The 144,179-nt window shown below is 39.5% G+C and overlaps 1 protein-coding gene and 1 long non-coding RNA gene across 2 annotated transcripts; one reads left to right on the forward strand and one right to left on the reverse strand.

Moving 5' to 3' along the window:
* Positions 1-31,442: 31,442 nt before the first annotated feature.
* Positions 31,443-31,908, forward strand: LOC111947391. The gene is made up of 2 exons (XR_002873200.1): positions 31,443-31,579; positions 31,658-31,908. It is a non-coding gene; the product is annotated as an uncharacterized LOC111947391 (long non-coding RNA).
* A 6,223-nt stretch (positions 31,909-38,131) lies between these two features.
* LOC105353990 (inactive N-acetylated-alpha-linked acidic dipeptidase-like protein 2) lies at positions 38,132-118,684 on the reverse strand. Its single transcript, XM_020702830.2, has 6 exons — positions 118,514-118,684; positions 117,824-117,986; positions 114,684-114,845; positions 59,089-59,356; positions 45,379-45,498; positions 38,132-38,272 (listed from the first exon to the last, which is right to left on the reverse strand). The coding sequence occupies exons 1-6, from the start codon at positions 118,680-118,682 to the stop codon at positions 38,132-38,134; spliced, it is 1,023 nt and encodes a 340-aa protein (XP_020558489.1). The 5' UTR covers positions 118,683-118,684.
* Positions 118,685-144,179: the final 25,495 nt, after the last annotated feature.

A 144,179-nucleotide genomic window follows, 5' to 3' on the forward strand; every position in this document is an offset into this window, starting at 1 on the left:
GTCTTTCAAAAGTAATACAGTAGAGAAAAATAAAGAAAAAGTTTGAACATGTATATTTTTAAGAAAAACGAGTGAAATATCTAATAATTGAACCACAGAGGTAAGGAACACCATTTCAATTCAAGTTTTTGAAAGAATAATTGGTAATGGAGTTAGTAATGATATATTCACACTGCTTGTTAGGATTTTTTGGGTTTCAGACATTTTTTAATTAATAAAACATGCACCGGGGTCAAATTGACCCAGGAACATCATCTCTGTTCCTCACAAATGAACATAACAGGAGGGTTTTTAAAACACTGATGACACTGGGGGCCCTATAATACCTAATGTGTGCATCTTATTCCCTCACTCTGGCATGCCTGACTTACGTCTTTATCTTGGAGACTGGAGCCTGGTGTAACCCCATGCATGTAACCCCTTGACAAGTGTTGTATTCCTATATACTAGTTGGGGGGAGCTCATGGTTCATGGGTTGCCTCCATTCCCATGGCCTTTGTTTAGTTAGCAGGTTATCCAATCTTTAAGAGATCATGTCCTCTATAGAGCTAGTTCAATATCCCATTTTTTTTGTCTGCATTGTGTGGCACCACTGTGCGTTTCGGTAAACACACACAAAGACACACTCACACAACTTTACAATGTTGTCAATCATCCAACGTGCAATCTTGGATCTGTGCTTCCCCTTTCCACCGATTAATTTTTTATTTTTTACGTTTTGCCCATATGGTTTCTGTCTCTGACCTGTTCAGTCTAGAAGAAGATTTATTAAACAATAGGTTTGATCTAAAAAACAAAAGTATTTATACAAATACATATTTTTATACATAGTTTTTAAAATGTAGATTACATAACTTTAGTTGCAACAGTGATTTATCTTATTGATTGCTACATAATGAAAACAAAACATTCACCTAAGCATATTTGAGGACTCAGACATGTTTTTATCTAATATCTTAATTTTGTTGTATGTATTTGACACATCTTAAACGTCGGACAAGACTAAAGTCAGCATGCGGTTTTTAGTTTCCATTTTGACGGCAAAGGGTAAAATTGAGGAAAAATTTGCATCACATTATAGATTTAAGTGTAAACTCCATAAAAAAACATTTTCGGACACCACTAAATCTTCAAATGCCCCTAATTGGAGTAATAGGGAGGTGCTATAGGGGTAGGGAAGCAATTTGGATTCTGCCTTTGAGTTTTTTCTGTGTTGCAAAAACACTGTATTCTGTTGTAGTCTTAGCATTTGTTAGAGCTTTTGCAGTATAACTGTCATCATTAGCTGCTCTATCTCTGCTCCTGGTTCTAATTACTCAACTCACCCCACTTGTGTGTTCTTCTACCTAAACCTCTCATGTTCACTCATCTGGTGCTACTGTTGTGTTGATGTTGTGTGCCTTTCTGACCTATTTCTCTGTCCTGACTCGGGAGATTTAGCGTGTTGCCATGACCTTGCTTTTTTTACCTTGGATTTGGATTTTGGCTAGCGGACTTGTATTGCAATTCTTGGACCAAAGTTCTATATTCTAACTTATGTGTCAAGACTTCCATTGTCTGTTATCAATTCCTGAAATCAAGGATCATTGTTATCCTTTGGGGAGAACCACACTGTCCGGTCATTGTGACCTGAAAACAGTATTTGGAATTTTTGTTTTGGACAGCTTCGCTGGAAATAAGAATGCACAAAACAATTTAATTTTTCTAATATTGGGGTCAGTCTAGGGAAAGTCATTGAATTTATAGCAGGAAAGGGATTTTTTATAAGATTTTTAACACAGTGGTAGGCCATTTTGACCCAAAGAGAACAGGAGGTCTATATAAAATGTCAATCTCTGATAATTTCTACAGATTTTATGTTTCCAAGTAATATTATGATGAGATAAATTCTTTTTTTTTTTAAAGAAATAGATAATGGATGTTAAGCTGCTGACAATGAACAGAAACATAATTGAAAACTGAAGATTCCGAGCAAAATATGGTTACATAGATCCAGCTGGCTATTGAAGAATGAACTGTTTAAAATGTTTTTGAATATATGTGGATGAAAATGTATAATGAACACGAGTAAAGCAGAATGCAGAGGTCTGTATATTACAGATCATGGCTCAACAGACAGACCTATTGCACAAAATGAGTTACCCTTTTAAAAGAATTTATTTTTAAAACCTTTGGCCTTTAATTTATCTTAGTAAAATAATCGTTTTCTCTTTCTGTCATGAACGGAAACAAGAGCAAACAGCAGAGAACTTTCTGAAAAGCTGATTTCCTCAGTTCTTTTGTATCTCAGTGTGTTTGAGTTTAAACTGTTGGAAGCCATCCGGGTCTTCTCAGCAGGCCGACAGCAGTCTTATCTTTAATCAGCTTTGATCGTGTTTTGATATTCTTGGGCCAATGGAAACAGTGGATCTGGGGAACATCTAATCCCCCTCTAATGATGATTGTGTTTTAATGAAAGCTTAATGACACTCTCAACGCCCCTGTGAAGAAGCCGTCGGGGTTTGCCAAAAACAGAAATGAGAGAAGTGCAAAGACTTCGAGAGTCTTGAAGAAATTGTTCCATAATCTCACAAATAGCACCCTTTTGTTTTAGCAAACTCTGGATTTGATGTTGTTCAGAGGTTGGAGCCAGTAAAGAGATTTCGTCTGTATACACAAACTTTTCAAAAGACTATTAGGGAAATAACAGTTTTTCTGATATTTCTTCATGTTTTAGCTGGAACTAAATTAAAGTTCAAATTTTACTATAGGTGTTTTGCGGCTGGTTAAGCTAACATTAGCCGTAGAGCAATCAGATCACCATGGTGGTGCGGGAGTAGAGCGGTCAGCCTCAGAAGATCCCAGGTTCAGTTCCGCCCTCGCCCTAAGAATGTGCTAAACGCTGGTTCTTAAATGCGCATTGGAAGAGTCTTGGTGCAAAATGTCAACGTGGTGCAAATCTCATGAATCTTGCTCCAGGCTTTTTCTTTCACAGCTCTTTTCCGATATACAAAAGACTTGATGTCATATAATGCCACACATGATCGCGAGAGTTTTGAACGCAGAAGCCCGAAACGCACGTTTACATAGGCTTTTTGGTTGGAAATGGCTGCTTGGACTTATGGTAAGAGACTCTAAGTATCATAAAGAGCTTTAATTTGTTTTATTTTATTTTAAGCACTCAAATAAAAAACGTACTGAAGCGCACCAAACTTTTTTTAGAATTCATCACAATCATTTATCATTCTTTTTTTCTTTTTAGCATACCCTTTTTCCAAGAACTGTTTACTATCCCAGAATAAAAGCAAATTTATGATTGTCTTGCCTAAGGACACAGTGATTCTAAAGCCTGTGATTTGATCCCCTTACTAACTATTTAATAGACCTTTCTCAGGGATACTTAATATGGGTTTATAATCCAGGTTTCACCTCAGTCTGTTTCTCATAAATGCTGAACAATAGGTATGGGCAGAAATCAGTGTCAAACTGTCAGATTACATATGTTCTGCACTAACTCCAGCTGTGCAATCACTTGCATTTGTTTGTATCTTAGACAATAAATCAAAGGTGTAATTTCTGTAATTATTGTTTCTCTGTGCATGCATACTGTCAAATGTACACACACTATGATACATAACAGTTCATTTCTGTGCCTCGATTCCAACACCGTTATTTTTTCTGTGTGTGCGTGTTGAACCTATTAATGTATCAGTTAGCAGTTTTCCCGATAACAGAGTTTATTCGGTGAAGATAAATGAAGTGAGTTTTGTCAGAGACACAAAGAGAAGTTAATGGCTTTGTATTTTTACATTTTAGTTTGGAAAAAAAACTTCTGCACGAGCACAATGTATTTCTAATTCCATTCACTGTGCAAAAAATGAAGCAGAACCACTTGCTACAGGACAATTTTTCATTTTAATAAGTAGAGATAAAAGGTATAAAGCAAGTCACAAGTCATAGGAAGCCAACAGCATGTATTATTCAGTCAGCAGAGATGTTGAATAAGAGGTTGTGACCCAGAATTACTTTCTCTTACAGAGAAACGAAGCAGAAAAAGAACACTCCTGAGTTTCTCACAGTTAGAGGCATAGCCACACAGAACACATACATATACATTAGATTACACAGGTCATGCCACACATTATTACTTCGACTTGAACGAGTTTGTGAATCTAGCACGCCTCTGCAGCAGGCATCACATAGTGCAGCCTTAAAGAGGAGAGCAAGGTTAGAACAGAATTAGCCTGACACCATTTCCATGCTAATGTGGAGGAATATTCATGTGAGCGCTGCTTTAAATTCCAAAACTGTTGCCTTCCGCATGCCTCAGAAAACTGCAACCGATGCTTGGTGGGCTGCTGCGAAACTAAGCAAACGTAAAAGATAGGTGAAAGTTGATGTCTAAAAACAAATATTCATCTGCACGGATCACAGAGTGTTCATGCCAAATCTGTAACTTAATAGAGGCAGCAGAAGATAAAAGTTCTAAAATGAATAAAAAAGAAGTACTGAAATCTTGAAATGTTTTTTTTAAATCTATTTAAATCTATCAGGTATTGTGAATATGCTAACATGGCTAATGCTTCTATAGTGGCTAACGTGTAGTTACAAGAAAGTTCTAGAATGACTGTGAACACGGTTAATAGAGTTTGACTGATTGACTTATCTCTCACTCTTTTGTCTTGCTTAATGTGCGTTTTAGTTTGGTGCTCCTTACATTTGATGTAAGTTTGAAACTAGAGCATTTATTATAATATATATTGAAGTTTCAAGACCAAAAAAAAACCCCTAAATATTGTACATATATTGCATTCTTATGCTTCCTGTTTGCTTTAAGGTGTATCTACTTCCAGGATCACTCTGTTGACCTGATTATGACAAACAGGAACAGATCATTCAAAAAATAATTATAATGAATTTATGCCTTTTTTATTTTAGTATTTCATTTATTTTAAATCTTGAAAACTTTAACAAGGTCAAATTATACAAAAGAGACTTGAAAAGTGTTATTTTAAAACTATTTTCTAACATACCGTATATTGTAATTCTAGTCAATATAAAAAATGAACATGCCCCTGTGAATTTTTTTTATGATGTAAAAAAATAAGGACATAATTCAGCTCAGAACTTTAAACATTTAATATGTGCCTATTACTTATAAAGCAAATATTTTTACATAGAAAAAAAGAAAGAAAGAAAGTGTCTAATTGCACATAATTTTCGAAACACATGCTACCAGTCCTGAACTTTTTTCCTGGCCACACGGACCCAGAGAAAGGGTTAGGTTAGAATTATGGTTAGGGTTAAACCACCAAATAATTTGGGGGCAGTTTCTGCAGCTCCTCCAGGGGATTGATCAAATGCGGGTAAAAGATTTCCCAGACATCGGTGTGTGACAGCTAATAGGAATTTTAATAGGACGTTTGGTTTTAACTATGTGCGTCCAACAACAAAATTCAGCCTTAGACGCACTTAAAATACGTGTGGGTAATACAGAAATGCGCATCTTGGCTGCATGTATAAAGTTTGGCCAACAGGAATTTTAATCACTTCTTGTGCACATAAATATGTGCGAATAACATCAGCCAAAAAGAAAATCTGGAATAATGCCAATACATAAATCTCAACTCCTTATTACAGCACTCTGTCTTTTTGGATTTGACTCTATCAACTTGGCACGTCTTGACTTGGTACTATTTGCCCCCTCCTCTTTGGAATAATGCTTCAAATTGTAAGGGCTTCTCCTGTGTAAGTCATTCCACTGGTTTTCTGTTCAATTCAGATCTGACCTCTAGTGGAACTTCTCTAAACGTGTAATCCCTTTAAACTGAAGCCAGTCTTCTGTTAATTTGGATGCATGCTTGGGATTATTGTAATACTCCAATACGCTGAAGGCCAAAGTTTCTCTTTATCAACACCTTATTAGCCAGTGGTGAGCCAAACATATACCTCTTGAAATTATGGCCAAAAAACTTGAACTTTGTTTCATTGGACCACAATAAATTATTTCGCTTACTTTCACTTAAGAAAGAAATCATGTATTCGCTTGGATGTGTCCCTTTGTAAGAAGAAACAACACCTTACAGTTTCTTAGACAAATGTGTTTCTCTAGGCCTCATTAAACCCTCTCTTTGTATTTTTTAATATCAGTTATGGTGGGCAGTCCACTTGTTCTTCTATAACCATTGTGTCATGCACATCCAGATAACTTTCATTAGTATGTTTTATGTTATATTCAGTGTTTTGGAAATGTGTCTTTATCCATTTCCTGACAGATACTTGGAACAATGAGATTCCTCTGGTTTTTGGGAGTTCTCTGGAGCCAATAGCCACACTTACATCCATGCTAAAATGCACATACATGTGAATAAATGTTCATTGGGCTTTACCTCGTCCAGCTGTTCTTCTATGATTTCACTTCATGATTTCTGACCTCCACCTTGCTATCCCACCGTTCTCCATTTTTAAAACAATTGTGCGATAGCTGTCTCACAGGTGGACTCAGGTGATGTGTCACAAACAATGATAAGTATTTGTGGCTGGGTGACAAAACATAAAGTCAGCTATCGTCTGTACAGCCACTTACCTGATAAAATGTCTTATTCATCTGAAAGATATTTCAGCCTAATTATAACCTGTCACTTTGATGTTCTATCATCTGATACTCTTCATCTTCGTCACAAAGAGAACCTCACATGAATGCCAGGATGATCATCGGTTGTGTTTTATCTTCTGCATTCGGCTGTTTAAGACCAAACAAAACAGTGATCAAATTTCTGAACTTGAATTAATCCACTCTAACCATGTCACAAGGACCCAGAAAGTCAAGTGATTACTGCTGCCTAGTAATTTATTCTCTTACTGGTTTAGAGACTGGAAGAGCACCATGTACATTACAAAATCAAGTTAGAAAAATAGACCTCACAAAGCACAGGTGTTTTTTTACTCAAGCTGTTCGTCAGTGTTGCTTACCAAGTGTACTCTAAAAATGCACCTGTTCTGTGAGGAGACGTATTTTAAGCCTGAGCAGCTCAAACATAACTTCGTCCTGTGGTTGGAGAAAGGCAAACTGGTGAAAAATTAGCAGATTCTATCCTGTAACTGGGGTGGAGGCTGCAACAACCTAAAGAAGTGGAAACATTAAGCTTTTTCCCATTTTTTTGTATATACCCTGATAATGAAAAACTTATTTGATTGGAAAGGTTTGCCCGCAGTGCATGAATATGCACCAACATATACACCAACTTCCTCTCTTCCAGCACAATGGTTTGTACCAAAACACTTGTCCAAACCTTCGTTGTAGTGCAAAAGAACAGTGGGTCACCAGTATTTATTATCTCATCTAACACTTAACTATTTTTTATTTGTCATTAAACGAAAAAAAATACTTGTGTTTCTACAGATCACTGCCAATCAAGGTGCTCTGAACTGATGGCCAAACCACACAGGAGTGGGAAGAAGCACACTTATATAATCTCACCCACCTCACAACTGAGTTAATTCATTTTATAGCTTTGCATAGATTTCGTAATCTGGGTCTGATCAGGTCAAGTGCAGATTTTTTTAAGTTACAAAATCAAGTGCTTATTGATTATTGATCATCTTCAGAAATCCTTCATTCATTTTAGTAAACAATAACATGAATCACACACCATGTCACAGATATGTAATATTCATGGATTATAATCAGAATACAGATATCATTGATACACATTGCAGATCGAGTTATCAAGTAACAAAATTGAGAGCTTATTGATTATCCTCAGAAAGAATTCTTACATCTTTTCAGTAAACAATGACTCATACTTTAGCTAACTGATATGCAACAATCATTGATTATCATTAGAACACATTATCACATTAAACCACTAATTATTGCTACACATTGCAGATCCAGTAAAGAAAATCAATAGTTTATTGATTGTAATTAAAACCTTTCAGTAATCATTATTGCACATTACAATGTAATACTATTCATTGGTTGTAATTAAAAGAGCTTTGATTGTTTCACCACAATCAAGTTCACACATGTATTTGGAATTATTCTAACATCTGTTGATCTTTAATTCCTCTTATCTTTATATCCTAAAATCAGAGTTTCTTTATACATTTTCTTGAATATTTGGATATTTGAACATTGTTTGAGCTCCTTACTTAACCTGTTTTCGAAGTTTAGTGCCACACACCAACACACAGAAACTTTTCTTTGTTGGTTATCAATTTGATCTTGAAGCTCCTACATCCCTTCAGTTTGTGGCCGCCTTCATTTTTCTAAGAACACTTTTTGGATACTGGATGGTACTAATTTCACCCTGACTCTGCATAGAAGTTGGCTGTTGGCTCGTTTTTGAAGTAAAAAGAGAAGATGAAGTGAAGTCTTATAATTCTTCCCCCAAATCTCTACACAGCTGGTGAAATATGGTAGTCTTAAGGAGCACTACAATCAATATCCACGGTTGTATTCTAATATATGTTTAGATTTATTCATAATAGAAATACCTTTTGAAACTTTAGTTTGTATATGTATAATGTGTGGCTTACAACTTAGTTTGTCATCCATCACAACCCCTAAGAATTCGAATTTTGCAACACTTTAAATTGTGGCATTGTAGTCACCAAAAAACATCACTTTAGGTTTTGTCAAGGTTCAAAGATAATTTATTGTAATCCATCCATGATTTTCTTTTTCTTTAACTCTGTGTTCACCACTTTAATAGGTTCCCTATGATTGGCTATAGAATAGAATATTTATGTCATCAGCAAAAAATATAGGTTTTAAAGGTTTTGGCACATAACAAGAATATATAGTTTATTTTATTAAAATCAAAACCATCAAGACTCTGGGCAATAAAAGTCTATGGGATTTTGGTTTTTGGAACCATATTTGGAATGCGAGGGGGGAGGGTAACTTAGTCCATTTCTTTTATACAGTCAATGGTTGTCCACCCCTGAAGGGAGCAGTCAAATGTAGAGAACAAAGTTGTCCCACCTAATTACGTGTGATGACCGTGACATTATTACTTTATATACTGTATTTTTCTGACCATAAGTTGCAATATTAATATTTGGAGAAAAAACTATCTTAATACATAAAGTGCACCGGATTGTGGAGAGCAATGAGCAGATAACATAATAAAACAAGACTATCCAGAATGCCAAGTAAACTGTGTTGTTATTTATGTGCACCCCTTGTATGTGCAAAAAGGAGGCATTCTAAAACAAAAGCAAAATAATAATAAGCAGTAACTCCGCAAGGCTCCTGACTACTGTAGCCATAATGCTCCAAGAACCCATCAGACAACGCAGTGACATAGTTTACCATAATTGTACTACAACATTTTGACAGATTTCTGAGTGCTGTGTAACACAGAAAATCAGTTCAAGGTCAGCAAATATAACCTGAATTCATACATAAAGCACTGTATCGTGTTTCTTTTAAAAAAATGTATTGGGTTTTTGGTTTTTAGTGTGGCTCATAATCAAAGACCGTGGTTCCCAAAGATAAGTTACAGAGGCCTCCTTTGATACAAAGCACAATTGGGAACTGTGTCCTTTTGATTTCCTTTAACTGTTTTTATCAAAACCATTAAGAACTAATCGGTGAAACTGTTTGATAGCTGAGTTTGCTCACAGAGGAAACAGCTTCAGTTAAGAAAGCCTGACAGCTGCTTACAGAGACACAGCAATATGGAGATATAAAAAGACATCGTGGAAATGACAGGTGGGGGAAATGAGTCAGAGACAGATGAACACAAGCTATGTGGCGTGGCAGACTTTGCTCAGTTCCTGGAGGGAAAGCTGCTTTCCTCCCTTCTTCAGTTGGCTGTGAGGTTAAGTCTTACAGCATAATCTAGTGCAATGTGGGGGAAGTGTCTACATGTAAGTGCACGTGGCTGTATAAAGTGCTTGCATCACTGCACAGTGACTGACCACCAGACATTGTCACATTTTTTTAAGACTCGTGATTTTCAGATGATCTGTGAACTGTTTTTTCTTCTTCAATATATCATAAAAAAATGTCATTTCCTCTCTTTGACTCCCCCTTTACTTTACTTTATGAAAAGTCCATCCATCCATTTTATTCAATTTATCCAGGGCCGTGTTGAGGGATAAAAATGAAAACAGGACAGACGTTGAAAGAAAACTTGTAACAACCCTCAATAGAAGCGCACCAGAGTTTATCTGTGAGTAGACATCGATGCTCTTAGCAAAGTAAAAGGTGACGATCAAGCTACGTTCACACCGGGCATGTGATGGCCGCTCTTGGACTTGGTGTCATATCCCAGCCGGACACAAACTGCAATTATTAATTTCATACATCTCTACCAGTGTTGGGTGAATTACTCCTAAAAAGTAATTCATTACTTACTTTAGTTACTGGATCAAAATGTAGGAACTTCAAGATCAAATTAATAAGAACCACAAAGAAAAGTTTCTGTGTGTTAGTGTGGTGCACTAAACTTTGGAACGGGTTCAGTAATGAGCTCAAACAATGTTCAAATATCCAAATATTCAAGAAAATGTATGAAAAAACTCTGATTTAAGGGTATAAAGATAAGGGGAGTTATAGAACAACAGGTGTTTGAATAATTCCAAATACATGTGAACTTGATTGTGGTGAAATAATCAAAGCTCTTTTAATTACAACCACCGAGTGTTACATTGTAATGTGCAATAATGATTACTGAAAGGTTTTAATTACAATCAATACGCTATTGATTTTGTTCACTTGATCTGCAATGTGTAGCAATAATTAATGCTTTAATGTGATAATGTGTTCTAATGATAAACAATGATTATTACACATCGGTTACTGTTTACTGAAATCATGAATGAATGTTTTCTGAAGATAATCAATCATCGGCACTGGATTTTGTTACTTGAAAAGAATCTTACCGGATCAGAACAGGATTTCAAAAACTGTAAAACAATAAAATTAATGAACTTAGTAGGGGTGGGATTATATAAGTTTGTTTCTTTCCCCTCCTTTTCAAGCAATAAATCAAACTCTACTTATACTTAAGTTAATGATCACTGTATTTAATTAAGCAAATGTGATTTAAGTGACTTTTTTGTTTTGTTTTCTGTCTCTTAAACCTATGCATTTCATCATTTCTGTAATGAGTGTGATAGATATGTATAACTCTTTATTGCTTTGACGACAATGCTTGAAATAAATCAATAAATCAAATCAAATTAAATTGTAAAAAAGCTACTTTACTCATTACCTATTTGAAAAAGTAATGCACTACTTATAACTTTACTTTTTCTTTTTTGTTATATATAGATTCTCAAGGGGAAAAAAAATTGCACAAACGAGATCCTCTTGAATTTCATTCCTTTTTTTTTTAAGCAATGGCCTCATTCAAAGTGTGAACCTGGTTCAAGACATAACCTGGCTTCATTAGAATTCAGACAACGACCCAAAGATAAGTTACAACACGTGCGTCTATGCCACTGTTAAAAGTGAGATGTGGCAAAAAACTGTTAGGCCTATATTCATGTCTAGCAAATATGACATTGAAACAACTATTTCACGTCTCCATGTTCATTTTCGCTTACTTTAGGTTTTCCATTTCAGTGAATTGCACCTGTGTCTCTCCATACGTCGTTTGTGCAAAGTTCTGCACTGCTGCGAGTCTACCAAACTACCCCCACCCCACCCCTGCAAAGCGCACTGAGTGCTAACTCATGTTAGCCATTTTAGAGAGAATAATAAAATAAGAAAGGGTGAATTAATATACAAAAAAAACATTTTCCATTGTTTTCATGTCCATCTTTTTATTCTAACAGTTTAAGCTTTTGCCTGAATACATTCCAAATTGAATTGGTTTATATTGGTGCTTTTTTTTAAAATGGGGAATCAAAATGAATTGAAATGTGAAAAAGGGAAACCATATTCATCTCATGCCTTGAATGTGAGTAATGTACTTACACAGTATTTCCCTATACTTATAACTAATAGCTGCAAGACATTTGGTTGGAGAAAAAAAAAACGATAACACAAAAATATTTTGTCTAATTTTATATATGTCTCCTTTTTATCATCAGTCATCTGAGTAAAGTCGGATGGAATCCATGATTTAATAAACCTAAAGCGATGTTTTAAACCATTTTATTTATTCATTTGCAAGTAATGAATTTCTGAACTATTTAATAATGCATTGCAATGCAAATTTTAAAAAAATAAATGAAAAAATGGGAGGAAAATAATTTCTCTGCAGAGCTGTTAGAGCAGCATTACTATTTTAATAAGAATCCCAGCAAATCGAAACGTTTCTTGAAAGTGAGGCTTTGGGACGCTTGAGCCAGGGGTGAGATCTTAAAAAAAAGAAATAAATAAAAATTGAAATAAAAAAGAAATCAGCTTCTCCCAGCTTCCGTAAGCTGCAAAGAACAAAAAATAACTACATCCTGAGAGGAACTGTAAAGACAGTTCAGCCATTCAGCTACATGACATGTCTGGATTTGACCATGAATATGCTAAAAATGAGTTAGACACACACACAGGGGTGTCTTCACCTGCCTGTGATCCTCTGCTTCTCCTGCACTTTATGACAGAAGTCTGTGTCTACTTGGAAAGCGCATGGCTGCCGGCTGATGGTCACACAGATTCCTGTTGGGTGAAACACTTTTGCATTTGGTTGAGTTTAACTGCCTGTTTTATGGGAAGTAAGCAGCAGGAATCAAAGCCCAGTGAGAATAGTGGCGGGGAGAAAAGCAGAAATAGACCACTGCTTAATTGGCTGGAGGAGAAACCACAGGAAGGATGAAGGGTTCTAATTCTGCCTCAGTGCTTATTGCCTTTCCATCTAGTTTACTTTGTGCAGTGAGAAAAAAAGGGGAGAAAAACTGTCTTGTTGTTGATCGCTTTAGGACAGCACAAAAACATTTCAAAACATGAATGTTTTCTGTTTGTCTCATAAAATATCTTGTTACTGAAGAAGAAAATGGCCAAAAGTAATTTTGTAGTAATTTCATTTCTAGTGGTGGCTAAACCTTAAAGTGGTGTTACGAAAACAGAATACAGCCAAAAAACTCAAATCTGGAGGTTTTCTGTCAGTGTACCTGCACAGTGTTCGCAGGACGGGAAAAAAAAGTCAAAGGGTCAAATGTCCATCATTTCATCACTGCAATCCATAGACTATTGTCCAATCATGTCCTGAAATGAATAAAAGAGGAAAGAAGACAAACTCAGAAGACAACTGAAGCAATCGAAGAATGCAGGAAATTACTAAGGAGCATAGCAGGTTAAATTAACAGTGGGGGACAGGAATTAGTGCAAGAAGAAAACTGGATTAAAAAGGAAAACCAGGTCAAACAGTCAAAAATTAAGAAAACTTAAGCATAACAAACACCTGGGTAAGGTCTTAGTCATAACTTATGGATGAATACGGGCTGACTGTGGGCAAAAAACTGGGATGACCTATACAGGGCACGCAGACAACTGGAAATCCTGTAACCCTTGTGCTATCCTAGGCACTTTAACATTGGGAGTTGGGTCATCTAGACCCACTAGACAGTGCGCTGAACCTTTTTTCTTCAATTATTTGTGAACTTCACTGGTGTCCATGGATTACATGAAATCTTTCCACCTTCATCCACCTTTGTCATGGTAGGGAGAACACATCAATGTAATTTGGGGGTCATTTTGACCCCACAAGATAGCACAAGAATTTTTAGGATCCTGAGGAAACCCTGAGTTAAAAACTATTTGTCTACAGTTTAAACCAATTATACACAGAGATTTTATTTTATGTAGAAAGACATGCAGGAAGTGAAGCTTGGGGGGAGGGGGGTTTCCACAAAAGTGGGTTGTTTCTAGACAAACTAGGAAAACTTTGAGGCATCCATCACCTTTACAAAGAACCCGAAGAGCCTTTTGTTGTCAGCGGGCAGCTTGCCAGTGTGCAGCGGGTAACAGGCTCTACGGTTTGCTGTCAGGCGGAGCCGCTTTGTGTTCTATCCTCAGCTGAACCTTGGGTCCCCCCAGGGGCCCGAAGAGCTGCACCATTTCAGTTGATACCTGGTTAGGTGGATTTGTAAATCATGACTTTAGCCAGCATTTTAAAAATAAAACCCTCAACTATAATAAAAAAGAGGCATTGTTTTTGGCACTTTGGGTTATACCGAAAAAAAAAAAAAAAAGAACATATTTTTATGTTTTGGCGGACTTTTATCAGAAATGTTTTCCTTGACACTGTCACATTCACCACTAGAATAGTGAGTCATGTTCTGGGAAGTAAATCTGAGAGAAAGCGTAGACTTTCACCAATTTCTCTCAATATTTTGTGAACCCAACTACATTGATAGCTTAATAGGATATTTAGTTATGTGTAGTCTAGAAATTAATGATTGCTTCATTAACAAATGCTGTTTTTGCATGCCTCCTTCACTGTTCCTACCTGCTGAGGCCAAAACCACTGAGACAAACCATCTATTTTGAGTTCTCTCTCGGGCGCAGAAGACACAGATGTTCAGATTCCCCACCGGACACATTCCCCATACCCCTGCACAGGGACTGGCTCTCAAAATAAATAAATAAATAAATAAGCTTCTACAAAACAAATCTGCCTGACAAGAAATAGTAAAACAGCAGCAAGCATGCTTGCAAGCATGCTTCAGATGAAGTCCATTCCATTCAGTCATTCTGATGTATCGAAGGACCGAGCTCTCCAGTTCAGCCCAATTCCTTTACTTTATCCTCAGGTAGCAGCCCAATGGCTCAGAGTAGCTTAAATCAAATAAATAAAGTTGTGCAAAATATGTTCTATGGCAAAGTACGTCATATCATGAACTTATTTCAGTGACTGACATAACATGAGCATATGTTGCATGAAAACTGAACATGTACACCAGAAGGAAGGCATTGAAATATTCAGATTAGAACAAGTAGGTTCTTTTGATGAGTCACAGAATTTGAAACGCTGAAGTTTTTGACAGTAAGTAAAGGATGATCAGATTCTTGAGGTTGCTCTCTTTGCCAAATACAGCAAACACAGGAACAGACTTTGATCCTCCTCTTTTTTGCCTCTTTTGCTGTCAGCACCGCATCTGTCTTTGCGCCTCTGCCTCCTTCCACACTCAAGCTCAAACCCCACGCTCCATCAGCGTCACTTCCAGCTTCGTTGTTTAGCAACTTGGAGACAATAACACCCACTAGCATGATGGTATGACTGGATGCAAAGACACTGCACAGACTTAAATATACACACTTATAGTGAGTTTTTGCTCGTCTCCCCATCTTTCTCCTATTTAATCTTTGAACTTCAATCCATGTAAACCAAATGATGGGAGTCTGACCATAAAAGCTCTCCTTTAGTCTGAATTGAGGCATCTTCTGTGCAGGTTTACAAACTTACAGGAAAAATTACAGTTAAAAATCTTGATAACCTGGGCAAACAGAATATGTCAGCTGGTAAAAAATGGTAAGTGCACTGGAAAACAAAAACTCTTTAATGCTGCTTTGACACAAAACGACCTCTGTTTCAACACGTGTCAAATTTGCCACTCAACGCTCATGTTGTCATAAACTTGACAGTCCTGCCGCATGTGGGAGGAGCTGCTGTCCTCACTGCTACTGTACATGAGATCATTGACTTTAAATGTCATTTACAATGCATGAAAGGTAATGTTGAGAGACCAGATTTATTTATCTTAAAGAGCTCAACAGAAGCATCATAATCACACCTTGGTTCATGAGATCATTCAGAAACTCTCCCAGTACAGTGAGGTTCACCATCTACTGCACGAACTCCGTCTGAATGATGGTTGCTTACAGCAGTACTTCCATCTATGTCTCTGTGTGATCCAGTTTGCCAACTTATTGTCTGTCCTGCATCAGACTAAGAGGGGAGAAAAAAATAGGGCTAAGATTAGAAAAATATGTTAAAGTTCAGAGGGAGAACGATCAGCTTCTCCTCCATGTCGGTTTTGGACGCCACCTGCTGATCAATGCGTCGTGGGCCAAAGCTGAATCTCTGCTTCTTCTTTGGCAAAGTTCAAATATTTGAATGCTGCATGAAACGCGCTGCTGCCGGACTGGGGCGCCACAGGAGACGTTCAAGACACGCCGCAGGACCTATGATCACGTCTTTACGTTGACATAACATTGAAACGGGACTCCCCTGACAAAAGTATTGCTTTCAGTTTGAACTGAAACTTTACAATAGGGCCTAAAACAATCAGACGCTTTCTATGTTAGAAAAAGAAAAACAAAACACACATACACACAAAGATAAAGTCTAATAGTTGGATTCCTTATGAAGAATGCAGCTTTTATTAGGCCGGGAGTTTAAACACTGTCAGATTTATGATGATAAGTAAATTTCCACTTGGTTTGCAGCTGTCTACTCAGGCAGAAGCACAAAAGCAATAAAAGTCATGGACATACAGAGTTGGCTTCATGCTAAATTCAGCTTTGTAATTTGAAGAATGCTACCCAAATAATTACAAAAACAAAACTTGTATTTTGGTTATTGCAGCAAGCCTTTCCAACAGGTAAGACTTTCCAAGCTTAAGGATGCTTAAGATTTAAAAAATAAAATTGAAACAACACACCCATAAGAAAGTATTGTAAAACATCAATCAGTTAAGCTTTAATTAGAATTTACTTGGTGTGAACATCACTGCATGTGAAAAACAATGACACTAATTGCACATTAGACGCTTAGGGGCCCTTTGGTGAAAAGGAAATTAGGCACAATTGTGTACAAACAGGGGGTGTCCATACAAACAGGGACCCACAAAAACTTTAATTTCACCCTACATTAGATACACACTCATTAATTGCACAATTAATACAAGCACTGTGCGCTAGGATGGTGGTCAGCAGTCCCCTCTCTCTCCTGCCCCATCCCTTGAGGGCCCAGCCTTTTTCCTGACTTCAGGCTTTGATGACCTTCATTGGTAGGTCTCTGCAAAGGTGGATAAGCTGATCCGTGTGTTTCTGAGCAGCGTAAAACATGCAGGACAGTGTATCCTTAAAACCACAGCTGGAAAATACTGATTTACGGACCGTAAATGCATCAGTTTGTCAGTTTCTATTTATTGTGTAGTTTAGAACGTTTTAATTGTTAGTTCAACATTTGTTTTTTTTTTGTGTGTGTGGCTATTGTTACATTTTTTGTCTAGAGTGCCTGTCAGAATTCTCTGAAAGGACAAATTTACCAATGAACATTAATTTGGACAAAAAAAACAACTAATGCCACTTGTTTACCTGCTAATTAAGAAACTATTTGTATGCGTCTGAATGCCTTTCCTACTCACTACATAGAGCACTGTATAGTGCGTTTGTCATTTTGTAGGGCCGTCCGGATCTACAATTCCAAAATTGAGTGCCCTAGAAATCTAACACAAGTCTCTGCGAAAAACCAGTGTGCATCGATGCTCACCAGATCGGCGAATATAGACCACAATGCCTTGCATCGGAACAATTTTTGCCCAATTATTTCCATTTATAAAAAAATAAATAAAATTTAAAAAAAAATGTTTTTCTCTTTAGAAGACAGTGGACTCAGAAATAATCATTGCAAAATGCTCATATCACTTATATTATGACTTGAATTAAATTATGTCAACGACGTTTAAAACAAAAAAAAAGTAAACGCATTGCTTTTAAAATTCAGGGCAATACAGAATGCCGCACAATATATTTTTTTAGTAGTTGGGGTCAGGGTGGGAATTTGGACATAGCCTTTGAGTACAATAAAAGCATGAATTATTTGCCGACAAAATATACTTTCTCAGGTAGTTTGTGATCTCCCAAAACAGCCAAAGTAACATATTATAGTGTTAGCGAGTCCTCGTTACCTTCAGGTGATAGTCAAAAAAGGTTTTAATGCATGAGCTCCTTTCCTGCCCAGAATAACGACTCTAGAACATTATTTCTACTGCACACAGTGACTGCACAATCACTCCTTATAATGAACATTTGTTTTGCCTCTTTTAGTGCATATGTAATTTATGCTGCATATATATATTTTATCTCTTGTGTAATATTTCAGCAGAGCCGTCCTCTGTGGCTCATTAGAAAATAATGCAGACAGAAAACTCTTGTTAATTATCCTTTTTCACATCAGGAGGCTTTAATCAACATGTGTATATTCAGTTTATGGAAAAACTAACTATATTTTTTGTCATGATTAAGTTAACTACCAGCTTTATTACAGTGAACGCTGTAGTTAACTTGAGATCTGTGATACAAAGAAGTCTAAGAGCTGATTTCCACTGGTCCGTCTGCAGTGCGTCTCTGTGACAAAAAAAAAAAAAATGAACGCTCATTAATCAATCAGAAAGTTTACATCGCCTCCATCATGTCCATCCCTCTGCACCGCAATGCAAGCTGTGCACAGGAGTTCTATCAGTTACACCTTAGTTTCAGAGCAAAAAAAAAAAAAAAAACGGAAACTGGAAACAAGTCCGGGTTTCAAAATAAAAACATTTGTTGTACTTTCAAAATAAAACTTTATAAGACTTAGTTTCATATTTACGTTGACATGCTCATGGGTTAACACATCATGGACGACAAAGGTTTAATTGTGGAGGTTCTAAAACACAACATCATATATGACACACAACATGTATTTTCCAAGGACTCAGTTAGGAAGGTGAGGGCATAGGGTGTGATCATTTAGGTGTAGGGTGACTGAAGATAGTGGGATGAACAACTTGACACAAGGGTGTCAGGACAAACCACCCCTCTGGGGTTCCAGGGGGGAGGGGGGATGGATCAGAGATAATGGAGTCGATGTAAATGAACTGACAGTCATGAGACAGACTCCTTACACAACGGAGATGCACCGCAGACAGACCAGTGTGAATTCAGGGTAACCCTGCAGCCCTTCAGAGATAGGTCACTTCGTTTCCTCAAATTTTGGAGGATCATCTGGCAGCCTATATGACCACACCTCAAACAGAGATTTATAGCCAAAACTTTCAAGGGTATTGATTGGGCAGACCAATCATAAATACAGAGAATCAAGCACTATTTATCTGTGAAGTAATTTGAAACCCTTGAAAAATGTTGTGGTTCTGCTTTTCATTTGTTTAAGATGATTTCTCTATAATAGGAACATTGACACACACAGAACTGCACTGTCTTTGGGAAAACATTAATAAATGATAACAAGAATCCCTATAAGGTTTTAATTGGATTCAGCTTGTGCTGATGTCAATGCTACAGCCACAACCCCCACACTCCACTGCACTACTCTGTCCAACTTACAGCAAATTAACTGTAATAAACTTAAGTCAAAGTATTAGAACATGCAGAGTGCTAAAATTTTCATGAAGCAATTTTTTTTTAAACCATCTAAAGGTTCATTCCCACATTAAAAGATGGCATTCAACAAAGCTTGCTGAGTTGAAACCTTTACTTTGTTTGCAATTTGTTACAAGTAAAAATCCATGTTGCTTCGCTCTCAAGGGTATCAGGCTAAGTTTTAACATGCAATTAACCACTTCAACAATTAGGCACTTTAACGTTGGGAGTCGGGTCATCTGAACCCACTAGACATTGCCCTGAACCTCTTTTCTTCAATGATTTGTGATCTTCACTGGTGTCCATGGATTACATGAAATCTTTCCACCTTTATCCATCGTTGTCATTGTAGGGAGAACATGTCAATGTAAGGGTGGGGTCATCTAAGATAGCACAAGGGTAACAAAAGGCCTAAAAACTAAGATTTCATAACCAATAAGTTCTTCATTTTTTTCTTCTTTTTGGCAAAACATGATTTTGGTTATAATTTGTTTTTTCCACAAATATTTGGGCTTGTCTGGGTTGCAGGCGCGGTAGATTTTAGCATTTTCAACTAACAGTAGAACATCTTGGTTCAAGACTTCACTGGGTTGTATCTTAGGATTTTTCATAGGAATCTTTTAGATGAACCACAGATTTTAAAATGTCCCTTAAAGGTAACTGTCCACCTTTGTCAGTTTAAGTGACCACTTCCAATTAAAAGTCTATGCGAACGTGTATAAACATGTTTCGGGCTTCCAGATTTAAAACTCACGTTCAGCTACACAAGTTTTTATGACCGTTTTCAGGCACTACATACAAAACCTGTGGCCATTGCAAAAGAAGGTCAAAAACTACACAGACTGTTTTTGTGTTAAGCTCAAAAGGTGGGATACTGGGGCCATTTCAGGACCCACATTGGATGAAGCTCATCGCGCCCCCTGGGAACTGAACCCAGACTTCTCATGTGTGAGGGTTGCACTTAACCAACTGGAGTCATCCAACCGATTAGAATGGATTCTTCTTAAGTCTTTACAAACTACTATAACACCTGCCATGACATATTAACTGCATTTAACAAACTCCAGTGAGAGCCTTTGACTGCGATGGGCTTTAGGCAAATGTTGCAGCGTGGGGTCTCTTCCTCCACGTCTGTGGCAGTAAACCCATACCAGCTCAAAACAACAGAGGATTTTATTCCTTTCTTGGGAACAAACTTCCCACTCTCACCAGTAGCCATGTTGTCGCCTGCTGTTTCGTGTATGCTATGATGTTGTTGTTTGTTGTTTGCCATACGGCCATGTGAAACTAACGCTACGGAAGCTCAGGGGAGCCAAAAATGCGCCATTACATAAAAACTCGATTTAGTTATTTTTGAAATCGGCGTAACAAAAACTTCAAATTAATTAATTCAATCGATTTTTCGCCCAGGCCTACTCTGGATCCAACAATTGAATGTTAATATTTCTGTTATGCTAATGTATTTAAAGTATCTTCTATGTTCCAAGATGGAGTTTAACTGGATTACCTGTTCCAACAAACCAGTCTCCAGTATTTTAAGTAGGGCTTGATGGAAATACAGATAGTGCTCCAACTCACTATACCCATGGTGCAGCGCTTCAACTTGAAGCATAAAAGGTCTTTAAAAATTAAAAAGATTTTTACAGTACATTTGTTGCATTTCACATTAGCTTATTGTATTTTCATATCACCCCTGAGAAGAGGAAGAGGATGTATTTTCACTTTACAGCTGGTATTTCCTTAAATGTTATTGCATTTTTATTCATTTGAAGAGATTCCCTAATGATCCATTAACAAAGCTGATGTCGCGGACTTACCAAATGAACATGGAGCCTCAGGAGCAGTGGCATTTTAAGTATGGATAAAAAAATATTTAAACAATATTTTTAAGCCAGTGTGCCTCATCTGTAATCAGTCTTTGGAATATCAGTCTTGGAATGTCTTTTATAACGTTTTGTTTGAGTGTCTGTCCACAAAAACATTGGATTCGCTGCCCATTCACTTGCAAGTGATGAAACTGTAGACTTTGTTTTGCTCCAGTTTGCTGTTTTTAACCAAGGAGTGAGTGACACCACTCAGTAGAGGTGCTTTGTGGAACAACAAGAAGTAAATATTACTCGACAAGTACTGAGTAAGAATGACTTGAGCTAGAAAGAAAATGTTTGGATAAAAATGGACGCCCGACATACTGGTTGCCCAGAAAGTTAGAAAAGTGGAAGTAAGTACCACAATACTACTGTCTTCTGCACCTTAAACAAAAAACCATGAGCTTAGAGACAAAACATCCTGACTCTAATGAACAATGAGCTCTTCCCAACCACCTGTTCAGTGTCCTCATGCTTTCAAAATTTTGGCTAGACTGGAGAGGTTCAGGGGAGCTAATTTGCTGGTAAATTGTATGCGGAGGCCAACATTCTACATGAAAAGTGGATGTATTTTGTTTTTCAAAGTGCAAAAGCCCCAACCTATTAAAAGCTTTCAGCTTAGTGACAAGGTCCTGGTTTTTAGTGTTGTAACTGGTCCAGTACTTGCTATTTATTTGTTTACCTTAATATGCTAGAATTGTTAGCAAGCTCAATGGAGAGTTTGAGATGTATTATTTATGGCCTTCAGAAAAAAATATTAAGATTTGAAACTCTTCTTTCAATCCTCCAATATCAGTACTGACTCTGTTCCAGACCATATTTGAATTGGACTGATTGAGTGTCAGTGAGATACAAAGTTGAAAAATAGATTTTTGTCACTTAATCTGAATGATTTGATTTGATTTGATTTATTGATTTATTTCAAGCATTGTAGTCAAAGCAATAAAAAAAATTACACATATTTATCAAACTCATTACAGAAGTGATGAAATGCATAGATTAAAAAGACAGAAAACAAAACAAAAATGTCACTTAAATCACATTTGCTTAATTAAATACAGTGATCATTAACTGAAGTATAAGTAGAGTTTGATATATTGCTTGAAAAGGAGTGGGAAGAAGCAAGCTTATATAATCCCACCCCTACTGAGTTCATTCATTTGATAGTTTTACAGAGTTTTAAATCCGGTTCTGATCAGATAGATTCTCTTCAAGTAAAAAATCCAGTGCCTAGTAATGATTGATGATCTTCAGAAAACATTCATTCATGATTTCAGTAAACAGTAACGACACCGATATGTAATAATAATTGATTATCATTAGAACACATGATAACTTCTTCTTTCTCTTTCGGCTTTTCCCATCAGGGGTCGCCACAGCGAATCATCCTTTTCCACCTCACTCTATCATGGACATCTTCTACCCTAACATTAGCCAACTTCATGTCCTCTGTTAAGACATCCATGTATCTCCTCTTTGGCCGTCCTCTCGCCCTCCTGCCAGGCAGCTCCATCTCCAACATCCTTCTACCAATATATCCACTATCCCTCCTCTGAACATGTCCAAACCATCTCAGTCTGGCTTCTCTGACTTTGTCCCTAACACAGGCAACATGAGCCGTCCCTCTGATGAACACATGATAACATTAAACCAGTAATTATTGCTACACATTGCAGATCAAGTAAACAAAATCAATAGCTTATTGATTGTAATTTAAACATTTCAGTAATCATTATTGCACTTTACAATGTAACACTCATTGGTTGTAATTAAAAGAGCTTTGATTATTTCACCACAATCAAGTTCACATGTATTTGGAATTATTCTAGCACCTGTTGATCCTTGAATCCTCTTATCTTCATATCCTGAAATAAGAGTTTCTTTATACATTTTCTTGAATATTTGAATATTTGAACATTGTTTGAGCTCATTACTTAAACTGTTCCAAAGTTTAGTGCCACACACCGACACACAGAAACTTTTCTTTGTGGTTCTTATCAATTTGATCTTGAAGTTCCTACATCCCCTCAGTCTGTAGCCTCTTTCATTTTCTAAGAACTGTTTTTGGATGTTGGATGGTAACAATTTCCAGCTGGCTCTGTATAAAAGTTGCGCAGTGTAAAAATCAACAAGGTCATACAGTTTTAAAAGTCTTGATTGATAAAATAGATTGTTCGTATGATGAAGATATCTGGCTTTATGTACAACTCTGACGGCTCGTCTTTGAAGTAGAAAGAGAGGATGTAGTGAGCTCTTGTTCTTGCTTTACATACAAATCTCACTGCAAACGGTGCTGTCGCGTTTAGAGAAACATAGTGACACAAGGGATGTTTTTACTTCGGCAGCACTTACATCCATGAACAAACTCTGTCATGAACCTGAATAAGTCAATACTCCGTGGTATAGTGACTGAGTCACATGTCAATGACATACTCACCTTCCCAGTAAGGAACCTGTACCCTGACACTGAGAGGCTAGTAATGTTAAAAGAGTGACTTTAAGTAACCCTTTTTGGCCACATGGTGAATTTAGTACTTATTTAGGTGTCAAGTGTGTTCATAAACCACATGCAAATTTGGGTCAGAAAAAATGTGGGAGGGGCTACAGTTAACCTAACCTCTATTCAATGGCCTCTTTACTGCATTATGGAAGACCTAAATATTTTTTTTTTACTTTTTTGGAGAGCTATACAAAGGCACTGGCAAGCACATCACACACATACATAAAGTGTTCTCTCATTTAGCACAGGGGTAACTGTTACGGCCATGGGCCATATGAGTCTGTTCATGCTGTCTACCCCTTTGTTCCTGCACAGGTGTTTGAAAATTGTCACATCTTGTCTCACAAAAAAGGTAATATTTTAAATTCTAGGTTGTTTTAAGATTTGTAAAGTTCAATATTACAAAACAACACTTTTGAAGATCTTGAAAATACCTGATTGTCTCTGAAACAAACAGGGTTACATTTGGCACAGATGCTGAGACACACCTGCTGCTGCAGAATTTAACCTGACATTCTGTCAAGCTTGATACAAACAGGCAAAAATGTGCTTTCAGTGCAGCTGCAAGAAGAATGGAACAAACACATTATTGAACATTACTTTCAGCTTATTTTCTGTTACTGAAATGCTCCAATGCATCTAAAAAGCTTGTTTTCTTTTTCTTTTTCAATTTTCCGACCTGCAACCAAAAGAATTGGCAAATGCATGTTCTGCGCACATATAGGAGCAAGATAAAATAATAGGAATAGCAAACATTTAGCATTTTAAAATAGGAAAAAAAAAACTTGTTTTATTAGTTTTGGCATGTAACTAATATATTTTTATGAGCTGCTTTTTAGGTGCAGGTCATTTTATCTGCAGCAAATGAAGGAGTTTGACCGCTGCAGTGAACAGAGGAGAGACAGTTATGGTCTGTAATTCCGTTTTCAATTCAGTATATTTGTAAGCTGCTGCTATGAGAGGCAAGTGACTAAGAAAAGGACCAATAAAAGGAAATATGGACTGTCCCTGTTTCCTCAAAAAAAAAAATGCATTTTTCATTGCTTTTTCAATAGAATAACATGACATATTTTGTATTTTTTATCTATTTGGATCAACATGCTCTTTTGTTTTGAGTTAGACTCAAATGAGAACTTCTCTAATTTATTTCAGTATGATTTCATTTGTTTATTTTTTTCACTCATTAAAATCATGATCTGATCATCTTAAAATGTAGGTTTTTTCATTTTTTTGTTGCCATTATTTGTTTTGCTCCCTAATGGGAATTTGGCTCTAAATGGATGCTTTCTAATTAAACAGAACTGAAAAACAAAAAAGAAACTTAAAAAAAAACTGCACATCTGGGCTGCAAATGTTTTTCCGCTGTCAGACCACTGAAGGGATTATTTCAGCTTTTATTCAAAATATTGATGTCAAACTCATCAGCAATGTTAAATCTAGAGTTAATGTCAGATGGGGTTGGTTCCCGCCTTGACCGCCAATGTCTTTTGGCAAGACACTAAACCTCACATTTATCCAGGTGGTTATAGGTTGGTGCCAGTGTTCAGTAGCGTGACTGCATGTGTGAGGAAGGTACAAAGGCACTAAACATCGTTTGTCTTCTTCATCAGTGTTTTTCAACCAGTGTGCTGCGGCACACTGGTGTGCCGTGGGAGATGGTCAGGTGTGCTGTGGGAAATGACCCATTAACTGATCTAAAAAACATTTACCATCTCCAGGATATCAGCTCTGTGTTCATTCAAACAGGCCCTGATAAAACACTGAGTGGTTAGGAATATGAAAGATCGTAAAATCCTTTTTTCTTTGTGTTTATTTGATATTAGACATTTTGATAAGAATGACGGTAACTGCGATTTAGCCACAGCTTCAGCTCTGTTTTTGGAAAAGTCCCACCCCTTTAACTGTCTCCACCAATCATTCTTGGAGGTTTAATCATACGTCATCAGTCTGAACAATCAGAAGTGGTTAAAGTCTTCACTTCCTTGTTCCAATTTAGCACGTAAAGTCTCTCAGTTCATACAAAAATACCAGCTAAAGCTTGTCTTTAGCGGTGTAGCTTTCCACAGAATCCGGTGTCAGACCGTGGAAAATGTGAACAAAGCAATGAAGCTCAGAGACTCTAGTCTGTCTTCCATCTGCGGCAGTATCGCACTACAGCTCCCATGATGCATTGGGTTAAAGTGGCGGCATCTCAGCGGAAAATGAGTCTTCCCTGTTAAATGTCTTGAAACCACAACAAACACACATCAAACAGTCATTAAATCTTCTTGATGAAATCAGAGGTCAACAGTTTAGTTCTCCTTTAAGGTTTGTGTTTATTAACAACCAAACATCCCAAAGTTTGGTCCACGTCATCTTTCTAACTGAAACACTTTTCTAATGAGGTCTGGATTATTTTATATGTTAAACTTAAGAAGTAATAACAACATTTAAGATACAGGATTGAGGTGAAGTGGCCAACAGACACAATTAAGTTAAATTCAAACAATTTAATAATCTAAAAAGAAATAAAACGTTTTTGTTAAAATCTTCAAAGACTTCATCTTTGATTAAGACAAGAAAAAAACTAATAAAACTTCAACATGTTCACATTTTGTGTAGCTACAGAAAACACAAACATGTTAGTTTTTTGTGTAAAATTTTCAAACATATTGTGATCATATAATTGTTCAGAAATTACAGTTGCCTTTGCACCAACATTAAGAAAAAAAAATAAAAATAACAAATCACAATATAGAAAGAATATATTTGTTTTTTTTTGTGAGGTTACATAAAATTGCATGTTAATAAACTGAAGGGAAAAACAACTGCCAGAGTAAAATGTCAAATAATTTAGCTGAAAATTATTACTGAAAACTAACTTAACATCTTTTAGAAAAAACATTGCAGATTTTCTCCCTTTTTAATTTTTGGATGCTGGTGTCAAGTATTAAGTGTGCTTTGGCTCAAAAAAGGTTGAAAAACACTGATCTATGTGATGTAGAAATGTTTGATTTAAATTATAGAGTATATTCTTTAGAACTCCATCGGAATTGACCAACTTGTGTAAATAAAACTCTTGTCAAAGCCACATTAACTAACAGAACAATTAATTTACTTTGATGCAAATAATTGTAAGCATATCAAACGAGTCAGTTTTGTTTCCGTTGAGTTTAAACTAAAGTGAAGGCATCAAACAGGATAACTGAACATACCCAAAAATAATAGACTGATTCCACAGGTGGGCCATTAGAGTTCCACAGGTCACACCCCAGTGGCACTGGTCCAATTAGGAAAGCTATTTATATTTTTGGTTAATTGGTGAGTTATTCCAGTGTTTTGTGCCAAAACACACCCCGGCCCACAACATATTCAACCTCTCCATCAGTCATGTGACCAGTGGAGCAGCGCGTTGAGCGTGTTACCCTTAGCAACAACACTGCACCGCATGAATTGGTGAAATTGGAAAGAACAGTTATGTATTTTTATCCTTGCACGTTAAAGATGTTACCTGGCCAGTTTTTTGATGGTACTTGTTTTTAGGATTGCAAATAATATGTTAGAGGAAAAAGAAAATCACCAATGATAAGTTTCCAGTAGACTGTATCTGTAATTTGTATTTTATGCACAAAGTAATCAGTATCATATTGAATCTAAAAAGTGTGGTATCGCCCATCACTAATAAGATGACCTTCAAACAAGCTGGAAGATACTTTTATCCTCTAAAGTGTTCTTCAAGAGCAGCTTTTCAAGGGAAAAGGCCCAAATTCAGTTTCACTATTTTCTGAAACTTTTTAAGATGACCTTTGTCTTCAGTAGTTCTGCTAAATCCAGCTGTTCAACCAGCTGAATTGTGGCATCTCTTCCAAAAGTAAATGACTGCTTCAGCAGCGTGGTGCACATCAGCCCAGATGAATGTGGAGTAAGCCTGACAGCAAACACCTGCTGCTGACATAAACGCCTGCGCTGCGAGCTCTGCAGGAACCCACTCCTCTTTTTACTCCGTTGCAACCCCTCAAGGGAGCATTTGGATTGAGGAAAGCTATGGAGAGCATGCAGAAAAAAACAGGCAACATTCTTAAACCGTGCATGCATGCTGACATGAACAGGACAACTTCAGCAATGTTCACAGCTAAAGCATTTACATATTTAAAGATTTGCATGCAAAAAAATGCATAAAACCATGGAGAGTTTGTTGAAGTGTCTGGCTTGGCCAATACGCTTAAACATGGTGGGTTAGCAGGAGTCCAAACAATCCACTGACAAGAAGGCTGAGGAACATAATGCTGAGTCTCGGCAAATAGCTGAATCACGTTTCCTCCCGATAGGTACTGCTACCAGCTTTTTTTTTTTTATCTCCTTCCTATGTCTCACTTTTTCATTTCAAAGAAAGTTGAAGGCGCTCAGAGCTGAGCAGGTTTTTACGTTTCTGAAGCACCAAGGGACACAAGCTGAAAACAGTCCAACCCAAAGCCAGCTGTGCAACAGTCTTTTAAATGGCCCGCTCACACACAGCGGCGCCATCTTTAAAGGAGAAGAAGGATCAGCACCTCTGTAAAGCTCACTCATCTCAGATCCCATTTTTCTACTTTTCCCTTCCAGCAATCACACCGGCACTACCCTCAGCCCCATAGACACGCAACAGAGAGTCTCTGACGTCACCTACTGGAGTCTGCATGGTGGGGGGAAAAAACAAAAGAACCCAGATATAGGATGGACAAGTTGATCAAAGTTAGAAAATGAGTGAATGAAAAGATGTGCGTTTTACACAAACTGTCACTGCAGAAAAAGATAATGAACCATAAGGTAACAGTAGGAACGTTAGGAAAGGATTTCTGAAGGACACTTACGCCCAAATTACACTGCATGGTTCAAGGGACACAATTCCGATTTTTTCCTTTTTTTCCTTTTTTTTTTGTGTTGCACAGATTGGATATGACCGGTGAACGTGTAAGCAGGAAAAAAGCGCATGGATTCTGATTTTCACAGATCGGATTCAGGCCTCATTCATATGTGGAAATAAATCGGATACGAATATGATCCGTGCATTTGCGTGTGTCATGTGAGCAGACAAATCTGATATTCCCCAGTAACTGCAAGTCATACGTCAGTGACGTCAACTCAGGACACCACCAACTGAGATCACATGACTTAGTAAGGTGCTTTTGTTTGAGGACAGCTGGAGCCCCATCAGCGTGTTCCCTTTCGGCCTCAGGCTTCGTTATTTCCGGTCCGGTCCCGATCCGGACGCAAACGGTAACTAAACAAGCGGGACACCGTTGCTCTGGAACAGTCTAGAAGCCGTCTATTTCTTTGCTTGGATCAAACTGTTAGTACAGCACAACGTCTGCAAACACTTCCTCGTTCAAAATTCAGAGAGAGCACATAAGCTGGCCGAGCAGCCCTTCTTTTTCCTCTCCCGCGCATCCCCTCAGGAGCCTCCTTCCGTCGCTGCGTTGCCTCCATGACAACCGCAGTCACATAAAAGCTTGAAGGAGGTCCGCGCAAGGCGGAAATGCTGCTACGTGGTCCTCAGAATGTCTATGTTTGATAGTTTCAGCATTGTATAGTGTAAATGAAAAAAATCGGATACGGGTCACTTTTAAAAGATGATATAAGTGGGCCGTCAAATAAACCGGATATAGTCAGAAAATCGGATTTGGGCAATCAAGACCTGCACTGTGAATGCAGCCTTAGAGACAGGTGAGAGAAAAAAATCTAAATCCCAAGAACACCCCTTATGTCAAGAGACTTTATTACATATTTGTCAACAACAGACGTTTGAGTGAATAAAGTCCACTGGAATAAAGCTGTAAATTTCATTGATAGGCCATATAGTTGTAGTTTAAAGATGACTGAGTGTAGTTCACCTCTGCGTTGATGCATTTGGATACCCAACAGAGATTTCAGTGCCTAAAGTAGCACTTTTGATCAAATAATTTGCCCTTCAGCAGGTAAGAAACCAATTTATTGTTTTAGCACCTTCACTTTTGTGATCTGATGCTTTAATTAAATGCAGCTTCATCTTTGACTTTGACTGGACTGTACGACCCATCCCCCCTCATCTTCCAAACAGGAAGTACCTGTGGGCTCCAAGAAGCCAGAATCCCGTAGATTTCTATTGAGAAATAAACAGCTATTATTACATTTGTTACAACCATTCTTACTCTCCTTTCTTTTTTAACACGTTCTTGCTAATCTCATTTTTTTCCCATATTTTTTTTTCCTATATTGCAATTTATTCAAGTTGTAAACTGGCTAATCAGATGCCTCAATAAACATGTGTGAGCCCGCTTTTAAATGGTAGTACAGGTGTGGCCTTCCAACAAGCTCACTCCTGGTTGGTGAGTATGGTTGCCATTGAAGTGATGACTCAGACGACTTGGACCAATCACTGTTTAATGAAGATTTGTGGTTCCAACATGGTGACATCCCCATCGCTGAGTCGTCTTCCATGGGTGATGTCACACTCACTCTTCCAGTTCTCGTGGTTTTTGAAAGTCACCTAAAATTTCAGATAAACTGACCTTGATAACCAACAATTTTCATGTCAGTATTTTAAATATGTTTCTTACTTATGTCTTCATAAATGTTTACATGTGTGTTTGACACAAGGCGTGTGCGTGTTTGTGTGTATCAGACTGAGGAGGCAGTGGAGAATATTTGCCATCAAACTGATTTATGAAAAGCATTTTTCCTGGACATAGAGGAAGTGATGTTGCAGGAAGCAGATTTATTCGGATGAATATTAAACAACCTTCAGAAAACTATCAACGCACATGCTTTCAATGCAAATTTGAATAAAAAGAATGTAGTGCTCATAATAAGACTTTTTTTTATCTCCCTTTTACAGTCTTATGAAGACAAAGGCTCAATAAACATCAGGGTGGTCCAGTTTAAACTTTCAATAGTCGCTTAAGAACAGAGTTAGGATGTAACTGCATGTGCAATATGATAAAAACCCAACTCTGTAGAGGCTTTCAGTCGGACTGACAGTTTGTTTTTAAGTCCTTTGATTTCAGTTTCCCTTTATTTTGAATCTCCTGTGCTCCTATGATTAAACTCTTTCTAAAAGTGTTCCGAGAAATATATGAGAATTATAACAGAATTGAACAGCCTCAGTAAAGAGCGTGTCACATGGTTTGGGCCATAGTTGGAGTTAAAGCTAGGGCTGCTGTTGGGACCGTGCTTGGGGCTGTAGTTGGCAGCTCAACAAAATCTCCTTGATGAGTAATGAGGTGTCCTTCATCATCCTCTGTTCTTGTGTGCTTTATTAGTGGGGGGAGCTGAGAGCAGACAGCCAACATCTGTCTCCTGCTCTTCCATTTAAGCACACTCCAACACACGCGCTCACACACATGCACTTGCATGTGCACGTGCAGCAGTCCAGACATCTGCCGGGGTTACAGGCGGGTCCTGCCACTGCGCTTCTGCGACTCTTACACTGACTAAGGATACCTGAGTGGTAATGACACGTCCCTGCTGACCAGTTTGGGCGTAAAACAGGGAGTCAGGACAGGAGTGAGGGTCAGTGAGGCCATCCGTCATGGGAAGATGATTTAAATACATTAAAAAAGAGGCACACAGACATGCTGAGCATGATTACAAGAACAGAAATGAGAGAACGTCTCAGGTCTGAATCCACTCAAAAACTCCATAATAATCTAACTTAACGTTTTACTACTTGTTGTTTTTACCTAAATGAAACAAATAGAAAACATTTAATAAAGAAAATGTATGATGATATTTTTATTGCATTTTATATAATCTGAATATGGAAAAAATATTTCATCAAAATAATTTTACACTGCAGACTTTTATTGGGATTAAAAGTTTCTGATCTGAGGTGTCATGGTGCCTCTGTCAGACTCCTCCCCCTCCCCTCTCTGCTTGGCTCCTGACTCATCACAGCTGCGTCCACTCACCTCATCAGCCGCCTGCCTTCTTAAGGGGATCCAGGACCAGTCTCCAGTGCCAGATCGTTGCTCCTCTATGGTGCTTAGTATGGTCACCTCGCTCACAGCTACTGCTGTCAAGCTCTCGCCTAAGTCTCTGTTCTCCGTCTGTCCACAGGAATCCGTTACTACGAGTGGGCGCCTGAGTCATCTTCGCTTCTGGAACCAAGCCTCAGAATTCTCCCGGTCACACCAACGAGCCTCTGCCGACTCAAGCCGCACCAACCGCCGCCGATTCAAGCTAATCCACCAGTGACGCCACGGGCTGCAGACACATTCAATCATCTTCGTGGGAATCTCTCGGACGTGACTACTCCACCCAAACATCTACAAAACCTAGAACCGAACATTAAAACTCATAACCCATCATCTACTCGCCTGTGTATTCTTCCGGTTTCCAGCGTTTGGGTCTGTTTTTCCCGCTAGCCATGACAGAACGATCTGGCCAGACTCCTGACCCAGCTGATCCGGAAGGGTTGAGACTCGCCGTAACCCAAGAGGGAATAATGCTCGGACGCCAAGCTGATGCCCTTTCGCAGATGGCTGCTGCTCAACAGGACCTTTTTCTTCGCCTGGACGGTATGGCACAAAAGCTTCATGAACTAACCGGACAATCTTCTCACGCCACAGCCGCTACCCCCCATACCTCCGGCAACGGCCCGGAAACTTCCGCATCCGGTCCTCCGCCGCTTCCGAAAACTTCCGTCTGCAACCGGAACCATTCTTGGGTGACGTCGAAGCTTGCGGAGGTTTTGTACTGCAATGTCAACTAATTTTTCAACAAGCTCCTAGATATTACCAATCTGACCTTAGTAAATCACACTAGTAATTAACTCTCTTAGGAACAAAGCACTCCAATGGGCTCAAGCCTTTGTTTCATCTAACCCCATCTCGCATCTTACGTATGATAGATTCATTAATGAGTTCAGGCTTATTTTCGATCAGCCTCGTAAGCAGGAAGAAGCCACCCGTCGTCTGCTCAGTTTAAAACAAAACAATCGGTCAGTCAGTGACCATGTGATAGATTTTCGTATCTTAGCCGTCGAAGCAGGTTGGCCCGATCTCGCCCTTAAAGGCATCTTTTACCAGTCGCTAAATGAAAGAATCAAAGATCATCTCTGTTCACAACCAGAAGCACGTACTTTTGAGGAGCTGGTCACAGCGGCACTCCGTTCTGACCTCCGTTTGCGTGAACGTCAACGAGAAAGACCCCCAACTACTCGTATTACAACCCACAATTCATTCATGATTCCCACGCCAGACTCATCTTTTCGTACGGAGAACACCATAACTCAAAAACCTCCCGAGGAGCCTATGCAGATAGGCCATTCAAAACTCACTGAAGAGGAACGTCGTAAGCGCAGAGAGGAAGGTTCTTGCTTCTACTGCGGAAACCATGGGCATCTAGTCCACGCCTGTCCACGCCGTTTAAACTCCAAGACCCCCCGCTAAAAGCCAAATCGCGGGGGGATCCAAGCGGTAAAAACTCTGATGCCGTTTCTCTGTGTATACCTGTTAAACTCTGTTTACAAACCCAAGTATATGATTCACGTGCTTTAGTTGATTCTGGTGCCGAGCAGAGCCTCATAGATCAACAATTGGTTAACCAGCTATCCATACCCTCAGAACCTCTGGACGTACCCATTGAAGCTTCAGGCCTGGGTGGCCAACACCTTTCACGAATAACTCATCGCACCAAGCCACTATTACTCATTTCTTCAGGTAATCATAGAGAAACCATTCAACTTCTGATCACGCAATCTACTCATACTCCTATTGTGTTGGGGTGCTCCTGGTTAAAACAACATAACCCACAGTTCAACTGGGCACGAAGAACCATTAACCACTGGAGCCCCTATTGCCTGGTCAATTGCCTACAGTCAGCCATTCCTACTATGGCTGTTTCTGCCCATGAAGACTCTTGTGAGATTGACCTTTCCAAGGTTCCGTCTTGTTACCACGACCTTAAAACTGTTTTTTGTAAGATCAAAGCTAGCGCGCTTCCACCCCACCGTCCCTATGATTGCGCAATAAATGTATTACCTGGTGCCACTCTCCCTAAAGGGCATTTATTTAACTTATCTGGTCCTGAAAGACTGGCTATGGAGAATTATGTTCAAGAAGCCCTTGCTTTGGGACACATTCGACCATCCTCCTCTCCTGTGGGGGCCGGATTCTTTTTTGTTGAAAAAAAAGATAAAACCCTCCGTCCCTGTATCGACTACCGTGAATTAAATCAAATCACCATAAAGGACAAGTACTCTCTACCGCTCATTTCGTCTGTTTTCGATTCGATCCAAGAAGCCCGGATTTTCACTAAATTGGATCTCAGAAACGCCTACCACTTAGTCAGAATTAAGGATGGAGATGAATGGAAGACGGCTTTCAACACGCCACTGGGGCACTACGAATATCTTGTGATGCCATTCGGCTTAACCAATGCTCCAGCCGTCTTCCAGCGGATGGTTAACGACGTCCTCCGGGACTTCCTCAACCGTTTTGTGTTCATCTACCTAGATGATATCTTGATCTATTCCCACAACCAAGCCCAACACGAACTTCACGTCCGACAGGTTCTGGAACGGCTACTAGAAAATCAACTCTATGTCAAACATGAGAAATGTGAATTCCACGTCAACACGGTGCAATTTTTTGGCTACATTATTGAGGCAGGACGAATTCGCCCTGACCCCGCTAAAATTGAGGCCGTCACTAACTGGGAGCCACCCGAAAACCGCAAGAAATTGCAACAATTTCTCGGATTCGCAAATTTCTACAGGCGCTTTATAAGGAATTATAGCAGCATTGCAGCCCCCCTCACGCAACTAACCTCTGTTAACCGTCCCTTTCAGTGGACCCCAGAAGCACAGCGAGCCTTTTCTAAACTCAAAGAACTCTTCGTCTCTGCACCTATACTTATTCAACCCGACCCTTCCCGGCAATTCATAGTGGAAGTTGATGCATCTGATTCAGGGGTAGGAGCGGTATTGTCACAGAAAGAAGAAGGTTCTGGAAAATTGAAACCATGTGCTTTTTTCTCCCGCAAGCTTTCTCCAGCCGAACAAAATTATGATGTTGGCAATCGGGAGTTATTGGCCATCAAGCTGGCTTTGGAAGAATGGCGTCACTGGTTGGAAGGAGCCGAACAACCATTCATCGTATGGACCGACCATAAGAACTTGAAATATCTCAGGACCGCCAAGAGACTAAACTCCAGGCAAGCTCGTTGGTGCCTCTTTTTTGACCGGTTCCAATTCACTATTACTTACAGGCCCGGCTCTCGAAATGTTAAACCCGATGCCCTCTCCCGGAAGTACAGCCCCATTGAACGCGAATCCACCACCATTCTTCCCCCCACATGTATCATTGGAAATCTCATCTGGGACGTGGAATCTAAAGTCATGCAAGCCCAAGGTGAGGAGCCTAACCCTCCTCCAGTCCCCAGGGGCACACTGTTTGTTCCCCCAACACTCCGTTCTGACGTCATCTCCTGGGGACACACTTCCCGTGTGGCCTGTCACGGAGGGGTCCACCGCACTCTCAAACTAATTAGGAGGAGGTTTTTCTGGCCCTCCATGGGCAAGGACGTCCGGGAATATGTAGCTGCATGTTCTACGTGTGCCCGTTCCAAAACCTCGTCTTCCGCTCCTGCTGGCCTCCTCCATCCTCTGCCCACACCTAAACGCCCTTGGTCCCACCTTGCAATTGACTTCGTCACTGGTTTGCCTCCTTCCCAAGGTAACACGGTCATATTCACCGTCATTGATCGATTTTCTAAGATGGCTCATTTTATCCCATTACCTCAACTGCCTACTGCCACTGAAACCGCTGATGTCATTGTCAACCATGTCTTCCGTCATCATGGGATTCCAACTGACATAGTCTCTGACCGTGGTCCTCAGTTCGTTTCTCAGGTCTGGAAGGCTTTTTGCTCTGCCTTGGGGGCCACGGTCAGTCTCTCATCCGGTTATCATCCTCAATCTAACGGCCAAGCGGAGAGAGCTAACCAGGAACTGGAGGCAGCCTTGCGCTGTCTGGCGGCACAGAACCAACAGGACTGGTCCCAGTATCTGGTTTGGATTGAGTATGCTCATAACACTCATCCCTCTTCCGCCACTGGGATTTCCCCGTTCAAAGCCGCCCTCGGGTACTCACCACCTCTGTTTCCATCACAGGAACTCGATCTGGCAGTGCCCTCAGTTCAACAGCACCTCCAGCGCTGTCAACGCGTTTGGGACCAGACTAGGGCAGCTCTCCTTCGCACCAAGGAGAGCAACTGCCGTCTCGCCGATCGACGCAGGGTGGTGGGACCCGACTACCAACCTGGTCAGAGGGTCTGGCTCTCGACTCGCAATATCCCCATTCAAGCCTCATCACGGAAACTGGCGCCACGATTCATTGGACCCTACGTCATTGACAAGATTGTCAACCCCACCTGTGTCCGTCTCCGTCTACCTAAGGCTCTCAAGGTACATCCTTCATTCCATATCTCCCAAGTCAAGCCCGTTTTGGACAGTCCTCTGTGCCCGCCGTCCGCTTCCCCGCCACCCGCCCGTATCATCGACGGCGCCCCTGCCTTTACGGTCAGTCGGGTTTTGGATGTCCGGCGTAGGGGTCGCGGATTCCAGTTCCTGGTGGACTGGGAGGGTTACGGTCCGGAGGAGCGATCTTGGATCCCCCGCTCACTCTTCTTGGATCCTTCGCCTATTGAGGACTTTTACCGGGCCCACCCGGATCGTCGCCCTGGACCGCCTGGAGGCGGTCGTTGAGGGGGGGGTACTGTCATGGTGCCTCTGTCAGACTCCTCCCCCTCCCCTCTCTGCTTGGCTCCTGACTCATCACAGCTGCGTCCACTCACCTCATCAGCCGCCTGCCTTCTTAAGGGGATCCAGGACCAGTCTCCAGTGCCAGATCGTTGCTCCTCTATGGTGCTTAGTATGGTCACCTCGCTCACAGCTACTGCTGTCAAGCTCTCGCCTAAGTCTCTGTTCTCCGTCTGTCCACAGGAATCCGTTACTACGAGTGGGCGCCTGAGTCATCTTCGCTTCTGGAACCAAGCCTCAGAATTCTCCCGGTCACACCAACGAGCCTCTGCCGACTCAAGCCGCACCAACCGCCGCCGATTCAAGCTAATCCACCAGTGACGCCACGGGCTGCAGACACATTCAATCATCTTCGTGGGAATCTCTCGGACGTGACTACTCCACCCAAACATCTACAAAACCTAGAACCGAACATTAAAACTCATAACCCATCATCTACTCGCCTGTGTATTCTTCCGGTTTCCAGCGTTTGGGTCTGTTTTTCCCGCTAGCCATGACATGAGGGAATTAACTTTTTAGTGTTTAAAGAAAAGAAAAAAAAAAAGTTATTTTTTTGTTTTGTTTTTCTTTTTCTTCTTTCCAACTATTTTTTATACATATTCATGTTCAGGGTCACTGGGTTGCGGGAGCATACCTAACTAATGATAAATTCACAGACAGGCCTAATCTACCAGTAAAGGCAGTTGTGACAAAAGATTTTCCAACAAACTACCACAAATGCATGACTCAAGACTTAATTTGGACAAATGGTATCAAAACAACAGTAAGAGTAAAAGACACATTGCAACCAAAATTAGGTAAAATCTTTACCAAAGGTTTAGCAAATATTCCACCAATGCAATTTCACTTCAAAGTGAGTTTGCTGACTTTAAGAAAAGATCAAGTAAGCTATATGTTCTTTCATGTCTCCTCCATATGACAGCTCAAACTTCAACAAAAGGTTGTTTGGAAAAAAAAAAATCCTATGTGAGATTTTGCTACCTGATTCTGCCCATCCTGCAAGTCACAGATCCATTCCATCCTGATATTTAAATGTAAGCATGTCATTTTTTGTTGAAAGAAAAAGTAGTTTATCTTCAAAGAAAGAGAGAAGAAATTGTGTAATGGTTAATTAGTTGAGGAGCAGAGTTCCTGTTCAAAGTGGAGGGGAACTTGAGCTGTGTTTGCATGTCTGTGTGTACACATGTGGGGAAAAAAACTTTGGTCATGTATGTGGTGTTATGCAAATACACATTTGGAAAAATAATCTACAACCAAACATTCAAAATACACAAGGACAATTAAAAATAAAAAAATAAAAGTATAAAAAAAACAACAAAAACATTACATTGTCGTCAGTTTTTCTTCATTGTAATAACCAACAAAAATGATTTTTTTCTTTTAAACTTAATCTTTAAAAGTTTGCCATGTGTGTCTCTGGTGGGTTTTTTTGGGTGGACGTTCTGGTAAATAACCGTTAATCAATGAGGCCTTTAACTCCTAACTCTATTTTCAATTATTTATTATATAAAAAAACTATTCTTCCATGTTTTTTCTGTTTAAATTGATGCTTAATTAAGTCATGAATTTAATGGTGCATTGTAAATTATAGACAAACGGCATGAAGGGCTTAACTCTTTGAATAAGCAAGTAAACCACTACTACTGCTTGCATTTAAAATATGGACCTTTGCCCCATTTTTCAGGACTCAAGCCATAATTATAGCACAAGGTAGACACTAAACTAATATGTAGCTATGGCTGTTTGCTACAAACACACAATAGTTTTTGTCACTCACCAATAGCAGGGCTTCCTCCAGGATTCAGGGTGACTCTGAAGATCTGATGAAGGATACTGCGGCTGAAGGGAGCGTCACAAGGGTCCACGTACAAAAGAGCTCCCGCAAATCCCCACTGAGACAGCAGGGCCAGCTGCACACAGAAATGTAGATGTTCAACCTGGGAGTTTTAAGTGTAATCTTTGCTTTTTCAGCACACAGCACATATTTGGAGTAAAGAAAGCTGATAGTTGGTTGGAAAAGTGTGTGTTTGTGTTACATCACTAAAGTATGTTGTCTGACACCAGGCTCAGCTAGCGCATTTATACAGCCACTTACAATGAAAAGCTTATGTAAACCAACATAAACGTGGGGTTTGTGGTCTCAGGTTCCCACCTCACTACGCCAGTTTGAAGTATTTTTTCAGGCTCTATACACAAAACACACAGCCATAGAACACTTGTTAAAAGTTATTACAGTTGAACTTTGATCAGGGACTTGGATTTTGTTGTGTCGTAACATAACCATTGGGTATGAAGGAGAAATTAATAATTGCAGTTTGGGCCCAGCTGGAATTATGGGACACCAAGTCTTTCATATCCGGATCGAGCTGTGGAAGAAAAAGCCTGGAGCGAGATTTGCGTCTCTTCGACATTTCACAACGAGCCTCTTCCTTTTTTTTATTTTTTTTTTATTTTTTTATTTTTATTTTTTAAAACTTGTCCTGTCCAACAGCTAGGCAAACAGATGAGAGCTGAGGGCCTCTTGTGTTGGACATATTTTATTTTAACAAGAGGGGTTATTAATCTTCAGACAAACCAAAGGTATGTCTGAATAAACCCCTTTTGTAATTGAGGCCAAACTTTATTAATTTCAATCATGTTTGAAAATCTTTGGTGTTGGACCAGACGGAAAAGGAAAGAGGGGAAGAAGAGAGAGGGACGTTAGAGAGGGGGGGGGTAGGAGGGTGATAATAGGAGGGGAAGGGGGGTAAGACCATGAAGCAGCATAAAGCAACAAGTTTACTGGTTGTTAATCATTATGGTACGGTTCAAATGTAGTACAAAAAGGGCGGGGCCTGTTCACACACACTCTATTATCAACACACCTGCTAGCTGCAAGAATGTCCACATGTCAACATGTACACAAAACAGATAGTGTTCACGAACGCATACCTATGCCTTTAAACCAACTAGTGTGAAATCTTTCATTCATTCAATCATGCAAACTATTAGTGCAAAGGTGAGCTAACACCTGTGCTCAAGTGAGTGTTTATGTTCTTCTAAAATGGATGGTGGAATGTGAAAAGAAGGAGGAGGAGCGCCCAGCCACCCCCACACCCAGACCCCCGCCGCAGCAGCAGCGGCAGCCGGAATTCCCCCAACGCCATACGGGAACAGACAGGGAACAACCGCCCCCCGGGCGACCAAGACCGCCACCCAGGCCAGGGCCAGCAGGACCACCGCAAGGCCCCCAGAGCCAGAGAGCAGGGAGGCGCGGAGGGAAAGAGAGCGCCGCCCCAGCCCAGCCAGGAAAGCAGCCCCCCCCCCCCGCGCCGGAAGAGCCCAACGCAGGGCCCCACCGGAGAGGGACGCCCACAGCCCCAGACGAGCACCTCACCACCACCCAGGAGTTCCGGGCATCCCCCCGCCCCGACCCCAGGTACGAGCCAGGACCCCCCAAGGGAGACCCGCTCCGCACTCCAGGCAGCCACCCACCCGGCCCACGGTTGGTCCAGGTAGGAGCAAGGCAGGGGCCCGCCGCCCCCGCCCAGGAGGGGGGAACCCCGGGAAAAAAAGGCGGCCCACAAGGGGTGTTATAAATATGGCCTGACCAGGCTCGGCCATGTTGGAAGTTTGGCGGGGCCCAGCGCCCAGGGGCAAGGACCAGGACCCACCCCCCAGGGACACGAACAGCCCCGGCTCAGGGGGTGACAACGAGCCTCTTCCTACTGCAGGTATGAGCTGGTACCGGGTAGCGACAGTCCAGTATGAACACCCTTTGCTAAAAGCATGTTTAAGAATGGACGTTCAGCGCTTTCTTGAACAGACACCACATGCTCTGTGTGAACATTAGCATTAGGACGACAAAAACAAACTGAAACTAGAAAAACATAACATGTACACAACCAAACAGGCCAACACATTTTTCTGAACGAACCCATGGTACATGCTATGGGGCACATACAGTCTAATGAACCATTTAAAATAAATTTTCCGTGGTGTTATAAACTCTAAAAACAAAAGCATCAGTGGAACACTATTAAAATTTAAAGTGTTCAAGATTGTGGAACTTCCTCCACGAAGCGTAGGTACGTAACTCAGCATAAGTCCTTGGAAAGTATTGGTTGGTCACTGTAAGAGTTTGGTGTTTTAACAGTCACATAAAGACCTGGTGATGTCATAAATGTATATTTTTAAACTTATCGCTCAAACCATTTAACTAAGTATTTGGCTCCTCCCCTTTAATTAAAAAAAACACATCAATTATCCTTGAACATTTGGAAGAAACACATGAGTTCCTGAAAGGTTGTTAACAAAAGCAGGCTTGATAAGTGCGACCACCAAACCACCAGTGACATGAATGCATCTTGTCATTGCCCATCTACTCAGTGGCAGAGGCATCTGCCACAAAAATCAGCTAAAAAGCTTTCAGGTTCTGCTAATGACAGACGGCAGCTGTTTGTTTGCGTGTGATGAATAGGAGGAATTTTTTTTTTTTTTGCTCTAAAGCATATCACCTAGTAAAAAACAACTCCCAAAACTGAGCTTTCGTCATATCTATTCCTACATGTCAACAGTTTTTAATCAAACAACCACAAGATCTGAATTTAATTACACCAAAGTATCTTCCTGTTTAAATGTAAAGGAGTGTTTTATGCTCATAAAGTTAGACTTCTATTGCTTTTTCAGTTTATTTGATTAGAGGAAGAGCCTGTGTGCAGGGGGAGGTTTGCTGCTTCTGCCTCTGAACAGACGATATTTCAGTGTTATCATTGGAGATGTTGTGTCCTTGTTCTTTATGAGCATAGATGACTATTTTATTGAGTTTGTGACACCAGCCATGGTCATTCTGCTCTCATATCAACTCTGTCCTTCACTGGGAAACAGGGACAACGCACAAACACACACACCAAACTCATACCTTCAAGACAACACACTCCACAGGAGCAAAGGGAGTCTGCATCCAGTCACAGAAGTGTGACTTTCCATTTTTTTCCATATTCCTTGTAAAGAGCTTATTTTGAATAACATTCACTTTTTTTGTTTTGTTTTTAAAAATATTCTGAAAAGCATAATCAGGACCAAGTAATGCCGTGACGTTGTCTCAGAGTCTAATCTCTTTTTTTGTTGTCTTGTCCGCAACACATACCCAAGCCTAGACAATGAGCCCAATGTGTGCCGTATCTTTCTTAAGCTAAAGACTAAAGCACACGAAAAAAAAAAAAAAACACTTTTTGTAGTTGTTACTGTTATAGTGGGGCCATAAAACAAATTTACCGACATTCTGATCCATATCCGGAAAAAAACAAAATCCCTTTTGTCATACATCCTGGTCGCATGTGAACAAAAAAGCACACTGAACAAACCAACAATTTACCCCTTGAAGCCTTTTGATGCTAATATGACCACCTTGGTTCCACAATTACCTTAATTTAGCATCTACTTGAAAGCAAAAACGTAAGTGATTTTTTTTCATAGATGGAAATAAATTCATGCATCGATTAAACATTTAGTTTATTCCTTTTTAAAGGATCCAAATGTTCCAAATGTTGCAGTACGTGTGTTTTTATGTGGAGCATAAAAAAAGGCAAAAAAAGGTCTAAAGTATAAGAGCGGTAGAGTTTATCCTGTCACCTCACCATTGGGCTGCTTTGTGTTGCGTGGAGGCAGCGTTTTGCACATTTAGTCACTTGTAAAGCCTAGGTGCCACATCAGCACAATCAATCACCCATTCACAGGAACCGTAAGTGTACAAATGTGTAGTGTGAGAAGTTCATTTGAGCAGCCTTCCCATTCATAATTTGCGTGGTGGAGAGCTGCTGTGTTCACTCGCAACGTCCAGCTCATCCTAACCTCCTCATTTAGACCCTAGTGAATATAGCGCCCAGGTTCAACTGGGTTTTTAAAAGTGTATTATACCCTCATTATAAACATTTAACTGCAATGTTGTGGGTCTCTTGCCTCCAGAATTCTTTGTGGTTGGATCACACAAATTTGGTTGTGTGATCCAAATTTTTAAAGGATCACACAAATGGAAAAAAAAAAGTAATATTAATCAAAATAAACCCAATTATAATGCTTTGTTTTAATAGGAAAAAACAGAAATGCATGAGCAATGATCTACTTTTGAAAGCAAACTTGTGTCTTTACCTGATTACTAAATAACAGCCCTGATTTGTTGAAACATAATATTATAACCTTGAACTTATTATTGTTACGACATGAATTTAGCGGCTTTAAGTCACACAATCCTGATCAGTTGCATGTGAATGAGTCATGGTATACCACAGGGCCTGTACAACACTGATATAAACAAAAATCTGCTTAATACACTAAACAAAGCACCAAACAACATAATTAAAACCAAATTGTAACAAAAATATGCTTTAGTTTTTAATTTAATCTTTCAAATGATCTGAATTATGAGCTTTTATCTGCTATTAAAAATTCCAGTAAAACTTCAACATCTTGTTAAAGTGAGGTGGTGACAACACTGCACTGAAACAGGACCATGATCCTATTATGGTTTATAATTATTATATTATTACTGCAGCCAAACGAGCTTAACCATGGTGATAAACATCAGCGTGCTGCATTTCAGATACGACTGCGGTGGTTGTGTGGTGACTTTGGGCCGGCAGTCACCGTCACACACTCATTAGTGAGAGTTCAGGGCTCATCAATCATCGGCGCCCAATTTCATGTAAAAAGCAAGCATTTGTTTTAGCCGCTGACACATGGCAGCAACAAAGAACACATGATTAAAATTGTCACAGACTGTAGGCGAAGGTGAAAAAAAAAACAGAAGAAAATGGGTCAGCAGAGCGATGCTCACCAAACCCCAAGCACTCAGTCTGATTTTGAGACATCTGCATACCTATAACTGGACTACATACTGTTCTTTCTTTCTGAATTAAATGTACGTCGTTTTTTTCCCACCACTCTTGCATTTAATGCGCCTAGCAGTGACATTGAGTACGAAGCAGCAGATTTGTGATCTTTCTTTAGAAGCTCTACTGTAACTGACGTCGGCAGGTTTTGAGTTTAAGCTTTTTTCCCCAAACATTTTTAACCTGCTTAATATCCTGCAAACAAATCGCTAGTAAAGTTATTTAAATACAGAAAATATGTGGATGAAAGTCATGTACAATGACTATCAGACGCAAAAGAAAAGGGTATGATTTTGCCAAAAAAGTTTGTAACCTGTTCATTTCAGAGTTACTTGCTGTTTGACATCAAAGGTCACTTGAACTCTGACAATCTCTTTGTCAAATGCACCTTGGCGTAAACACGCCCTCCCCCGTTTTTGTTTGCTCTGTGAAGGAGCAGTCTAATGAAACTGCCAATTTTGATGTTAATATTTTATGCTATTATTTTGTTATCCACCAACATATTTTTTGACTTTACAAAGGGTTATAAATCAAACTATCTCATGACTGTTAAAGTGGTGCTTGTGAAAATAAATGACCAACAGTCTTTGAAATGTTACCTGCAAATGATCTACTACCAACTGCCAGTTTCAGTTTAGGATTACAACCTTTCCACAAACAGATCAGCACTGATGTATGAAAAAGATACAAATTTGTGTCTTTGCAATCTTTCCACAGTGTAACTTCTAATTGTCCATTAGCAGAAATTTCCAGCACGGAATGCTGTTAAAGTGATCTTGGAGTCGTACTAAGGTCCCTATAATTAAATTATTTTTGATTGAATGGAATGTGAAGAGAAATTTATGAGCAATTAACATCTAAGTAGATGTTTATGTTTTCATTAACTGGATTGGAATTCATATTTTCCCTGTCATCTTGTAATTGATGGGGAAAATGCTTTGAGCGGAGCCTGGCACACGTCCAGGCAGAAATGCGCTGAGTCAGTGTCACTGTTGCAGCTCTGTCTCAAGAAACTACAGCCATGCTGCTAGAAACAAACAGACATCATGGCCTCATTTGTTAACGAACAATTAGGTAAATGTGAGACATAAATATACATTGATCCCAACACAAAAAGGAACATTTATTGGTATGTTTTGGGCACGTAAGTATTTAAAATGTCAAACAGTATGAACAGAAATACTATAGTGGAGTGTTATATCAAGGTTCACCTTTCCCAATCTTACAGTTTTGCTGACTTTTCAGTATTTTTACAATGCTCATGCTGTGTTCCGTGTCCTGATTGACAGTTGACCTTGTCAATCAATCTCATTTGTGCCATGCCTGCTATACAGAATGCATTCAGGTTACCAAAACTACAATCTCAAGCAGATGTTTGTTTTCATTCTATAATACTGGAATCTTTTTCCTAAAAAGGTTTACTTTGAAAGTTTAAACAACAGAGTGAAAAGTGTGAACAGGTTCGGTTTGGTGGATTAATCCCCCAATCCAATCCCATAATCCTGAGTGTCAAGCAGGGAGACACTGGGTCTCATTTTATAGAGTCTTTGATATGACTCAGACTTGATTTGAACTCATGACCATTCAGTCACAGGGCGGACACTCTTCCACAAGGCCACTGAGCTGGTGTCTATCTGTTGTCCATATGTCTATCTGAGAAAAGTGCAGAAAGGGGTTTTACAGCCTTAAAACAACCTACAACCCTACTTCCAAGATTTCACCTATCACAGTTTTTTTTAGAACTATTAATATTTACCTTTATTTAACAGGGATAATGCTAGGCTCAGTTAGCTGGGTAGAAAACTGGCACGCAGGAAACCTGGGTTTGCCTTCCAATTAGCTAAAATCCAGCGTAGGTCATCAGGCAAGACCCTTCACACTGCTGTCTTTCTGGGTCTAACCTGTGCCTTGAAAAGACATGGTTGTGTCAGGAAGGGCATCCGACGAAAGAAACTCTCTGCCAAACTACGTGTGCGAATCAGTGAAAGCTGCGGGATAAGCCAAATGGTGTACTACATTTGACTTGAATAATCCTATTGAGATCACAAACCATATTTGCTAGGTATTACTGGCCAAGAAGCAGCCACAGTAAATGAGGGACCACTGTATTATTTCCAGGACACAGCAGGGCTGTGATTGGGCTTTACCTTGTACAATAATGGAGCTTTTCCAAGCTTGACCACAGCTATCTGGTTAGTCAGGTTCAGGGTGTCTTTGGCTCTCCTCAGATCATCCACACTGCCGTATTGGACATCCACTAGCTCCCCCTGTAGAGATGCAACAAATAAGTCCATACAGTAGGGATTTTCCCCACAAATGCATTTGGAGTGGGTGTGTCCATAACAGTTATGTGTGTGCCCAAAATTTTTTTTTTTTTGCACTGCTAAAATCTTAAATCACAAACAAACAACCAAAAAACAAGATCTGAAGTTCCTGCTAACATGTTTCTATGATAACCATTACAACTACTTCTTATAAAGTTGTTCATCAGATGTTGCTTCAGCTCACTGTTTACAGCATGTATTTGGTCTTCAATGACTTGAAATCTCAAACGATGAACCTGAACAAGAAAACTTAAAGTGCCTATATAATGCTTTTTTTAAACCTTTTAAAGTAAACTATATTTTTCCACCCAGACGTTAGACGACTCTGAGGCTCTGCCTTTCGCTCCTTGTGAGTATCTCCCATTTCATGACGTCAAACTAAAACTAGCCTCTGCAGCGTTTCTGCGTTCCGCCCATGAAAACAAATAACATCCGAACTTGTGCGTATTGATGGATGTGCATGTTGTTCATTAAAAAAAAAAAAAGAAAGCATGTTTCCCATCACTGCTAGCTCCATGGAGAAAGAGTTCTTAATGGATTGTTTCGGAAGACCGGCAAGCAGGGCGTTCACGATAAACAATTTTACTCATGATAAAAGCGTGCATTAACATCTCCATATTAGCAAAAGAGAGTAGTGGGCGGACCCTATCCAGATTTCTAAGATGATAAAAACCAGTTTTAGCCACCTGTTTTATATGTGGGATAAAAGTTAACTGAGAGAGAGTTGAAAATAACGCCCAGGTTTCTGACTGTTTCTGAATGGCTTCATGAAAGTTCTTTTAACTTCAGAAAACTGTTTCTCTCTCTCTTAGATTCAGGACCGATAACTAAAATTTCATTTTTTTCCTGGTTGAGGTGCAGAAAATTATTTGCCATCCATAATTTCACATCTAAAATACAGTTAAAACGTGCTTCTATTGGTCTTGGTTCATCAGGAGACATAGCTATGTACCGCTGGGTATCATCGGCATAGCTATGAAAGCTGATGTTGTAACTTCTGATGACATTCCCTTGTGGACGCATGTAAATGTTAAAAAGCAAGGGGCCAAGGATGGAACCATGAGGCACAACACAATTAATTTCATGGACCTCAGAAAAGCGTGTGTCCATGCTTACCATAAAGTTTCTCTCCATGAGATAAGATTTGAAGCACTGTTCTGAACAGTCCCTGAAAGGCCAAGAATTTAAGTCTGTTTACAAGGATCAGGTGATCAACAGTATCAAAAGCTGCACTTACAAAACAGAACTAGTACTGAGATCTCACCTGAATCCAAGGCACACCTAACATCAATAACGATTTTTAACAAGGCTGTCTCAGTACTGTTTTTAATTCTAAAGCCAGACTGGTTTATCTCAAAAATGTTGTTTAGTAAGAGAAACTCATTCAGCTGAATAAAAACAAGTTTTTCTAAAACCTTGCTTAAAAATGGTTATATGGACACAGGTCTGTAGCTATTAAAAACTGAAGGGTCTAAATTAGTTTTGATCGCCTGGGGGCGATGCCTCTTCCTGGAAGGGGCTGTTCTCACTTCTCTGCATCACAATGTGGGAACCCACTCAGTTTCGTGGATTGTGATGGGATTATTCTTGAATGGATCAAAATACCACTTTAGGGTTGTTAATAATTGACTCAAACTTTATGACCAAGTCTTTCAGATATCAGATTAGAGCTGTGAAAGAAAAAGCCTGAAATTTTGCATCAAGCTTCTTCCAACTGTATGTGCGCGTCACATGCCTGGTGTGGACGGGTTTCTTTTTTTTTTTTTTTTTTTTTTTTTTTTTTTAACTTGTCCTGTCCAACAGCTGGGCAGACAGACGAGAGCTGAGGGCCTCTTGTGTTGGACATATTTTGCTTTAACAAGAGGGGTTATTAATCTTCTGACAAACCAAAGGTATGTCTGAATAAACCCCTTTTGTAATTGTGGACGGGTTTCAACCACAAGACACGCAGGGATGTATGCCATCTTATCCCTCAGTTTACAACACAGTCACATTCAAAGACTCATGACTGTGTAGCTGACAAGTTTGCTTTTAGTCCAAACTCTTAATAATAAAAAAAAAAAATCAAGGGTTAGTTTTTGGTTTTATTCACTGTCTCCTTTTACTATTTCTGTCTTTTTCTAGCCCCAATATTCTGACCTGCAGCAACCACCACCGCCACCTCTTGGCCCGTCTTCACAGTATTGCACGGGCTGATTCATTTTTCATTTGGCCCAGGGGTAAGTGTAACGTGATGCTGCAGTGGATGTGAGCGAGTGAGAGCTGCTTGTGCCAAGGAGGGGGAAGAGAGAGTGTGCACATCCTTTTACACCAGCTCAGGAGAAAACAGCAGGAGAGATTTATCATCCCCACCACCACAGCCCCACCATTTGCATTTGCATCATAAAAGTCCCCGATTTAAACTGCAGGTCGGGGAAAAGTACGAAACAGAGTAAGTGTTAATGCACAACAATGTTTATTGTACCAAGACACCTATCCCTATCTCTGAACTGAACCGTCACAAATGTAATTGCAATGATCAACCTGTCGAAGCATGAAACAACATTTATTACAAAGAAAAAAAACAGTTTTTGTATTCTTTACATAAAAAAAGAACAGGAAGTAATCCCAAGCACTCACTTCAGTTTGTCATCTTAATCTGTCAATTTGTTTCTTGTTATTTTGAGTGACCTTTTTGTAAAACATTAGGGGATAATTATGATCAACCTTTCAAAAGTCAAACTCTAATCTTCCAGATCCACAAAAGAAGAAGTCCCCATCCTTATGTTTCCTCTATATTATAAGCCTGCCTTCACGTATTAGTGTGAAGACATTGTAAACATGTAGCAATGATGTTTTAAAAAACTGTTACCATCAGTTCTTGAGGTTTTTGTAGGACCCTAGTTAACCATTTGGTGTCACACTTGAGCAACCTTTGCACAGAATAAAGTGAGTTGAGCAAAAGCTACAAAAAAATTGTACATGAAGTCCTTCACCCAAGTCATAGACTCATATATCTCTATATCTCCGATAGAAGGGTCGAATATAAAACCATATTTTATGCTTTTGCTGGTGGAAACACACAATTTCTTGGGGGGGAAACAAAAAAACCAACATGCAAACGTGAATGACCCGATAAAAAAAAAAAAAGGTTTTTATAACAAGTAAGTCCTGACCCAGAATGCCTCCAGTAGGCAATATGATACAAATTTGTATCCTTAAGAAATAGAAAAGGAGGTCAAACTATACACATTTATCTGAACTTTGTCTGAGGATGTAAGGTGGCAACTACCTGGGAGAATCGTATATACTTTAGTAGCTAAAATTAATTTCAAATGTGAACTAAAAAAAAACAACATTTAATTAATTAAAAAAATCTTCTGGGTAAGCTAGATGGTTTAATATGTCTATATTGAAACCCTCAAACTAGCTAAGGAATACATCTTTTGGTAATGTCTACTTGAAATAGGTATGAGATAATGAACATTCTAGTTGTTATTTTTTATTATTTAGCCTTCAACTTTTTTTGTTTGTTTTATTCAGGGTTTCTTCCATTGTTTTTATGTATCTGTTCAGCCTATTTTGGAGTTCTTGCTGTGTTGACAGACGCTACAAGTGTTATGGAAGGATGCAAGGAGGACTTTGTAGAGCTGCTGAATGACAAACATGTCAGGAAGAGAGCACAAAGTAGAAGAGGTGGTTGTTGTGGAGCAAGAAGTAGAAAAGATCAGTAAGAATGAAGTGAAGAAGCCATTGAAAAGGATGAAGAGTGGAAAGGCAGTTGGTCCTGACAACATTTCTGTGAAGGTATGGAAGTGTTTAGGAGACATGGCAGTAGAGTTTCTGACTGGGCTGTTTAACAAGATCTTGGGAGAGTAAGAGGTGCCGAAGCAGGAAGAAGGGAATATGTCCTGTTACAGAATACTGAGAGAGGAGCTGTGCTTTTCTAGGAGGACATCTGGCATAGCAGAAGAGTATTTAGGAGTGGTCCAGAACATGTATGAAAACTGTAAGCCAGTGGTGAGTGCTGGAGGTGTGACACAGGAGTTCAATGAAGATGTGGGACTGTACCAAGACTTTTAGATCCTTCTAGTTAGCTAAGATGATGGACAGATTGACATTTAAGGTTAGGCAGGAATATCTGTGGACAAAAATGTTTGCAGACAACATTATGATCTGTAATGAGAGAAGGGGCAGAAAGACCTTAACAGATGGAGGTTTGCTCTGGAAAGGACATGGAAGAAGGTAGTAAGACAGTATCTGTGTGTATGTGAGAGGAACTCATGGGAAACTGAGGTTAAATGGAGCAGAGGGGAAGAAGTTGGAGGACTCTACTTAGGTTTAACAGTTCAGAGCAGCAGAGAGTGGAAAATAGGCAGAGGCATGTTGGAATGGGTGGAGGAAGTATGAAGTTTTAATGAATGCCAAGAGTGTCATCAAGAATGAAAAAAAAATGTGTTTAGACTGTAGTGAGAACAGCCGTGTTGTTGGTTTAGAGACAGTGGCTCTGAGTTAAATACAGGAGGCAGAGCTGGAGGTGGTAGAGGTGAAGAAGTTGCAGTTCTGATGAAGATGGATAAGATCAGGAATGAATCCATCAGATGGAAAGCTCATTAGATGTTTTGGACATGAATGCATTGTAGCAGAGTGTGATTTCTTAGACAGTTCAAGGGGAGGAACAGAGATTATGACATTGAGTTTGGTTCAACCAGGAAGAAGGTCTATCAAAAGACTAAAGAGAACGTTCATGGATGTAGTAGTTGATATGGGTGAGGAGAATTTAGACAACATGATTTAGGGGTGGGCAATTCTAGACCTCAAGGGCCAGTATGTCTGTACGTTTTATAGATGTCTTTAAAAAGGATATATAAAAAAATAAAAATAAATAAATAAAAACTAGATTTCTGGTGTGTCCAGTATGTTGGTAAACACGCAGGGATTGGACCCTAAATCAAGCAGTTTGGTGTTAAGATGATCAGCACCTATGTCCTTTTTTACACCGTTTTTATAGTAGTTTGCCTTTAAAATGGTTCTTAAAAGTTTCAATTAAAAGCTGAATCAAGCATACTCTATCGCCAGTTATTAGTGGCTGATTAAGGTAAATATTAGCCTTTGTAGCAACAATATCTGCTATTACTTTGAAAATATAAAAATAAAGTACAAGCGAGATTTAAACAATGCTTTAAAGCCTTTAAAGTTTAGTTTAAAGTGCCCGATAAATGAATGAATCAGTATAATATTACTGATCTCTTCCCAATCTTGTTCTCCCAATAATCAATATCACAGTTAAAGGGAATACAAGTGAAAAGTAAATTCATTTAATTGACTCCTTTGGCTTTTTAAATCATAACAAAGCCGCAAATAATTTCATATAAGAAATATTAAAAGCACAAAAAGTAAAATAAATAAATAAAAGCCAATGTTTAAAAAAATGGAATGGGAATACATGAATAAGTCATCAAAAAAAGTCTAGATTACATATTCAAATGCTGTCAATAAACCAACTTTTTCATCAACAAGCGTTGATGACCAAAAAATGTGAAACCTTTGATTAAATCAATAACTAAGGTTCAAACTTGGAGTAAAAGATGTCCGAATCATTTCAAAGGAAAATGTCTTATAGCTGCAGTGAGGAACTGTTGGCGGGTGCAGTGCTGCACATTCAGCCACACACCAAAGATGCTGGGTATTTTATTAAAAACACTTCAGGCTGACCTTTTCAAACAGATTATTTCATTACATTCTGAAGCCATACAAGTTTCAATATGCATATTTTTATGTGCTCTTATCTTGCAAAATCTATGAAGAAAAAGAAATTCCCTGTATCTTAAAGACATCTATTATCTTCTAAGATGCCAAATTCATATTAAAAGTCAATATAATTGATAAAATATGTTTAAAGATTATTTTGTGAACGTGAGTGACAGTACTCAGTCATATTAATGAGCTGGTGAGTAAAGTGTGTCCCGTGAAATGTGTTGAAGTCGATGAGTGACTGTGTGCAACTAGTTAAATGAGTCTGACTCAATAAAATAGTACCACAGTAACTGGTGAATGATTGTTCTTTTCTTGTTCTATTCAATAAATTGGATTTATTTTCTTAACTAAATATTTGTAAAACTTGTGTAGAAAAAAAAGATCAAAGGCACAAACTGAATGTGGTGTAAATTGTGCAAAACGTTCAAGAAAACTCAAACCTGTTTGTTTTTAAAAGCATCTTGTTTAGCACGACTTCTTTTTCATTTTTTCACCCATCATTTTGAGTTTATAAAGTATATTTAAACAATAAATAACTGATTTAGGAGGTTTAAATGTGCACATTTTTCTACCAAGATTTGGCAAATATTTACACAAGTAAATAAGATTACCGTCAGACATACTGACTTAACCTGCTGGGCCGCAAAGACTGGAAAATGAACGTATTCAGCTGGGAGCTGGGAGCTGGGAGCGTAGAGTTGGATGGCTGATTCTGTTGTTGTAGACCACAGAGCTGAAGAGTTTAGATTTTATGTTCTGCTGAGTGGTGCAGGGACCTCCATCTGCCACTTGTTTGTGTAAAGGGTTGTAGACTTGAAATTCGGTGCGCGGGTGTTTTTGGGTTGACCATTTAAGAGTCAGGATTTTGAATCTGGTGCTGACGCCCCAGGAAGCAGTGCAGATATTTACAAAGAAGCCTTTTTTTGGTCACTATAAAAGGTGGCTTCGCATTTTGAATTGCACTTGAAACAGTAGACTAGTAGCCCTGTTTAGAACCAAAAAATGACAAGTGCCTGCACAAGGAGTTAGGTTGTATAAACAGGGTAGTGTTCGACCTTTCCTTAAGAGGGCAAATCTGCATAATGAAAAGTAACTGTTTTTTTCTAAATCTGGATATCTTCCATTAGTGGTTGGTTTCTTTTTGACGCTCCTGTCCAATAAATGAAGGGTTTGTGAAGATGCCACGATAAGTAGAAACAAGTCTTCAATAGTAGCTAATCTCCTTTAAGTGCTGGTTTCCTTTAAATGGTAGGCCATCCAAGTTACTTTAAGAATAAATGCCGCGGCTAATATTGGATGATTTATGGTTCTGTACTTTATTGTATCTTATCCACTCTCATTTTGTGATGCATGTGTGTGAGTTTAGAGCTTATTGAATATCCTTTCATTCCTTGTTGGGCTGATGAGCGCTTTTGTGCCAAATTCAAATGGGTGCTTGCCAGTGTTGATGGCATCATTGGCAAGTTTGGTAACTGTAACAGTTTTTTTTTTTTTTTTTTGGAGGTAATGGTAATTTTGTATACTGCTTTCATAATACCACACTGCTGTACTGATTATTTCCTTGAATTCTGAAATGCTCATGCGGTGATTACACAGTACAGCATTTTACTGCCAAATGGTCTCCAACAGCCGGTCCCTTTTAAACGGCACATCATCTGCGTAAATCTTTGAATAAATGCCAGGGCTACTTTTGGAAGATTTCTGGTAGTTAATGTGTTGAACATTTTTGCAGAATTTGAAAAGACGACCATTGTGGATTCCAAGTTGATGGTGACAGTCTGCTGTAATGAAGGTACCGGTGAGAAAGATCACGACTTCACTTTAGAAGAATTAAATAAAGCCAGAATCTTTATCTATATAAAGTCTTCTGATCCTTAAGGAGGCTCTTCTACAGATGAGGCCCCCATAAGCAGGATCCCTGTTTTATGTTTTATTCAACTTTGGGACCAAACTTGCACTGGAGGGTCAAATAGAATGAGATAAAGTTTTTTCAGAAATGTGGCACAGGCTACAATCTTACAATCTTTACAATCATATGTTTCTACAGAATGTTTCTGGTAATATGCAGCAATGTTTGTATTATGTTGTGTAATTTAGAAAGTTCCTGAACTCTAAACTGAACTCCTGTTCTCTTAGTGGAGATGTCAGCTCTTGCTCCAGGCCATCATACCTGGAGGAAGGTTTCAGCTAGGGAACAGCAGGATGGGGTGTTCTTGTACTAAGCTACAGCACAACTCTCTTGTGTAAAGAAAACTCAGCATGACCCAACTTTCTATGTTTTTACTTTCACTGTTTCCCAGGCATCTGTCTGCCTGAGCTCTATCGACTGTGAAGTTTTCTGTCTATCTGTTCTGATTTTTCTTGAAGCCTATCATAATTTTCTTTCATTTGTCACAGAGAAATGCTTTTTGTCATATCCAATTAAGCCAACAAACACAGCAACATTGGTCTTGCTAGATGGTTTTGATCCAAATTTATGACAGTCTTGTCATATTGGAATGGTGGTATGGATTATGACAATCTCACATGATGGGAATTTTTGCCAAGATTGATTTTTTTTGCATTCTTAGCAAAGAGCCTTGATGTACATACACAAAATTTTTCTCCAAGTAAAAGGAATCAATATGTCTACAATAAAATGAAAGTGAATGTTCTCATGTAATTTTCTAACTATGTACAGCCAGTGCTGAACTTCCTTTTTTTTGGTTGCATGGACCTGGAGTAATGGTTAGGGTTACGTTCAGTAGGTTAGATTACTCCAATAGACTGCTCACTGGCGTCCCCAAATGAGCTGTGGAACAGCTTCAGTGCATCCAGACGGCTGCTGCTCGAGTCCTGATTAAAACCAGGAAGTACCATCATATCAGTCCTGTGCTCAGATCTCTGCACTGGCTTCCTGTAGCTCACAGAATAGACGTTAAAGCAGCTCTGCTTGTTTCCAAGTCTCTCCATGGCCTTGGACTAAAGTACATCTCTGACATGTTAGTGCCATATGAACCATCTCGCACTCTGAGGACCTCAGGGACCGGCCTTCTGTGGGTGCCCAGAGTCAGGACTAAACAAGGGGAATCAGCGTTTCAATCGTATGCAGCTAAAAGCTGGGACAGTCTCTCTGAGGTTATGAGACAGACCTCTACTGTGTTATCTTTCAAATCTAGACTCAAAACATTCCTTTTTAGCCGTGTATGTCACGTAAAGGTCCTTATTGACAATCTTTTAATTTTCTTTTTTATTTCCTTTCTTTTAAGCAAATTTCATAACTATTTATGTTTTTAATCTCTGCACTATTATGTATTGTGATTTTAACACATTCAGCACGTCAAATCTTTTCTTTTTAATCTTTTAAAGTAATTTTTATAATGACTATTTATGTTTTACATTTTTTGCACTGTTATATATTGTGATTTGAATGCATTTTCCTGTTTTGTGAAGCACTATGAATTACTTTGTGTATGAATTTTGCTATACAAATAAACTTGCCGTGCCTCAACATCCTAATCTTCTGATTTGCTCCTTGATTATTGTGAAAGCAAAACTCTCTGGGCTGTTGACAATATTGTTCCCAGAGAGGTAAAAATAAATTGTCAGAAAGTAGAAGGTGTAAGAATTAACATAAGCGTCATAAACCAGTTGAAAAACAAAATGCAGAGACGCAGAACACAAAAATAAGTTGTTTAAAAGAAATGATCACATTTACTGCACTGGAACGAGACATACAAGAATCTGAACATATTTTTGAAGGTAACTTAAACTATGGTGTATCACTTTAGCACAGTCCCTTAGACTGGGTTGGACTATGCATGATGCAAAGAAGTCTACAAAACTTTCTCATAACTGTGTTCTGACTGATTTAAAAGGTGCATTCGCATTTCACTACCATCAATTTTTTACTCCCTTAACTCTAGTTGAAGCCACCAATCCTGGTGAACTTTTGTTGCTTAAGGAAAGAGTTTTAGAAAACCTTGGCATTCCTCCCTGAACCTATACATGTCAAGTATTTCCCTTTCTTTCCTACTTTTTAAACAAGTTGCTACAACAGTGAAAGTGCAACAGCTCTTTAGGGAGACATGTAACTAGTTTTGGTTGATGGATAACATCTTGCTGTGAAAGTGGACAGTACCAGGAGGATTTTCTGTTCTTCATAAATATTTGTGCCACTAGGGAAGCTGCATGTGTATTTGTCTCTGGTCCCTCCAGTCCTGTGCGTCCCTCACAGACTCACATAGTAAGGCTCACAGGATTCAAGTGTTCCACCAGGACTTTTAGTCTAGTGCACTTCTTTTCTAGTTAATACCAAAATGTGTCACCTTGTTGGAACAGCACATCTGTTTTGTCTTCAGTAGAAGTCTCTAGCATGAACAGTTTGAAACATTAAAAATCGTGGCATTAACACTTTCAAAAACAAGGATTAATTTCAAATAACAAAACCATTTCTTTGAATAAATGATCTACAAATGCAGTTCATGTCATATCTTTTGAATACATACACAAGTCAAAGGGCATTCACAAAGCTCAAACAAGTCACTTAGTCGTTAAGAATTATCCCCAGATAAATGAAATTACAGTACAAGAGTAACTTTTGACAAGCTGTCAGTCAGGGCTGTTATCCTGGTAAGAGTTGCTCCATGCAGTGACACTATTTTCAATGTAGTAAAAAATGAAATGTCTTTGTACCACAATACATGCACAACTCCTTGTCTTCAAATGCTATGCTGCAGGAATGTTTAATTTAATTTTCTGAGCTGATGCACACGAGTGATAGTAGATATAATTATATAATACTTGAAGTTATACTCCAATGCTGTGATCACATGACAGGCTGGGTGGTATGCAGTGAGCTAGGTCCAGTGTTGGGAGTACAGTAACCTAGATGAAGTATAACTGTGTTACTAATGGCGTTATGAGTTAAGCAATGGAGTAACATTTTGTTTGTTGTTTTGTCTGACATTAATGGACAATAACTGAAGTGGCTGATATCAAGAAGTCCTACCAATGGCTAGAAAGGGCTGGCCTACAGGACAGTACTCATCCTGGCCGCTCAGGAACAAGCCCTGAGCACCAGAGCACTAGTTCAGATCTACCACACCAGAGAAAAACCAAGGTGTAGGCTGTGCAAAGAGCCTACACAGGATTCAAATGTTATGTGCAGTTATGTGCTAAAGTGTCTGAAGCACTCCAGCACATAACTGCAGGGTGTAAGATGCAGTTAAAGACAGCTTACAAGGAGCACCGCAACCATATGGCTAGAATATTGTATAGGAAGATGTGTGCAGAATACAGAACAGAAACGCAAAGGTCAAAATGGGAAACACTACTGAAAGTGGTAGAGAATGAGAGAGCAAAGATCCTGTGGGACTTCCAGATTCAGACTGACAGGATGGTATGGAAAACCAACCAGACCTTGTAGTGGTGGATAAAGAACAAAGGAAAGCCATTGTGGTGGATGTGGCAGTGACAAGCGATGGGAACATCAGGAAGAAGGAACATGAGAAACTGGAGAAATACCAGGGACTCAGAGAAGAACTGGAGAAAGGATGGAAAGTGAAGGTGACAGTGGTGCCTGTGGTAATTGGAGCACTCGGGGCAGTGACCCCCAAGCTGGAGGAGCAGATCCCTGGAAAAAACTCAGACATCTCCAATAGCAGACAAAGATACTGCGCAGGACCTCAGAGGTCCCAGGCCTCTGGTAGAGGATCTGAGCTTGGGGTGAGAAACCACCCACGGAGGGTGAGAAGAGAATTAATTTCTACAAGTCTTAATATTGTTCCTCTTTTATTTGTTATACTATTTGATAAATAAACTAACATTTATCTCTCACCAAGAACTACTATCAACAAGTTACAATGTAACATAGTTATGACACTATTTTTAGTTAATATATTTAGCTATAGTTATTGTTCAAATTTGTCCAAACATAACAGACCTTTACTGTTTTTTTCTATAATTTAAACTGGGAGGCTTTTCTGTGTGTGTTTCTTTGTGCACCCGTACATGTATGTTTGTGTGTGTTTCTCACAGCAGCAGCAGAACAGGGCCACCTACAGCAGTGGTTATTAATCCAGTATTCCTGCAGGGAAACACGATCCATCTATCACAAAAGTCATATTTAATTGTGAAAACCACGTTCAGATCCGGAAAACTGCCGCTTTACTCAAAGTGCAGAGTTGAACGGAGTGAGGGAATGTTCTGGTGATGAATGACTGTGACCCTCTTTTTGGTTAGACTTGGGCGGGTGGACAGCTGGATAGATCGAGCAAAGCACAGAAAGGAGAACGGAGAGGAAGGGGGAAGAGAAGGAGGAAAACTTGGTATTCAGAGAATCACTCCAACTTTTCATCTGCCCTCAGGCCGAGCGGGGGCTCAAGGGAATAACAAGCATCTCCTTCAACCCTTTTCTCTGTTCCCAGGATACAAAGAAGCAAAGCCCTCTAAAAATAGTGTGACTGTATTTCTTTGTGTGCGCTAGTCTATGGCTTTTACAGGACTTCATGCATAATGACTTCCATTAACCTTCACACTACTGAAGGACAGAAAAAAGATTAACTGTGCATAACATCAGACCTTTTCAAGATTTTTATGCTTTCTGTGTCTCTAAGATTCTTGCAGCTTCTCCCCCGTGGAAAAAAAAAAGTACTCTTTTCCTGTGTTAACAATAACTGACAGGAACAGTTGCCCCAGACTATTAAGAAAACATTGCTATTTTGTTCTATTCCAGACCGGTTTAAAGTTTATTAATCGTATCGATTAAAGTCAGTTTGACGCCCTCCCTCACCCTTGAAACAAGCGAAGAGGCTGGAAAGAGTAAGAACCGGCACAGATCTCCTGTCTTTCTTTGGCTCCATTTAGGCCACTTGATTTGCGGCCCTATATGGAGACTATGTAAATGCAATGAGACCCCAACCCACTAGGGGGCCACAGAGCAATAGCTTTTTGCCTCCCCTGAATTTATCCTAATTTGCCTATAATAAACACATATTTTTTATTGATAAAATATAAAGAAATATTTGTGGCTATGTGTTTTTTTGTATGATTGTGTTAAAATGATTAGACTTCGCTTTAACAAAGATCATAAAGTTTATTCATTTCTTTATTTTTTATTGTTGCCTTTTAATTAAAATTTGATTTGATTTGATTTATTGATTTATTTCAAGCATTTTAGGCAAAGCAATAAAAATGTGCACATATTTATCAAACTCATTACAGAAATGATGAAATTCATAGATTAAAAAGACAGAAAATAAAACAAAACAAAAACGTCACTTAAATCAAAATTTGCCTAATTAAATACAGTGATCTTTAACTAGAGCTTGATTTATTGCTTGAAAAATGATGTCTTACTTTAGGATTGTTTGTTGATTCTGGTTTCTGAGTGCAAAGACAGATTTAAGATTCTGCAAAACATTTCTGAATTCCAACTTTATATCATTTTAAAAGCAAATTTCAAGTAGAAAGGAGATAAAGCTCCAAATAAGTCCCTCAGAGTCAATTTATCCTGGCGAGGTTAATCCAAAATTTTTCCAAACGAAGATTTACTTAACCTAGTTTATATTTGTTTCAGTATGATTTTAAGGTCATTGTGGAAGTGCTTCAGCGATAAACCGTATGTCTTTTGTGTGCTTGACACACATATTCATACCTTTACTTCTTATACAAAAACCTTCTTCAATGCAACTCATATTTAGCTTGTTAAAATGGCTTAGTGTCTTGTTATTATCAGTGAAAACAGAGGAAACAGTGTTGCCTCACCGCAACATACAGTGCATTTAACAAATAGTGAAAGCTAAATATTCTTGGTACCTGGACACTTCCTGTTGCAGAGTAAGCTGCATAAGAGAACTGCTGCTGCAGTCCATCTTTTGGTTCCCGCTGGTCACATGAGATCCCGGTGGGCAGGAAGCACTGATGGCTCGACCTGTCAGTGATGGTGTTGGGTGTAGAACCAGGTTTGCTGACCAGAACTGTATGTTCAGACACTTCAATGTTGGTCAAACCGAATTCCACCCACTGTCTGTAGAGGTACCTGGCTCTGGCTTCTTCACCCTCATCTGAAAGACTGGAGAATGACCTAAAACAACAAAAAAGTGAAGGTCTTTCACCTGTTTATCTGTTGGTTTGTTTAGTTATTAGGGGTGAAACAATCCATTTAATAAGGATTCGATGCATATCTTAATTTTTGGTTGGTGATCCTATTCATAGTCAATGTTGGTTCATTTTGAACGATCTGATTCACCCAGCTAAAGACATTTCAGGACATCTTCAGCCAGAAATTCAACCAGTGGAACTCAGAGATAAACATCTGAGCACTGAACAGTGCAGATGAAGTTTTCCAGATTCCTTGTCTTTCTTGCAAGATTATACAGTGTAAATGCAATATTTGAACAAGCAAACAAGTAAACAAGAATTAATGTCAAATCCATTCACATTTTAGTTTCATAAAGTTCAATCTGCTGTTGTTTTTTCACATCCAAATAATCCAAATGAAACATTATTAGAACATTCTAGCACACTGTATGGTCACATGTCTGTTAAATTCAGAGTTTCCACACATTGGACTGTAATGTTGGACAGATCTGCTGCATGTTGTCGGCTGTGATGCATTTGGCGTTTTTTATGTTTTAGTTAAATAAACCTACTGTGGATTGGAGGAATATAACTCGTGACACCCCTATTACTTATTGATCAAGGTGACAAACAGGAACATAAGATGATCTTGAAAGACTAAGTGTTGAATTTATGAAACTGTGTTTGGATTTTGACGAATAATGGGGTTTAGGAGATCCAAGGTTTTAAAAATCCTAAAGCTCAAAATGACACTAAAGTGAGACAGCGAGAAAGAAAAGTTGTAAAAAAACGATAGACATTGATTCACATGTGTGCAATTCTTTCTGTTAAACAGTATAGACCAAAAGAATCATTTCATGTCTTTTGTTTTTTCTTTGTTGTTGGAAGCTGGGTTGAGAAATAGTATAGAGTTGATGTTGTTTTGTTTGGCTCCAAACTTCATGACCTCTGACTGAACCCTGCTTTCTTTGATTCCCATTCTATCTCTGACTGCTGAGGCTTTTTTCCTTTAAACTCCTGGACAAAAAAATATCTATCTATCTATCTATCTATCTATCTATCTATCTATCTATCTATCTATCTATCTATCTATCTATCTATCTATCTATCTATCTATCTATCTATCTATCTATCTATCTATCTATCTATCTATCTATCTATCTATCTATCTATCTATCTATCTATCTATCTATCTATCTATCTATCTATCTATCTATCTATCTATCTATCTATCTAACTGTGTGTGTTTATCGTGGAAACAGAAAACACCATAGGATGGGAATTCAAAGATTTCTTCACAGTTCTGAAGGCCTAATTTATTAAGGAATAAATAAACCCTTCATCTAATCTTTGAAAGCTATTTTCTAACAGGATTTGGTTTTTTTTTAGGCATAATTACTTTCTTAGATAACTAAATAATTCATTATAATATTAAAATGAAAAGAATAATATGTCTTTCTACAGATAGAACGAACCCAATATAATTGTTTTTTCTTCATCAACCTTACATTTGTCTTTGATGTTATGATTTTTTTATGTTATTGTGTTGAAGACAAAAAAGGTGAATCTTTAATCGTCTTCCTCTCATTCAGGTTTTTGCCTGAATTAATATTTTGTATTTTTTTTAAATCCTCTGCTTCATGTTTTTTTCTTCCTATTTGTTTTGCATTTTTACACAACTTGTTTTTTTATTTTTGCAAGATACATTCTTTCATACAAATAAGGCAGAAGCTAGCACACGGGTTTGAAAAATTCACAATTAAAAATTTCCTCATCTTACACTTATTATTTACAAGGAGTACAACTTTCATTCGATCAAATATGTCTTATCAATTGATTCTTTTTTTTCCTTTTTCTTTTTAACTTGTCCTGTCCAACAGCTGGGCAGACAGATGAGAGCTGAAGGCCTCTTGTGTTGGACATATTTTAGTTTAACAACAGGGGTTATAAATCTTCTGACATACCAGAGGTATGTCTGAATAAACCCCTTTTGTAATCGAGGCCAGACTTTATTCATTTTAATTGTTTTTGAAAACCTTTTGTGTTGGACCGGACGGAAAAGGAAAGGATGGAAGAAGAGAGAAGGATGTTAGAGAGGAGGGGATAGGAGTGCGATCATAGGAGGGGGGCAATAAGACCATGAAGCAGCGTAAAGCAACAAGCTACTGGATGTTTATCATTACGGTAAGGTTCAGATAGAATACAAATCTCAAAGGGGCGGGGCCTGTCCACACACACACTCAAATGTTATGAACACACCTGTTAGCTGCAAAAATGTCCACATGTCGACATGTACACAATACAGATATTGTTCACACATGCATACTTATGCCTTCAAGCCAACTAGTGTGAGATATTTCTTTCAATCACGCAAACTATTAGTGCAAAGGTGAGCTAACACCTGTGCTCAGTTGAGTGTTTACGTTCTTCTAAAATGGATGATGGAATGTGAAAAGAAGGAGGGGGAGTGACCAGCCACCCCCACACCAAGACCCCCGCCACGGAAGCCAGAAGCCCCCAACGCCACGCGGCAGCAGGCAGAGAACAACCGCCCCCCGTGTGACCACGCCCGCCACCCAGGACAGGGCCAGCCAATAGAATCAAGTGATTCTATTGTTTGTTGGATTGCATGACTTTTAGAAAATTCCCAAAATATTGCATCTGACTTTGAATATACCGTTAAAGTTTCATACCAGTATGCCTGCCTTTACTAAAAAGACAGCTTTAGATTCAGATCTGGTTGACTGTTAAATGTACACATAGTTTTAAGAGGTCATCAAGGACAAATTTCTAGGCTTTTGTAATATTGCTACTTTTTTGTATCTAGTTAAACTGAAATAAATTGGATTCAACATTAAAATTAGGGTTTTTGTAACAAGATTAGTTTTTTTTGTAACCCTTAAAATACTTCAAAGGATTAAAATATAAATAATGTTGCCCCCATGATTTACTTAATTCTCATTGAAATGGAAATACATGCAGTCAGTTCGGGTTTTTCATCCATCCTGTGCAGGGTCACTGTGGCAGAGGCAGGAAACAACTTGGCAAATTTTTCAGTCTACACACATTCAGTCCTAAGGACTGTTTAGAGTCCAGTCAATTTCACAAAAATGTTTTATGATTGTTGGAAGAAGCCAACGTGCCCAAAGAAAACTGTAGAAAACAAGCAAATTCCACTTAAAGGATTTAAACTTCGGAGAACCTTCTTGCTGTGAAGCAACCACCTCACTATCATGCAGCCCTTGATTAGGCTTTAAAATTCAATTTTGATAATACTGTTTCTAATAAAATTCTTCAACAAGGACATTTTATGTGAAGGATTTTCATGTGAAAGGTTGGGTTGAACTATGGCTTAAGTCCTGTTCACACCGGGACGAATTTCGCCCGCGATTTTCGCCGACGTTTAACGCCTCGTGACTAAACAAAGGGCACCAATGTGAGTGTGCACACCGACGCGAATTAACGCCACGCGTCAAAGCGTCACTTTTTAAAAAACGCCTCGGGTTCGTTTTTTTTTTTTGGTTTTCAATGAGAATGGCGCTTTTGCACACGTGTCTGGAGCTTCTGAAGTTACAGTAAAACACAACTTGGGGGCGCTCAAACACAAAGCTGCCTTGCTGAGCACAGATACCAGCGAAGAAGATAGACGCCAAGTAGCGTCTACACTGTCGCGAAGAAATAATGACGGACATTCTAAAATATCCCCGAACCAAGCACCAGTTGGAGCAACTGGTGCTTGAAATATTCATGTTTTCTTTGTATTATTCTGACAAGCGCGTAAATACTTGCTCTCTTCTTCTGAGTAAAAAGCGACTTTAAGAAGCGTAAAGTTGCGCAGCGCCACCTTGTGTACAGGAGTATTTCTGTTTCACATTAAGCGCCATCTAACGTCAGGGAATGAAATTGCATGTTCGCTCGGCTCATCGTCAGCGAAAATCGCCTGTGTGTGAACACAAAAAACGTGGCGAAAAACGCCAACTATCCCGGTGTGTACGGGCCTTATGTGGAGAAAATAGTTTTCAAAATATTTTAAAGTGGATTAAACTTCATTATTTATTTTCATAAAGTATTTAAATTTTACCATTCTGTTTTTTGAAGGGCCAATGTAAAACTGATATTTTAAAAGTTCCTCACAATAGATATGCTTTATTGTCAGTCCATTTCAGGCCAAAAAATGCAACCACATTTGATCTTATCAGAAATTTAAAAAAAAGAAAGAAAAACAACATTTTTTCTGTTCAATCTCCTGAATACCTTAAGTTGGGTAACTATGGAGAGAAAAACTCCCTCTAAGAGGAAAAATTGCTAGCGAGTGACTTCACTTTAAACCTTTTTCAGTGGTTGAGCACTTCCCAAAATCATAACCAGTCTTTATTAGGTTATCTTTTTCTTGTTCTGGCCCAGGAAATGTTTTTTTTCTCTTGAAAAATACCCAAAATATGAGGTGAAGGATGTACTATTACTCTCTGTCACCCAAAATTTTTGCAAAGGAGCAAGTTTGTTGGCTAATCTGACTACCTCCTCACAAAAATACTGCCATGGTCGCTCCACGCTGCCAGAAAAAGTTAAACCTGAGGACATGGAGCAGACTGCTGCACACCTGAACCGTGGCAAGTGTTCTGCCGCCGGGACCCAGAGGTTTAAAAGTAGAGCTGTTCCAATGCATTAGTTGTCCTGACGTAGGGCACAGACACACAAAGTGTCTGCCCTGAGCTGTACTGGCAGCGAAATAGGAGAGAAACCCCTCCAAGTGAATAATCTTATGCTCACAGGCCAACTGTTCATAAAGTGTGACAGAAACACAAGCACAAGCATGCTTTAATTAAACTAAGGAACTCTCAGCTTTATTTTAAAAATAATTTATCTGCTGAAACTATGTTTGTGTAATGTTTTGCTCAGTTGTTAAGTACAGCCTCAATTTAATATTATAATGTGTTTCAAAGAGAGTCTGTATAATATAATCTCTCTGCAATATAGTGGGAGTATAGGTAGATGTCAAGCCACAACTTGGGAAGTTGTTTTATTTCATGCAGTTTACATTTAATAGAGTTGCATTGATGCATTGCTTGGTTGAAACTAATAGAAACATTCTCATAAGTTTGTTAAAAGCTTCAACCAAACTCAGGCAATGCAGTTAGCTATTCGGATAATGCTACATGTAAGCATACTCTAAACATCCATCCTTCTTCTAAACTTGCTGAATCCCTTAAGGGGGTCGTGGGTTTCCTGGACCCCGTCCCAGCTACTGTTGGGCAAAGCAAAGGGACACACTGGACAAGTCACCAGTTTGTTGCGGGGCCACACAAGACACAAGCAAACATAATAACATTGGAAATTGCATTGTTTGAGATAGAGAGATTGTCACAATTTTCTGGCCAATGATGGTAAAGAACTGGAAGGCTTTCTTTTAAGGAGGACTAATCAGATGAAGACCTGCTTGTATTATTTTAAAAAAAGGAAGAGCAGTTCTATTCTGCTTGACTAGCTAATTAAAATGTTAAGATCACATATTTATGTAAGTTTGACATGCTTTTAATTTGATACCTCTGTTTCGGTAAAGTAGGAAGGATGCTCAATTTACCCCCACCCCCGACCCCACCCCCTATTAAGCTGTAGAGCACCTTTTTGCCTTTATCAAGGCCCAAAGGAATGGTTACGGAAACTTGTTGCTAAGTTGCTACCGGTACTGACATACAGTACCACTGCTACCATTTAAAAAAACACAGATTTTGGTGCTACATTTCAATACTTCGTTTTGTAACTGTCAATCACTTGTATTCTATTCAGTTTTGCTGTGAAATTCTGCCTTTCCAGCGATTGAAGGCGTGCTCATAAAAGAATGGATGAGGCCATGGAGGTGCACAAAGCTTCAGTTAAAATGCAAAAGGCAAAGCAAGGTAACTTTTACCTGTACTTCACAGCAAAAGAGTCTAATACAGAGACCGGATAGATAAGTGTGATGTTTTCACTGCAGCGCTGCAGTTAATACTGTAAGAAAGGATGAAATGAAGCTTTTTCCGTACATTCTAAATTACGGTGGCCCAGAAGGGTCACAACACAACACATTAATTTACCACACAACACATTAACTCACAACACGACACAATAACTTACCTCACAACACATTAACTCACAACACATTAACCTAACACACAACACAACACAATAACTCACAAGACAACACATTAACTCACAACTCAACACAATAACTCCCAAGCAGGAAGAGAGGCGGGGGAGGGGCTTTGGCTTCAAACTGGGGAGGATTTTATGAACTCAGACATGGAAACATGATTACCAAGTAGAACTCTTCAAACTAATAAACCTGATCTCTCCACATTCTCCGTGTCTACCATGCATTGATGTACACAGACACCACTTCATGCAGCGATCAGATCATTACTTTAGCTGGTAGCTCCTCCCACACGCGGCCGCGGTATCAAGCTTAAAAGAACACAATTTCTAAGAGGCGGGGCGTTTCACACCCACAACAACAGGTTAGATGACAGAGCCCGGTCCATTAAGCGTCTCTGCCGTTCACGGAGCTTCATTACATAGAACTCCAACAGCCACACGGCCTAACGTAGTCGAGCAATTATATATTCATGAGGGGAAAAAAACCCGCCGAACTGACCGCCCAAATTATGCATACCCGCCAAAAGCCATGTTTACCTGCAAATTTAAAACCAAAACCGCACCATCTGGAAACACTGCTGCTAGCTTCTCTTGTAGAAAAAACGTGCTCCCTCGACAGCTCACTGTGACGTTACTTTCTGTTAGGTAGTTAGATGCTCAGCCCAGTGGAAATTTCATGATAAAAGCACTTCCATTGCAGCTTTACTTCCGTTGTGAGATAATATGTTGTGTTGTGAGTTATTGTATTGTGTTGTGAGTTATTGTGGTGTGTTGTGAGTTAATGTGTTGTGTGGTGAGTTAATGTTTTGTGAGTTATTGTGTTGTGTTGTGAGTTATTGTGTTGTGAGTTAATGTGTTGTGTTGTGAGTTATTGTGTTGTGAGTTATTGTGTTGCGAGTTAATGTCTTGTGTTGTGAGTTAATGTGTTGTGTGGTAAGTAGGGCTGCACGATATGAGAAAAACTCGCGAAATGCGATGTTGGTGATTACTATTGCGATAACGATATAATTTGCGGTATATAAACAAATAGCAAAACAACCAAAAACATCAATCCCATTTCACTGCAACAGTTTAAAAATTATACTCCAAATGACCGTCGTCGACATAGGAGGCAAACATCAAGCATAAAAGGGCTCATCTGATTGGTCAACAATGTAAATGGGTCCTTCCGATTGGTCAAATGCATAAAGGGATTAATTTCATTTGTTCAATATTTCAAGCTGCCATGAGTTTGTTTTAGCACATTTAAGGTAACCATTTATTGCGATTTTCGCCGTCTTTTGCGGTATGCATATTGCACAGCTTGATGTCGCGATGACGATAAATATGCGGTATATTGTGCAGGCCTAGTGGTAAGTTAAAGTGTCTTGTTGTGAGTTAATGTGTTGTGTGGTAAGTTATTGTGTTGTGTTGTGAGTTAATGTGTTCTGTTGTGAGTTATTGTGTTGTGTTGTAAGTTAAAGTGTTGTGACTTTTCTGGGCCACCGCACTAAATACCGGTTTGTCACCAGACAGAATCCAAATGGTACTCATTGCCACTTTTTGCTGTGGAGCCAACAGCAGCAATGTAAAGTTCAGTGTCTTACCCATACGCTTGGGCACATGGATGGGGCCTGTAATCAGGGCTCAACTACTCTAACCTATTGCCACTACTGACCTCTTTAATGTGACATGTTGATCACATCTGTGGTCTAATATAAAAATTAAAACATTAGAGTTCAAAGTTAAAACAATTTGTTCATGTTGCAATCATCTGGACTGAACTGGATTAATGCAACTGTAATTAGCTTGGTTTGATCTTTTTTGCTCCTTTGTGAAGCGCCTGGAGACAACCTTGGTTAAGAACTGATACTTAATGAATTAAATGGAATCATCACTAGCCCTTCGGGTGCCCTAAGCAGCATTACTTTGTGCCCGCCCCCGCCTCTTCCCACAGCCCACAGTCTGAAAAAAACAAAGCACAACAGGATAAGGTATATAAACAACAACTGCCACAGTCTGAACTAACTTAATAACTTAATAATAGTAACTGTTTAGATTACCAAATGACAGCTTCACTGCCTGTTGGTTTAAGTTTTAAAGAAAAACTTCCCTTAGCTCAGGCAATTTTAACCAGCATTTTAATGCAGTTAACAATATATTACTGAGATTTTTGATACACTTCTTGAAGCTCTGTCCCCTTTCATCCTGTCACTCTCACCTGTACAACGAATTAGTGGTAGGCAAGTAGATATCTTTTTTCTGACCATTTCTGGTGTAAAACTTTATGTTTTTTTGCATAAATAGACGATCACATTGTGCTGTACTATGTGTATAGCACAGGGTGGGAGCACAACATTATTTCTTGTTTTTAATTTTTCAGTGAGGAAGACAGAAAAGAGAAACCTTGAAGAGAATTTTTCATCTAAATGAAAAATGTAAAAACTTTTAAACAGCGATGACAACCCTGTCCTCTTTTTGGTGTTTCAATATGTTTTTGTGGCATTTTTCTAATGATGATACAGAAAGTTAAGCTTGAAATTGCATTTCTGAGCATTTCTTAATTCAAATTGTTGTGACGAAAAAATTGGCAAAAGATTGTAGGTGTGATGAACAAGTTACTACGGCAAGCCACAAGGTCACTGCTCCTCTCCATTATGATGGATCCACTTGAAGACAACTGAATCCGTGTACGTCTTTGTTTTTGTCATCCGAGCTGGCATCTGGCTTAAAACTGTACTGCTGGATAGTTTTTATTTGACCTTAAAAACGGCATTATCATAATTTATCATTAATTTTATGACCACTGGAAGCACTTTTACAACAAATCAAAAGATGGGACTTCAAATGTCTGAATGTTGGCAGACACCCAAACCAGACTGATGAATGAACACCAAAACTCTAAAGTATACTAATCAGGTAAACAAGCTGATTGGTTGATTGATGAAGTGGAAACGGGTGTGATTCCCTCAAACCCTACCAGATCCAGTGATCCAACCTCCCATTCCTTAGGGAGCTTTTACTCCATCCAGACACAGTTTAACGGCAGCTGCTCGCCTTGACATTTCCTTGCCGCTAATAGGATTGAGCATGGATATCATGTACATCTTCTGCATTTATTTTGTAGAGAATATAATTTCAAAAAGGCATTTGAGAAACTTCAAAAAGAAGAAGATAATGTGTGTTATTTCCATGCTGTGCAACCTTTCCTGCGCCTGCCGAGATGCTATGATTGTTTTGAAGTGTTAATACGGTTGCATTTGAAGCCTGCTGACTGTGTTTATCTGATAAGTGGATAGAATTGTCCGCTGTGAAGCCTCTTTTCTCCACAGAGTCATGAAAAAGTGTTTATTCAAAGACCAGCATTTATGTCATCAAAGGCTTTTTGCAATGTGTCATATCTTGTCCTTTTTGGTGGTGGGCTTTAATTAATTTTTTATTCACAGAATCTGAAAGCAGCTTCTAGAAATGTCTCCTCTGAATTAAAAGCAAAGCCTGTTCTCAAACTTTCAGTGTAAGGGGAAAGGATTCTATAGGTTCTTTAAAATTGAGTGTAGAAGATGAACTCCCAGCAGATTTCTTTGAAGTGCATAGTGGTGTGGAGAGTGTGTTCCTAAAATTTGCTTGCTTGGGTTTTATATTGATGAGATGTAAAAATCATTGATCGGTGAAGTAGGAAGATGAATCTGACTGTACTTTCATAGGTGAGGCGCCTTCTGCCTCTGCTCGCTATAATATATTCCTGCAGGACACAATAATTTTAGTAGCTCGTTCATTTTTTTTTCAATTTATTTTCTCTCTTTCAGTGCACATTAGTCACGTTTTATTTTTCTTATCCCTTTGTGGCGCTCGTGCTCAGGCTCCTTGAAAGGACATTTTTATTCAGGTGGCAAAGCGGATGTTTAGCTTGAATCTTGGTTCGGTGTGGTGCCTGCCAATAAAGAAGACTCAACACATTACTGGGAGTTCTGCTGAGGAGAATGGAAGACTGGGAAATCCCTCCATCCAGCAGCACTTTGACCAATATCAGAACAAGGATGCTTAAGTTAAGTTTATTAGAAACAAGTGCATACAGGTTCATATACATTTTACAAGTCTGACAAATCAAATTTACTGGGTAATCAATCTGGACTTCTGCGCCGTCCGTTGATTTAATTAGAAAAACAATAAAGGTTTACAATTTCAGAGACAAAAGTAAGGAATTGCAAAGTAAAGAAAAATCTTCCCTTGAACTGTAAATTTGAATTAAGACTTCATTCATTTTATCATCATGATAAATTGTCATGGGAGTTCCTCCTCTTTCTTATAAATTTTTGTTTTATGATGATCATTTTCAGTTTCGCATAAGTGGACTTTAATGACAGTTGTTCAGCTTTTGCCTTAGTCACAACTGCCATTCCCGCATTTAATTTGGTCAGTAAGGACCCAGTGCGAGCACCTTACTAATGGCTATGGCATAAGGGCACCGTAGGAAGGCCTCCCCCATATGTCATACCTTATGTTGTCCTTAGAGATACTGCATTTCACTATACATTCACCGCATGCACAACAATATACTTTCCATTTTTTCCTCAGGCGTTCATAGACAGGAGTCGCAGACCTCTGAGGGTCATTCACTGTACGGGTGCACATTACTAAGGCTTTTACTGATTTAATTTACAAGGAGAGGGAAAAAGCTCTAAAGTCTCTACTTATTGAACTGAAACCCATAATTATAGTTTAAGAAGAGTCTTCAGCTGGTTTATTCATCACCGTTTACCAATCAAAAGCACTTATATATTGGACCTATAACTAGAGTTAACCAAAGTTATACCATGAGAACCCAAATGCATCCTTGCCCTTCATTTTTTAACCCTTGCTATCTTAGATGACCCCACCCTTACATTGATGTGTTCTCCCTACCATGACAAAGGTGGAAAGATTTCATGAATTCCATGGACACCAGTGAAGATCACAAATCATTGAAGAAAAAAGGTTCAGCGCACTGTCTAGTGGGTCTAGATGACCCAACTCCCAATGTTAAAGTGCCTAGGATAGCACAAGGGTTACCCCCTCATAGGTCTGCCAGAGACTAAACTGGCTACAGTTGGGCAACACCCTGGACATGGTTGCCAGTCTGTCGCAGCCCCACACAATCACACACACATGCACACAGTCACAACCACGGGCAATTTAGAGCAGTCAATCAATCTATGAAGCCGGTTTTTGAACTGTCTCAAGAAATACAAGCAAAAGCATGGTGCTGATTTTCAGTTAAATCAACAGCTTTAAACTCCGAACAGACAAGCAGGGCCATCTGGACTTTAGTGTTCTTGAATGTCACCATCCAAAATCTCACAGCCTTCCAGAAATGATGGTCCACCAGTGTGGTCATCCACCTCAGACAGTTGGTGTCTAGTTTAAATGCATGTGAGGGTTCATATGCTGGCTTAAACTGGCCGGCAGTATGAGAGAAAAGAGTTCAGAGACAGGCTGACTTTGAATGAAGGAGCATTTGAGGGCCTGCTTCTCTCTGAATGAAAATAAGCTTCAGTCATGCTCTGCTTGGAAACACACAAATCACTATTATCTACTCTTAACACACAAAATTAAGCTTTTTAGAGTGGTATGGAGTGCAGCACAACTGCAGATGCAGTCTCAAAGCTGTGATCCTGACTTCATGCAAATGAATATTTTGTCAGGGCCATATCTAATTAATGAACTTAATCTAGGCTTTTGACTTTTATGATTCTTATTAACACTCAGTAATAAAACTCAGTAAAGATGCAGCGGCCCCACACTGAACCAGCTAAATTAAATGACAGCTTTATTTGCACAGAGACATTTCCAAAGGTTGATGGTTGAACTGTTAGAGCAGGACCGAGCGGAACAGTTTTCAGTCTGTGAGCAAATATCTGCATAGGTTTCATCTAAAAAAAAGAAGAAGAAAAAAATCCAAAAAACTTTAATTGAAACCAATAAAATTATTTCTAAAAACTATTCACTTAAATACACTCTCAATTTTCCAATAACCAACTCTTTATTTTAGGATCATGACCCATCACTGAACATTTTATTTCTTGGTGTCACTCTATTCAAATATATGTAAACCACCTTATAATGGCTGAAACCCTAAACTATTGGTTGATTAAGGACACAATCTAACAACCACCAAGGTTAGGCAAATTGAAAGTAAGTAGACCTGGAGTATGTATAGAGCTGTAGGATCACAAGAACAAATGACTGAAATATGGATTCAATGTGGTAGCAGTACAAAGCTAAAACAAACCATCAATTGGAATTTGAAAGTATAACCAAGTCAAGTAAAACCAATAGAACAGAAGAGGAAAATAACTTACTACCAGATCAGCCTGAAGGACCAAGAGAAATATGTTGAGACTTGCTTCAATCATTTTATAAAGAAAAAAACAAACACCTGAACCTCATTCTCCAAATGAAACCTCCCCAAGTAGTTTCCTTGTCCCGTCTCATCTCCAGGCAGTAGCTATAGTGACATTCTGAATGCCATTGAAAAAAATCTCCACATAGAGTTTGAAGGTTTGCAGGAGTCTCTAGACTTCAACTTGTACCAGGTGAGCAAGCCCTCGGCAACAACAACATCAAATGAACTCCTTTTAACCTCCAAGCATCCAACATGAGGGACAGGGAAAGTCTGGTCATGCAGGTGATGGTCTACAATGTTGTTATTACTTGTGAACCACCTGCATGCCCATATCCACCCTAAGGGCAGGGCAGTTGTGACTATGACATTAACAAAATATATTCTTCACTGCTCTCTTTGAAATATGGTCGATACAGTAATCAAACACAGTCCCACACTATCAGCCTTGTGTAGCCAATAATCTTCCCTCCTTTTAAGTTTGCTGATTTATTTATTTATTTTTTGTTTCCTCTTTTTGGCTTCCTCTATTAGAGCTCTTCTTATCATTCCTACATCTGTTAAGACTGTCAGTCATCCAATGTTTTTAAAAGTTCATCTGGATTTTCCACCTCTTACCTAGGAGACTTTCTTAATTCAGAATTGAGCGTCCTTACATGCAAGCTCCCATGCATCTGTACAGGCGCACTGTAGTGTCACATCAGAAGCATTTAGCAGCTGGTAATTCTGCATGTGGCTGCATGCATGTTGTCTGTTTACATGGTCAGAAGATCATTCTTAGATCATGGCTTCACTTCCACTCACTCAGAAAAGCAATGTACACACTTAGGTTTTTTTTGCATGGAATGTCCGTGGGCTTGGCTCTGGGGCAAAAAGGTTGAAGTTTTGAATCACCTCAATTATACAAAAGCAAGGATAGTTTTATTGCAAGATACCCAGTTCTCCAACTCTGCATATCTTGCTGTCTTCTCAACATGGGTTCCCTCTGAGTTATCAACCTATAATAAATCCAAACACTGAGAAGTTGCTATTTTAAATAAATAAAAATGCAAAATTTGCAAAGAGAAGAAGTTTCTGATCCAAAAGACAAGTATATTATTACATACACACACCCTCTTTCACTGGGTTTTCTCATCCCTGCCGCCTCAATCTGACTGCACACTGAATATAGGAGGAGGCTTCAATCTAACACTTGATCCAGAACTTGACAGAATGAGTACAGCAGAGAACCAGCATATATGGCAATCAACAGGTATTTTAAAACAGTATCTGAAAGATCTGGGTTTCTGTGATCCTGGTTGTTCCTGCATGTCACCCAAACAACTGAAGGCTACAGCTTTTTCTCACCATCTCATTATCATCAGGTTTAGACTATTTATTAGTCAGAAGAAAAAACTTAATTGAGGTCAAGGATGCTTATATTCAGCCAATAATTATTGACAATCCCACACCAGACCTCATAAGACCTCATTGTTAAGAAGATACAATCCTCTTCATGCAAACGCTGGAGGTTTAATACATCTTCTGTGGACATTATTGTACTTAAAAACTGTCACTATGTGTTCGTTGAGAAAGAACAAAAACAATGACGCAATGTAAAATCATATCCTTTTCGGTAAATGAAAAACAAATAAAAAGAAGCTGTATCTGAATTACAAATATACAACTTGAAACTGCACATAGTTCTGTAGGGGAACCCACCCTGAATGATCAGAGAAGATTAATTTATTTCAATGATATAATTACCAAACAAAAACAGTTAATGCAACTTTTCAAGCACTTAAAAAAAGGGGCACTTTTTGGCTAATCAGTTAAAACCTAATAATCATTTCATCCAGAATTAACCACATAATACACATTACACAGATGAAATTACCAGTGCATTGAAAGAATTTTCAATAATTCTTTGCTCATTAAAAATTGGTCCATCTACCTCTTGTATCATAGCCTATTGGCCTCATAACAAGCCAAACAATACCAGCTAACATGAATTCAGCCAACATAATTCCTCATAATTATCATACTCATCATTCTCCTCTCCAATCATTTTAATTAATGCAGACCTTGATATGACTAGCCAAGCACTTATAAAGGTTAGAAAAAGTTACTCCTCAAATTCAGTCTGAGCAAACTGGATTTACATGTAGATATTCATTTGAAAAGTCAACACACCCACAAGGGGACACAATCTAGAGCTTCTGAATACCTGTCCTCAGCCTGGGTTAATGCAGAAGGTTGTCTCAGGAAGAGCATCTGATGTAAAAGCAAAGCCATTTTAATCATGCAAATCTTGAACAGAACTTTTATACCTTATCCATCATGGTCAAAGTTGATAGCAACAACTACCTGTGTTGTTGGATGCAAGTGAAAATAAGACTACTGTTGGTGGGAGGAGAGGAGAAAATCATGTTTACAGACAGAGAGAAAAGGAACTAAAGGAACTGCAGTAAAAGATTTGTATGTAGAGATTTTGACAGGTAGAACTAGAGAGTTGACTGACATGATGGAAACAAGAAAGGTGAATATTCTGTATTTAAGAGACAAGAAGGAAATGGACCTATAGATTGGAAAAGGGGTCAAAGCTTTTTTCTTGAATGATCATGGTGTAAATGAAAAAAAGAAATGGAGTAGAAGTGGGAAGAGTCATCTGAAAATTTTCTGGAGGTGAAGAGATGGTTGAATGTTATCAGTGCGTCTGCCCCCAGGTAGATGTACACAAGACAAGGAGATATTCTGGAGGTAGATGGATGACATGATCTGGAAATCCCCTGAGAGGGATGATTGTGGCTGACTTCAATAGGCATGTGGGAGAGGAAAACAGAGGTGCTTTTATCTGGGGGTTTATGTACTATTGTGAGGCTTCTTTGGTTCTCTCTCCTGTTCTGTCTCTGGGTGGTCAGTCTCTGGTCATACAGGGGGTGGAGATCCTTGGGTACCTTCCCCATCTGGGTCCAGGGAACCCAAGGTCCATGTGCTGCCACGGAGCCCAGCAAAGACTCACATTCCTGTTCTACACTCAGTCAACCCCCCCCCCCCCCGCCCATCTACAGAGAAACAGATGTATGCATGATGGACAGTTGCTTGATGTCTGAAGTATGTTTGTGTTTGTAGGTGTTGGTATACATGTACGTGCTGATTTTTTTTTCTATATATAAAAATTTTAGTTGATTGTTTGGAACAGCATCAATTTGTGTCTGCACATTTGTGCAGAAAATTACGTGTGGCTTTATGTGTTACTTGTGGTTTGCTGAACTGAACTTGCAATCTTCCAATCGGAGGTCGACCACTCTAGTCTAGAAAGACTTTTAGGGAACAGCTATTGATTTCAACAATCATCAAACAGAAACTTAAACACAGATCATGACTCTGGATTGTCATTCCTCGTGGCCTTCATTTTAGCAAAACGCCCGTTCTTGTTTCATCTCTTCTTCTGGTGAGAAAGTGAGAACTCAGTTGTATTAACATGATTAAGGATGAATTTTCTTCATCCGAAAAATGAAGTTCAGGTGATCTTGCAATACTTCTGTCACAATAATCCTTCTAAGACCCGGCTTTCCCTGCAGCTGAACGCACTTTGAACTTCTTTCACAGCCGACTAACACATCATGTGTGAAATATGAAGGATTAAAAAAATGTGATCTCAGACCACAGTTACAATGATACAAAGCTGCAGGCTTCAGCTGTGCTTTACTAATATTACTAAGCCCACTTATGTGTGTGCGTATGTGCACACTTTTCTACTGACACCAAGCAGATCATTTGACTATGTGATCTGCTTTTAATTGAGAAACAGAATTAATTTAATCTGTTTAATAGATTATACAGTTATTGTATAACTGAAAGCATCTTGGAAGAGATGCTTTGTATGCATATGGAGATGGGATCGTTAAGTTCTGAGCGTCCATATGAGGAAGTGTTGATTTTGCTTGACAGAGATGAGGGGATTCGATTGTTTATGGTGAAAAATAATTTGTTCACCTCCAATAAGCAGGATTTCTGGCTCTCACAGACCTGTAACTTCTTCTGTGAAGGATCCTCAGTCCTCCACCCCTTACCTGTATTATTGGCACCTGTTTGAACTGGTGATCTATCTGAAAGACACCTGTCCACAAACTCAAACAGTCACATTTCCAATTCCACTATGGCCGAGACCAAAGAGCTGTCTAAGGACACCGGAACACATTGTTGACCTGCACCAGGCTTGGAAGACTGAATCTACATTAGGTAAGCAGCTTGGTGTAAAGAAACAACTGTGGGAGCAATATTAGGAAATGGGAGACTCACAAGACCACTGACAATCTCCCTCCATCTAGGGCTTCCCACAAGATCTCACGCCGTGGGGTTAAAATTATCACAAGAACGGTGAGCAAAAATCCCAGAACCACATTGGGGACCTAGTCAATGACCTGCAGAGAGCTGGGAAAAGTAACAAAGGGTAGCCTTTGGGCGGAAATTTAGCTCAGGTGGTAGAGCAGGTCGTCCAACAACTGAGGGGTTGGCAGATCGATCCCCGCTCTTTCCACCCAGCTGCCGCCCCCTGAGCGCGGCTAGTCTGCAGCTCACCGCTCCCCCCAGGGGATGGGTCAAAATGCAGAGAAGAATTTCCCCATTGCTGGATAAATAAAGTATCAATTATTATTATTATCAGTAACATACTACACTGCCAGGGACTCAAATCCTGCAGTACAATATGTGTCCCCCTGATAAAGCTAGTACATGTGATTGCTAGTACAATGATTGCTAGAGAGGCTTTAAATGATCCAGACAAGGATTAGGAGACTTTGATATGGTCAGATGAAACCAAAATATAATTTTTTGGTAAGAACTCAAATCAATGTGTTTTGAGGAGAAAGAATGGTGAGTTGCATCCAAAGAACACCATACCTACTGTAAAGCATGGTGGTGGAAGCATCATGCTTTGTGGCTGTTATTCAGCAAAGGAACCAGGATGACTGACCGAATACTTTTTTGCCCCAATAAATGGATGATGATCTTTCCAAAACACTCTAGCCACAATGTTCAATTATTCTGTCAGTGAGTAATGTTTCTTAAAAAAAATAATATACTGCTTGGTGCATTTATTTGTGTGTTATGAGGGTACAAGAATCACAAAGGCGAAAGGAACACATTTAGCTTTGAAGCTCACACACAATGGCAGTGCGTGGCATAGATCCCCATGGGGAATGGAACCCATCCATAACCTCACCGTCCCTCCATGCTATTGTTCCCTTAGAGTCACCTCTGCTCACATCACTGCATTCTCTGCCTTCTTCAGCCATGATGTTTTCTGACATCCACAACATCTTCTCTATTCTGCCCTAAATTTCAAACTCAAGGTAGTTTCCCGCTTTGAATGAATTTGCACTTAGCTATCATTTGTCTGTTTTTAAAAAAGTATGTAACAGTAACAAACCCTGTTGTAACAGTAAAATCTGTCCAACACAAGAGGCCTTCTGCTCTGATCTGCTTGCTCAGCTGTTGGACAGGAGAAGTTTAAAAAAAAATAAAAAAAATAAGACAAGTTAAAAAAAATAAAAGACTGTCATACTATTTGCTTCATTACTTTTTTTTTTTACTGTCTTTTTAAAGTCTTGGGGGTTTCAAAAATGCACTTTTAGAGTGAAACGATTTATTGTACAATTAAAATATTGTCTTATTTTTCCACTCTTAACACGTCTCCGATCAGCATTTTCAAACATAAAGGCGACTATAATCATGTCCTTCTTGCTTGCCAGTACCAGAGTTTAAAACTAAACACATTTTATCATTAAATTGAATGACCTTCAAGATCCATACAGAGACCCTTTTTGAAATAGAAGCAGCTGGAAGTACATCTACAAACTTTTTAAAGGGTAGCTGGTGACAGTTTAGGTTTACAAAATTAGCTGCATTCTTGTTGTAAGTTTAAAAAGTGCTTACGCCCTAAAGGTAGTGTGTTTGGTTTTAAGATATGCATGCTTTCTACAAGATGATGCAGGTGTATACTTTCCTATGACTTTTAGTGGTTAGGAAAGTTGAGTCATTTGAATCAGGAATTCAAATGACTGGATTCCTGATGCAGCCAAGCCTCCAATTTACGTAACTAGTCATTCAACCCTTAAGAAAAAGAATAAAAAACACAAGAATTGTTATTACAATTGTTTTAGATTACTCAAGTTTTAGTACTGATTGTACAATTTAAAAAATATATAATAGTATAGCCCCTTGTTGGTCGGAGCTTCAAAGGCGCTCACCAATTTATGACAGAAGTTTCTCCTTGCTGTCTGATCAATTTATAATTCTATCCATTCTGGCCCTAGAGGCATTCAACACTGCTGTTCTGTCAGAGCTCATGGCTCCAACAAAGTGCTCTTTGAAACCTTTGTGTCCTGATCAGCAGTTTTGCACTCCAACAGCAAATCCAGCAATTTTTTTTAAACTTTTGCTATAGAAAACTATGTCGACAAAAGAAAACTTACTTGACATAACATAAAATAGGGTTTTTCTTTCCTGCTCCCAAATGTCATGAACAAAACACAAAGATCTAAAGCACAAAAGACCCATTTGTATTTTTTTAATCTCAAAAATGTTCTATTGTTCACCTCTTTTTCCCGGTGAAGACAGTCATACCCGTTAGACATGTGTGTCTACGGCTGATCAATCAAAAAAGAACAGGACTGATGTAATGTTCGTTCAGCCAAACTTAAGTGTGGTCTGCAGTTGTTCATATCTGCCTGTAGTTATACAAAAGAGTTAACTTCTGCAGCATCTTTTTATCTACAGAGTATCCCAAGCTTACAATCACTTAACTTCTTATGACCTGGCATCCACATGGGTGTCATCACATATTGGTTCATCTTACCACAGTAGTTCTGCTTAACTGGGGCCCTGTGACTATGTGTGTGCTGGGTTAGCGTAAACATTAGCTCAGGTCTGAAGAGGTTAAAGGAAAGAAGTAAACACTTTATGGTGAAACAAGGGATATGAAGCTGCACTCATCTGACAAGTCAGGACCCATTTTGTGGACCAAGTTGAAAAATGTTCCCCCATTTCTAACTGAAATAACTAGATCTTATAATGATCTGTATGGAACAAGTGATCATAATTTGAAAACATCTTTGAGGGAACCTAATATTTAAGAAATAAAAAAAAATAAAAATAAACTGGCAATCAATGGAAAGCCACAATAGTACAACCACGTGACTCCATGTGGCTGAAGACTGAAAATAAAACAGCTTGTGTCCAGAGAAAATTGCTTCAAAAAAGCCCACAAAACTGTGACAAACAGCATTGAAATTAAAACATAAAGAAATAAAAAAATGAAATTTGTGACTGCAGAGTTTGTGCAAAATCTGTGGTCAATCGTTTTACCCTATATTAAATTTCATCAACAATTTATATGATTACGTTTAAAAATAATATGTTAGGTTACTTTGTATCAGACACGGTTGTGTTTCACATACCTGACATGTTTTGTAGTCATCAGGTGGTGGTGATGTGATGTATTTAAAAACAGATGATTGTGAGAGGATTGTGACTGAGACAGAGTCACCTGTCAAACTTTGACAAGTGACTCCGCCCCTTGATGTCTTTTTTCTGCAGGAGGATGTTACTCCAGGTGTGAGAGAGCATGAAGGCCCCCTTCATCCCGGTTCAAGGGAGTGTGGGTTCGAGGTAACATCCTCCAGCAGAAAAAGGACATCAAGGGGCGGAGTCACTTGTCAAAGTTTGACAGGTGACTCCGCCTCAGTCACAATCATCTGTTTTTAAATACATGTGAGGAAAATGTTCTTTCTAGATAGGACTGTAAAAATTAAGGTTTAAAGTTCGTACCCACAGTTCCCTGCACACAGAAATGAATGAATAATGACTCAGAGACAAAACTTATCTTTTGATGAAGTTTTACTTCGTACAATCACGAGGGGACAGACGGATGAACATGCTCCATTCAAGTCTGAACACCGGAGGCAGGGAGATGGGCTTGGTATAAGAACCCTGCATTTGCATATTCAGAAGATCATACACTGGACAATGGTGTGAAAATCACGCCCCCAGGTTGCTGCTGGAGAGGCGCTCCAAGGCTAAAATGAAGATTACTCAGAGGCATTCACGGATGCTCAGCAGATCACACATGCACAGAAAAAAGGGAGGATGAGAAGGATCTGTGGGAAAATAGCTTGGCTGTGCTGTCTTCAAATGTAATATAATTTTGAGATGGTAATACATGCTTAATGAATTAAGTTTAAACCATTAGTGTAATAAAAATTAAAGGCAGTTTCTAACTATTCTTAACAAAACATCACATCACCACCACCTGATGACGACTCTGATGAAGGCGGAAGTGCTTCAGACACAACTGCGTCTGATGCAAAGTAACCTAAGAAATCATCTAATACATACAGACACTCAGACATTATTTGAATATTTAAAAATAGTTTAGGGTTAAGAAAAAATCCAACCAATCCTGAAGATTATTTTACTAAAATTCAACCAAACTTAAAGGCCTAATTTGATAAACACGACTGTAACTTTTTAAAAGAAGGATTTAACTGTTGGAATCCTTTAGGTTTCTACATCTGCTTAAAATTTGATGATTTCTTTTTTTTTTTATTTCAAATGTTTTTTTAATGTTTGTTATAATGAGATGTAGCACTGTTCACCTTAAAAAAGTATCTTATTTAAGCTTTCAATGATCTGCACTTTTAGTTTTGCAGAGAGTTTTTTGTCTGATGCCCTTTCTGACACAACCCTGTTATTTATCCAAGCTGGGGACCGGTGTAGGTACCATAACTGTTTGGCCTAGAATTTCTGTTCGGGTTCCTTGGACTAATGCTGACGTCACATTATGAGATTGGCTGTACGTTGGTCCGATGACGTGTCAGATAGTGATTGGTCTGGAAAAATAACGATACTACCATAGAAGTAGATATTACAAAGTCTGTTGTAAACAAACAGAGCTCCAACACAGAGCGAGATTATCTTCTAAACGTGCCTTTATTATTGTTATGATTATTATTGAAGGCATGTTTGCTTATAGTTATTTTAATCCGTGTGCCCAGTGCCTTATTATTGGCAGAAAGGACCCGGAAGAACAACATTTAGCCGTGCTAACAACTTTTTCAGCCATGGCTGAACTTAAACTGGAATGACAAGCGGATTGTGGCAAAATCTCTTTATAAAAATTACAAAGAATATTGTCAGACACAATTTATTAGGGAAAATAACTGTAGGTTACAAAAGGGAACGTGAAATGAATATTTCTAAAGCCTGAGCAGATCTCGAAGCTACGTAGTTTGTCCAAGTGGGGTTACCGTAGTGTGACGTTATCTTCAGTCGAATGGACCCCGAACGGAAGTTCCAGGCCGAACGGTTATGGTACGTACACTGGCGCAGGGGGACCCAGGCCCCAAGCCCCTTTGTGGCTACATAGTTAGGCCCTGATTTTGTGTTACACAAAATCTAATGTTACACACTCATACTTTTAGCTTCTACCAGAGCTTAGGTGAAAATAATCAGAGTGAAACCAATGCAGGACTGTTAACCTATTTCTGCAGAACTATGCCATTCACTCAGTCATTGAGGTGTTAGATATCTCATCCAGACAGGAGATTTCTCTGCAGAACCGGGGGACACAAATACTTGACCCTTCTGTTGGAGTTGTGAATGCGGAATGGCGAGTGTTTTCTCTCACTGTGGTGATCTGCCTGATAGCTGAGGAATTCAGCCAGGTTCTTTCATTTTCTCCAGATTCGAGGAAGCTGATATCGAAGACAGTTTTAAATCAATTTTAAAGCAACTTGGACCAAACCAAAAATTGAAACAAGTGCACCTTTCAGGGCCCATAATGAAAATAAATAAAAAATATAAAAAAGGCATGTAATGTGTTGGAAATGTTTCTACTCCAGCCCCATTCCCATGAATGGGTCATTATCCGGCCCCTGCTGAATAGAAGCGTTCAATGCATGCAATGTTTGTCTCTTAAGCACAAACATCCACAGTACAGCAGATGCACACACTATGTTGAAGTCACATAGGACTTACAGGATTAATTCACAAACACTTTGGAAGGTAGTGATGCATTAAATGGCTATTTATTAAAGCCCCAGCAACATTGTGTCATCTCTTATTGGCGTGTTGAAATGAGCTCAGTGGCTAATTAGATGTTGTCTTTGCAAATCAAGTGATTTCACGCACATCGGAGGCGCGGATTAAATGAAAGATACATTTTTGTCACACTTTCGCGTAATAAATTAATTTTATTATTATTAGCTGTGTTGCATCCATCGACAGACCCATTTCCTGTTGAGAAACAGTTTGGACGGAATATTCTCTGAGGCTAAAGGTAGATTTTGGTGTCATGACTATAATTCATGCGTTTAACATGATGGTGGCCTGCTGAAAGAAAATAATTTGATGGGGATATAAAAATAGTTTAGTGATCACTGGGAAGGCGTGGATGGATGGATGGATGTATGGATGGATGGATGGTTGGATGGATGAAATATATCTTCCTAAATCTCAAACAGCGCATAAGTACGGTGACTGACACCAAAATGTACATTTAGTCAGGTTTTGGGTATTTAGACATTTGCAACTCTAGATAGTAAAAAACAAATCTTTAAAAAAAAATAATGTAGTAGATAAAAAAATATACATAAAAAATACATGATTTTTCTACAGCCTGCATTTACGTAATGTTAACAGACTATAGTTCACTATGGAATTTAGTGTCCTGGATTAATAGGCGGACAGCTTTTTATTTGGTGTCTTACTGATGGAACATAGAGCAAATCAAACCTCTTCAATTCAATATCACCCTAATGACCTTCTTTGAGATCCTCGTGAAGCTCCAGAAGACAACTTTAGAGGCTAACTTAAAGCTAAGTAACTTTATATCTGGCAAAATAGATCCTAAATCCCACTCAGCCACAGCTGAAAGTATTCTAGATTGGGGTTGATGGATCTTCATGCAGGTCAGAACTCGTGAAGTCCCGATCTAAAGACATCGATGGAAGCTACCATGTGTGAAGCCTTTCAGAAGACATTAGGAATTATTGATTTGAACGAAACTGAAAAGGGTTACAGCCAATCTGAGGAAGTTCTCTCATTCATCAGACCCCAGTCGAACAAAATGTCTAGCAAGAGAGCATTTAGCACTGCGGCTATGCTCCGAGGTGCCAGCACTCAACTTACATTACTCTAAAGGGACAGCTTGAAAAGTTGATAGGACCACTGAGTGACAGCTGAAGGCTTACAGGGGGCATCAGAGATTTCCATAAGTCTGTCGCACAGCAGTCATTAAACACAGGAAGAAAGAGACTTTTTAGCAGAGAGGAAGGAAAAATGGACTCTAAGACGGACTGGTGGCTAATTTTGTTATTGAACAGCAGGGAAGTTTCAAAGAAAGAAGTATCAAGATGAAAGCAATGATGTAGATTGCCCTTTGGCCCTGTGTTTCATCCCTAATTAGTTCCAGATCTTTATTAGAATTTATGCTTTACCTGGCTATTCATCAACTGAAGCTCAGCAGAAGCTGGATGATGCATTCTGATGAACGTCAACCAAGTGCAGCAGCAACTTTGTTACAAACTAGATTTTAACCCAGCAGAAAATCTGCGCCACTCAACATGCAGGTCGCATCCGCAAATGCGGCAAACACTTGTGTCTAAATGCTGCAGAAGGAGGTTTAAGCCAAAGTGATGAAATGTTCTCCATGCAACAACAAACATTAGACGTGCATGTGGGTGTGCAAAAACAAATCATTCAGCGATGTTTGGCTGCTAAGCCTTCACTTGTGAGTCCGTCCACAAGCTTTTTATATTTGTTGACCTGGATTGATTGAATAGACAATAACTGCGTTTGCTCCCACTTCAAACAGAGCCCAAGCCTGTCTTTCCTGTGGGATCTGTTCATTAATACGCTGACAGGGAAGGGATGTTGAGTGATGCGTGTTGTAAAACAAGAACTACATCATTTACAGACTTAATGGATGTTAATGTGTTCTGATTTTAGCCCCAAGAAGTGTGTTTTCACTGCAGCACATCCTCTGTAACTCTTAATCCTGCACTGTGCCTCCCACTGATGTTCTGTCTTTACTGTTCACCTGACTCTGTTTGAAGTCATAACATCAGCCCAAGGTCATGCAAAACTCTGCACAATGATGAAATCTCAACATATCCACATGCACACACTGATATGCTAATGCTCTCTGAAAGATTTCTCGCTGTGGGCTATAGAGAAACAGATAGGAATGCAGCTCTTTAATCTCTGGAACCTGAGATGTTTTGCTCCTTCTTTGTATCTCATATTCATCCTTCAGTGCTGTTACATCAACTGTGGCGCTCTGCTGAGACACAAGCAAACTCCATTAAACACCAAGCGGTTAAAAGTTTGACCAGAGAAGTCTTTAAAATCAACTTCACAGCAGTTGCCAGTTCCGGAGTCGCTTTGTCAAACCTCTGGGCATCTTTGGGGGATTTAAAGAATAACCTCCTTTGGTATCAAAGCAGCAGCACAAAAACCACTTTTCCTATTATTGGAGGTGATGCTTTGGGACAACCTTTCATTTTTTTGGAAAATGTTCAGTCAGCTTGAGTCTCTTTTGCTGAAATTGGACAGGAAGTCAAATTAGCAATTGTGACATAACCACGGGCTCTGACTTTTTTAACAGTCATATCAAATCCAGTGGGTTTCCTTAGGCAAGATCCTTCATGCTATTGCCAACCTATGTAGACACAAGGGGCCCCAAGTCTGGGTCTTCTTGTGCCGGTCCCCTGCCCGGCTAAAATACAGGGTTGTGTCAGGAAGGGTATCCAACGTCAAACTCTCTGCCAAACCCCCTGTGTGATTCAGTGAAAGATGATTCGCTGTGGCAACTCCTGAAGGGATCTGCTGAAAGGTGAACAACAACAAATTTATAACGTCATCATCATTTAGTCAACAACTTTGCCCAAATCAAAAGTATGCTAGGTCTGGGTAAAACACACCTAGACAAGCTTATACAGATGTTTCTGTTCAGAAGGTTAGACTTCTGTAAAGGTCTGCACACTGGACATTGTCAATGTGCTGCATGAAGCCACAGCTCATCCAGAACTGACGTACAACCACTTCAGTCCTGTGCTCAGATCTTTTTAATTTCGACCATTCAAGTTTCCATCATCAGAACACAGTGGAATCAGAAAATGCTCCTATTTATTCACTTTTTACATAAGGAAATTTCAGACATCATATTTGCTGTTTAAAAATAAGTAGTAAGCATGGTGTCCAAACTGCTTTTAAAAACCAGGGGCACTGGTCCCACACTTTAGAGGTTTTTATTTTTTTAGTGGTTAGGGATTAGGAAGGGAAGTCAGACTAATAATATAGGGGCACATCTGACACATTGGTCCCGTAAATTGGAACCGTAGACTCTGTGAGATAAGATATGTGCTGTGAGATAAAAAATCCAGGCTATCGGAAGGAACCTAAAGGTTCTGTAAAGAAACATCAACATGAACAAACTGTTATACAAGGGAGAAATAAAATGTGTGATGAAGCAGATGAGCTGATGCAGGCTAAGCTGAAAAGCAGACACCTAAATACACTGAGGAGGCCTGACTTAAATGAAGACAGCTGTGGATAATTACCAACATGACCCTGGTGTTACTGTGACAGGTGGAAAAACACAAAGCCTGAAAACAAATCAGGACAAAAGCCAAGAAAATAAATCAAAACCAAACAAAAAGGTGTAATCCTCACAAGAAGCTTTTGTTTTAAATCTAGTTCTGGTGATTTTAACCTCGGTTTTGATTTTGATTTTATTGCCATAAGCTTTAATTATTTATTTAATATTTACCCCATTTCAGCTGTAATTCTATTCTTTATGCTTTTGGCCTTTTCTATGAAGTATTTCGATGTACCTGTTGTATAAATGTTGCCATGCGTATAAAATTGCCTTCCCTAAAGCTACATATCTGAGAGATTCACCTCACGCTCAGAATCTCTTCAAAAGTATCCCTTCTTGAAGAAAACTGTTGAAGCGTTTATTGGATTTTCAAACGTTTTTTTTTTTTTTTTTTCAGAATCAAAATGTTATGGTTTCCATGGAGATGGCTTTTTCCCTTTCTTATTGCTTCTGCTGTCCTTTATTACACAGGCAGCACAGAGATGGCATCAAAGAAGAGACAGAAAAAAAAAAGAAAGTTATTCCCTTTAATAAAATCGGACTAAAAGCAGCCTGCAGATTGATCGCTTGTTCTTTTCTGTTAATGAGCTGGATGCTTCATGAGTATTTCCTCTGATGCTTCTAGTAACCTTTATGCAGCTCTGAAGATTCTCCTGCTTTCACAGGAACTCCAGTCTGGTCTCCAGAACAGAACAAAAAGGAACATAGCCTTGTTAAAGAGGAAGTTTCAACTGCAAAGCTGCTGCTGCTGGCTGAAAACTTTGTATTCATTTTTTTAGTAAGGTTCTCAAACTCGAAACCAGGGTTTCCCAACCCTGGTCCTCGAGACACACTGTCCTGCATGTTTTCCATGTTGCCCTACTTATGCACACCTGATTCATCATCAGGCTCTGTGGAAGCCTGACAATGACAGTCATCAAAGGCAAGTGTGTTTGAGTGGGGTTGGATTAAAAAAAATGCAGGACAGTGTTCCCCGAGGACCAGGGCTGGGACACACTGCTTTAAACTACTGACCAGCATATCAATGTATGATATGAATCTCATTGAAATTTAAGACAACTCAACAGCTTGTCAGTTCAGGAGAGACTCCAAATCAGATTATGAGGTGCTTCATTAAGATGAAGCTTTTACTCATTGTTCTATAAAAGTCCTTTCTTGTGCAATAGAATTCAGTGTTCCACATGTGAACTTGACTGTGTGTGAAACAGCAGAATAGTGGTTTATTTAACTGGAAATTCAGTTTAGATAAAAGGTCATGATGAATAAAATCAATCTTTTTTTCTTATTTTTTTTGGGTGAGAATGGCTGAGGATAAAACATACTTTAACATATGTACAATGAATTGTATCCTAGATTGTTGAAAAAGTAAAAGAAATGGTAAACTAAGACAGTATTGGTGATGGTGAGACAGACTCTGTCATGCTCCCCATAGAGAGCCACAGTCTTTAGTCACTTCACATGGATCTAAATAAACTAAATATCATTGCTTAGAGTTGAGTTGTTGGCAGAAATTGGATTTTCAGAATGTTATTTTCTGGAGTCAAAATGAACCACCTTCACCCCAAAACTCCCCACTAAACATTTAAAGACCATGTTTGTTGAAATGAAGTGAGAACATTTTGCTCTGGACTAACCTTTTCTTCCTGTTATACCTGCAGATAGAAAGATTTCAAGTGACCTGTCCAGAATCCCCGAAGCAGAACATAACAACAACCGCATTTCTAAGCTGTGTTATGGTGTTTGGAAGTGGATATAAATGTGTTATTGTGAACTTCTAACCCTGGAGTGTCAGAAAGAGGTGTGGATGGAGGTGTGGAACGCTGTGCTGGTCAGGGACCATGATTTTCATTAAACAGCTGGATTTAAGCTCCGTGCTTCTGAGAGGACCTGCAGGAAAAGTCAGCAGAGATTCGTGCTCTGAAGAGGACTGTGTGTTTACTGCTGCGCCGCTCAGGGCACCACTCTGTGCTGAAGAGCCATCAGTTGGTGACAAACACATTCACACACATCTAAACTCATATTTTGTGTTACCAAGAATACACAACAAAGTTTTATACTTTTCCCTAAATGCAGAAAATTTGAGTAAGTACAGGCCATGACTTGAAGAAACTCAGTTCTTTTCAGTCCACCGTAGCACTGATTAATCAGCACTATAGTGGTTGGGTTAGCTCTGTCTCAGTCACTGTCCTGTCTGCTCTGTTCCTCTGTAAGAATCTGGATGGATGGAACACCAGTGGTTGCCTATTTTATAATATGAATGTATTTCTATGTAGATCTGTGGGTTATTATTTACATCATCATTAAACACTGTCACAAGTTATCCGCTTCGGCTGCGGGGTCTGGGGTGGGGTGTGGTGGGGGGCTTGTCGGCCCTGTCCTGTGGGGGGGCGTTCTGGGGGGGAGGGGGGGCCCACTATTGGTACGGGGCGGATGGGGGTTGACGGGTCGGGGTCTCCGCTGAGGCAATCGGCGGTTGCCCCGGCCGGTTGGCTGCCTCGGTCCCGTCGAGGCCTGACCAGAGCTCTTCTAGGGCCGGCGTTTGGGGGTGGGGGCCTGGGCTTGTTCCGGGGGGGGGGGGACGCTTTCTGGCTCCTCTCTCTCTGTGTGGGGTGGGTGGTGCCGGGCCTGGGGTGTCGGCGCCTCTGGGGGTGGGGCCCCTGTGCTGGGTGGGCCTGGCCCCTTTGCTGGGGGGGGGGGGGTACTTGGCAGTGGCCCCCCTCCTATGGTTGCCGTATGGAGTGGGCCCCCCCTCTTTTGGTTTTATTTGCACCTTAGACATGTACGGTCCTTGGTAGGGGGGGTGATTGGACATCACTGCAGGCAAGCAGCAGATGTCCTCCTAGCACCCTACCCGCCAATTTTAACCGCACCTTAGACATTCAGGGCCCCTTGGTGGGGAGGGTGAGGGGACATCACTGTGAGTAATCAGGAGATGTCCCCTTAGTGCCCTACTCGCCAATTTTAACTGCACCCCCCTAAGTACACACACCCCTCCCCCCTCAATATATACATTCCAACATAAACACACACACATGCACACACACACCCTCTCAAACACACATACAAGCACACACATTTTGCAAGGAAGGTGGGACCTAGGACCATCTGTCCCCTACCCCTTCCCTGGTGGGGGGTGCGGGCCCCTTGGCAACGGGGCCGTGTCCCCTGGATGCCGGCTTTCTGGGCCCGGCGGTTCTCTCTCCGCGCGGTGGGGGGGTTTACATTACACCTGAGCCGGGGGTGTTCGTGTCCCTGGGGGGTGGGTCCTGGTCCTTTCCCCTAAGGGCTGGGCCCCGCCAAATTTCCAACTGTGGCCGAGCCTGGTTGGGGCATATTTACAACACCCCTTGTGGGCCCCCTTTTTTCCCAAGGGTTCCCCCCTCCTGGGCGGGGGCGGCGGGCCCCTGCCTTGCTCCTCCCTGGACCAACCGTGGGCCGGGTGGGTGGCTGCCTGGAGTGCGGAGCGGGTCTCCCTTGGGGGGTCCTGGCTCGTACCTGGGGTTGGGGCGGGGGGATGCCCGGAACTCCTGGGTGGTGATGGGGTGCTCGTCTGGGGCTGCGGGCGTCCTTCTCCGGTGGGGCCCTGCGTTGGGCTCTCCCGGCACGGCGGGCGGCTGCTCTCCTGGTTGGGCTGGGGCGGCGCTCTCTTTCCCTCCATGCTTCCCTGCTCTCTGGCTCTGGGGGCCTCGCGGCGGTCCTGCTGGCCCTGGCCTGGGTGGCGGTCTTGGTCGCCCGGGGGGCGGTTGTTCCCTGCCTGTTCCCGTGTGGCGTTGGGGGGATTCCGGCTGCTGCTGCTGCTGCGGCGGGGGTCTTGGGGTGGGGATGGCTGGGCACTCTCCCTCCTTCTTTTCACGTTCCACCATCCATTTTAGAAGAACATAAACATTCACCTGACCACAGGTGTTAGCTCACCTTTGCACTAACAGTTTGCATGATTGAATGACTGAAATATTTCACACTAGTTGGTGTTAAGGCATAAGTATGCGTGTGTGAACACTATCTGTTTTGTGTACATGTCGACATGTGGACATTTTTGCAGCTAGCAGGTGTGTTGATAATATTTGAGTGTGTGTGTGGACAGGCCCCGCCCTTTTTGTACTACATTTGAACCTTACCGTAATGATAAACAACCAGTAAACTTGTTGCTTTATGCTGCTTCATGGTCTTATCCCCCCTCCCCTCCTATTATCACCCTCCTACCCCCCCCTCTCTCTAACGTCCCTCTCTCTTCTTCCCTTCTTTCCTTTCCCGTCCGGTCCAACACCAAAGATTTTCAAACATGGTTGAAATTAATAAAGTTTGGCCTCAATTACTTAAGGGGTTTATTCAGACATACCTCTGGTTTGTATGAAAATTAATGACCCCTATTGTTAAAGTAAAATATGTCCAACACAAGAGGCCCTCAGCTCTCATCCGTCTGCCCAGCTGTTGGACAGGACAAGTTAAAAAAAAAAAAAAAAAAACACTGTCACAAGTTTTTCACAAACTTTTAACAAATGTTAAAACTAGACTTCTTTTTTGGGGGCAATATTTTATTGTGAAATAGTTTCATGTAAGACTCAGACATAGGCTGAGCACTCCATAGTATTGTTGTTGTTGTTTTGATTTGTTGAATCTCATCTTTGTCTGCCTTCTTTCGAAGGCCCAAAGCGCTTTACATTCATTGAGTTATGGTAACTCTTCAACCGTTGATGCAATAAGCATAGTTCCAATGGATTCTGAAGGGGGATAAAACAGTCTTATGCTTTACATTAGTGTGGTGTTTATGCAATCAAATTAAATCAGCCGGTTCTGATGCGAAGAAAACCGGCTTTGTGCCTTAATGCAGCACTTTAAGAATGTGTTGCACACCTGTGCTCACCTGTGTGAAGACGTAGTCTTCAGGATAACACTTTACATCAGTAAACGGGAGGCGCTTCGTCTATTTTGGTGCAAAGCCGCTAAGCTATGCGACAGAATAAGCCGATTGGGTAAGCAGTCGAGGACTTACGCTAGGTCAAAGAGTCTGTGTTATTTAGGTGTTGCCTGCGACATCTCTAGTGTTAAAGGGTAATCTGGAAAGACATTTCCTAATAATTCCACCTCCATTATGTTGGTGACCATTCTGGGTTTAAATAGTTGACAGTATAAGGAAGGATTCATTCTCTCAAATACTTTGTTTCTGATTTTTTTCAGTTGACACTTCAGTGTCAAAAGTTTTTTTTTATTTTATTATTTTTTGTAGGGTGCAGAACACAAGGACTGAAAGTATGACTTTGAGAAAAAAAATTGGGGAGGGCTGCCAGGTGGACCAATCAATGTTTTGACAGTTTACCCAGAGCACAAAGCAGTCACGGCAGCAGCCTGCCACTCACAGATTCCCTCCTGAGGCTCATTTACGTCTGAGGCTCTTCTGCTTTCTCTTTCCTGCTTTCTGATTTCCCCCAACCTTCCTCTGCATCTCTGCATAGTCTTTTTTTCCCAGCCAACACAAACCAGATCCCTCTCTCCTTCTTCATCTTTCAAGTTCCATAAAGTCTCAGCTGCAAGGAAAGACGGCTCCTACATCCCTGTTTGTCTGCGTGAACATCCAGACCTCCTTCTGCGCTTTAGAGCTCCCGAAGAGCTGGAAAACATCTGACACACGCTGTTATCTGTTATCAGTGGAAACGTTCTTTGTCTCCGTTCTAAAATAACATCACACGCTGCATTCATATCAGGGAGCCCGCTTATTGAATTTCTAAAGAAGTGGAGAATATAGTGATTCTGCATTCTCACAGCTTTTTTGGTGCTATTTATTTTACAGTGATCTGCTGCAATAAAAAATGGTGATGGGCAAAAAGCTGCAAGCAGCATCAGGGAAGACTTTTTTACAAAAGGATCTTAAAGATGCCCCACTGACTACGTCCGTGCACAGGTGAGCTTGTAGCGTTTTAATTTGTCACGTGAATTTTCCCAAGATACAAACTCAAAATGATGGATTACTACTCCGCTTAAGATCCACGTTCGTTCAGCCAAATGCACCATGTCTGCTGAAGTATATCTTGAAAGAAAAAAAAAAGGAAAGACCACAGATTTATGCAGGGGCAACTCAGAAGCCTTGTAGTCATAAAACAAATTATCTGTTTCCTGACGTGCAAAAACAACCCGTCATCTGCTCATTATTGATGTGCTTCTTTCTTTCTTTCTTTTTTTGTTTCTAAGAGCAACTTTTCTTCCTGTCTTTTCAGAAAGTCCTGAACTAAAAGTGTTTCTGTCTAAAAGAAACTTTCAAAGCTACTTGTTTTTCCCATCGAGAAAAGAAAAGTTTTTCTTCCTTAAATCAGTTGACCTATGAGTTATGAAGGAGGCCAGAGGAGCACCTATCTCAAAGGGAAGGGAGGGTCATGGTTGAGTTTGCTCAGTAATAATCACAGCTTTCCAGTCAGCACATCCCTCTTTTTTCCTCCACTTGTCAGATCTCCACATTCTTTGAAATAGCATCAGCAGGTCCAGCAAGGATGAGTAAAAGCCCAGAAGACACAGGTTGAAGAGCAGCAGTGGTACACAGCATATGTAGCTCTAGAGCCACAGATTTACCAGGCATGTGATACATGTTCAAAAACGCAATGAATGCGGGTTATTGAACACGTGTTTAGCATACTGTGTTCACACTGGACTGTTGTTACACAATACTAACTCATGTACTCACAGGTGGAAGAGGCTTGGTGCAAGATGTCGAGGTGGTGCAAATCTGGTGAACCTTGCCAAAGGCTTTTTCTTTTACGGCTCTATTTCAATACATGAAAGACTTGGTGTATCCTAAATTAAAAAGGACGCTATCGATACGTCACTACCAAATCAAGGTCCCTGATGGTGAAAGTTCGAGCTGCTTCAATTTTCAACTGGTGATGACCGCACATTTTGTACTTAAACTACACTCACACCGGCAGTGTCGACTCATGTTCAAACAGCCACTCCTAATGAAAAGTCTGAATACAAATGCATGGGGGGCGGCAGTGGCTCAGGTGGTTAAGAAGGTCGTCCAATGATCGACCATGGGGTCGTTGTGTCCTTGGACTAGACAATTTACCCTACCTGCCTCCAGTGTGGCTCCACTGGTGTGTGAATGTGCATGAATGTCCTGGTGATGCTCAGAGGCGCGTACTGGCAGCCCCGCCTCTGTCTTCAACAAGCATGAATGAGCACAGATAAATCTTATCCATTATTATTAATCCCTCGTTTCTGGCTTCCGCATCCAGAACTCTCAGTTTTTAAGTTCGGTCGCTAGCTGTACTTACACAATGGCCGTTCATTGATCACGCACTGGAAGATCAACTGGTTAAACTTCTTGGCTGCTAAACGCTGAATTGTGACCAATGACGGACTCCCATTTGGTAGTGACTTGTAGGTAGCCTCCTTTTTAAAACATGAAAGTGCCAACTATTGTAAACGTTATCAGAAGGGAAAAATGAGCAATTCCACTTCAATTTTGTCTGTTTTACACATCTGTAAGACTGACTGGACAAGCAAAGTTAAGAGGTAATAGAACAGCCCCCAGTGTGGACTAACCGCTGCTTCACCCACTTTTAGGTATTTAATTAAGCATCTGCCCTTTAGAAGAATGTGTTAATAAAACATTAGAGGACATGTAAGGAAGGATATTTTTAAAAGATGGACTGTGCTCCACAAGGGCTCTTAGTACTCCCATCTATGGCTTCATCAGACACCCCCACCCGCTCCCCCAGGGAAGTTGGATCCACTGTACAAAGCTGCAGCACCTGCTGCTCACATAAGCATTGATCAGAGGACGCTGCTGCGCAGTCGGCAGCGCGCTGAGGTAATTACCTGAAGGCTTCACACAGCTTTACACTCCAGGGAGCCGTGTTTAAGTCTGTGTGAGCATTTCTGCACGTTTTTCAACTGTGTACTGGCCTCCCGCTCTAATTGAAAAAAAAAAAAATAATAATAGTAATAAATAAGAAAAGAAAGCCAGGCCTCTGCCTTAGTTCCACTGTAGACAGATCCTTTAATGTCTCAGAGCTCGGCTTGTTACGAGGCTTCAAACAAAACAGCTGGACTGGGAAGATGGTCAGATTTGCTCACATAAAGGAGACAGGAACAGTAAACGGGGGCATATTGGAAAACGGATTAACACCTTTGAGGTTGAATCTGAATAATAAAAAAGGAGATGCTGGAGAAAATCATTCATGGGGATGTGTCAAAGTCAACCTTGAACAATGTTACAAGCAAGCAGGATTGGTAGAACTCACAAGCGGAAGATGAAATTTTAGCAGAAATGATGAGGGAACCTTTCATAGGCTGGACAATTCACTGCATCAACATTTTGAGGACAAAAGCTGACTTAGACAATTCGTAAGAAGTAATCATGGTATGATCAAATGATCAAAAATGGAGGCAGTATCAAAATGTGATTCCATGCACAGAAAAAAAACAGTTTTACGCCGTGGACCTGAGTGTTAACCAAGCGGTCCAAGGTCTACTAATGGGACCATCTGGATGAGTGACTGAGTCTAAGCCATCTTAACAGCCTCTGTTCCCACTGGCTTCAGATAAATGAGTTTCTACTGTAAATTGCACTGAGCTGTGCAAAACGGCCTCACCAACGTTTTTGTTTATTTATGCCCCGCTCGTGGTTGAGGGCATTAATTACACTAGGGAAATTCCAAGTGCTTCTAAAAAGGCGGAATGGGGGGCTAATTACTGGAAAACTTTGGAACCAACTTTCACTTAGAGGGGAAAAAAAAGAAATAAAACAGGAATGAAGTCAACCACAATCTGCCTTCCTTCTAGCAATTTACAGCAGCTTGTCAAAGTCATCTGGAGCTATCAAGGCGACTGGTTTGATGTAGGTCTAAATCACAATGACGGGCAGCAGAGATATGTGTTCTGATGGCAGATAACACCAATCAGCCCCACTCAGCTGATGTGATGTTAGCCCTAAGCCAGATTTTTGGTTGATTGGCTGCACAGCCTGTTAATTCACGGCTTACTGTCCCGTCACATTCCTGAATCAAACACAGCTCTCAAGTCAACAAGACATGCGTCTTTCTCCTTACGTCTCAAGACACTTTGCAGTCAAACATGATAAATGCTGGGTGTTGCATGGTAAACAATCTGTAAAAATGGCGTGTTGGACAAAGTAGCAACAAATGACATATATAATTGAATTTTTTTGAAAAATCATTTTTAAAGAAAAGGACTAAAAAACACTCAAAATGAGAAAATCTGTGCACGTATGCATATTCAAGTGGTCTCAAGCTAACTCTGTATAGAAGGAACAATTCACAAAAAAGGAGTGCTGGAGTGCAGACCCCTGGTTGCCTTGCAGAGTAGACTTACATCACTTTCAAAACTATACGTTCATCCTGAAAAACTTTTCAGTAAAAAATGCTTTGAGTGTATATGGTGTTTCCCTCCTTAATGCCCTACTGTCAATTTTTTCCTATTTTTTTTAACATCTATTGATGTTTTTCTTTGTGGGGACATACATTTTTGGAGGTACAGTTTTCTGCATTAATTGATTTGAGCCGACACTCATACTTTGACGATGATTGTATATTTCTTGCCAAAAACCATCTCAGTGAAAGATTTATTTCCTAAACAGTTTTTATTCAAATGGAATGACTGTTTGATGTCATTTGCTCTTACTTGGAAAGGAATTTTATGCGATTAGGGAAACGCTTTCTAATAAAATGTGGATTTAAAGTATATTAAAGTATTAATTTGTCACTTTTTCTGTGATGAGATTCAAAAGTAGGGTTTGGGCCAATAGCAAAATCAGTGAGAAAGATTCCATAATTTTGGCAGAAACTGAAATTCCCACAAATTGAATAGTCTTGGCTTACTCCACGACAACAACAGTAATCCAGAGCTAAAAGTAAATGAAGTTAAAAGAAATAAATTCTGGCCCCATGCTCAACAACTGCAATAGTATATGTATTGCTGGACTACCCGAAAATAAATATCTGTTAAGGGCAACTGTATCATTTTTAAACCTTTTTTCTCTTGGCTGGCAGCATCTTTCATCGATACTTACCTATTGTTTTGTTTTTTACAGTATTGTGTCAAGTGTATTTTTATCCATCCTAACCCAAGAATCTATGCCTGGTGAGCTAGATCCTGGCCTCTACTGATTCTGTTCGCAGAAGTCGCCCCAGTGCAGCCATGATCAATCCCTCTGTGCTTCCTGTCAGTCCTGACATTTCCAACTATTAGTTGCTTTTCCTGAAATCAGCCATTCAGTGTCTGCCTGTAGGAAATACCATGCTTTTACCTGCTATTTTCATGTCTTGTCATTTTTTTGCCTCTTTTTAACCTACCTGTCCACCACCTACCCCCACTCCCCATTTCTGCCATTCTCCTTTATTCCGCCTGAACTTGAGGAAAAATAAATAAAATCAGACAAAGTAAATACAAAAAGAGCGGTTCCAATAACAAAGAGGAGAGATAAAAACTGTCTAAGGTAATACTACACTCAGACTCTCATACTGTTTGGCGAGCTGCTGGACAGAACAAAAAGAGACAAGTGCCAGAAGTAACGTATTCAAAACAAGTACACACACAGCAGACACGTGAAATGGGTTGTTTTTTCAAATCTAGAAAGGAAACCGACCAGAAAACAAGTCCAGTAAACTTTCAATACAATATCAGATATCATTTTTTTTACTAATAAAATCAGTGACCGTAGAAGAATCCTGATAAAGAACTTGTGGAAACATAATTCTGGACTTTGTCTTTTACCATTCTGACCCAAAGTTTTGAATGGACTCATTATTAGACATACACCTACGACTATAAAGTGGACTTCAGCATTTCCTGTGCATTCCTTCCAATTAGAAGAGTGAGATTTTTACCCACCCAAACAGATCTCACCCAACAAAGATTTTCTGTCACAGTTCTACAGATCTGGATTTATGATCTTTAAAGTTCACCGGAGAAAGACAGAAAAAGAAATCACTCTTTGCTGTGAACAACAGATTTTTTTTTGTTATCTTTTTCTACCAAAATATATTGTTGTGCCCGCTCACCATGACTGGCATCTACACCACATTAGGTCTGTGTGGAGCCGGTGTGGATCAACATTGGATTTTTGATGCATCATTTTTTTCATGATGAGTGTTTATTCACAATATAAATCGATGAATACATTTACAAGTTGATAAAGTTTATTATTTTTACCAAATTAGCTGTCATGCCCCTTCTGTTATGCGGCTTTCTAAACCAAAAAACCTCCCCTCTCTCTTTTTACAGACTTTTTTCCCTGAGGTTTTCTGTGTTTTTAACATTTCACCCCATTTTCATTGCCTCTGTCTTTTGACATAATGCAACAGCAAACTAAGAGCAAACTACGGAAGGTTGTAGCAGTGAACTTTTAAGCAATTTTTGGTCTTTTGTTCACGTTACCCACATTTCAGAGTTGAAGTTATTTATAGTCAATGCCCATTTATTGTCTATCCCTCTGCAATTACAGCAAAAATATCCATTTTCTGATTTATTTTTCCATCAGCTGCTTAAGTAAAAGAGGCGTATCTCAGTTTTCAAAGTCACAGAAGTCTGTCTGTGAAGAACTTTTGATGCTTTATTGCAAAACCTTCAATAGCTGTGATGAAACATGCTGTCATGAGGACAACTTCAGGAAGGGCACACCAAGAGGGCTGTTTTTTCCTGCAACAAAGTTCTTTAATTACTAACCTAAGAGATCTATAATTAACTCCACCTCACAGTTAATCCCAAATCAAAACTTTCCAGAGTTCAAACAAAAGACAAAGCTCATCTTGGGGAAACATTGCAATGAAAAAAAAAAAAACTGGAGAAAGAAGCTTAAAAAAAAATTAAGGCGTTTAGTATTTACGCTTCGGTCAAAGGAAATTTATTAGACTTTAGTATCTCCTGCTTTCAGGAGCTGTGTTTTTTTTTAGATGTCAAGAAAACTGCTGGAGTCAGACATTCAACATCCACTGTGAAGCTTTTTGTTTGTCTATTGGGCAGCAAAGGTATTCTGAAATCCTTCATGGCTTTCACCCTTTTTTTTGTTGTTACACATACCCATCTGTGACCCACAATGCACTGCTTGGCAGTGGTGCAGGTAAAGCAAATGTAAATGTCAAATATAAATGTTTACTGCACCCATAAACAAAAAAGTCTATGTGCAAATTCTTTTTACAGTTTGACGCTATTGTGTTGGTCTCTCTTGTTTCTGTTAAATTGGTTGTGTATGCTCCAGTCCACGGCCAGAATCTGAGGAAAAATTGAATCCCGAAAAAGTTTGAAAATATGTGGTGGGTAAATATAGTATGGAGAATAGATGTAAAAGTCAGGGAACCAGTGGATATGAACTCTTTTTTTCCAAATTGGTAGGAATTGTTTTTAGGCAATACGACCATCTTATGAGCAGCGGTTGGAAATACCCAATTTTCCTACTACATGTGTTCGTATATTTGGTCTGATACAGTGTAGGAAATAAGTATTTGATCCCTTCCCTCCGCCGGGAGGCTTAAAAACGGTTTCTGATGAGTCTTCCAACCCACAAAACATACAGCCAAGGTAACCATGGATTGGCTGAAGAAGAAGCATATAATGGTCATGGGCTGGCCAAGCCAGTCCACTTGGGAAAACCTACAAAATCAGCACGGGCTCAAATACGTATTTCAGTTTCCATTATATGGAGCTGATAGTGATGCCCCTACAGACCTGACTTATGCCATGGGGAAATTATTACCACTTAAACCACATTTGCTTAATTAAATACAGTGATCAATTACTAAAGTATAAGTAGAGCTTGATTTATTGCTTTAAAAGGAGTGGGAAAAGGCAAGCTTATATAATCCCACCCCTACTGAGTTCATTCATTTGATAGTTTTACAGTGTTTTAAATCCGGTTCTGATCAGATAGATTCTCTTCAAGTAACAAAATCCAGTGCCTAGTAATGATTGATTATCTTCAGAAAACATTCATTCATCATCTCAGTAAACAGTAACCAATGTGTAATAATCATTGTTTATTATTAGAACACATGATCACATTAAAGCATTAATTATTGCTACACATGGCAGACCAAGTGAAAGAAATCAATAGCTTATTGATTGTAATTAAAACCTTTCAGTAATCATTTTTGCACATTACAATGTAATACTCAGTGGTTGTAATTAAAAGAGCTTCAATTATTTTACCACACTCAAGTTCACACATGTATTTGGAATTATTCAAACACCTGTTGATCCTTAAATCCTCTTATCTTCATATCCTTAAATCAGAGTTTTTTTTATACATTTTCTTGAATATTTGGATTATTGAACATTGTTTGAGCTCATTACTGAACCCGTTCCAAAGTTTAGTGCCACACACCGATGCACTGAAACTTTTCTTTGTGGTTCTTATCAATTTGATCTTGAAGTTCCTACATCCCCTCAGTTTGTAGCCTCCTTCATTTTCTAAGAACTATTTTTGGATATTGAATGGTAACGATTTCCAACTGGCTCTGTATAAAAGTTGTGCGGTGTAAAAATCCACAAGGTCATACAGTTTTAAAAGTCTAGATTGATAAATAAATTGCTTGTATGATCCAGAAATCTGGCTTTATGTACAATTCTGATGGCTTGTTTTTGAAGTAAAAAGAGAGGATGTAGTGAGCCCCTCTAATTATTCCCCAAAATTTCTATACAGTAGGTGAAATATGGTAATATGAAGGAGTAGTACAATAAATATCTACTGTTGTATCCTAATATATGTTTAGATTTATTTACGATTGAAATACTTTTTGAGACTTTAGTTTGTATGTGTCTGATGTGTGGCTTCCAACTTAGTTTGTCATCGATAAAAACCCCTAAGAATTTTATTTCTGTAACACTTTTGATTAAGACATTATTTACTTCAATTGAGAGCTCTTTATTTGCGTTGTAGTTTCCAAAAAACATCACTTTGGTTTTATCTAGGTTCAAAGATAATTTGTTGTAATCCATCCATGATTTTATTTTGTTTAAATCTGTGTTTATTTTTGACCCAAGTTAGCGCTAGTCCTCTTATCCCATACACTTTCAGTTTGTCAGGTAGGGTGTCATGATTGAGAGTGTCAAATGTTTTTTTTAAGTCAATGAAAATTCCAGCTGCACATTTCTTTTCGTCCAGAGCGTTTGTGATTTCCTCCACAGCTTCAATGATAGCCAATGATGTTGATCTGTTTTCTCTAGGTTTTCATTTATGTTATATTTATCTATGATAAATATTATATTATAAATAAAACTAATTTATAATTGAATTTTTGTTTTTATATTTGAGAATTGTGGAAGAAGAGAAATAGTTTGTATTCTATAGTTTGTAAATTGGTGTTTGTCTCCCCTCTTATAGACAGGAATCACTTTTGCCATTTTCATTTGGTTTGGGAATCTCCTAGTTTGTAATGATGTTACATATGTACGTTAGAGGCTTAGAGATACTATTGATGACCTTTTTCACCACTGTCACATCTATATCCTCACAATTACTCTTGAATTTATTTACAATTGACATCAGCTGATTTTTGTTCACATCAGAGAGAAAGATTGAGTGTGGGATCCTTTCGATGGGTGGATTATTGTCTTTGCCGGTTTTGCATTTTGGAATTTCAGCTGCCAACTCTGGACCCACGTTTGCAAAATAGTTAGTTTGCTGCTACATTGATGTTATAGCTTTGACCCTTCTCATCTGTAAAGTAATCTGGATATGTTCGCTTTTTTGTCCCATTTTTAATGATGTTAATTAATATTTCCCAAACTCGCTTTACGTCGTTTTTATTTTCATTCAGTAGATTATTAAAGTACACTTTTTTTATTGTGCCATGTTATTTCAGTTAATTTATTTTTATATGACTTGTACAGTATTTTTGTCCAGTTTCTCTTGTGCTATGTTTTTAATAATTTTTATAGAGGTTGTTTTTCTTTTTACAAGCATTTGTAGATATAATGATAAGAACAAAGACTTCCTACATTTCAAAAAGACTCCATGCTTTTCTCCACCTGCAAGGATAGGCTGGGATCTTTAAGACAATGCCACACTTTAAATGTATCAGCAATGTTAGCTGTTCCATTTTTATAGTCTGAAAAAAAAAAAACATTTATTCTTTATAAAATGGGACCAAATTAATATGAAAACTTTCTTAATTAATTAATTAAGTCTACAGTGATGTTTTATCACCTATCTTTTAAAATGCTGTTGTATTTAAAAAGAAAATTGACTCCTCAAAAGAAAATTGAAACTTAAAAGTTTTTTTAAAAAGTCAGTGGATTTTTCGTTGTATCATTTATTAAAAAATACAATCATACTAAAGAAAATGTTATTTATAGTTATATCATTTTTCTGTTGTCTTTCTTGCAGATCTTTACAGTAAAAAGCACACCTTCTGAAAATGTGTGCATATCTTGTGTTTACAAAAGAAAACCTCAGGTTTGAGGAAGTTGATAGTAAATTATTCATTCTGATAGATGTGCCTTACAATAACCTTAAGAGCAGCCTTTTAGATTTGAAAAATGACTGACTGATGCTCTTGACAGGTCATTTTAGGAGGATGAACAGACCCTTTTTGTCTTTTTATTGCACCTGAAACATTTATTCTGGGCTAAATGTAAACTTCCTTTCGTGACACCCAAACTGAAAATAAAAGAAGAGAATAAGAAATTCCCATTTAGCTAGAAATTTATAATATGCTTACTGTTTCCTTGAACATTAAACATCCAGTTAATTAAGCAATGCACCATTTACTCTAGTAATGACCATCCCTTGTTCTTAGACAAAATAAGTCTAAGGTCATGCTGGCTAAAACAGTTGCAGCAGGTGGTGCTTGAGTGTTCGGTGACATGCTTTGATGGGTTTCTCTATGTTTTTTGCATGTTCCGTGCACACTCTGTCTAAGGGACAACATCTACAGCCGACACTATCTTCTCAAAATCAGATTACCCTTCGTGGTTTCCTATCAAAGCAAAAGGGACGGGCAGGCACGTTGGGGTCAGTTGGCTGACGCGGAGGTACAGGGCTGGCGCATCAACCAGGCTATCAATGCAGCCACCAAAACCACCGCTTCCCAGCTTGCTCCTCTCAAACACTGTATCTTTCACAAACAAGATGGATGAACTGAGACAACAAAGCGTGACAAACAACTACACTAAGGATGTGTGTGTGTTCTGCTAATCACAAAACCCCTTTCCGGTTTCAGCTATTGATTTAGCACCCTACACAGCACAGCGCCGTCACCGAACAGCTAATTTGGGTTAGAGAAAAGGAGGCGGGCTCTTTGTATACATGAGCAACAGCTGGTGTACCAGGACAGTGACTATAGACAGTCAATGTTCACATGACATGCAGTAAATGACTGTTAAAAGCAGGCTTATCCATGTCCCAAGAACGTTTACTGCAACCATGGCTGTGACTGTTTATATTCCACCAGACTATCAAAGTTCTGTATGCTGGCTCCAAGCTGCTCCAGGACTGCTTTGAGAGAACAAATTGAGGGATGTTTGAACACAAAGACCTGGAGCCGCTCACAGGCAACTATTGTTATGCTGCATAGATATAGTCAAAGAGGACAAAGGCATCCAGGTCTACCCCCAACCAAAAGTTTTGGATGACTCAGGAGGTTAAACAACTTCCGAGGAGGAGGAGCACTGCCTACAAGTCCAGAAATAAGGACCTCTAAAGTGCAGCTAGTACTAACCCAAAAAGGGGCATCAGAATGGACAAAACCACCTTGACAGCAATGACAACTGACAGGTGTGGCAGAGAGTCCAGGACCTCACCAACTACAGGACCAACCGTAGAGCTGCTGAACATGACATTACACTGGGCGAAGATTTGACGTCACCACACCACGGGAACCCCAGGTTATCCACATAGCCCACAGCATCACAGGCCTTGTCCTGGAAGAGTGTGAGGTGAGACACAACTTGCAGGCAGTCAATGCAAGGAAGTCAGTCAGACCTGACGTTATCCTGGGACGAGTGCTGAGGAACTGTGCGGAAGAGCTGACTGCAGTCTTCACAAAGATCTTCAACCAATCCCTGGCATAGTCAACAGTCTAACCCTGCCTGAAGTCCTCCACCATAGTTCCCCTGCACAAGAAGTCTCACACCACCAGTATCAACAGTAGCAGCAGCATTGTATGCTACACTCTCACATCTGGAGCTGTGGGGGAGCTATGTGAGGATGAGCAATATCATCAGTCACTCAGACCAGGGCCAGCAGGATCACCACAGGGGAATATTGAATATTTCACAATAAGAATAACTCTAGTAGTGGCCTGTATAAAGCAAACTGATCTGCAGAGTGACATTTAAGATTAAGATTTATACAATTGTGCATTTAACGTCTTTTTTTGTTTGTTGACATGTTTAAATGAGTGACTCCCTATGCAAACCCCCCCCCCCCCCCCCCCCCAGCAAGATCCATCGTGATATCCCACAATCCTCATGCCTAAATTTGACATTGAATGTAAACTATGGATTATTGTTAAGCTGCACTCTTTGCTAAAATTAGCTTTATTGTGATTGTTCCATTTAGGACTTTTCTCTTGAAGTTTAGGGGACGATCTAGCTATATTTTATTTTAGTCCACATCCTAAGACATCATTGGAATTAGTTTATGATTGGGTCAAACATTGCATTCCATGGAAAAATCTTAGTAACTCTCCAAATAACTCATGTTGTTACCTTCCGATTTACAAAACGCAGCACGCATAAAACACAAAGACCTGCAGCCTGCGTTGGCATACCTCCCTGAAGCTCAGAAACTGAATTTATTACCCCAACATAATTAGCAGGAGAGATAAGCATTAGATGGACCAAACTGCCAGCAGTGAAAAACCATTTTCTAGGGATTTAAACTTAATCCAATCTCTCTCAAAGTTACTTTCCCATCTTCCATGTCTTTGAAGTGTAAATTGAAAAAGAATCGGTAGCATAAAGTTTCTTTGGTGACAAAAAGAAAAAGGAAAAAAAAAACGTCTGTCATGTTTCATATTGACGCTCCTATTCAGAGGGGGAAAAGAAGGCTTGAAACAAAGCAAAAGTGGAAGCAAAACAAGCTCCATTCTCTTCTCCAAAGCACAAAAACATCAAATGTTTTTCACCACATATGTTTCTCTTCATGCAAAAGTTATGACATCTTAACCTAGAAAATGCATGCAACCAAACAAGTGATTCCTCCAGTAGAACTACTTAAAAATATCCGCTTTACTAACACAATCTTCCCTTTCATCATTGGTTAAAGGTATTTCTACAGCTCCTTTCATTTGCTTCTTTGACTTTGTCACCTGTCTCAAATTTGATTCCCTCCCTCAGAGAGGTTACAAAGCCAGGCAGCTGTGCTGTGTACGTCTGCGAGTAAAAATAAGCAACCCGTTAAAGGCAGAGTCACTCAAGAAAATAAATCTGAACCCAATAAAACTGCTGTTGAGAAAATCATTATTGTTATTGTGGGGCGGTCGTGGTGCAGAGGTTGAGCGGTCAGAGTAGAATCGGAGAATTACACGTTTGGTGTCGCGCCCTGTCCGCCCATATGTCGAAGTGTCTTTGGGCAATACTCTAAACCTCACATTGCCTCTGATGGTTACAGGCTGGTGCCAGTGTTCGGCAGCAGAGCCACCATCAGTGTGTGTGTGAATGGGTGAATTAGATTGTGACTCTAAAGTGCTTTGGGACTTCAATTCAATTCAGTTCAATTTTATTTATATAGCCCAAAATCACAACAACAGTCGTCTCAATGGGCTTCCTACCGTACTTCGTTCCTTCTGAGAAGGAAGTAAAGTGCTATCAGTATACACCATTTACCATTGTATAAACTGTTCTAGTAAAATATTTACAATATTTCTATTAATCCTGTTATCAATTCTAATGTGCGGTCCACATTTGTCCCAACAAAACAAGAGCAATAACTAAACTCAAAGAAACTCTTTCTCTTAACCTCTAACTTATGCTAATGTTTATTGGTGCTGATGAAGAACTATTTCCGTCATGAAAAGGTAAAACTGTGTGAAGAGGACTAATCCAACCTTTGTACAAAAAATACAAAACTTCAAAAATGCAAAAAGTATAATACAAACTCAGCTTTTAATGTAATCTTGAAAAGCGCAGTACTCTTTATTTGAGCAGTTGTCATGCCTTATTTCTTAGTTGACACTTCTACAAGTAGAGCGACGACTTCCAGTGAAAAGTCAATGTAAGTGCAAGTATATACTTATTTCGGGCTTCCACGTTCAAAACCCTTTGCGTTCATGCATTGCTATGCAAGTTTTTAATACTATATTGGGGGTCTTTGTACAAAACACGCAGTCATTGAACACATTGAAAGTTAAACAAGTTGAACTTTGATCAATCAGGTACTCAGACTTGGTAGTGACATATGCATGGTGTCCCTTTTAATTCAAGGAACTGTCAATCGTTGATCATGGAGGGGAAACTAATAATAGTTCTTTGTGCCCCAAAGGAATTCAATGACACCAAGCTTTCATATATCGCATTAGAGCTGTGACAGTAAAAGCCGGGTGCAAGATTCACAAGATTTGCACTGCTTCGACAAGTTTAGTACATTGAGGGGTAAAAAAAACAACAACAAAACCCTAATTTATAAGACAATACCTCAAACATTCTAAAATTATTACCTTGTAGAAGCGATTGAACAAAAGTACACTTTTAAAAACATCCAGAATCCAAAATGAGCTTCCTGTTTGCTGGACTTTTACATTTTAAATGTCTTTCAAAACTTGTTACCAGTTTTCCCCAGAAAGGGAGGGGGGCCGTAGCGGTAGGGCGGTCAACCCATGATCGTAAGTTTACAGGTTCGACTCCCGCCTTTCACCATCAAAGTGTCCTTGGGAAAGACACTGAACCCCACCTTGCCTCTGGTGGTAGGTGGGGGCCAGTCTTTGGCAGCAGAGCCGCCAGTGTGTGAATGTGTGTGTGAATGTATGTGTGACTGGGTGAATGGGTCTGTAATTGTAAAGCGCTTTTGGCCTTGTTGAAAAGTACGATATAAGTATACGCCATTTACCAAATGCTTGTCTGCAATTTTTTTTTAAAAACGATAGATACATCAAAGTCATAGATCAGGTGAGATGAGAGGAAGTGCAAATGTGGATCACACAAGCTGTTTTACACCCAGGCTTGTTCGCTCTGCTTTTCAGTCTCTGAATGTTTGGCCCTTTTAATGCTGCCTGAGTCAGCAGAAAAGATGAAAGCTGCAGTTTGATGATACAGTACAGTTAAGGGGGAATCCCTGCAGACTTTTCAGCTGTCTTCTTTGTAACTCAATCATTCATTTTTTACCAGAAAACATCAACAGCAAAATAGCCTTATTAGTTTTTGTCATTTTTGCACATTTCACAGTTTAAAATGAATCATTTCACAGGATATGAATCTTTTCCTTTGAATTTAATTGAAATGAAAATTGAAAGTACAAACATGTTTACAACACATTAACTGAATCTGTTTTAGATCTTTTTGTTTAGTTTTCGTTGTTTTTTTTATTTTCTTTTTTCAAATAGAAAAGTGGCATTCACAACATGTTGGCAAAATAATGTTAGTCACTTATTGATTTAGTTCCATCTCTAAGTTGTCAATATGTTTTGTTTTTTTATATAGTTTTTGTTGTTGTTTTTAGCTTAAATTATAAGTAGCTTCAATAGACAAAAAAAATCACAGGAAGCAAATTTAGCTAAAAACTTAAAGTCCCACTCCGATCATCTTTTGATCTATTGTAAAAACGTTCTAAGTGATCTTTTAATTACAATTATGTCGTTTTTAGGCCAAAGCAATCAAACAAAAACAAAAAAACTGTGTTGTCTTGTGGGACATAGTTTCTGCAGAGCAGCCAGAGTTTATTCACTTCTGGGTTATGGGCGGGACTGTTGCTGTGGAAGTGGAAGTGAGTGTTCATTTCCCATGATCCCTTTAATTACATGATCTCCCCTTGGTTTTACAGCCCCTCACACCCCAACATTATTGGTCCAACCAAAATGGCAAGCCATATTGGAGCTACCCAGCCATACAGTTTTGGACCAGATTCCAGCTCAGACGAGGAAAACAAAAATTTCATGGATCTATTTTTCTACAAGTGGATGCATCCTAGTGAAGCAGTGCAAAAAGTTGGAGACTTGGAGATTACAAAATGCTTTTTCAATTGGTATTTTTTCCATCTGGTCCGGATTCAAAACGATTAGATCAAATTCTAAGAAACGCTGTTTTAATCTTAATTCTTTTTTATATGGATACACATAAACACACACAGAAACATTTATTTGTAGCATTAAAAAAAAATGCTACAAATACATGTTTCTTCTCAGGCACAAGTCACCTTCTGAAAAGCCACCAACTTGTATCTGAGTTGCATCACAAGAACAAGATCTGCCTATATTTTATCCGCAAAACAAAACAAATATATATAAACTCTGTGAGGTCATTGTGTTGTCTCCCCAACTTGGCAGTTACAGGGGTAACTGGTCTTTATTTCCCTTAACGTGTCTGTGGTAAAAATAGAAGAGACATAAACATTGAGCTACCTTTAACTTCATTACAGGAAGGTTTATTCTTCTTCCTGCATGCCCAACTACTCTATACCATTGTGATGATCGCCCTCTAGCGGGCGGCCGTGAAATAGCACAATAGGCAAGGCAAGGCAAGGCAAGTTTATTTGTATAGCACAATTCATACACAAAGTAATTCAAGGTGCTTCACAAAAACAGAAAAATGCATTAAAATCACAATACATCATAGAAATAATCAACATAAAATTTACTTTAAAAGAAAAGAAAAAAAAATTTGAAAACTGATTTAAAAATAAAGGAAGGAAAGGAAAGAAAAGTGCAGATAGGACCTTTCAGTCATATACACGGCTAAACAGAAATGTTTTAAGTCTAGATTTGAACATGAGCACAGAAGAGGCCTGTCTTACGACTTCAGGGAGGCTGTTCCAGATTTTAGCTGCAGAATATTGAAACGCTGATTCCCCTTGTTTAGTTCTGACTCTGGGAATCAACAGGAGGCCGGCCCCTGAGGTCCTCAGAGTACGAGATGGTTCATATGGCACTAACATGTCAGAGATGTACTTTGGTGCTCGGCTATGGAGAGACTTGTACACAAGCAGAGCTGCTTTGAAGTCTATTCTTTGAGGTACAGGGAGCCAGTGCAGAGACCTGAGCACAGGACTAATGTGATCATACTTCCTGGTTCTGGTCAGGACTCGAGCAGCAGCATTCTGGATGTACTGAAGCTGTTTTACAGCTGGTTTGGAGAGGCCGGTGAGCAGGCCGTTACAGTAGTCTAACCTGCTGGAGACAAATGCATGAATAAGTATCTCCAGGTCTGGCTTTGACACTATGTTTTTGATTTTGGCAATGTTTTTCAGATGGTAAAATGCCGCTGATGTTACTGACTTGATATGGCTGTTAAAGTTCAGTTCAGAGTCCATGATTACCCCTAGATTTCTGACTTGATTTGAGGGTTTAAGAGACAGAGAATGAAGGTAGCTGCTGAGACTTTCTCTTTGTTTCTGTGGGCCAAAAATAATAACTTCGGTCTTGTTTGAGTTTAGCTGGAGAAAGTTGTTCTGCATCCACGCACTGATCTGTTGGAGGCAGTGGCTGAGTGAATCCACCGGCCCATATTCACCTGTTGTCAGTGACACATAGATCTGAGTATCATCTGCATAGTTGTGATAAGATATGTTATTACTGCGTATTAACTGCCCTAGTGGCAGCATGTAGAGGTTGAACAGAAGGGGTCCCAGGATCGATCCCTGGGGCACACCACAAGTCAAGGCCATGTAGTCTGAGACACAACTCCCAATTTCAACAAAATATTTCCTGTCTTCTAGATAAGACTTGAGCCAACTTAGGGCAGATCCAGAGATGCCAACCCAGTCTTGGAGTCTGTGCAAAAGGATCCCATGATCAACAGTATCAAAGGCAGCACTCAGGTCTAGCAAGATTAAGACAGTGACTTTGCCATCATCAGTGTTCAGGCGGATGTCGTTGGTTACCTTGATAAGAGCAGTTTCTGTGCTATGATGGGGTCTAAAACCTGACTGGAAAACATCAAATGAATTGTTTAATAAGAGAAAATCAGTGAGCTGTTGGTAGACAACTTTTTCAAGGACTTTTCCTAAAAATGGCAGATTAGAGATAGGTCTGTAATTATTCAGTACAGTGGGATCAAGACCGTTTTTCTTCAGGAGAGGTTTAATGACTGCAGTTTTTAAGGCCTCTGGAAATATTCCAGATTGAAGAGACATGTTAACTATTTGAGTAATTGATGGCAACACACTGTTCAGGACAGACTTTAGAAATCTAGTGGGTAACACATCAAGGCAGCATGTAGACGAGCTCAGACGGGTGATGGTCTCTTGGACAGTTTGGTCAGTGACAGGTACAAAGTGAGTCAGCTTAGAGTGAGTAGGTGGCCGTTCGATAGTTATATGTGTTGTGGAGTTGATGGCTTTTTTAATGCCCTGAACCTTGTCATTAAAAAATACAGCAAACTCATTACATTTAGGTGTGCAAACCAGTTCTATTGGGTTCTGGGTTGGAGGGTTAGTTAATCTGTTTACTGTTGTGAACAGGACACGAGAGTTGTTGCTGCAACTTCCAATGATTTCAGAGAAGTACCTTTCCCTTGTTCTGCATAAGATCTGGTTGTAAGCGTACAACTCCCCCTTATACATTTCATAATGAACCTGGAGTTTTGACTTGCGCCACTTTCGCTCAGCTCTGCGGCACTGTTGTTTCTGTGCCCTGACTAGATCATCGTTCCTCCAGGGAGCTTTCTGTCTATGTTTTCTCAATTTAACCTTCATAGGGGCAATGGCATCCAGAACATTCAAGATGCTAGAAGTAACAGAATTCAGCATTTCATCAACATTGGCACCAGAGGCGTTTTCAGGGTTTATCATTTCTACAAACTGTGCCCTAGTGCTCTCATTTATTTGTCTCCTTTGGACAACTGCAGGGCCAGGCGGTGGTTTGGGAGTAACAGACAGGTCAAATAATACACAGAAATGATCAGAGAGGGCGACATCAACCACACTGACATTGTAAATATTAACCCCCTTTGTGATGAGCAGGTCCAGAGTGTGCCCTCTGCTGTGGGTGGGGCAACTTACATGCTGAATTAGATCAAAGGTTTCAAGGACAGCATTGAGCTCTTTTGCATTTCTGTCATTGACATTATCAACATGAACATTAAAATCACCTGTAATGACTAGACCATCAAAGTCTGTGCACACAACTGAGAGCATTTCAGTGAAATCATCAATGAAACTTTGGCTGTGCTGAGGAGGTTTGTACATGACTATGCAGAGTAAGGGAGGAGTTTGTTTTAACTCAATCTTAAAGGACACATACTTAAATGATGAAAACACACCAAATGATAGGGTTGCAATATTATCTCTAAACAGTGCAGAAACGCCTCCACCCTTTTTATTTTCTCGTATTTCCGATACATGTTTGTAGTTGGGGGGAGTTGATTCGACTAGAACTATGTTTCCTGTGTTTTTGTCAAGCCATGTTTCAGTTAAAAACATAAAATCAAGATTAAAAGAAGAGATAAGATTATTGATTAAAAATGATTTTTTGCATAAAGATCTGACATTGAGTGCAGCAAGTTTGAGATTAGTTTCCCTGGGACTGGTCGAAACCTTCTTGCTGGGGATATGAACTAGATTTCTTTGATTGGACAGTCTAACTGCCCTTTTTTGCATTCTACGTGGTGCAACTACAGGTATAGCACCAGAAGGAAGCTGTTCATCACAGGGCCCCAGTTTGACATAACCTTTCCTAGGACACTGGGGGCCCGTTTCATCCTAGCTCTGGGGGATAGCACGTCTAGAGGCGCGCAGGGGAGGTCGAGTTGAGGGTAGTTTGGGTGTTGGACCAGGAGGAGCGGGAGCTGGACGGGATTTGGGTGAACGATGGAGGGGGCGTGTTGGAGGGGCTTTGGATGAAGGACGTGTTGGAGGGACTTTGGGTGAAGGATAAGGAGGGAGTGCTGGAGGGGTAGGAGAGCTCCTGTGTGGTGTGAGGCTCACAGGTGTTAGGGGAGCCATCTTAATTCCTGACTTAATGAGGCTATCAAAATGGCTAGGTAGGGCCATGGGTGAAAGTGGGGGGGACGAAAAGGAAAGTGAGTCTTCACTGGGAGTAGATGTAGCAGGGGGCGCCCACAGCTGGTCAGACGGTGGTATTTCTGGGGCCAAATCTGGTGGTTGTTGTTGTGGTTCTGCGGTTGGGTCCTTAGCTGGCGGTGGTTGTTGTGATGCTGGTGCAGCTGAGTCCTTAGATGGAGGTGGTTGTGGTACTGGTGCTGCCGGATCCAAGTCTTTGACCGGTGGTGGTGGTGGAGGTAGTTGTTGTTGCCGTTGTGCTGTGGTTCCTGGGACACTGGCTCGGTCCTTCCTTACTGCCTTTTCAGGGCCTTGGCCTCTATGCCCCAGAGCGTGGAGGAGGTTCTTTACTAACTCTCTTGCTCCACCTCTGTTCAGGTGTGGGCCTCTTCCCATGAATAGGTCCTTTCGTTTCCATAATGTATTGAAGTTCTCAATGTAATAGAATCCTCTGGAAGCACACTCTCTGGAGAGCCAATTGTTCAGCTGAAACAGACGGCTGAACTTGAGTGACACCCCAACGATGTTAGGAAGAGGTCCACTGATGAAGGCTTCAACCTCTACTTTGTCAATCTCTTCAAATAACTTGATGAAGTCTTTTTTCAAATGTTCAGATTGTTCTTTTTTGATATCGACAGCACCTACATGGATGATTATTCGTTTGACTCCTTGGTACAAGACTTTAGATAAGAGTCCTGTAATCACTGGAACGGTAGAACTTGGGCAACATAAAGTTTGCATTCTTCTGTGGCTGACTCCACTGATAGCGCCATCTCCAAGCAGCAGCGTATCTCTGACCTTGACGTTTGGCACAGATTTTCTTTCTGCCTGTGCTTTGTTTCCAACATTATAACTCCTATTCTGTGGTCCAATTTCACTTTGTTCTTTAACATCACATTGTGTTAGGGGTAAAAATCTGTTTGTGAGCTTTATTTCAGATGTTCTGTCATCTTTACGCTTTGGCTTAACACAGAGTTACTCCGCACAAAGTTTCGGAAAGGACACAACATCACTCAGGTCTATGTCACTGTTATTCTTTTCATTTGTAGTAAGAGTGGGCTTCTTACCACCCGATGTTACTGGAAGGGTCTTGTGAAGTCCATTTTCAGTTTCCAAAGTAAATATCCGTGTTTGTAGCTCTTTTATTTCTTCTTGGTAGATCCGACAGCATTCACAGTGGGAGTTTGTTTTTTCTTCCTCTTCCGGACATGTCGCTGGCTTGTCAGACGTAAAAATATTGATTTGTATAGGTGGAAGTCACAAAAAAGGACCAGTCTGATATTCCAGGAGTTGTGGATGAAGTAAAATAATTAAAAATGATTAATTAAATGATTAAAAAGCAAATAAAGCAGGAAGCGGCAGGAGCAGGGGAAAAAGCGTCTGCACTCTTTTGCAGGGGGAGGAGTACTGGTGGAGTACAATGGTAACTGAGCTTGCACTGAAATTTGTACTTAAACGAAAATTATCAGGGTTAACCCTTGTGCTATCTTAGATGACCCCACCCTTGCATTGACATGTTCTCCCTACCATGACAAAGGTGGATAAAGGTGGAGAGATTTCATGCAATCCATGGACACCTGTGAGGTTCACAAATCATTGAAGAAAAAAGGTTCAGCGCACTGTCTAGTGGGTCTAGATGACCCAACTCCCAATGGTAAAGTGCCTAGGAAAGCACAAGGGTCATGAAAATATATACAACACAAAGACTATGACAAAATAAAATAGTGATGTCTTTTTTTGTTTTTATTTCTGACCCACTACAATTGCATACCCAGTACAGTGTCTCAGATACACTGTCCCATCAAAAATGGGTGAGACTTTAAAAAGAGGTGAGAGCATTTTTTTATAACTTCACTCTCATTGAGTATATTATTTACATACAAAGCCAACTCTATAGCATAAAACCTGTGTGTAGTAATTGTGTTCGCAACTAACATACTGCACAAAGTTTGCAAACTTTCCCAGATGTTCTCAGAGAATTTGCTAGTTCAGTGTTTTCCATGAGCTAAATCCGAGAACATTTCAGTCTTTCTGTTTTTGACAGCAACATATTGTCTTTAACATTTGCTCCGTCTTAACAAGACAAATGCATTCCAGATGGAGAAGCAGTCTCATCTTGAATTTTATCAGGGAGATCACTGTTGCTGAACATTATCTGAAGCATCTGTAGAAATGGAAAATGGACTGCAGTTTGTCCACTGGAGTCTACAGTATATTGTACTGAATTTTCTTAAGAGTACACTTCTTTGAAATGTTTTTCTGCACTTTGCAGAGCATCACTCTTCACAACGAACAAAGACGCTAGTTTTCATGACTGCGTCTACCAATTCAGCAAAAAGAGTTCGGCTAACAGGATGATCCTGCTCTTGTAAAACCATGGAAACAGTCTTTTCTAAGAGGTTTGGTGTGTGAGCAAATCTGCAGCCAACCACCAGTTATGTTTACCAAGGTCATCTGTCATCTGATTCGTTATGGTTTCCACATCTCAGTCTAAACATGAAACGTGTTAAATTAATTTTCAAAGATATTTCTGATCTAAAAGAACAGAGACACTGGCAAAAGAGTGACAGGGGAGAAGTAGCTGATACAAAAGATAGTACTCCAAAGGTGCTCTTTTTATCACAGACAGTACAAAGTTTGCACTTCCGAGTCATTTTTATGCTTTCAAGATTCAAAATATGCTTTTATCCATGTAAAAAACACTTTCTGTGACTGCCTGTTAGATGCAAATACAAAACATTAGCTATGACTCTAACTCTACTGTAAAGTCTTTGTGCTTCAGTTAAGATAAAGTTTCAATAGCAAATCAGGAAAGAAAAACATTACAACACATTTTTTTTTAAATCTAAAAGCTAAAAGCTAAATCCTCAAGGCCGTTACAATAGTCCCTCATTTATTACAAGAGTTATGTTCAAAATTTCATTTTTGGTTACAACCAAAAATGAAAAAAAGCATGTTGTATTGACTAAAACAAAGAGAGTTTAAATAACTTTCTCAGTTTAACACTGAGCATGGTGTTTTGTGTTTAGCACTAGAAGTTCAAATCCCAGCAGGGACCTACCCCTCTGTTTGGTTTTTACATGTTCTCTTCATGCATGCGTGGGTTTTCATTCCTCCTGCAGTCCAAAGACATGTTTCACAGGTTAATCGAATTTGTTCCCATGATGTAAATGTGAGCGTGTGGTTGTCTGCATCTGTGTGGCCCAATTTGGCGAGATGTGGCAAGAATGGCTGGTACAGGCTCCAGCAGCCCTGTGACCCTGAAATAATTAAGCATGTTCGAGATATGGATGAAATTTCAAATTAAAGCAAAATTATATTTTTTTTTCTGAAGGTTGGCAGTTTAGTCTTACAGTACAGGTGTGGCACTTTAGCCATGAGGAAGCCCATATGGAGATCCGAAAGTGCCATTAATAAAATCACAAAATGGAAGTTTTTTGGGTTTTTTGCCTTTTATATTAGTTTTAGAAAATAATGGGGGGAATTTGAAAGATGCTTTCAGATTTTCTATGCCAGTTAAAATGCTGTATGCTAATAGGATTTTATTGAATAAAAAAAAACATTCAGATATCTTTTATCGCAACTATTAAAGCCTGTTTGTTGCGGTTCTCCCTGACATTTTACTAAGCTTATAGACATGTTTGATCTCATATTTGGATAAATTGTGTTTCTATGCAATTCATAATTAATGACGGCAGATTGCAACCATTCAATACAAATGTAGTCATGCAAAAATTACTTCTTTTTTTCAAATTAAAGGACATATTAAATGAAAAGGAAAATGGAACAGAAAAATAAAAGCTTTAAAGATGCTTTTTAAAGGTTTCGTTTAAATATTAATACGAATACATTTTTAATAAAAATAGCTTTAAAATGCATAATTGGATTTTAAATTTTAGGCAGTAAAATAACCCCAACTCTTATTCAGAAGTCCAAAGATTAAGGCTCAATTTTAGCATTTTTATGGATTTTATTTGCGGAACTAAAGACTACACACTTAAAGTAAAGCACCTTTGGGATATTTGGCCAGAAAAATCTCTGTAACTTTTAGTCTTTGACTGTTTGTCTATTTTCTTATAATCATGAAGTGCTTTGTGTTTTACCTCTGAAGTGAATTTATCTTGTCAGCTTTGATGCCTTCCAGCAGCTCTTTGAGCAGGCCGGAGCTTTCAGGGGCAGGAAGACGAGGTTTGACGGAAGATGTGTGGGTGAACCAGCCAACAAGGAAGCCCAGAACTAAAAGCACCAATCCTGCCAGCAGGTATCTGTGGACAAAAGCAGAGGAAGGTCACAGTGTACCCCGCTGTTTTGGTAAAAGGAGGGAAGTCGGTGCAAAAGTGAAAGGATGTTTTTCATGGGATGATGAAGAAAAGATGCTAAAATGCATTAGGGAGTCTGTAACTTGACAGCATTAAAAGCAACCTCAAAAAGTGTCAAGAAAGGACTCAAACAAGCCATTTTCAATTTAAAATAAAATACTTTTTTCTTTGAAGTACTTTTTATTCTGCCCTCTACAAATAAAAAGTACTTTAAAGAAGAAAAAATAAGACACATAGCTAATATGCTTAAGAAAAAACTAAACAGAAAAAGAAAATAAAGGAAAGCCTTAATAATAATGTATATGTATCATTTTAACCTCTGTCCTGTCTTTGCATTTGTGTGGGTTTTTTGTTATTTAATGTGTGTAAGTGTTCCACCGTGTCCTTGCTTCAAATCAAATGTATTCTTATTTTATTGTAAAGCAAATGATCTCAACAATGGAATTAACCTACAGCCATCTGAAGGCGAGGCGGTTATTCTACAATGAAGACAGTCCCAACCAAGCATGTCAAACTGCATTTTTTTTTTTAAACATTTCTTTTTATAGCTAAAGACCTACTTCAATGAAAATTGTTCAGATGTTCTTGTAGTATTTTTCTCATGGTGGAGGACATATTTAAAATCTGAGCTGGCATCTGGCTCCTAACCGTATATATAGATAGCCCCAATATTGCTCGGAACTTAAAGCTTGGGGTTGTTAGAGGCTGTAAGATAAATATTGATGGTTGAACCTTTTTAGATTAGTTTTCTCCGTTTTTGATATTTAGGTTATTCATCTCAACCTTTTCTTTGCTGTGTTTCAGGGTTTTTGTTTTGACACTTTTTTTTAGATTTAATTTATAAATGATTTTATATTTGTTGGGCCAAAAGCTTAAAAAAAAAAAAAAAAAAAAGATTAGAAGGAAAAATATGTTTTTGCTTTCTTAATTAGCGCTGATTTTACTTTAATTTGAACAACATACTGTCCACCTTTGCCTAAATAATTTAAAGCTTTAATTCACAGAAAAAAGGTTGTTTATAAGCTCACACCATTGAGAGAATATCATGGTTAGTTGCTGTATTTGAGTTTTTTCCCTTGTCAGTTTAATGACTAGATAAATTACTTTTTCTACTACATTTTAAGTAACGTTTTCTTTTAGTTCAGATTTATATTTTTGGCTTAGCTATTATCTACAAGTCCATGTTTCTTGACTTTGTGTCATTTATCACCACAATTCCTCACACAGATTTTGTAAAAAAAAAAAAAAAAAAAGTCAAAAATAAAGAGAACCATCCGTTTATCTATGGTTTTTGTAAACAATTTGTAATGTCTCTATTTTAGATATCAGATCTGCCAGTCAGTGTAATTTAAGAACATTATATCAGACTTTTAAAGTAGAATTTGAATCTCTTCTTTGATTTATATCATATTTTATATCATATTATTTTACTGTATTTTCTGATTTCTTTGTGTTTCATTGTTTTTATCTCCACCATTGGACCTAAAAACATTGTGATAGTTCATATAAGTACAGTGTAATAGTAGATCCACTTTTGACAGTGAGGTTTTTCTCAGCAGTTCTCCTCTGGGTAAAAAGATTCTTCTTAGAGTTTGAATTATTTTTATCTTCCAACAGTTTTACAACCAAGCCGAGCTTTTCAGAGAATCTGTGCTCTGTTGGCAATTATCAAAAGTCTTCTGCCGGAGATTAATCGTTTTTCTGAAGCCAAGCATTTGGCTTTCCTGTAGCTCTGTCCGTCTATTCAGTGAGCAGCAACTCTCCACAGTTGGGTTGAGGATAGTCAGAGTTCTCAGAGGACCTCCAAATGCCAATTGTGGCTGAACGCGTGTCAGAAAATGATTACACAAGGCCTTTTCTGGGTTTTTCAAGGACCATTGATACAGAGCAAAAAAAGTATACCAGACTTTCACTACTGTGGAAAACCTTGGAGAATCAAAAGTCAGAAATGACACATGCACGGGTAAGGAAAAAATAAGAGAAAGTTGAAAAAAGAACTTTAAAAAAAAAAGCTAATGCTCACCACCAACGCCATTGTGTTGAATCTAGACTCTAGACTCTGAATCTAGACCCGAAAAAAACCATGGGCTTTTTGCAGTGGTCCACCCAGAACACTGTCTAAAATCCCATTGAAAAATAAGTAGAGATCAGTGTGACTTTAAGCAGACCTTCCAATCTAAAAGAATTTGAAAAAAAAAAACAAAAAGGGAGAAACTATCAAAGGAAACAACAATAAAACTGGTCAGAAATTATAAGTGTTTGATGGCTGTATATAGTCAACAATCTAGGCTTATTTATTTAAAAATAGGGTAAGGTATGAATAATTATGAACATGCCACCTATTGTTTTTTTCTTTTTGGTCCATGATTTATTACATCGTCTTATAACCATTTGTGAGATACCTGTGTCCTTTTCAATCAGGAAGAAACATGCTGGTTGAATAAGGGTAACTCTAGGTCAGAATTTTCCACAGAGTGATTGTAGGCTTGACTGTGTGCAGTAGAAAAGCATTTGTGAAAAGAAAAAAGAAAGCAAATAATAAAAATTGTGAGCTAAGTCACATTGCAGAGCCCCTAAAGGGACATAGAAGTAAAAAATAAATTAGTACTGATTTCTCGTGAGCACGGGAAAATATGTGGTGCTCACGAGAAAGAAACTCATGCCAGTTGATCCTGTCTGATTCACCGGTTTCACCAGTTTAGGTGCATTCATGTCATAAAGGTGATACCAGACATGCAAAGCTACAAGGTAAAATTAAACTGAGTAAGCTCATCAAATAGACTCTGGTGCACACATTTTAGTGTTTAACTTTCATGTTCCTTTAGGTTAAGAGCTCTGTTCATTGACCACCTATTTGAATTTTTGTTCCCCCATTTCTACATGTGTTCTATGCTCTATGCCATGTTTTCCATGTTACAAAGTACCTGAAAGTGAAGCACTGCAGCTGTCTTGGTTCTTTGTGGTACGGAGCCCTGGTGAAGCGGGAATTGTAGTTGGGATCTTCCTGAAGTCTTTCAAAGCGTCCATGTGGGGAAACTGATGGCTGGACGGACTCCATCACCTCAGGATCAGGGCCACGGTCTGAAACTGGTTACAGTATTGATGAGTTAATGATGAGTTAAAGACAAATTTGTGACATTAAAATAAAAAGATATAAAGTAAGGGACATAAAAGATTTTTAAAAAGGTCTTTAGGGCAGGGGTGGCCCTCCTCCTGGTTTTCCAGAAATCCTGCCTCATCTGCTGCTGATTACCTGGATCAGTTGTGCTTGGCCAATAAGGAGCTTTAATGGAAGGTTGGTTGGAAAACACTGGCCATTGAGGCCTGGACTCCCACAACCCTGATTTAGGGGCTCCGTTCAAAGAGACCCTCTAAGAGCTCTTAAAAAAAGAAAAATCTTCTAACTTATATCTCAAAGGCAGAGCTTTAATGCATGAAGAGAGTTAAAAACATTATGGGGACACATATTAAAAAAAAGCAGAGAAAATGCAAAAACCCAACAAGAAAAACACAAAACAAAGGGTTGCTTACCAAGAAAACATGCCTACTTTGGACTTTTAAAGATGCTAAAATTGCATTGTAGTTTTATTTTTTTACACAAACTAACATCTAACCTGATCGTGGGCATTCCACATGCTGCATCTGCATGTGGTCCATGCTTGGCCCTGGATCCTGCATCCCATCCTTGTCCAGATTCCAGGCAGGGTCCAAAGCCTCAGGGCAGTGTAGAGCCTCACTATCAAGTGCTCCCCCCTGCACATCACATACTTTGCTGTATGCCATGCTTAGACCTGGGGAAACATGTAGATGCCTATCACATTTCATGTGTTAAATAATCTTTAGATCCGTGTTTGTTTTAGCAAGAGGAATTTTAATTACAGCAACATTTTCATGTCTTGTAATGAAAGGAAAAACAAAAGGAGTAAAATTAAAACTGACTTGACCAGATGAACATGGAGCAGGAGCTAAAAAGTGGGGAGACTAATAATAATGCAATCTACAAATTAGCTTTTGGATTTGAAAATGCATTTCCAACTAAATCGATTTAAAGACAATGTCATTTTAATCTGCTCTTCTTTCCATTTAACTTGGAAGTTACTTATTTCCATTGTCGTGATTTCAAAACAGCTCCAACAGCAGAATCTTTTACAGTTCACTATTCCTCATGTTTTTTAGGTTACAAAATTCAAATTATATGGGCAATTTGTCAGTTGTCTCATCCAGGGACGGTCCTACACAAACAGGATTGTTATCACCTTCCTCCACTGCTGTTTGATTCGTCAATTATAAACAATTATCCTTGAATGTCACATGGTGCATTTTTTCATTTGGTTTTTCATAAACTTAAAATTAATTACTCAGTCAGACTTTAACACAATGGCAGCTAATTGAAGTTTGTTGTTTTGTTAGTAGGACCTCAGGGTTCATGTTTCTTTCCGCAACATGTGCTGTGTCAATCAGTTCAACCATCATAGCGGTTATTAGGCTTCAGTTTGGTCTGTTTTATTATATTGGGGAGATTTTTGAAATTCTCTATGACTGATAGAAAAATGTCCAATTTAACGCTTTGACTGGAACAGTTTTTAGCAGAGAAAATATTAGTTACGCTCTCATCCATCCATCCAGTTGCCTCAGGGCAAATGCAGGATATGGCAAGGACAGGTTGCTGATCCTTCCCAGGGTACATTGTTCTATATACCTGTACTTATGTGAATCAGGTGTAGTCTTATTTAAAGTCTACTTTTTTACATGTGGAGGGCATGCATGGGTCACAACCCAGTTAGTGAAAGATTCTATGAAAACATACAAGTCATTCAGGTTCCTGATGCATAATGCTTCTACCTTATGCCTGCCTAATTAAAAAGCTATTCCAACATGCAGATAATAATGTGGAATAAGCCAAACTGGATTTGTCCAATTTCTCTTCAATCAATTATCTAACACTTAAAAATATAAACTTCTTTTAGACTGATGTGTGCGAACAACCACAAAAAAGGATGTAAATTCACATTTGGTACAACAAGATGGATATTGCTGCATCCACTGCATATATTTTAATTGTGTTCATAGCCAATTTTTGTTGTTGGTTGCACGTTGCAGATCTATCTTCCTCCGCTTATCCGGGACCGGGTCATGGGGCAGCAGTCTGAGCAAAGATGCCCAGACTTCCCTCGCCCAGTCACTTCCCCCAGCTCCTCTTGGGGAATCCCGAGGCCTTCCCAGGCCAGCCGAGATACGTAGCCTCTCCCGCGTGTCCTGGGTCCTCCCCGGGGCCTCCACCCAGTGGGACATGCCCGGAACTCCTCCCCAGGGAGCCGTTCGGGCGGCATCTGGACTAAATGCACGAGCCACCTCAACTGGCTCTTCCCCATGTGGAGGACAACCGGTTCTACTCGAGGCTCTCCCCAGATGACCGAGCTTCTCACCCTATTTCTAAGGGAGCGCCTAGCCACCCTACGGAGGAAACTCATTTTAGCTGCTTGGATTTGGGCCTCGTTCTTTCGGTCATGACCCAGAGCTCAGCGGTGCTGACCCTCATCCCAGCCGCTTCACACTCAGCCGCAAAGCGCCCCAATGTACGCTGGAGGTCCTGGCTCGATGAAGCCAACAGGACAACATCATCTGCATCTTGTCACACGTATTTAAAGTTAAAGTCCCATTAGCTGTCACACATCTAGGTGTGAGAGCTAATGAAATGTGATTTGAGCGTGGCTATTTCTGCAGAAATAGCCACGCTCAGGAACTATTTGGTGGCTTAACCCTAATTATAATCCTAACCTTAACCCTTTCTCTGGGTCTGTGTGGTCAAGAAAAAAGTTCAGCACCGGCTGCATATATTTAGAAAACTACGTGCAATTAGTTTTTTTTTCCCTTTTTTTTATGACAGAAAGGCATGGTGGAAAGAATGAAAAATCGTTTTTAAGGTTGTTTTGTCTTTAGAATTTGGGATAAGGTGCAAATGCAGTACTCACACCAATTTGCAAAAGAACACAATAATGATTGTTTGGTAATGAATAATCTATCTTTATTTTTTTTATTATCAGATAAGCATGCATGTTTTAAATATCTCAGACACTCATTATAAACTGTTGTTTGTCTAATCAGAAAAAAACATTGTCAAGATTAAAAGAGGAAACAAGCCAACCAATGACAATTATACTTAAGCAGTATGCAGGACGGAGAAGAAAATAATCACAGAAGCAGTTAAAGAAACACAAAAATACACGGCTGAAGGGAGGAAAGAAGACGGCAAGTGCTTATGGATGAACGAGGAAGGGTAAAAAGGCAGAGAGAGCAGGTCTGGGAGTTCCTTGGCATCAATCTTCAATGCTCCACCACACTTTCATTACTTCTAGCTCAATGCAGATGAAGGCCTCTGACTAAAATGGAACAGAAGTTCATTTCACCACTGACCTGCTGTTACTGCCCCACACGCTGCAAACAGCCTCACCTGATTCCCAGCACACACCAACACTAAAGCGACTGATTACAAACCTCAGTCATTGCAAATTCCACACATGTACTGTTCGGTTTTTAGCAGAATATATTTTAATCACATTCATGTCTTGGAATAACAAAACCCCAAAGCTTTATTATTGTTTGATAATCTTGAGGAAAATCTATGAAGATCTCATTTAGAATGACAAAATAACAACAGCCACAACAGAAAATCCATAAATGTTGGTGTTTTCTGTTAGCCTTAGTTTATTCAAGTTGCAGTGTAGCAAAGTGGAAAAATTTGTTTTTGTACCTCAAGGTTCTGGCTGAAATCACTCTTGTGGATGCACCTGGAATGTATTATGTCATTAACCTGGGCATCCAAATGCCCAACAAATAGCTTGCCGGTTGTCACGACTCTTTGGTAATGTGCTGACTGCTCTTGGTTCCTTTAAAAGCTCATTGAAGTATCTGAAACATGTGCATTCACATTCAAACAGATTCTGTCTTACCTGTTCTGCTGAAGCTTTGAATGATACAGGACCTGAAAAACCCTCATTCCAGTTGCCATTGTCTCCATGATTATCCCTCTTAAAAAGGTCATTGTAGATGTGTTATCTTTATATATCTTTATAAGCTATCTGTAAACCAAACAGCTTTATCTGCTTGCTTTCTTAGCCTGTCTGTAAAAAGTGGGCTGAAACAATCTTTTACTAACAGGAAGTGCAGCAGATACCCCGCCCCCAAAGGACACAAGACCTGTTATGATTGATCAGTATTGTAGTACATGTGGTGGCTGTGTTTTTATTGTTTACCTGCTGACATCCATAATAGAAGCACAGGTAACTGAACTGTCTGTAGAAGTGCAGTAGCGGCAGGGTAGCATAGTTGGTATGGTGTAGGGCTGACATGCTGGAAACCAGGGTTTGCTTCCCAGGGATTGCAATGATCCCTGGGATCCAGTGTTATGATCCAGTGTTAGTTCATTAGGCAAGACCCTTCACACTACTCCCTAAGGGGACCTAGGTCTGTGTGTCCTTGTGCTGGTCCCTAGCTGGGTCTACCTTGGTCCACGGATAAAATACAAAGTTGCGTCAGGAAGGGGATCCGGCATGAAAGCTTTTGCCAAACCACATGTGACGCTCAGTGAATGCGGATTCGCTGTGGCAAACCCTGAGGGGATTTATTTGAATATATTTACATGTTGACATTCAAAACAAATTGCATTCTGATTTGAACAATTGATAATGAGCTTAAAGTTATTTATTTGCAAATTTAAATGTGTCATTTTTAAACCTCAATCAGATGAAACCAGTAACTATGAGAGAAAAGGTCAGAGAAGTTGATTTCTAATGATCATTTTTGTTTATTCAATAGTGAGCACTGGCAAACATTTTTTCTTGTATCAGTGAAAGACATAAACAGCAAACATCAAGTTCAGTGTTAAGTGGTTCTTTTAAAGATCAAGGTATACCAAAAAAATAAATCAAATACAATCACAGCTAATATTTTTATAACAAAGCATTTCTTTGTCTTTCCATGTTTTGCTAAAAAAAAAAAAAGTACATGTTTAATACATTCACGTATAAAAGTCCTCTTTAGTGTATAGGAAATAAAGGAAAGTTTTTTCTAAATGGTGTCTACTTATATAGCACTTTTCTACCTTCTTTGAAGACCCGAGACAGTTTACAATCACAGTCCCATTCACACACTGATGACAGCTCAGCTGCCAAACTGTGGAGCCAACCAAAAACCATCAGAAGCACTGTGAGGGTCAGTGTCTTGTCCAAGGACACTTCAACTGAGGAGGTGGGAATGGAACCTGAAAACTTCTAATCAGAGGTGGACCGCCTTACGGCTGTACCATGGCTGCCAAAACAAGACAACAAGAGCTCCTTCATGACAGTTATGGCTGCAGAGTGGCCTTTTGTCACATAAACAGCATAATGGCTTCAATGGTTTAGAGACTAGGTGGCAGAAGAGATGAAAATGTTGAGGTACTCTTTGAGAGAGATGAGGATGAAGAGGATCAAGAACGAATAAAGAACAGCAGAGGAACAGATCATGTTAGATGTTTTGGAGATGCAGTGGGGCAAACATGTATTTAGTCAGCCACCATTTGTGCAAGTTCTCCCACTTAAAAAGATGAGAGAGAATTGTAATTTTTATCATGGGTAAACCTCAACTATGAGGGACAAATGTAGAAGAAAAAAATCCAGAAAATCGCATTGTATGATTTCTTTTTAAATCTTTCTTTCAGCAAACAATACTGCTGATTTTACTATGAAGTGTTTAAGTAAAGCAGTGTTTTTCAACCTTTCTTGAGCCACGGCACACTTTAACCTTGACAAAAATCCTGCGGCACACCAGCATCCAAAAATCAAAAAAGGAGAAACTCTATAGTCTGTATCGATCTACGCCCCTCCACAATCTCACATGGTTTTTTGTGATAATTGTGGCAGAAAAAGTTGGAAGCTGCAGCTGTTTTTTCTAAAAGATGTAATAAAAGTTAAGTTAGAAGATTTAATAACTGATGTGTGTCCGTTGTTGTTTCAAGACGTTAAGAGCGAGACTCATTGTGCCGCCGAGACGCTGTCACTTTAACCCAATGCATCATGGGAGATCTAGTGAAAAAAATCCGCCAACGCAGAAAGGCAAGCGTCTCTGAGCTTCATTGTTTTGTTCACATGTTCCACGGTCTGACACCGGATTCTGTGGAAAGCTACACCGCTAAAGACGAACTTTAACTAGTATTTTTGTTAGAACTGAGCGACTTTATCAACGGAATCATAACAAGGAAGTTAGGACTTTGACCACTTCTGATTGGTCAGACTGATGATATGTGATTAAGACTCCAAGACTGATTGGCGGAGCCAGTTGAAGGGGCGGGACTTTTCAGAAAACGGCTTTGGTTGCAGCTAAATTATCAAAATGTCTTTAATAAAATCAAATAATGAACACAAAGAAAAAAGTATTTTACGATCTTTCATATTCCTAACTTCTCAGTGTTTTATCAGGGCCTGTTTGGATGAACAAAGAGCTGATATCCTGAAGATGGGAAATGTTGTTAAATCAGTTAATGAGGGCAATTTCCCACGGCACACCTGACCATCTCCCACGGCACACTAGTGTGCTGAGGCACACTGGTTGAAAAACACTGAAGTAGAGGTTGACTTGTCTATATATCGTTGAAATAATCAATAAATGGTTGCCATGTTTCATAAAAACGTTTTCGTGCTGTCTTAATAAAAATTTAATATTTTCTAAATGTAAGTATTACATTATGTTTCTTACCAAATGAAGATGTGTTGGGGGAAATTTGCTTTTCCAATTAAGTAGGATTAGACGTCTAGCCAATAGGGTAACATAACTTAAGACATTTTTTTGTTTACTGTTTAAACAAATTCCAGCAGTTGGCACTCCAAATATTCCTGCTATAGGGTCCAATGGGAGTTTAACCTTAAATATTAGAGACAATTTTTCAAATATTTTTGTCCAACAGGGAATGATTTTGTTGCAGTCCCAAAATGTGTGGGACAGTGAGGCAGGAACATGTCCTCAACGTTCACTGAGAACATTCTTGATATTTTTTTCCTGGACAAGTGCAGTCTGTGAAGGATTTTGAACTGGAGTAACCTTTGTGCTATCCTAGGCACTTTAACATTGGGAGTTGGGTCATCTATACCCACTTGACAGTGCTCTGAACCTTTTTTCTTCAATGATTTGTGAACCTGTCCATGGATTACATTAAATCTTTCCAACTTTATCCACCTTTGTCATGGTAGAGAGAACATGTCAGTGTAAGAGTGGGGTCATCTAAGATAGCACAAAGGTTAAACCATGACTGCTGCACACTGATGAACTTGTTGCTGAGCCATTATCCACTGTTCTTTCGTAATTGCTGTTGTCAAGTCCAAACTCCAGGCTTTTTTCAGATGATCCAATGTGGCGGTACAATCAATATTTAAAAGATTATGATATATTGTAGAAATGGAGCCCTTTTATAATGGATCTTTGAGTAAAATCCTATCCATAACATTTTCCTTTGGTTGACTGCGGAGGGAAACATTGCCCTAGTAAGGTCGCAAATCTGCAAATATTTGAAAAGTCTTTGTTATCAAGATAATATTTTTTTTTTAATTGGTCAAATGTAGAGAAGGTCTTATTTATGAACAATTCTGCAACTAAGTGGATCCCTTTAGAACCCCATTGTTTAAAATTATTATTTGATAGTAATTTATCAGCTTGATTGTTGGTCAATGGCATTTGTACTGAACAAAAATTCCATTTAAAACATTTTCTTATCTGGGACCAAAATGGGACTGAGATAATACTGGGTTCTGGCATTTAAATTTAGAATGGTCTGATGTACAATATAACAGTGACTTTACTGTATTTGGGAAGAAAGCTTGATTTTCCAACCGTTCCCAATCAGGTCTGGTTTTTCCGTCCCAGAAGGAAATACATCGAATATTACAGGACCAATAACACAGACTAAAGCTGGGTAGTCCTAATCCTCCCAAGAATTTTGGTATTTTTAAAAAAACTTTTTTCATTCTGGGAGTTATTTTGTTCCAAATAAATGATGAGATAAGAGAATCTATTGAAAAAAAAATTGGAAAAGAAATAAATATTTTGGCAATACCTTCATTCTAACTATATTTCCACGACCAGCTAATGAAATGGGTAGATTACCTAGTCGCTTAACTTGTTTGTCTGTTTGTTGATAGAGATTCAAAAAATTATGTTTAAAAAGTCCAGATATATCTTTTGTTATGTTAATTCCAAGGTATCTGAAATCGTTCGAAACATCAAAAGGAAAAGATGTCAGTATATTCAAGTTTGTATTGCTGAAATTTATGGGAAACAATATGTTCTTTGAAATATTAATCTTTTATTCTGACATGTCACCAAAGTTAGAGAGGATAGTCATGATTGAAGGTATTGACGTAAGAGGGTCTGAAATGTACAAAAGCAGATCATCTGCGTATAGAGACACTCTATGCTCTGAATTTCCTCTGACAATCCCTTTATAGGTGCTAAAGGAATGCAAGGAGTATGCATGACCAAGGAAAATAAAAGAGGAGATAAGGGGCAGCCCTGTTTTGTTGAACGTTGGAGAGAGAAAGTACTAAAGCAAATGTTGTTTGTTTGTACTGACGCCTTGGGATCGGCATAAAGTAACTTTATCAAAGAGATATAATTAGGTCCAAAGCCAAACCTAGACAGGGTTGAAAAGAGAAAATCCCATTCAACCCTGTCAAACGCCTTTTCTGCGTCCAATGAGAGTAACACCTCCAGCCCTTTATTTTTAGGGCTATGGGTGTAAATAATATTAAACAACCTTCTGATATTAAAAAAAAAAAATGTCTTTCTTTAATAAATCCTGTTTGGTCTGGAGACACAACAGTTGGATGAATGGTTTCTAAACGTCTAGCTAATATTTTAGCTAGTATTTTGTTGTCTACATTTAAAAGGCGAAATGGTCTATAAGATCCCGGTTCTGTTGGGTCTTTGCCAACTTTATGGATTAATGAGATGTTAGCATCACATAAGGTTGGTGGTAAATGTCCTGTTGATAAAGCTTCATAATAGACCTGCAGCAAAAGTGGAGCAAGCTGATCATTGAAAATTTAATAAAACTCTGCACTATACCCATCAGGACCTGGGCGTTTGGAACTTTGCATACTGTGAATTGCAACTTTTATTTCTTCTTTTGTGATTTGTTCGTCTAACAACTTTTCTTTTTCTAAGATGATTGTGGGCATATGAATGGATTCTGAGGATTCAAGTTTGGAATAAAAACACTTAAACACATCATTAATTGCTTTTGAGTCTGTGGTGATTTGCCCTGAGAGAAAAAAGAACATTTTTCTAAGTTTAGTGACAACGTGTGAAATGGATCAAATAAATTTTCCATACCTTTTTTTTTATACCTTTTGTTGATTTTGAGATGGCAGATAATTTATGTGATGACTTATCCATAATGTGATCCAAAATCAGATTGAAGTCCCCTCCTATGATCAACTTATGAGAATTAATATATGGAAGTAATGAAAAAAAGTGTTAATAAAATTCTGATCCTCAATATTGGGAGCCTAGATATTAGCTAAAGTAACATAATCATTATGTAATTTTCCTGCTATCATAAAATATCGCCCATGAGGGTAGGTTATTACAGTAGAGGGAACAAAAGGGACAGATTTTATTGATGATTGTTGCTACTCCTCTGCTCTTAGCTGTAACATTGGAATAAAAAGTTTGTCCCATCTATTTTGCACTTAAACATTTGTTTTTTCTTTCTCTTAAATGAGTTTCTTGTAAAAACCCAATGTCCTAATTTTCTAAGATGTGTCAAAACCTTACCCTGTTGTACTGCTCCGTTTAATCCTTTGCTATTCCACGACACCCATTTCACCCCCCTTTCTACAGTGAAACCTGTTCTGTTATCAGTAGACATTTATATAGTAAGGACAAAAAGAACAAATTTTCAGTATTTTACAGACAACCTCTATTAATAACAATATTCCAATTAAATGCAGGTTAAAATATAAACAAAACATGAAAACACCCTGTTCCTTCTCTGAACTCCTTAAACAAACAGTTCCAACATAACCTAACCAAAGAGTCCTACTACAAAGAGAGAAATCTGAGTATATAAACTCAGAGAAGTGGGAGAACATATGACTAACCACTAAGCTCCTGTGAACAACATAACTTTATAATTAACTTAATATTTACTTCCCAGCTCTTAAGAGACCGGCATGTCTCTGGCAGAATTTCAGCTCTCCTCTTGCGGGCACAAGGCATTGGACCTGATGACGTTTCCGCAGATGATGGATCTTTGAAAACGTCTCGCATGCCGTCCACTGTTACCACAAGCCTGGCTGGAAACTGCATGTTGTATTGGATTCCTGCGCTGCGAAGGTTTGCCTTTACCTTGAAAGCTGCGCGTTGTCGTCCAACCTCCGGGCTCACGTCCGTCCGTCATAAAGATGTGAACTGGGGATCCTTCAAAGCTTAATTTACGCGGGGGCGCGGCCAGCGTCAGCTGTGTTGCTTTTCTCCTCAGATGAAGACTGCGCGAACACCTCTATGGTCGTCTGCGTATATTTCTTTCCTTTCCGTGTGTCCATTTTTAAGTTCCAGTCACGTAGTAGCCGGCTTACTAAATGAATGTAACTCTGGGAAGTATAATATATTTTATTCAAGCTCAGAGCTGGTCCTTCGCGGTGCTTACTCCATGGGGACCGGAAGCGGAAGTCTCGCATTGTCTGATATTTAAAGAATTTATTTGTTACTGGTGGTGGATTATAATTATTTGTTCAATAGCAAAAGTTCAACTCAATACTTTTTTATACACCCTTTGTTGGCAAAGACAGCAATCAAACATTTTCTGTAAGTCTTCACAAGGTTTTCACAAACTGTTGCTGATATTTTGGCCCATTCCTCCATTCGGATCTCCTCTAGAGCAGTGATGTTTTGGGGCTCTTGCTGAGCAACACAGACTTTCAACTACCTTTAAAGATTTTCTATGGGGTTGAGACCTGGAGGATGCTAAACCACTCAGAGACCTTTTAATGCTTCTTATGAAGCCACTCCCTCGTTACCCGGGCACTGTGTTTGGGATCGTTGTCATGCTGAAACACCCAGGCACATTTCATCTTCAATGCCCTTGCTGATAGAAGGAGGTTTTCACTCAAAATCTAACGATACATGGCTTCATTCATTCTTTCCTTTGCACAGATCAGTCATCCATGTCCCTTTGCTGAAAAACAGGTCAACAATTTTGTTTCTGGTGTCCTTAAACAGTTCTTTGATATTGGCCATAGTGGAGTTTGGGGTGTGACTGTTTGAGGTTGTGGACAGGTGTCTTTTATTTAGATAACCAGTTCAAATAGGTGCCATTAATACAGGTAACGTGGGAGGACAAATTAAGGGTCTGTGAGAGCCAGAAATCTTGCTTGTCTGTAGGTGACCCAATACTTGTTTTCAGCTATAATTTGCAAATTCTCTCAAATCAGACAATTCTAGATTTTTTTTCTCTTTTCTTCTCTCACATTGAACCCCCTCAGCCAAATAATCAAGAAGACTGGCTATGGATACCGACTCAGAAATAGGGTCAACATCAGTCACCTCCTCTACATGGATGACATCAAGCTATATGCTAAGTGAGAGAGTGACAGTCACTCCATGATCCACACCAACAGGATCTACAGTACTGACATTGGGATGTCATTCGGCTCGAGATATGTTGCCGGATGGTGACAAAGAGAGGCAAGGTAGTCCATACAGGAGGGGTCTCACTCCCAGAAGGAACAATGACATTGAGGACAGTTACAAGTAATTTGGAATTCCACAAGCAAATGGTAACCTGGAGCAGGCAACAAGGAAAGCTGCAACAGCTAAATACCTCCAACGAGTAAGACAAGTCCTGACAAGCCAGCTCAACGGCAAAAATAAGACCTGGGCAATAAACAGCTACGAACTGCCAGTTATCAGATACCCTGCAGGAATAATAAGATGGCCAAAGGAAGAGATACAGACCACGGATGTTAAAACACAAAAGCTCCTCACCATGCATGGAGGGTTCCATCCCAAATCTAGCACCCTGAAGGCCCGTACACACCGGGACGAATTTCGCCAGCGATATTTGCCGACGTTTAACGCCTCGTGACTAAACAAAGGGCACCAATGTGAGTGTGCACACCGACGTGAAAAAACGCCACGCGTCAAAGCGTCACTTTTTAAAAAACGCCTCGGGTTCGTTTTTTTGGTTTGACGCGCCGCGTCGAAAACTATACGACCAATGAGAATGGCGCTTTTTGCACACGTGTCTGGAGCTTCTGAAGTTACAGTAAAACACAACTTGGGGGCGCTCAAACACAAAACTGCCTTGCTGAGCACACATACCAGCGAAGAAGATAGACGCCAAGTAGCGTCTACACTGCCGCGAAGAAATAATGACGGACATTCTAAAATATCCCCGAACCAAGCACCAGTTGGAGCAACTGGTGCTTGAAATATTAATGTTTTCTTTGTATGATTCTGACAAGCGCGTAAATACTTGCTCTCTTCTTCTGAGTGAAAAGCGACTTTAAGAAGCGTAAAAGTGCGCAGCGCCACCTTGTGTACAGGAGTATTTCTGTTTTACATTAAGCGCCATCTAATGTCAGGGAATGAAATTGCATGTTCGCTCGGCTCATCGTCAGCGAAAAGCGAATATTCGTCCCGGTGTGTACGGGCCTTGAGACTGTATACTAGCCGCAAGGAAGGAGGCCGAGGACTAGTGAGCGTAGAAGCCACTATCCAGGATGAAACATCCAAGATGCATGAGTACATCAAGCTCAAGACCCCAACTGACAGTGTGCTCAGTGAATGTCTCAGGCAATGGAGAGCAGAGGATACAGTGCTAAAGGACAGATCCTCATGGGAGGACAAACCCCTGCATGGGATGTTCCAACGGACCATAACTGAAGTGGCTGATATCAAGAAGTCCTACCAATGGCAGTTTCAAAATAAAATGTCACATAGAGACTGTGATAATTTTGAATGACCTCTAACACGAATGAACACTTGTTACTGAAACACTTGCAGATGAAGGAAATTTGCTCCTGTTTCTGCTCAAACTAATCAAGTAATCTCAACCAGTGATCAGTTAATTAACGTACCCTCATTAATTACACAGAGATTTATGCTCATGCCTTAGTCACAAATGCCCTTACGGATGGATATGGGCTGTCTCTGGGTGAAAAATGAGCAAACCTGTATTGGGTACTGGGGAAGGTGGTAGTTTGCTAAAGCAGAAAAGTTTATGCTGTGAATGACAGTGGTGAAGTATAGGTGAGAACCAGGCATGTCACATAAATGTTTCACTTTTTCAACCAACCCATCAGAATTTTACCTCTCAGTTGTGGGCAGGACTGTTAGCGTGGAGTAAACCTGCCCCCCCCCCCATCATCCATCTTTTCACATTTTATCCAGCTTGCTTACAGCACCTCACACCCCTAACCTAACATTAGCTGTGCAACACAATTGGAGAGCAATATTGGAGCCATGTAGTCATACAGTTAGAGCCAGTTACCAGCTCAGACGAGGAAAACAAAGACGTACATGGATCAGTTTGCCTGAAAGCGGAGCAGGGAGCTTGTGGCCTGCCGATTGTAGCTTCTGTGTCACAACAAAAAGATCTTTCAAACAACATTTTTCATCTGATCCTGGTTCGCAATGATTTGAATAAAGAAATACTCAGAAATGCAGTTTTAACTTTTATTTACATATGTCCTTCATTGTGATCAAATGTGACAAGAACATGTTAATAACACAGTTTTTTACAGACTGGGTCTTTATTGGGACTGCAAGTAATGCCTTCACTCCCCTTATGAGGCACCTATAACGGGGCCCCTCCTGTCTATCTCCTACTGGCCCTGACAACACAAAAAACCTGCATCACTCATATGAGTCAGCTGCTGTACGATTACATGGGACTACACCTTTTGAGTGTTAGTTACAAACACACATGCAACTCCAACATTTTTTTTTTTTTTCTGCAGACTCCTAAGTCTCCTAAGTCCTAGATGCTTACATGTATTTACCATCATGTAGAGACAACTACAGTCTTCAGCACAAACAGAACCTTTACATCCACATTTTGGTCTTTAGAAAAAAAAATTAAAATGCACCTGGTGCTGGCTGAATGGAAAAAAACTCCAGAAACAAGAAATGACTCTATTGTCATTCACAAAAAAATTAAATAAATAAACAGCATTAAGTGATTTTTTTTCCATTCCAAGTAGCAAAGCAGATAAACTTTTAATTTAGATGCTTTTTGACTTCTTACAATTCATGGATTTCCTAACATCATAAGTTCTAAATATTCCAAATAAAAATGAAGTAATTAATCCCCCGACAGTTTACAAACTGTAACACAATGTGGGGAGCCAAGCAAAGCAAAGTCAAGCATTTGAGGCAGAAGTAGTTTGAAAGGACTCAAAGTGGGAAAAACAGATGTGTTTTCACACGAGTTTTCAGGATGGTTTGTTTTAGTACCAAACAAGGATGAATATTTTAGAAACCCCAAAGGCTTCATGTTTCACAAAGTGCTTCTGCCTTTTGACTGTTTTTCCTCAGCAAATAGGGACACCTTTTTACATTCTACGTTGCTGTTCATATGACATATTATTTTCATAATTTATAGACCAGTTAGTACTAAGTAGTATTTCTCATCTGCTGGTGCATAAATCTTTAAAACAAAATCTGTTGTACTTTATTTTACACGTCACTCTGTGTATTCCAGTGTCAGTTTTGATTTATCAGTTGGTCTGGGAAATGTGGAGGAGGACAAAGAAAATGCTGAGCATCTACAATGTGTTGAAAAAGCCAAGGCAATTATGTTGCTAATTCAAGAGTCACAAATGACTCCATTATCTGCAATTTGCAAATCAAAGTGAATGTTTTTCCTAGTAATAATTACTTTCAGAGTCAAACCAGAGGACTTTTTTTTTACGAATTAAATAAAAAGCCTGATAGAGCAGCAGCTCTGTTTGACCTACACTGAACTGCATCTCAGCCAGATACATAACGAAATAGTTCCATTATGCTGTGTTAGTGTGTGTGTGTGTGTGTGTTGGTAGGGTCGTAGAAGAAGCAAAGTAGGTCTTCCTGTTATCTCTGTTTGAATGAAGGTCACAAATGTTTCTCTTTTGACTTTTTTTTTTCCCCGATTCATTAATAATCGTCATGGAAACATGATGTTGACATACTCAGTCTAATTATGGTAAAATTCCAACATTTTCCTTACAGTTTTTCCCCAAAACAAATTTGTGAGCCTTAAATAATCCTGTTTTCCATAATCATGTTGAAGAAAGAAGGCTGGAGTGAGAGCAACTAGTTATTTGTCATTTCCCCAAATAATCTATTTAACTCATCTCATTGAAGTTGCAGGTAAATGTGTCCTTAAAAGCACAAATACAGTCTGTGGGCATCTTTGTTTGAAAAGCGTTTTTTTTTAAATGATATAAAAGGGAAACCACATTAAAGACCCACTCTGATTATCTTGTGATTTTGTCCCGGTGGTCTTTTAACTATAACTATGCCGTTTTTAGCCAAAATATTTAAAAAAACTTTAATTTTCTGGAACAGTTTTTGTAAAGCGTCAGGAGTTCATTAGAAATTTGCCTCTGAGTTGTGGGCGGGACCGTTGCCGTTAAATAAGCATTCCCCATTTCGCATCATCCATCTGTTTACTATCACTCCCGATATTTACAGCTCCTTATACTGGGATAAATACAGTATAATACAATTTAAAAAAGCAAAAGGGAGCTTGTGGTGTTTTCTGACGGCATTTTTCATCTGCTCCTGATTCACAATGATTTGAATTAGATTTACTCAAAACACAATTTTTGTCTTTTTTTTTACATTCATTTACGTTCTTCATCATGAAAGAAGTGCCACAAGAATATGTTAAAAAAACAAATTTCATCATAGTGGGTCTTTAAAGGGATTTTCAGCACCATGAAACAAATGTATATTTGCAGAGAAAATGGCTGTGGGAGGTTGGGGTTACACTTTCCGTGTTTCATCTGTCTCTGGATGTAAACCTGAGTGGGTTCTTTTAGCTCAAATTGCTTCATCCCCCTTGTTAACAGCACCGTAGACCTCAAAACAGATGGGTGAGTGAGTCATTGTTATTTCTTGTTTTCCTGAGTCTGATCTTTGAGGACCCCAAAAAAAGCAGCTGGCAGAGAAGAATGGACACTAAAGTCTGTTTGTGTCATTTGTGAATTGCTGTAAAAACTACCTACAATAAAAGCCAACAACAAAAGCCAACAACAGTCACCGCTGTTCTGTGCTCACTTCTGACAATAACTGCACGTCTTTATAGTCCCTCTCATGACTTTAAACTGATGTTCACACAGTTTCAGAGATTGTCCGGTTTTTCCCACTTGGATCATCGTTGGCAATCCATGATTAAAGATGGGAAATACAATGCTCCCTTCAATCTTACATAAAGAAATCACCCTCACTGCATCTGTGGGCCTGGTGCTTAGCAGGCTTTCGAGACTGCCAGAATAATACTGCTATGCTTTGTGTGACTGTGGAAGTCAGTCTCTTTGTTCTGCCTGACACCATAATCACACTTTATGCTTTATCTGACATTTCAGCATGTCTTACGTTTTGCTTCCTGGAACTGGCCTAATCTTCAGTTGATGTTTGAAATGTGGGTATTGTTGGTGCCTGTGTTATGGGTCTGAAGGTGGGAATGAATTATTACACAGTCTATTTTTTAACCCATTTTGAAATGAATGCGTCTTTGAAAAACCATGTAGCTCTTTTAGAAGTAAATCCCTCTTCTGCGTGTCGTGGACAGAACTAGAACCATGAACACCAACAAAACAAGTCTTAAGAAAACCTCTCAATCACAATCAGAATATTAATATTAATCCTGCAGGATTAAATACTAATTATATTGACAAACAAATAATATGAAAACTAAACAAATAGACTATTTGTAAAATGGAATTAAAATAATTCACTGTTACAACTAAGTTTTTCTCACTCTAATCCAGAGAGGAATATTAATGGTGGAAATTAATCCTGCAAATGTTATTTGCTTTGTCAAAGTTTTTCATAAATTATTTCAGGAACATTTTTTAACCTCAAGGTTTATTCAAAAAAAAAAAAAAGAAAGAAAAAAAAAAGCTTTACTTACTAGTCAGTTATGTGTTCCATCAGGAGAAGACCAGGTTTTCTCTATCTACCTTGGGTGGATCTTCAAAAAAAAAACAGAAAAAGTGCAGTGATGAGAAGCTTTCCATAAAAAAAAAAAAACAATAATAAATAAAACAACACATATTTTTTTTTTTATAAGAAAATATGTTTCAACAGAAAATTCTGAGGATTTCCACAAATAGAGAAATGATTTGCTGAAAGACTAAAATGTGATTTTAGGATTTATAGTTCTGAAATTAATTTGTTCATGTTGAAGATTTAAACAGACATTTTGAAGTCATCAATAGACCACAGATGCACATAAAACTTTAATCATGCAGCACCAGTGTAATGTAACACAAATGTCAAAAATAACAACAAAAGTTGGTTTTATTAGTTAAATCTAACAGCAAATTTTTGTTTGGTAATAAGTCTTTTCACTTTGTTGTTGATATAAAAATGACATTCCTTACTATCCGCTCAAGTAAGAAATGCATAGTTACAATGACAATAATGCAAGAAGAAGCTACTGCAATCACGGCCATGGTGTTACGAGCGCATTTAATAAAACCTTACAGCAATAGCAGCAACAAAGACGTGTTCAGACGCGGTCTTTATAAATACACAAGTATTTTACGACTAATTATGTTGGCGCCTGCTGGGTTGCGGTTGTTTATTCAGTTAATGTTTTAACCATGGAAGGATTTGCAACAACTGAAGTAAAGCATGTAGTCAAATCAGCGTAGTCTGCATGGACAAAATATTGTATAAGATGCAAATGGTTTTAATGCATTGCTGACAGTTTTGTCTAATTTTTTGCACCTAGACTTTCATATTTTGTTCTGGTCCCAGAATGTTTGGACACTCCAAATTAGTTTTATCTAGGTGCCATCTGGAAACACGGCGGGAACATGCATTAACAAAAGTGATATATTGGTCCCTCGTTTATTGCAGAGGTTATGTTCTAAAAATAACCTGTGTCAGGTGAAATCTACAAATCAGGATTTTAGGTGTTTTAAGATGTTAAAACTCCTCACTACACACTTTATATACTTTTCTTAGACCAGCATGAACATTTTGACGCTTTTTTTTCTTAGTTTAATTCTCAAAGTTTAAACCTTCATATAAAAATAAGTCCGGAATTATAGAATGAAAACAAAGATCTGATTGTGATTGAAGACTTATGTCGATTTAGCAAACAGATCACATTCTGTACAGGAGACACGGCTCGGAGGAGATCAATTGACGATGGTCTACAGCCAATCAGGACGTAGAACACCGTGCACTGAAAAACAAAACCAAAAAAAGCGGTCAGATTTGTACAAAGAAGAAATCTGTGATTATAGCAAGGCACTATTGCATTATAAAGTTTGGCTAATTTAACTAAAGTGTTTTACAGTATTAGAATCAACAGACTTTAAAAAGAAAATACAAGTAGGTGATGTGTTTCTGTCATCACTTACATTTAGGGATTTTTAAAGACCTATTCTATTTATTCTAATATGCTAATTTTTAGTTACCGTAAAAATACAGTTAATATTCTTAAAGGCAGTCCATAATTTATTTTAAGATTTTTTTATTTTTTTATTTAGGTGGTGTCCTAGCAATGATGCAAGTCAAATACATCACATTATCTTCCTTTCGAAGACGCACTTCCTTCAGGCTTATTGGCAGCAATTAAAATTAAACGATCACCAAAGGACACACATGTGCGCACGCTGGTCTGTGTTGCTGAAGGCTGCCATGAGGCCCCTCTGCTTCTAAGCCTTTTATCTGACGACAGCATCATGGATAGCCAACAGGAGATCCACACCCACAAACCCTCACACATTCACAGGAGTAAACACCTCCATCTTCCCATCCCTCCAACTGAAAACCTCTGCTGTTTGATCTTTCACAGTCATGTCCCTGCCTAATCCCTGCTTCTCCGAAAGCTTTTACCAACTGAAATGCAAATAGCCCAGCATAACCCGGGGCCTCATTTATCTTAATTAGTGAGAAGAGTCTGGATCCCCATGAGGCCCCATATGCTAGCTCCGTTAGCATTATTAGCTTCATTTACTTGTGTCAGGCTATTAATTGCACATCAAGCCCATCAGTTAGCAGGGGGGCCAGGGGCTCCTCTCCACTTAGGACTTGAGTTGTCAGGAAAGTAAAGGTGAGGCAAAGCAGAGAGTCTAAGAAAATAGTTTTTTCTTTGCTGTTATGGTTGAATTTCATGAAAGACTTTTATTTTCATCAATGATGATCATCTATTTAGAAGTGTGGGAAAACCGCAAACCTATGTAAACTCTAATCAGGTGAGACGCAACGTAAACATAGGTCAAATGAAGCTTAACAGGACAAAAAGCTTACTCTTAAAATCTGTTAAACATCCCCACTTATGATTTACTTACATTTTGGATTGTGGGGGAAGCTGGAGCACCAGGATAAAAAACTCATTGAATTACAAGCACACTGCATGGAACAAACCCAAACAAGGTTCACTACAACAGGGTATTTTTTTTGCTGTTTTTTTTTTCTTCAACATTTACACATCTTAAGTGCATCCCATATGTGGGTATGCAGGCAGCCGGTGCAGAATAATCACCACCGACAGGTTTCAGCTGGTGATTTGAAATGACCGTGGTCAGTAAAAGAGCTCCAGCTGTTGCTGTGGGCCAGGATCTGAGCTTCTCCCCTTGGCATCAGGTATCCACACATGGCCCAACCTAAAACTCAGATCGATGTTGTTGGACTGGAGCGGACAATGTTGTCAGTCTTTTGCAATGATCCAATAGTACGTTTTTCTGTATCTTAAGTTAAATTCAATGTTAAAGTGCAATTAGTTGTCCCACATCTTATTATTTATTATTTACCAAGGCTGTGTCCCACCAAGGTGGGGTAGCCTAGACAAGGCACACAATTTTAGCTCCCTCTGTCTCTTCCCCAAACCCTCCTCCTTCAGTGCGTGAGTGCGTGTGTGCGTATGTGCGTGCGACTGGTCTGAGATCTGGTCTAAGCCACACCACACTGCACCAGGGTCAGCTGCACAGCCCAGTGTGGGCACCTCCACTGCAGGGCCTCAGCCAAGGCTGGTTTCCCCTTGCCGCTTCATCCCAAGACCAGACCTCTACCACACCCATCCATTCATCCATACACAAACTCTCTCCACCCATCCCTGTCCTGAGCAGCCTCTCTCCCCTGCACCACAGTCATCCCTCTTGCATTCAACGCTCTTTTTACACCCTCTGTCCATCCCATTCGCGGTCTTCCTCTCATTCTCACTCCACTCACATCAGATTCATATACCTTTTTCACCAATCGCTCCCTTTCCATTCTTTCAACATGTCCAAACCATCCCAGTGCCTTTTGCTCTGCTCTTTCAGCCAACTCTCGCGTCACACCAGTTCTCTCTCGGATAACTTCATTTCTCATACGATCCATACGCGTCACACCACACATACTCCTCAAACATCTCATCTCAACTACATTCAGCTTCCTCTTTTCCGCCACTTTCAGACTCCATGTTTCAGCCCCATATAACGCTGCAGGCACCACCACACCCTCATACAATCTCCTTTTTGCATCCTTTCCCAGTGATCTACATTCAAACACTCTCTTCATTCCCCCCCATATCTTTCGTACTTCATTCATTCTAAACTCTACCTCTCCCCCCATTCCACCATCCACACAGACACACGACCCTAAATACTGAAAACACTCTACCTCTTCCAACAACTCCCCATTTAATGCCACATTCAATCTGCGTTCACCCTTTAACCTCGTACACCTCATCACCTTACTCTTTTCCACATTCACTCTCAACTTCCTTCTGTCGCACACCCTTCCAAACTCCTCAACCAGACGTCCCAAGTTCTCTTCTGAGTCAGCCACTAGTGCAGTATCATCTGCAAACAGCAACTGATTCACACTCCATTCACTGCCGTCAGTATTTATCATGCTCACACCCGTACCCGACACCCTTTCATTCACCTCTTTTACCACACCATCCATATACACGTTAAACAACCACGGAGACATCACGCATCCCTGACGCAGACCAACCCTCACAGGAAACCACTCACTCATGCTATTTCCCACTCTCACACACGCTCTACTGTGTCTATAGAAACTCTTCACACCTTCCAACAATCTACCATCAATACCATACATACTCAACACCACCCACAACGCCTCTCTATCAATCCTATCATACGCCTTCTCTAAATCCATGAATGCCCAAAACACCTCCCTCCCCTTAGCCAAAAACTTTTCACACACCTGTCTCACAACAAACACCTGATCCACACACCCTCTACCTCTCCTGAAACCACACTGCTCTTCACCAATCATACACTCAGTTCCCTCCACTACCCTATTAATCAGCACTCTCCCATCCACTTTGCCTACAACACTCAACAGACTAATACCCTTAAAACTACCACATTCATACTTATCACCCTTACCCTTGTACAGGGGAACCACACACGCACTCATCCAATCAAGCGGCACCTGCCCGTTTGCAAAACACACATTCAACAATCTCACTAACCACTCGATCACGATCGCTCCACCACACTTCAGGCATTCCACAGCACACCCATCCACACCTGCAGCCTTTCCTACTTTCAACTTTCCCACAGCTTGCTCAACTTCCTCTCCTGTAATCAACGTTTCATTCAACTCTCCCAATACATTCAGTCTACTTTCCCTTCCATCCATCCCAATCACAGCATCCCGATCTTCCTCCACATTCAGCAGCCTCTCGAAATACTCTGCCCATCTTTTTCTTACTGCATTCCCCTCATTCAACATCCTTCCATCCTCTGTTTTCACTTTCTCCTCCCTCCCCGACACTCCCTTTCGCACCCTCTTCACCTCCTTCCAAAACATTTTCTTGTTTTCTCGAAAATTATCAGTCAACTGTCTGCCCCACCTTTCGTCCGCAGCCGCTCTTGCCTCACGCACAGCTCTCTTAGCATCCCTTTTCTTCTCCTTATAACACTCATATGACTCCCTGTCCTTTCTCTGTAGCCATACTTCGTACACACATCTCTTCTCAGCTACAGCCAACCTTACATCCTCGCACCACCATTCACTTCCCTTTCTTAGACCACCCCCAACACGTCTCACACCACACACTTCCTCTGCACTTCCAACCACTGCACTTTTGAACTGTTGCCATTCTTCCTCCACTCCAACAACCATTTGCTCCTTCACCATATTCCACTTGCCACCTAATTCCTTCTGATACTCACACATTTTCTCTCTGTTCTTCAAAACACTCACTCTCAGAACTTTTCTTGCCTCCCCACTCTTTCTCGATCTCACCCATGGCATACCCACACGCAACCTTCCTTCCACCAAATAGTGATCAGACATACCTCCACACTCTCCCCTCCTCACACTTACATCTAGCAATCTACTACATGCAACCTTTGAAACCACCACATAATCCATCAGTGCTTTGTCAATCACTCTTCCACCACTCTGCCTCACCCACGTATACTTATGGATCTCTTTCTTTCTGAACCATGTATTCCCAATCACCATCTCTCTTTCAGTGCACATTCCTATCAGTCTCTCACCATTATCATTCTTTCCAGGAACACCATGCCCGCCAACAACACCCTCAATTTTCTCATCACCCACTCTAGCATTCAGATCTCCCATCAGCACTACATTCACATTTGCTCCAAATCCTTGCAAGCACTCATCCAAGTCATTCCAGAAGGTCACTCTCTCCTCTTCATTCCTCTCACTGCCAGGACCATATGCACTCACGAACACCCACAGCTCCTTCCGAAATTTCGCTTTTCACCCATATCAGTCTTGGTGAAACCTCCTTCCTGACCTCCTGTGGTTAGGGGGGGTCGTAAAGAATACTACCAACGTATTCCCTGCGTGTCGTAAAAGGCGACTAAAAGGGACGGAGCGAGAGGACTGGGAATCCTCTCCCCTGTAACTACATTCCTAAATACGGACAGGGTAGAGTTGGGAAGGGGAGATTACCTCCCCAAACCCTTAAGATTGGGTCCCACATCTAGGTGTGTGAAATTGATTTTCAGCATTTGATCAATTTCCTGGGAGAAGAGTGAGCTGCAGTCACAGCCACACTTTTGGTGGTTTAACTCCCCAATCCAACCCCTTATGCTGAGTGTCAAGCAGGAAGGTCTCCGGTATGACTTAAACCGCAGATTTGGACAACCTACCAGTCTCAGGAGGGACACTTGCTCAAAGCAACTGAGTTGGTTGCCATGTATCTGAGCCACACCTCCTGTTTTCTGCATTCCAAACTCTGCTTATTCCCTGTCGGTGCTTTCTTCTCAAATCTTCTTGCCTGCCACATATTTGATCCACACTTTCATTTTGGTGGGGTGGCCATGGTGCAGGGGGAGAACGGTCGACCTCTGATTGGTGATTGCAGGTTTGGTTACCGCTATGCACGCCCATTTGTCAAAGTGTCCTTCAGCTAGACACTGAACCCCACCTTGCTCCTGTTGGTTATGGGTTGGCAGCAGTGTTCAACAGAGGAGCTGCCATCAGATGGGGAGTGTGTGGTGGTGAATGGGCGAGTCGGAGTGTGACTGGAAAGTGCTTTGAGCCTTTTAAGAAGGTAGTAAAGCACTGTAGAAATATGCAAAGTTTACCAAGTTATTTTTCCATAATTTCATTTCCTTTTATGATGTTCAACTTTAAATGTAACTTTAAATGTGACCCAGCTTTATGAATAAAGCTGAGGATTACTGGAGATGTTTAGGTTGTAAAGAAAAAAAATTGGCAAATTACAAAAAAAAACAAAAAAAAGCAAGAAAAAAGAAAACTAGCAACACTTTAAATATTCTGATGTTTGACTTTAAATGTGACTTTAAATCTGACTTAGCTTTATGAATAAACATGAGGATTACTGGATAAAAAGAAAAATCGGCAAATCTAGAAAAAAAGAAAAAAGAAAACTAGCAACTTTAAAAAAAGTTAATGGGAAATTAATGACATAAACATTTTAAAAAATTAAAAAATAAATAAAAAACTTTAATTATGTGAACAAGCTAAAGCAGCCTGAGGCTTAAAGGGCAAATATCATTCTTTTTCTAAGCTTTTCAGAGTAAACTATATCCCTTGGCATACAAAAGAAAAAAGATTTTGACGAGTTATTTTCGTTAGTTAATTTTTCTATCCCCGAATTAAGACGACTCGATCTCAGAGGGACTGGCTTTTTCACCTTGTGGGTGACCTCGGCAGCGTGTCTGTGTTTCGCCTACGAAAACAAACAACATTGGATCTTTTGCAAAGTCATCAGAATCAGTTGGACTGACGTAAATTGCGTCAAACACTTCACTACTGTAAAGTATTCAACATCAATCAGCACAAAGCTGCTTTTCTCAGTTTTAGAAGTTTAGTTGCGTAAACTGTTTAAGAGTTACGATGATTCAAAGAATGTCAATACTGGAGGGTCAAGAGCAACAAATTCCTGAAGTTGTCTTGTTGAAACGAGGCTGGCTTTCCTCCCAGCAGCATCACAACTATTATCAACAACCTCTGTGTCCTGCTTCTATAAAAATCACATTATAAGCTGATCACATTGGGTAGTAGTGCATAAAGCTATTTTTTAGACAGACTGTCTCTGCCTTACAGAGAAAGTATCGGCAAAAAGACAAATGCTTTAACTGCGTATGATGACCCTAAAGTCTCTAAAGTCTTTGGCTAGCATCAGTTTGCTGCTAACTGAGCTGTGGTATGACTAACACACTAACTGATTATCAATAGCAGGTGCAAGCTGGAAAGCAGAAAGACATGTATTCCTTGTCAGAATAAGAAAACCACTAAAGCTTATTATAAGATTGGTTGTTGCTGAACACTCGAATTGCTTATGGTGGTTTACATAGACACTACGGCTTAAGACTGTGACAATTGAATCAGAATACTCTTAAAAGTTACTTCTATATATCATGTTATCTAGTAAGAGGCAACATTTTTTGTTTTTTTCTGTAAAAGTGGATGACAAATAACAGATTATTTTATTCTCGTTATCGATTCATTTTTATTGAGATCTTAAATCTCAGAGAAAATTAGATTTTCACTCTGCTTAGATTGCATTTTTAAGTATAGTAAAATAACAATAAAAGCTGATTTGGTCATGATGCATTCCCTTGCACATTTGAGGGAATGTTTTCCTCTGTGAGTAACTAAAGGCATGCGCTGTGAATTATTGGGAGCATTTGCCCCGAGGTGAGACTTTAAAAACAGCACTTAAGGCAAACCAAAGCCCCATAGCAAAAAACACAAGGGGCTGTTTCTGTGCATTACTGCAGACTTCTAATGAAAAGAGGAAACGCACCATAAATTTTAATTCATTGGCTTATCAGACACTTTGGGACAAATCTGGCCTAATGCAATGTGTGAGCACAATTTATCTTTCAAAAAAGTTCATTGTGTCTACAAATTTAACTGAGTTCTTAATTTTTTTTTATCAGACACGGTTTGTTTTTGGAGTCACCTGTCAGACTTTGACAAGTGACTATGACTTGTCAAAGTCTGACATGTGACTCCGCCTCAGTCACAACCATCTGTTTTTAAAGACGACATACAGTACCACCTGATGACGACTCTGACGAAGGCGGAAGATATTCCGCCGAAACATGTAAGGTGCGTCTGACAAAAACAAACCCTGTCTGATAAAAAATAATTTAAGAACACAGTTAAATTTGTAGACAAAATGAACTCTATTGAATTATTCTGAGACAACTTTGCATGAGTGAACTCCGGCAGCTGGAAAAACTGGAACGTAAACGGGCACGCCAGAGGAACCATCTGCGATTTAACCTCCGCTGCCGGGATGAAGGGACGGATTCTCCACTACATCCACCTTTTTCCAATTCCGCAACACATTTTACAGGCAAAAGGAAGGCTTTCTGACAGTAGGGTGACCCACTATCAGCCACAATGTGCGGTTTCCTCATGGAGGACCTGGAAAAGAAAGCAATAGCATCTGCACCGGAGCCCTGCAGTCCAACCTTTACGTTGATGACATTCTGGAAAAGATCAAATCTGGACACACGCAGGAGATCACAGACCACCTGAACACCATGGACGATACGGGGCAAATCAAATCCACACATGAAGAGGAAAAAGACAACTCTATCAACTTCC

This window comes from Oryzias latipes, chromosome 4, assembly GCF_002234675.1.
Source record: "Oryzias latipes chromosome 4, ASM223467v1".
NCBI lineage: Eukaryota > Metazoa > Chordata > Actinopteri > Beloniformes > Adrianichthyidae > Oryzias > Oryzias latipes.

Coding starts and splice junctions, on each gene's coding strand:
- LOC105353990 (XM_020702830.2), bottom strand. CDS start 118,682: ATGGCATACAGCAAAGTATGTGATGTGCAGGGGGGAGCACTTGATAGT. Junction 117,987..118,513: donor TGTGGAATGCCCACGATCAG/GTTAGATGTTAG, acceptor TACTGTAACCAG/TTTCAGACCGTGGCCCTGAT. Junction 114,846..117,823: donor CTGCAGTGCTTCACTTTCAG/GTACTTTGTAAC, acceptor TTTTGTCCACAG/ATACCTGCTGGCAGGATTGG.